The sequence below is a fragment of the Balearica regulorum genome, chromosome 17 (assembly GCF_011004875.1).
Source record: "Balearica regulorum gibbericeps isolate bBalReg1 chromosome 17, bBalReg1.pri, whole genome shotgun sequence".
Classification (NCBI taxonomy): Eukaryota; Metazoa; Chordata; class Aves; order Gruiformes; family Gruidae; genus Balearica; species Balearica regulorum.
In genome coordinates, this window is record NC_046200.1 from 12,850,950 (window position 1) to 12,972,845 (window position 121,896).

General features: G+C 54.9%; 2 protein-coding genes and 2 long non-coding RNA genes across 6 annotated transcripts; all 4 read right to left on the reverse strand.

Moving 5' to 3' along the window:
* Positions 1-18,818: 18,818 nt before the first annotated feature.
* Positions 18,819-22,920, reverse strand: HSPB8 (heat shock protein family B (small) member 8). Its single transcript, XM_075769841.1, has 3 exons — positions 22,023-22,920; positions 20,785-20,848; positions 18,819-19,589 (listed from the first exon to the last, which is right to left on the reverse strand). Exons 1-3 carry the CDS (start codon positions 22,399-22,401, stop codon positions 19,430-19,432), a joined length of 603 nt encoding a protein of 200 aa, XP_075625956.1. The 5' UTR covers positions 22,402-22,920; the 3' UTR covers positions 18,819-19,429.
* Positions 22,921-25,480: 2,560 nt separating this feature from the next.
* SRRM4 (serine/arginine repetitive matrix 4) lies at positions 25,481-74,336 on the reverse strand. 3 transcript variants are annotated; one of them, XM_075769826.1, is made up of 14 exons: positions 74,163-74,336; positions 54,216-54,359; positions 51,707-51,790; positions 51,442-51,513; positions 49,768-49,794; positions 49,026-49,076; positions 45,997-46,095; positions 44,850-45,006; positions 42,423-42,548; positions 36,086-36,423; positions 34,315-34,527; positions 33,942-34,052; positions 32,155-32,301; positions 25,481-31,573 (listed from the first exon to the last, which is right to left on the reverse strand). In XM_075769826.1, exons 1-14 carry the CDS (start codon positions 74,291-74,293, stop codon positions 31,309-31,311), a joined length of 1,965 nt encoding a protein of 654 aa, XP_075625941.1. In that variant the 5' UTR covers positions 74,294-74,336; the 3' UTR covers positions 25,481-31,308. The 3 variants fall into 3 exon arrangements, with proteins under 3 accessions (XP_075625941.1, XP_075625940.1, XP_075625942.1); XM_075769825.1 differs by having other exon boundaries at positions 44,850-45,012; XM_075769827.1 differs by lacking the exon at positions 42,423-42,548 and having other exon boundaries at positions 44,850-45,012.
* Positions 74,337-92,593: 18,257 nt separating this feature from the next.
* LOC142604289 (uncharacterized) lies at positions 92,594-96,431 on the reverse strand. The gene is made up of 3 exons (XR_012838161.1): positions 95,049-96,431; positions 93,708-93,839; positions 92,594-92,758 (listed from the first exon to the last, which is right to left on the reverse strand). It is a non-coding gene; the product is annotated as an uncharacterized LOC142604289 (long non-coding RNA).
* Positions 96,432-96,548: 117 nt separating this feature from the next.
* On the reverse strand, positions 96,549-120,880 carry LOC142604288 (uncharacterized). The gene is made up of 6 exons (XR_012838160.1): positions 120,714-120,880; positions 117,541-117,729; positions 104,049-104,181; positions 103,306-103,445; positions 97,787-98,888; positions 96,549-97,675 (listed from the first exon to the last, which is right to left on the reverse strand). It is a non-coding gene; the product is annotated as an uncharacterized LOC142604288 (long non-coding RNA).
* Between the last annotated feature and the right edge of the window lie 1,016 nt (positions 120,881-121,896).

A 121,896-nucleotide genomic window follows, 5' to 3' on the forward strand; every position in this document is an offset into this window, starting at 1 on the left:
CGGGGCTCCGGGGCTCCGAGGCTTGCTGGAGGACGCAGGGGACGTTTGCAACTGGGAAGGTTTCCCCCACCTCATTTTCCTCCCTGGATTTTTATTTTCTGCAGGCTGAATTGTTCCCCCAAACCCCGTGTCTTGTGCTGCTTTGTGTTTTAGGAGAAACTTCCCACCCACGCGCTGATCCGGGCCAGAGGTGCTCACACATGGATCCGCTAAATTGTGGAGCTGGAAATGCAATTTCGGTTACTTTTCTCATTGGCTGCAGCTTAATCATACACGTTTCCAGCTGAAAAGAAATGTTCCCACACCCAGTGTTTGAGACAGCTGGGAGAAATACCACAATTTGGTAATGACGACCTTCTGAGCTCCTGCTTTTGTTGTACCCGGCTGTACGAGTGTGTTTGAAACATTTGAGAGAGAACTAGTTGCGCCGACTTCCCTAATAGAAATGGCGCCATCTCATCTAGCACCGGGATTTCAGCTCCAGGGACTTCAGGGAAATATCTGCTAGACAATCACCATATGAAAAATATAAAAGTGGGATTTTGAAGCAGCCTTCAAGCCTAAAAATGCTGTTCTGCATCCATACAGTGATGCTTTTGCATCAGAAAACGGTGCTTGATTGGTTTTGCTGATTGGTTTGCATTTCAGGAAGCCTCAGCTCAACTTTTGGCTGCAGCAGGTTGGGACCTGCCAGGGGCTTTGGTTCCTGGAGCGGGAGGACCCTGGCTGAGACACGTCACCCCCAGCACCCTCTGCTTATTTAACTTGAGTCAATCCAGATGCCGCAAGTGCTGCTGAGCACCGGGATGGGCACGCGAGAGCCATCCCGCACCCAGGCCCTGCAGGCTGTAGTGCCGTCACGCTTTGGAGTTGTGCCCAAAACACGCTCTGCTTCCCCGGCGGATCCATTTTTAAATGGCTTTAAAATAACTGAAGCGCTCGTTGGCTTCATCAGGATGCTCAGGGGCCGGTGGGGCCAGGAAGGGACGTGCACGGAGCAATGTCCTGCTGGGGCTGGAGACGCACCGTCTCTCCTCGTCTCCCTACCCTGCAGTTCAGGTCCCCTGTCCTGCTGGCGCAGGCATCTGCACCCCACGAGCAGCGTGCAAACGCAAGCCTTGGGGCAAGGCTCTTGCAGAGATATCACACCTTTCTCCAGGCTGTTTGCAATTTGTTGCCCCCAAAGTTGTCACTGGGAGCCCGCCCTGCAAACGCCTCTCTGGCACGAAGTTCCCTCCGGAGCCGTGGTGAGTAACAAGCCACCAGCTCGGAGAGGAGCAAGCTGCGTGTGCCTGGCTCCTTAGTGCCATCTCCATTTAAATAATCTCCCTCCGAGACAGGGGAGGATGTATTATTCAGAAACAAACAAGCAAAAAAAGATGGATTTGTGGGTTTGTATTTTTGGAGACACACAAAACCATTTCCCCCCCGCAGCCCACGGAGGCTCTCGGGTAAAGCTCTTGCGGTGACCAGGTCCTGCTGCCCCGCCGAGCCGGGTGGGAGCTCCCAGCTCTTCCCTTCCTCAGCTCTGGTTCTCCTCCACCCTATTCATAGTCTAGTCCCATTTTCAAGAAATATTCCAGGAATGACAGGTATGCATTTGTTTCTTTTTTCCTTCCGTGTCATTTCTCCATCCAGCTTACAATTTTTGGTGGCAATTTAACAGCTTTTACAAATTACATTCCTATCTTTTTCTCGGTTATTGTTACAGAGGAGAAAGTCCCATTTTTCACTGTGATCCTTCAGGTTTCTGCTGTCACTGTATTTAAGACTTCTTTTTTTTTTTTTTGTCCTTAGCTTTTATTTTCTTATCCCTCAAGGGCAGCCTTGGAAATTCAAAGCTGTTCCCTGACTATCACGGATCTGGTATTCTCTTTTGGCAGTTCTGCAGCAACTGTCTCTCTTCCTTCCATCCTTCCACCTAAATGACACCCTTTTCTCGATAAATTACCCTTTGTCTTTCAAAGCGACGTTTCCATTTGTGACAGTTCGGATGTATAATAGTTGCATCCCAGCGGATACCTTCAGGAGCGTCAACTAACAGGCCAATACAAACTCAGTCATGCAGAAAATAAAGATATTTACCTATTTGGGGCTTTATTTTCCCCCCCAACAATTGGGCTGTGGTCTGAATTTTCAAAGTTTGAGTTAAAGGTATGGTTTCTTGTCACCGAAAAAACCTCTCCTGGAACGGAGGGGTGGCTGAACCCATGGCAGGATTCCCTTTTTTTCAATAAAACATCCCTGGGGGGCCCTGGAAAATGCCCTGGGGTAGCCAAGCCCAACCAGCCATGCCCCCCAGCATAGGGCTACGTGTCCCCGGCGTGCTGACCACAATGCATAAAGCACCAAAACTTGCTGAAAGCACGAATCCAGCACCGCCAGCACCACATGCTCAACTCCTCTGCCCCGTTGCGGACATTTAGCAACGTTCACACATTGCCGGCGTGGAGCAACGGGGAGGCGAGCGATGCTCCGAGTGGTAGGTGCAAGGGGAAGGCAAATGGAAATATCACCTGCAGTAACGCCTGCGGGTATCTTGCATGGTCCCTAAACACATACAAGTGACCTGGGAAGGTTTACACCGTACAGCAGCGCAGGCCAAAGCGTGCCGGGTTGTTTCAAGTATTTGCAGAGCCTTGCACAGAGAGAAGGCAGCTGCTCCGCCAGGAATGAGGAAATCTGTTGCATCGTACTTTGCAGTTATCCGGTGTTTTTCCACTCTTTATGGCAGAAACGTGCCTGAAAAACAGCCGACCAACAAAAGCCCTGATTGCTTACGCTACAGGGGAAACACTGATTTTGCAAACATTTCCTAGCAATAACGACGGTGATCGATTATTGCTGCTGTCGCTCGTGATCTCGCTAATGGAGGGTAAACGTGCAGCGTGGCTGGAGCAGGCTCAGCTGGAGCAGCAGCTTTGGAGCGTCCCCAGGCTCCCCATGGGCAGGGAGGGGTCCTGGGGACCCCCCCTCTGCGCCAACTGGCGCAGAGGGGGGGTCCCCAGGACCCCTCCCTGCCTGTGGGGACGTGCACATACCCAGCACTGCTGGAAGCGGGGATGCAGCAGATAAAGCTCGAGAAGGTCGGATGCTCACACCCCGCTCCCGTCGGATGCCGTGCGTGTGTGGGCACATCCCAGGGCACGAGGGTGGAGATGTCCGAGCACAGAGCTGTCGACAAGAGCATCCCCCCACCCCAACTCCTGCAAGCTGCCCAAAAGCAACAGATTGGATATTTTTGTAGAAGTTGTCAAGATCCAGACCTTGGTTTTAGCAGCCTGGGACTTTCCTCTCGCAGCCCTGCACCTTCTGTCTCCTTTCCAAACACCAGACAAGCCAAACATTATTTTACAATCCCAGCATCTGGCACGCAGCTCTGGGCAAACCTCTCAGCCTGTCACTGGTGAGATAAATGAGCCCCGTTTCAGTGGCCGACTTCATAAAAGTATATGAAAAGTAGTTAACAAAAGGGTATTTCACAAAGCCGGGAATGCAAATGCAACCTCTGAGATAACTAATTAACTGAAACAGCCATAAAAAGGGGAAGCAGCTTCCCATCTGTGGAAATAGATGTCATTTTATAGAGGCTCTAATTAGTTATGCCCAGTCCTGCAGCCATTTCATCAGCGGTGCACACAAGCTGCCTCCTGCTCCGCAGCTCCCGGGGCTTTTGAAGTAGAGGGGGAGAGCAAAGCCGAGGTGAAGAGCCACTTCATCTTGCAAAAATCTCCTACGAGCATCATGTTTTCAGCTGGTACCCAAGCAGCAAACAAAACCAGGGTTGTTTTGTGGAGGCGGCCGGCGCAGCCGTGCAGAACCATCCGACACAGAGGAGCGGCAGCGCTCAGCCCCGGCTTCACGGCAGGGTTGGACCCAGCAGCAGTCCCGTCCTGGCCCTGGGCACATCTGCGATTCTCCATCTCCCCCCGGGCCCAGAGGGACGCACGGGGAAGGTTTGCTGGGGGCCACGGCTCGGCAGCGGTGGTGCCGGGGGGATGCGGGTTCTCCTCCAGCATTGCTGCTGCAACCCAGGGGCTTTTGCGTGCGTTGGGCATACGTTATTCATGGCGTGCCTGGGAGGTGTGCTCGGGGGGGTTAATTGTTCAGCAGAGCTCTGGGTTTGCCGGCTTTTATCTGATGGGAGGCAGCACATTTACAAACACAGATTTACAGTCGCCTTGTTTGAGTCTTCCGAGCTGCCACCTCCTTGACAGAGAACATCCCTGCTGGGGTGAGATCCCCTCCTGGCTCTTCCACAGAGAGAGATTCCCCCCCCTCCTCAAACCTTTCCAGCAACTTTTGGACAGAAGCTTTAGGGTTTTGATTCACCCCACGCTTTGGGCTGTTCCCCTGCTTTGGGCTGAGAGCACAGCTCACACCGAAGTGCTCCCCAGGGGATCCCGGCACCCGGACCGAGCGTGCTGGCGTTTGTTCCCGCTGTGCCACTGCCACAGCCCACGCCTGCCCTGTTCGAGCTCTTCTCATGCAACATTCATCTTTCCTTGCTCCTCCGCCTGCAAGGGTCCGTGCGAGCCCCCCAGCACACGGCGAGCTCAGCAGGATTAACGCTGGAGCGGGGCGTACCACAGGGATTAGTCACCGCCGGGACCTCAGTCAAGTGTTTTATTTAATGCCCTTTTCCAAAGACATTTGTACTTGAAAAAAAACGAAGAAATATGAGCTGTCTGCTAACAGCATGACTCAGAGGAGCTGTGGGCACACACCATTTAAGTGAGAAGTGTCTTCACGGCACTGGTGCAACATGGGCGAGGAGGGGAGAGGCTGCTGCCTTTTGCCGAAACAGCCAAATCCCGCCTGCCACCTGCTTTCCTCCCCTCAGGCAGGGCTTCACCTTCTGCCAAGGGAGAAGGTGCTGCTGAGAAAGTGGGTTTTGCAAAAAAAAAAAAAAAACACCAAACCCAAAACCCAAATGGCTTAAATTTGCACCGCCAGCAGCTTTGCTCCAGAGAAGATGGCTCCGACTGCTGCTGGGGAGAGGCGGCCACTGAAACTGCACCCAGCAGCTTGGCCGTGATCCGACTTGTCCCAGTAACAGCAACCAGAGCAGCTCCGGACCACACCTGGCTCTGGCAGTCAGTGCACCGAGCAAATCCGTGCCCGAAGCACGGGGCCCAGTGCTCTGCTACCAAAAGCCACGCTGCCCCTCACCGTGCCGTCCCACCTCCATGGCTGCCAGGAACTTGCTCAGCGAGAGGTTCGTGGGACATTGCCAACCCACCCAGGAGCTGACTTTAAAACCAACGTGCCTTGCCAGGCGTTACCTGTAAACAGCCCCGGCGCACAGGCCCGTGCATGGAGCACCGAGGGCATAAATACGTGCAGAAGCCATTTGGGGGTTACCCAAGTCCCCATGCCAAGGCAGCACAGGCATTGCGGGGGCGAGGGAGGTTGCAGGAAAAAAAAATAAATAATTTATTCAGTTTTTCTCGACACAGCATCTCCTACCTGCATTCAGCATCAGCCTTGCTGGGAATTAATGGATCGGACATCGTTAGCAGCTGGGAGATGCTGTACAGGGGGAGGATGACCAGCAATGCAATTTATAGGGACACACGTCTTAAACTTTCTTCGGGTCGACTTCCAGCGCGTTACTGGGATGGTGGGGATTAGCTGCCAAGCAGAGGCATTTGGAAATCCTGCCAGCTCTTTCCCAAAGTGGAAGAGGTGGCTTTGCTTATGCTGAGCCCGGTTATACTCACCCCCGTAAGGCCCCCGAGGGACCCGCGTGCCCAACGGGACCTCGCCTCCGCCGCTCAGGGTGGGAACGGTGACTTTGCACAATGCTGCGTCTCGGTGACTTGTGACGCCGCCTCGCCCCGGCCGGCCGCAGCAGCTGGCAGAGGCTCGCCGAGAGCGGGTTGCAGTCCGGGTATTATTAGACACGACGGGTTTATTTCTTTGGCTTCAGCCAAAGTTCAGCTGGTGCAGTCTGAGCTCCGATGCCATGGTGGGTGCTGGATGCATCCCGAACCGGCCGTTCAGTGCCCAGGGTTGGAGGGGCTCAGCCCAGACAAACATCACCATGTCCCATGCATACCACCATCCAGCCACGCAACTTCCCACAGCAAAGTATTTCATAATCCTCCTTTTGTTAGCATTAAGAAGAAAGAGAAGCGATGACAATAAACGATCCTAAGCCAGGGCACGCAGGGCTCTGGGTCGTGTAGCACCAGCTTTGCCAGATCACCCAACCCTCCCCATTTTGCATTCCCTAGGGAAATTTCCTCCCCTCTTTGCACAGCTCCAGCTCTCAGAAATCTCTCCTTGCTGCTATCCTACTTAGAGGCGGGAAAATACTAAATAAGAGCGTGCACAACATTTGTGTGAAGCTGCAGCACATCCCTCATCTCCTCCAGTGTCACACAGCATCTCCTCTCGTGACTTGCCCAGCCTGGGCTTGCAGAGCGGGGGGGTTGGGGAGAGCAGCGGGGCCGGGGCTCACCATGGGAAAACAGCCGGGCTCCATGGCTGGAGAGGGCAAAGTGGGCACTGCCATCAGTCCGGAGAGCTGGGGGGATCCCTCTGTGCCATCCCGGCGTTTGCAGGATGGGGGTCATTTTTCCAAGCCCCTGAGCAGCAATTCCCAGCACGCGCACAGCCAGCTCCTCGGGTCTTGTCAGACTTCCTCAAGTGCAACACTGAGCCTGCGCTCCTGGCTGCGGCTTGTTAGAATAAATGGAAACGTAGAGGGAAAGTCATTAAGATCTCTTTCATTAACACCATTCCTCACAGGCCTGGAGAAGCTGATGTTTTGTCAGATCACGTTATCACCACGGCTTCGCTGTTTCCGAACCTTGAAGAGATTCTTCCAAAAAGCGCATCCGCCCTCCAGCCTGCTCCTCTTTCAGTCCTCAGCTATTTTTATTTCAGTCCTTGAGATAAAAGTACGTGTGTGTGGGAGGTATTTACACACACATAAGAAAATATAGATGCACATAAAAATAACCTGATGATTTGAGAGACACATTTCACTTCTGCGGAGCTTTCTGTTCTCCATTCCACTATAAAAATAAAATGCTGAAGTTGTTGAAGCTTGGACAGGGGAGGTTTGCTGTGGCTCTTGTAGCAGATGCAGTGAGCATCCTCTCACCCACTGCAGGCTCTGCCTATGCACAGGGTGTGAAGCCCCCAACACACAGGGTGGCAGCTGGGGGAATCGTGCACTGGGTTCGTGCCGAAATTCCTCAAGAGAAATAAGGAGACTTACGTGCCCCTGGAAAGTTTATGGCTCGCTATGGAGCAAATACACTGGAGATGAGTTCCTACAGAAACTTTTTCATACCCTTATTACATTAATGATACATTTCCAGACTTCTAACTGCCTGTCTTTGCATTGCTTTTACCTTTGAAATATTTTTTTTTTTTTTTAAAGAAAAGAGGGAGAAAGATGAGTGCCTGGTACTGCTAGCCACAAGCCGACAGTGCCCGGTCTGGGAGCTCGGCTGTGCCCTGCACCAGGGCGATGCAGCACCTGCCTGTCCCGCGGGGGAACGGCCCCGGGGCTCACATACCCACCGCTCCTCCCGCAGCCTGCACATCCCACGGGACGAATTTAGCATTTGCTGGCCCCAAGAGAAATTTGGGGTCCTTTGGGCAAGACCAGCCTCCAAGCAGCATGTGGATTTGGGAGGGAGCGAGCTCAGGCAGTGAGGCAGGCGGCAAGGGCAGGCTCAGCCCAGCTCAGGGCGAGCATCTCTGCCAAAAAGACGACAACTCACGAACATGAGACCCCGGGCAGTGCTATCAGCATCCCTGCAAGCCACAGCACGCCGGGACGTCGCCGGTGCCCTGCCGGCGAGCACGTCACGGGCTGCACCAGCCAAGCCAGCATAGCTCCGCAGTACAGAACATCCTCGCTGGCTCCGGCGCGGGGGAAACACGATCCTGCTCGCAGAGCCCCGGCAGCAATGGCGATGCACTCTGGCTGTCTGCTGCCAGCCTTGTTTTGGCTTTCTTTTTAACAGGCTGCCACACACAGTGTTCTCAGTGACAAGTGACAGCCTTGTTGCATTAAGAGCGCTCCACCAAATGGTATTACTATTATTATCTGTTTGCGTGAGTATAATAGATAGGATGACTACCCCCCTCCAAAATAACCTGGTGTTTGAAGGAAAGATTTGGATTATTTGCCGAACATCAAGCTGTGATCACATGAGGCAGTACCGTGTCGTACCAGAAAACGTTGCTGTGTGTTACAAACACCGTACCTGCAGGAAGATTCTCGCATTAAACCGCAGGATAGCTCTCACTGAATCATTCTGTAATTGCAGGAAGAGATAACAAGAAAAGGCAGCGCTCTGGCAAAGCCTGCCCAGCCAAGGTTGTTTAAAAAAAACCCCTAGCCTCAGCCCTCGTGGCTTTCTTGCAGCGCTGCTGGGTGTTGGAAAACCCACGCTGCTGGCGGGCAAGTGCTCCCTGCGGGCTCAGTCCATTGAAATAACTGCTGGGATCTCACCCAGGATTGCTTCTCCCAAAACTCAAGCCAGATCCCAGCTGGAAAGTGCTCCGCTACACTGGAAAAAAACACCTAAACCCACAGCAACGTGCCCTGCCAGCCACCTCCATTTCGTGTTAAGCACGAAGACATCTCACCACCCATTGGGAGCATCACCCTGCCTGCTGGATGGACCCATCTGCTGTAACGAGTCGAACACTGGATATAATTTTATAAAGTGTATGTAAAAAAAGGTTGCCTAGAGGTGGGCTGGAAGGGGCAGCTGCCCCACAGGAACCAGGCTTGGATGGGGCTGGAAGCAGCAGCTTCTGACCCAGCGGAGGGTCAGAGGACTCTGGGTGCGGAGTGCTGCCTGGGCACCGTAGCCGCTCACCCCATCAGCGTTCACTGGCATGAGGTACGGATGGGGATAGGCTTCCTGTTATCCCCAGCGCATTCTCCTGGGAGGCAACGCAACCAAGGCTTGCATATTTGCTGCTATGGCTCACAGTCTCCCCTGAGCACCCCAGCCCACCCCAGGGAAGCAAGACTCGTCAGAGGAGACAAACCAGCCCGCACATGTTTCTTTTGCCGTGACTAACAGCTTCAGTAAACGACCAAGTAAACACACTAATTTTACTTTCAAAACAAAACCAAAAAGCCACAAAGTCCAGTTCTTCTTCCTTGGGTAAAGACGGATGCATAACTACTGGCATTTGTCCTCTCCGTGCTTTCACAAGTTGCCAGTGTTTTAAAACCTGGCAGACACTACAAGACAAAGCGACATATTTAGCTCAGGAGTGAAAACGCTCCTTGCTTGTGAATGCCAAAGAGGGAGGAAAAGGAAAAAAAACCCAAAACCTGCGAGAGAAGTGCCTGCTGCCCCACAGAGCGATGCTGGAGATGTTCCACAGCATCGTCTCGAAGCCAGGGGGACGGAGCCTGTCCCTAAAGCAGCACAGCTCTGGGGATGGCCGGCGTTAGGGTGATTTATAGCCAAATGCTCCATTCCTGCATTTGAGGGTCTGTGCATTCTGTGGCAGGTGGCTTTCCAAGGAGAAATACAGCTCCAGCCATCGCATCTCACGCTGCAAACCCCAAGGCTGAGCCCTGACACCTCGGATTTGCCTACTGCTCCTTCTCTTTGCTTAGAAATTGGCTTGGGCAAAACACCACACCCCCCCCCACACCCCCAAAATCCCAGTCCTGAGAGCCGCTTTTCCAGGGAGCAGATGGGGAGGTTTGTTAGCATGAAGGCTGCCTGCATCCACCTGGGCTCTAATTTTATGGTGAGGCTTATTCTGGGGTGGCTCCAAGGAGCAGCACCTCACCCACACCCCCATAGCTGTCACTCTGCTGGGTCTGACATCCTCTCCCCATCTCTCTGGGCTCACACCACGGTCACACAAATGCCCCAAGGAACCCAAATCCTGCAGCCCTCCATCCCAGCCTCTGCAGAGGAGCGGGCAAGGAGCCCGGACCTGACCCAGGCTCAGGATCTCTCAAGTCTTAACCACCATCAGATGCAGGATTGAGATGAGGCCGTTTCCTACGCGGTGCACCGTAAGGATCTCACTTGCTGTTTGATGACTCCTCTTGTGTCATTTCAGTAGCAGGTGGTGGAAGGGGGGTAAAAACCTATAAAATGTTTAACATCCCTTTAGCTTCAATTTATCTGAAGAGAATTCAAACAGTACAATTTCCCCCTGCCATCTGGGTGCCACTTTAAAAGACATTTTCTCATATCATTGCAATTCCAGAAAATCTTGTTGTATAGCTATGGAAATGCAAGATGCTTCCCCTAAATTGTGCATCAGTGTGAAGCTTTTTAAACCTCAACTGCAGCTTATAATGTATTTTGACAGCTCACAGACGGCTCCTGAGAGACTTTCCCAGTTCCAACACCACCCGTGCAGGAGAGCCCAGCTTCGGGCACCATAGTCCTGCAAAGCCAAACCCTCCACTTGGTTTTGCTTTGGTAACGGGAAGAAGATTCCCTTGCAGAGCTTTGAACCTGCTTGCCTCAATACTCAAAGCCACAGGCTATTGCATATGGGTGCACACAGGTGCATGTGTCTGTGACTTATATTCCCCACTCACGCACCCCAAAATAGCTTAGAAACACATTGAGCTACTCCAAAACCTTAGAGAAATCTCAAAAGTCCTTATAAAGATCCTGCAAGCAGGCAGCCTGGAAGAGTAGAAGGGTTCTAGTCATGTCCCGCAGCCCTTAGACACCCCAAACTGCTGCAGGAAAAGCTGCTCTTTGCAGATGGCCAACCCCAAAGCACAGGTCCATAGGAGAGGGGCTTCGGTGCCGTCTCCCTCAGCACCCCAGCCCCAGGGGAGACTCCCAGCCCTTGGCCAGGCGAGAGGGACGCCCCAGACCCCAGCTCTAAGCCTTGGCTTTGCTGAGCTCCAGGCCAGAGCCTCGACCCTTGTCTGCACAAGCGGATCCCCTAATCCTGGGGCAAACTCCTATGACCAGCGATACACCGCTCAGCCCATTTCTCCAGCCCTGGGAAAGCCGTTTGTCCCTGTCCCTCCTTGGCAGAGTCCCCATGCGTCCCGGCACGCCGCTCCCCTCCAGCCCCACCGACCTCCTCCAAAATCCCCCGAGCTCAGACCCTGATTCACAGCCTGAGGAACTGACTGCAGAACAAACCGAAGGGTTAGCACAGGTCAGCAGGTGGTTAGCGTTAGTCGCCTTAAAGCTTAGTGATCACAGAAATACAACAGGAGTAAGTCCAGAGCAGCCAGTTCATCAAAGGGATGATGAGAGATGGGACATGCAGCGACTGGCCGCTCACGCACGGGCAGGGTGTGCCGGCAGGGCTGCACCCATTTCACCGGCAAGGGGTGAAGCCACAGGGCATGGAGCCGGGGTTGAAGCCAGGAGAGCGCTGTTCCTTCCCCGGGGGAGATCCAAACAGCCCCCACCATGGGGCTGCTACCAGGTACACAGCTCTGCTCGTCCCGACATGTCCCCATTGCTGCCTGCGTTTCAGCATCCCTGGCCTCAGCAGTGGGGCGCGCAATCTCCGTCATCGGCCACGTTTGCTGGGGTGCCAGGGCAGCAATGAAGATATTAATGATATTTCCCATGTGGCTCCTGCACAGCAGAGGAAGGCAGCTGCTCCGGCTCCATGGGCAAAGCCGGAGCCAACACCAAGCCAAGCTCCTGGCACAGAAGGGCAAAGCTTTTGTCATCTAAACACTCCCAGACTCTGGAGGGGTCTGGCAGCTCACCGAGGTCATGGGCTAAATACAGGTTTGGTAAACCCTAGATCTACACCTGGCAAATCAGGTCTGGATGAGGCCAAACCATGATGTTTTAAGATCACACAGGGTGGTAATAGGAAGCCAAATTTTGAGAAGTTCCTGCTGTACACAGTTCAGGGAAGTCAAGGACACTTCCATTGGAGAAATGGATGTCCCTGAGGGACCAAAAAGCCATTCAAGGGCTGAGGATCAGCCTTGCTACCCCATGCACATCACTTTGAGGGCCTCAGTTTCCCCAATGTACAGAGCAGTGCATTTTCAGTCCTTGAAATGCAGGATGCATCTTCCAGGTTTGCACTGAAACCATCAGAAACCAGCCCTGGGAACTCAGGTGGATGCTGGTTCCGTGGTGTTCTTCCCAAAGTTGGCTCCTGCCAGATGAAGCCTCTCGCAGCTCGCCAGGAGGAGTTGAAATGCCGAGCACGCCTTCTCCATGTTCGCCTTGATTTTCAGAAATTGCAGTAAATCAGTATCGCTGCAAATTGGCCTCTTTTTTTGGCTCTGGCATGATGTAAAAAGGAAAACAAATGGAGTTTTAAAATGCAGCTAATCAAGGAGTTAAAGAGAGGTTAATCCTAATGGATTAATCAGCTCGCAGGGGGATGGGAAAGAGGCATGGACAGGGAGGAGCAGAGAGCAGCCAACCCTGGCTGCTCCTCCCAAGGGCAACAGCAAGTTTCAGGGAGACTTTGGGGACGATGACAATGCTCCTTCATTCCACCTGGCCGCATCCAGCATGGGGACCACACAGGTTTGATCTAGCAATAACAGGCAAGTCCCGGGCTTAGGTACACCTTCCCTGAGAAAACATTGAGTCCTCGATGCATTTGTTATCACCCCTGGGAAAAAGAGTGAGCAATGTTTGACTTCACCACCCTCACCTACTGTCCATCATCTCCCTTCAGACACCAATAGGTGATGAAACCCAGGCTGTGGGGTGGCCCTGGCTGGTGCTAACCCCCCTGCAGAACTCAGGGCGTGACTGGGAGAGGGGTTTTGAACAGAACGGACCTGCCCTGAGGTTTTCCACCACCTCCTGCAGAAAGCAGCACCCACCATGGCTGCCCTGACCATAGGTCCAGCCTGTGGCTCCTACAGCAAAATCCAAGCATCCTCCTGCCCAGTAACCCAAGACATCAGCATCTGCCTCCCGGCACAGCCGGGCATTCTTCATGGGGTAAAGCCTCTTTATAGGCAGCTAATTGGGCTTAGGCATAAGAAGGGCTTGAACATAATTAGTGACAGTGAAGGCAAGGAGGTTTAAAGAAGGTTATTAATGATATACACCACTGTATACAACAGCATAATCGCAAAAAAAAAAATTAGATCCATTAAGTATCATTATCAAGGCCTGGAGCTAATCATTTAAGCTTAATGAAACTAATACATTTCTCCCATACTAGTGCTCATCCCCTGGAGGGAAGCAGCAGCTGGGAAGGCTCAAGCCGTGGTTTCTGAGCAGCATCATCACTGGCACTGGCCGTGGCACCAGCGCCAGTGCTGGCTCTGGGCTCCACATTCCCACGAGCTGAGCCCTCTTCCTAGTGCTTTCAGAAGCAATTCACTCAATTCAGCAGGAAACCTTTTGCTCTGGCAGCTCAAAGACCTTCTGGTCAAAGATGTCCTCCGTGGGCATTTAACATGTTGCAGAAGGTTTTCCCTAGCACCCCGCTGGCAGCAAGCCCTGTGCCCTCAGCACAGGTCAGGCTGGTGCTGCTGGTCTTTGCTCCCTGGGACCTTTGGCTCGAGCGTTAATGTCATCGAGGAGGACAGCGAGATCTCCCAAACCTCCCTTAGCTGGTGCAGGAGCAGGGGTGCACAGTGTCCCCAAGGTGTCCCCCTCCAGCACCCATCTCTGGGACGGCCTGGGCATCCATCCGGCTGCCTCCCTACACACCTCCCTCTCCCTTGTTTTGAGCAGCTCTTTGAAGACCGGAGGAGAAATGACTCTGAGCCAAGGCAGTTGTGATGATCTCACTGCTAATTACGCAAAGAAGTCATTTAGCTGTGGCTGTGTGTGATGAAGTGATATGACAGAGGAACAAAACCCCATAGCCACTTTGCACATCACAAATTAAAGATAGAAAAAACACCTAAAGCGAGCAAACCCAAGCTCCTCGACCTGCGCCTGTCCCTCTGCGAGCCACTGCAGATGCTGTGCTACCCCCAAACCCACTGCAATTAGGGACAGGCAGCTCAGATTGGGAAACAATTAAAAATCCCATTAGCTCTGCTTTCCCCTCGCCTTTGTCTGGGTCTGTTTTCTGCCCTGGTCCCAGGAGCAGGATCATGGCTGCAGCAGGACTCACCATCACTTTAAAGAGGAGCCTGGGATTAGCACCAGCCTTATTAGAAACACTCACTCACACCTCATTTTACCTTCACATTGGAGATGATTTAGCTTGATTTATTCTAATTAGTTGTAATTTATTGTTTTAATGAGCTCTTCTGCAGGCTTTTTGTGTTTCATAACCACCCTCCTCGGCTGCTATAATCGTTTCAAGGAGGTCTTTTAATAAGAAGAGGTTTCCAAGGCTGCCTTGAATAGGAAGCTTTTTGTTGCAATACGAAAGAAGAAAAATAAGACAAAATTTGCCTCTCCTCCAGGATGGGTTTGCTGTGGAGCATTTGGCTTGGAGGTTGCACTTCAGCAAGTCACCCAAGTGGCAAGACAGCCCTTAATTACCAGCAGCATTTGCAACTGGGTTTAAAGATTGACAAAAGAAAACAAAATAAGAGAAAAGTCTCCTTCCCCCCCCAGCTACAGCTCATTATTCGAGGGAGGAATTCATAGCTACGAGATGTCGCAGTGCCCGGAGGCAGCTGCAGCTCCATGAAGGCGGTAGTGATGCTTAACACCATGGTCACACACACTGTCCTCCCAGGAGGGTCCGTGCTGCTGCTGGGGGTCACTGGGCTTGAGCCTCAAAGCACACCCCGTCCCCTCCCGAGATGGGCGTGGGCAGAAGCATCCAAAATATGATGCCATAACGTCCCACTGGCATTGCTTTATCTACGTAGGTGTCTCCTCCCCTTCTCTCTGCTGGAATGGGCAAAGCTTGAAGAACTTCTTGGTCTGCTCCCAGGGGTGGCTGTGCTGGTGCATGGCCAGGAACTCCTGCTGAACTTCCTGGCCTTTGATTTAAGAGAGACAGAAAGGCCGTCTGGTCAGCCAGGGTGGGTTATTTCTCTGACATTGCGTTCTTTCATTAGAAAAAAAAAAGTTTTTGCTTCTCTGTCCCCACGGCCATTGTGTGGCAAAGTCTTCTCTTTGGGGACATCCAGAATAAAGCAGGTGAGATTTGCTTTGCAAATAGAGACCAAAACCACAACAAAGCAAGGTCTCCAATGGAAGAGGAACTCCCAAAGAGAAATATGAAAAACCCCAGATGACCTCAACTTTAGCAGAGAAACACCTGGATGGTTACAGGGTATTCTCTGGGGGAAGAGGGACTGGCTGCTTGGGGGCAGGTTTGTGTGAGAAATAGTGAGAAACTCTGGGGGAGCCCAGGATGCTGGGAAGGAAAAAAAACCCCAGCAGAATTATATCACCCCCCTGTGCAAACCCAGATGGATAGTCTGCAGGAATAAGAACCAGCTGCCGAGCGAGAGCCTGAAGAGCTACACATGACCTGGAGGGGCTGAGGGGGCAACTGCAGCATGGGGGGGGACCAAGGAAGAGGGTGCTGGAGGCAAGCAGGCTGAGCTCCTGCACTCCCATGGCGCACACGTGGCTCAGAGCTGTGCCGAGAGGCTCCCGGAGCAGCTGGGAAGTACAAACATCCCCGTCAGCCAAGAGAAGGGTCTGTGTGGGCCACCCAAGGACCCCACAGCACCATCGAACAGCGTGCTGGGAGCAAGCGAGACACATCACGCGCATCTCTGCGAGATGGGGCGAGCCAGCAAAGTGTGACCTGAACCACGGACACGCATGGGCACAAGAGCGATGCTTGCCTGGAGCAGAGCCGGATGCAGCTTTGGGAGCTGCTGTGCCGGCCGCCGGCCATGGCGCTGCCCAGGCACGAGCCGGCTCCTGCTGCGGGATCTGGGGAGTCAGAAAATGAGACCAACCCAGATCTTCCAGGAGAAGTAAACCGGGCCTCTGGAGATGCCTGGTGTATCTGGACAGCTCTGGAGCTTCTTGTGGATTATTTACCCTGCTCCGTATGCTGCCAACCAAAATAAATCAATTCAGCTTTTACTTCCATTTTAGGAAAATAAATCCTCTGGGACAGGCCGGGAGCCCGTGCCCTGTGAGGAGCCACACGCTCACCCAGCCCGGCTCTGGTGGGATGTAAACCGGCTCTCAGAAGCTGCTCGGCTCCCCGGCCCGCGCCGCCGCCTTGCCGAGGGCCAGTGACCGCAGCACAGCCCCTGCGGCTTCCTCGGCAGCTCAGGACAGACGGCAGGACACTGCTGAGCAGTTTGTTCAGCCTCCTGCAAACCAAGCTTCCTGGTGAGCTCTCCCAGGGCTTGGGGGACCTTGTCTTCTCTCTTGTCACCCTCTGGCCCTGTCTGCAGGGGCCAGTTCGGGTGGCAGGTCCCCTGCGGCCCGTTTCCCCTGGTGCAGCCCCTTTAGCTGGTGGGTGCTTCGTTCCCAGCGCCGAGCCCTCCCCATCACCTCGGCCCAGCTCCAGGAATCACCCACTTGTGCCACAGGAGGGATCACCGCTGCAAAGCAGCTAAAAAAAAAGAGAAATCTTCCCCAAAACGAAAAGGCCACACGAACCACCCGCATTTCCCTGGGGCAGCCAGGCACGTGCTGGCACGGATGGCACCAAGAACCTGATGCAAATTGCCCAGCATCCGACTGCTTAATTACACCAGCTCCTTTCGGATGGGCTTGTGTATTTTATCATAACTGACTTCTTCAAAAGAAGAAAAAAATAAATATCTTTCAAACACCTGCCCCTCTCCCCTCCCCGGCTGGGGGCACAGCCCCACACTGACAGCATCAGCGTTGCCCCGAGAGCAGGGTTGAAAAGCCTGATTAGGATGGCTCCTCTGCCTCCGTCAGCAAGAAAATCCCTTTGGCTTTGAATGATGTAGATATGAATGTCTAACGCTTCTCCAGAAGGAGAGATAAGGGAGCACTGGTCTCCTGGAGGACGCTCACCCGCAGCCACATCCTGCGCACAGCGTCGCCCTGTTAGGGCCGATGTTAAGCTATGACCTGTGACGTGCTACAACCACCCAATGCAGCGTAACTGCTAGAAACCCATGAAACGTCATGTCATTGGCAGAGCGGCCATCATAGCCTTGTGTTACGGGTCTGATGGCTTCAGGCCATCCTCTCACATGCAGGCTGAGGGTCAGCAAACAGCTCCTGCTCCCCACTGGCCCTGCAGCAGCCTGGTACCCCAAAAATGCACATTTCCCACCCCATCCTCCTCAGACACTGGGGGAGATACTGATACAGAAATGCCCTGGCACTTCCAAACTTATTTTTCCATTTGCAGAAACACCAGTAGATAATACTTTTTTCTAAAGCCTCCATCACTTCAATAATCAGGTCTTACTAAAAAAAGAAATCTGTGCTTACAATGATTTCACTAGTGTCTGATACTCCAGACAATCCAACAGCTTGAGGAGCTGCTGGCTGCACAGGCCCAAGCACGCTGCCTGTGTAAGAGGTCCTCAGTGCTAATTACCAATGCCGACCTCAGCCATTAAGAAAATGATTGCTAATGCATCTTACAACAGCCTTTATAAGACATTATTAAGGAATTCAGCAGAAAGCAGAACCAAATAAACCAGGAAGTGATTAAAGAAAAAAAAAAATAAATCATCTCCCAAACTGCAGGATCAGCAGGAGAGAAAGCCGGGAGCCATCATCTGACTGCAGCAGCCCTTACCTGTGTCTCAGCCCCAAAACCAAGCCTGGAACCCCCTTTTGCCCCAGCACTGGTGCAGCTGCAGCCTGGGGACCTCCCCATATACCCTGGGGTGGGAGGGGGGCTCAGCTGCGGCTGATTCCCCCCCACAGCCCCCTGCGGAGTCGCAGCTGGTTCCCTGCACCTGCAGCCCTGCTCGGGGAGCCGGCGTCTGCCGCTCGTGGGGTGCATAGCAGCGAGGGCTGGAGCTGTGACTCATGACTTTTTTGCTTTCCATGCCGGTGTCAGTATTACATTTCGAGGATTATATTTTATTCGTAACAATTGCTGTGCTCACAGCTGCGCCTGGCAGAGCTGTTGTGGCTGAACCCAGGGCTGGCTTCTGCTGACGGGCGGAGGGGGTGTTGTGCACTGCTTGGGGGTCCAAGCTCCGTAACAACCGTGGAAAATTAAATAGAATATATAAAATCAGGGCGAGAGCCCCCAGGTTCCCCTCTGTGACCTGGAGCGCAGGTACCATCGTGGCCCCCGAGCGCCAGGGCCGGGGTGTACAGCACGTGATGGGCTGTTGTTGGTAACCGCATCCCGAATGAGCCGGAGCGGAGCATGTGAGGTTGTATTTTTAACTCCAAGGTCCTGGTGACACGGATAACCGGGTGCCCTGTCCAGGTGCAGCACAGATCGATGGAAAAACTCCTGCTGCCCGTCGGCACCTCTGCTTTGCCGACCCCGGGCATCGCAGCATGTTAACAAATCTTACCTGGCACTTTCCCCCCAGGAATGGTTCTAAGGCTGCGTTCAGAGCCCAGCAGAAACCATTTGCTCGTACCTCCACAGGGGAATTAGCTGGGAAGTGCTTCCCCGCGGAGCTGGCAGGGTCAGATGGAAATGGGGACGGTGCAAACCCAACTTTCCCAGCTCAGAGGCTGATTTAGCATCCCCAGGCAGGAAAAACATTTGCAGCCCCTCAAGAGGGTTGAGCCCATGGTCCTCGCTGGGCTCTGTGTCTCCCTGGCGCAACGTTAGCTGGGACGTGGCATTCACAGGCTGAAGAAAAGGCTCGAGCAAATGCTTCAGCCGCCCATCAGTGCAAACATCCCCGCACGTCTCTCTTCTCCTTCCCCCCACGGGGAGGACCCCGTGCTGGGCTAGGAGGTGGCACACGGTGGCATCCCCTTTTCTCCCCGCCGCCCTCCCGCAGCCCTGCGCCCACCCCGCCGGGCTCAGCCAAGACAAGTGGAGGCTAAGAACATCGACTGGGTTTTATTCCTCAGGTTTGACAAGTAAGAGCACAAATTCTCTCTGGAAAAAAAGAAAGAAAAAACAAAACAAAACCAATGTTCAAAACACGCGGACGGTTTGTGTTTCTCAGGACGGAGGCCGTGCCGTCAAGCTCCGCCGCCGGACGTGTGTCCTTTGCAGAGATGTAGTTTAAAAATAAACAACCCATGGAGGAGAAAAAGACACAGGGCTACAGGATTCCATGTCAATTTTAAAGAAAACAGGGCCCTTTTTTGCTATTGTTATAAATATCCCATCCGAGCGACTCAGAGCAAAAAATAACCATAATGAAGACATCCGTTCTGCTCGGCCTCATGGGCACAAAATCTCTACCGGCACCTCAGCCTGCTACAAGCTCTTGGGAACGGTGGCCTGGCACCCGGCAAGCGTGCCCCGGCTCTCAGCTGGTCCCCCCACGGGGTGGCGGGTGCTGCCGTCCCTGCGAGCGGCACCCATCACCCTTGCCGGAGGCTGTCCGGACGCCGTGCCGCAGGGGAGTGGGAGCAGGGGTCCGGGGGGGAGAGGGGAGAGGGGAGGAGGGATGCCGGGGTGCGGGAGGGACGCAGGTGGCCGGTCAGGCACAGGTGGCCTCCTGGCTCTCGACGGGGATCTCGCTGCCGCAGCCACCCTCACCATACTGCTGGTAGGGGGGGATCTGGGGCGCCTCGATGATCAGCAGCCCCTCTGGCGACAAGGAGGCGAAGACCGTGATGGGGTCCACCTCGTAGGGCAGCCTGCAGGAGGGAAGGAAAAATGAGATGGTTTAGGAGCTGGGGAGGGGCTGGGGCACATCTCTGGTGGACATCGACCCTCGGGACGCCCACGCAGGACCCCCAGCGCGTGGGGAACCAGTGATGCCGAGCCACCACCCCAGCGTGGGGCCCGGCGAAGCCTGTGTTATTACTGTAGTGCCCGGGAATGCGGCGGGGATATTTAAAGAGGCCTCCTGGCCGGTCTGGCCCCCGCGGGCGCTCTGTTTAATCTCGCTGGCAGATGTGTTTGACGGGATGTCACCCGCCGCTTGTGCCGCCCGGGCTTCTGCAAAGCAGGAGTAAATCATCCGTGCCGCAGCCCAGTCAGCCACAAGCCTTGCCCGTAAAAGGAGCCGCCGCAGCCGCCAAGCAGGAGGGAGCGCGGTGCTCGCCCCAGCTTTCCCACGGGAGTTTGGGATGCACAGGGCTCCTTTGGAGTGGAAAAGCAAAGCTGAGCTGCTGACAGCACAGGAAACCCTTCCCATGCCCTGGGCTTTGCTGCTTCTCCTTGTTAACCCCACGAGCACTGTGGCCGGGGGTCTGCCCCCCGCGTGGGTGAAGCGCTGTGCCTCCGGACTCGCCTTTCCTCCCTGCTCGTTGCTGATGTTGTTGCCAAAGTGAGCCGGCGTGGTGAGTCAACGCGATAGCAATCTAACTGACATCATTCATATATATACATATATATACACAGGGATGTATTTTGGGGCTGACGATGATGTCAGCCCATTGTGCCCTGCTGAACCCCGGGGCATGTGCTGGCACCGGCAGCGCGGCTCCGTGCACCCCTCCTGCTCCCTGTGCCCTGGCCGGCTCCAAACGCAGCCCTGGGCCTGGAGGAGACTGACAAAGCACCCAGAAAAAGCCCTCCTCCTCTTTTCCCTCCCTTGGGAAATCACCGTATGGCCCAATCCAGCCAGACACGTGCTGCAAAAGGGCAGATTTGGGGGTGAAAACAGGCACAGGAGTCCCTGCACGTGTGAGCCGGGGCACGGGGACTGGCAAAGCTCAGGCCTTCACTGCCGGTGGCATCCCCGTGCTGCCTGCGACCTGCCCGCGCTGCAGGGACGGAGTGTCACAGCGGGGTAGTGACATTTGGACGCTGGTCAAGGGGACGTGCCAGCCCCCTGCCTCCCAGCCCCCTCGGCAGGAGGGCGCTCCGGGGCCACGTGGTACCTACTGGATTTTCTTGGTGAAGTTCTTGGAGACGATCCCTCCTTCCACCTGCTGCTCCTCGTGTTTGCCTGCAGGGAAGGGCAACACCCCACGTCACCACCTCACCGCAAGATTATTTTTTCCCCCAACAAACAACAACAAAACCCAAGAGGAGAGTTTTCAGAGGCGCTGTTTCCCTTCCCCAGTGCAAACCCTTCCATCTTTGGAGGGTGCAGGGACCCCCTCCTCTGTGGGGAAGGAGGTGCCGGACACAACACACCCATATTTGCAGTGAGAGCCTGGGGTCTCGCAGGCTGCCAAGAGCTGGGGCTTAAGAAAAAGACCCCAGATGACATAAAACCTTTGGAGGTGGCAGCGTCCCCCTTGTCCCTCTCCCCAGGCTGGGCTCCCCTCCACCGCACTGTCAGGCTGGGGGTCTCTGTGCCTGGAGCATCTCTGAAAAAAACCACACCGGTGGCTGCCCGGACCCCCCCCGACCTGCGCTTTTCCCCCTGCGATGACGTGAGCCCCAAATAAATACCCAGGACCATGCTGCGTGGCAGCCCCCAGCCCCTCCCTGGGGACCGGAGCACCCGGGAGCCGTGCGGGATGTTGGTGCCGGGCTGAAGGGATGCTCGGGGCTGGGTGCTGGTGGGCACCCCAGATGCGGTGCACCCCACTCCTGCTCTCCCCACCGATAATTGATGGATGGCAATTGAATTTTTAAGGACAAGGTTCTGGCTGGCTCATCCCCAGGCTGGGGCCTCTTGGGGCGGGGTTGGGATGGAGGCCGTGGGGTGGCTGCCCCCCACTTCCCGGTGCTGGATCTGCCTCTCTCTCGGCCCCTTTAAAGGGAATCTCCCTCCGCTCCGGCCTCACCCTGGCTATAATTAACCCAGCCAAGCTGGGGCCCCTCTTGGCAGCTCAGGGCAGGGTGCCGCCACCCACAGCGGATCCTCCCCAGCCGGCCGGGCTGGAAAGCGGGGAGATTTACCCCAAAGGAGGCTTGTCCTTTGCGTTGGTACAGCAAAACCCCATGGCTTGTGAGCTGGATCCCCCCGGGGCACCCTCAAACTGCCTGCAGGGCTGCCCCAAAGCCCTGCCGCAGCCCTGGCCGTGCTCCCGAGCACAGGGCTGCCACCGCTGGCTTAAAATAAAGATGATTTTTGCATTTTACAGCAATTTCTTGAGTCGGCACAGGCAGGGCAGGACCGGCTGCTTTTCATGCCCCATCCTCCTCCTCCCCGGTGCCTTCGCTCTCACCTGACACCTCGACGTAGCCATCCTTGGTTTTGACCGTCAGCTCCTCGGGTTTGAAGCTGTGCACGTTGACGCACACCTTCCATGGCTCGCGGGGAAAGGGCACGGGGCTGCGGCTCTCGGGGTACCCCCCGAAGCGGGTGCCGTAGCTGGGGGCCATGGTGGAGGCGCGGGCCATGCCGGCGCGCAGGGGACCCGGCCAGGTGGTGGTGAGCCGGGGCCGAGCCCAGTCGGGCCAGTCCGCCGTCAGGTCCCCGGGGAAGGGCGACATGCCGAAATCATCATCCAGCAGGCGCGAGGTCAAGCCGGGCTCCCGGAAAGGGTCGCGGACGCTGCGCCTGCCGGGGTAATGGCAGGAGAAGGGCATCTGGCTGTCGGCCATGGCTTCCTTCGGAGGGTTCCGAGCGCGTCCCCGGGGCTCTCCCACGGAGCCTCAGCCTCTACGCGGCCGCTCCTGGCTGCGAACTTCCCCAGGGAGCCCGTCCCGGAGGAGACGCATCCACCCCGGGCGGGACGCAGGCTGTGGGTGGGCGCTGCGGGGACGGTCCCCTCCTTCCACGGCACCAGGTGAAGGATGACGGAGAAAATCAATTCAGGGCTGAATCACTGGGAGCCGGAGGAGCGCAGGAAGGACGGAGGGAGCTCTCTGGCCGCGAGAAAACGCTTCCTGTCTGGCTGTGATCCCAGGGACCAGGGAGAGGAAAAGAAAACTTCTCGGTGGGAGAGTGGAAAAAAAAACCCCACCAAAAAACCAAACCCGAATATCCTGAGATTAAAAAGCTTATCTCTCCCCTCTTGCTCCCTGGCACTTTATGTGCGACTTTCCCTGCCGCTCCCGGGCGAGAGCTGCAATAAATGCCTCAGCTCAGAGCCGAGAAACTTCTCTAGCCTTCCAGCCGCCGGGCGAGCGCTATTTATATGGATTTAGGAGGAGGGGGGTGTGTGTTTTGCAATTCCTGCCCTGTCAGCCGAGTATTTTGGAGAGGATGAAACAGCCGTGGAGAATCTGGGCTGCGGCAGCTGACCTCTCCTACCGGCCTGAGGATCCCGGCTGCCATGGGGCCACGGTGCTTCAGCTGCTGCCCTGGCCCCCGCCGCCCCCTCCCGCCACCCTGCGCCCAAAATAGCCCCCGAGTGCAGGGCCAGCTGCTTTCACCCCAGTGTCACCTGTTAAAAATACCCCCTTGGTGGGACTGGGCCAAGCTGCTCCCCTCACTGTAAAGCCACGTGTCCCCGCGCCACCGAGGGGCCCACTGTACCGGGAAATGGGTCACTGGGGGCACCCCCAGCATGGCGCTGCGAGGGCGGTGGGACCCCACGGGTGGCCGTTTGGGGGATGCTGGGGTAGGCGATGGACCCCTTTTGTGGCCAGGAGCATGCAGTGCCTTGGCCGCCCGGGGCTGCCTGGGGGTGAGCGGGACTGCGGGGTGCAGGAGGAAAGGTGTGCTCCGAGGGATGGCCCTCTCCTGCCCTGCTTCCTCGGCCACCTTCACCGATCGGGCTGGGAGAAATGTCCCCTACCCACGGGAAGGTGAGGGACCCCGGGCAGCAGGTGAGCAGGGTCCTCATGACGCTGCTCAGCACCTGCCTCCTCCTCGCCCCACCACGTGCCCGGGCCCTGCCGCAATTGCCGTGTGCGGGCAGGGCGAGGCGGTAATCACAGCCGCGCGGCAGCGGGGCTAATTACAGGGCAGCAGCGGGGATCGGGCAGCGTGCCGTGGGAAGAGGCGCGGCGGCGATGGCGGGTGAGCTCCCAGTGAGCATCCACCTGGGTGACACGGCCCGGACCAGGCAAGCGGGGGGTACCTGGTGGCAACGAGGGGCTCCCAGTGGAGGTGGTCCAGGCACGGCTCGGATGGGTGATGGGATGCGCCAGACAACAGGATGTCATCAATGAGGGTCATGCTGGATACAGTACCACTTCCTCATGCTGCATCCTCCCTCCTGGCTCTGCCTCATGCTCCTTCTCTCCAGCATCTGCAATTTTTCTAATGGACTTGGAACTAATTACAGCAGGAAGATTTTAATGCAACGCAGGCCGCGCAGCAATTCAGCCGTTGGTCACTCCAACCGCATTAATCACGCTGCACCGACACAGCATCGCTGGGGGAGGGACCTGCCTTTCCTTGGCGGGGGGCAGGGCTGCTCCCCTCGGCTCAGCTCCTTCGCCCTCCCCATGCATGGGGACAGCCGGGCATCGCAGGGGTCTCCCTGGGGACCAAGGGGGATGTCTGGAGATGCCTGGGGAGGTCCCAGGTGCTGGCTGAGCACCCCTGGGTGCAAGGAGGCTGCTGCCAGTGGAGGGGCACAGCATCCCCCTCCGTTCCCCTCATCCTGCCCGGCTGGGGGCTCCTGCTGCCCGGGGGTGACAGCGGGGTGTCCTGGGGGTCATCGCCACACACCAAGCCTGAGCTCAGCTGGGCACCTCTCACCTTGGCTGGGGAGAGGGATCGCCCCAGCACCCAGCCCTGCACCTGCTCGGGCAAACACTGGCCCACAGGGAGAGGGAGACAAGCCCTGAGGAGGTTTCGGGCAGCCCCACAATCCTGGCGTGTTTCCAGGTGCCTCCCAACATCTCCAGTCCTGCGTTTCCCTGCATAGCTCTGGGCCATCCTCCCTCCCTGTCCAGGAATCCTCCCCATTGCCTTGTTTATCCCAATTAGTCACACGTCCCCTCCCGTCGGCTCTTGCCCTCTCTGGGCCATCCCAATTTAGCTCCTGTTGTCACTCCAAATTTCCCAGCTGCCTCCCACCACTGAGCCAGCCCCACGACATCAGCTCTGGGGAGCATGAAATGGCCTCACAGCCTCAGTTCTCCTCCGAGTGACCTGGGGACGCTGCCCCGTGCCCCCAGGATCTGTCCGTGCTGCGGCCAGACCCTTCCCGGTTGCCCATCTGAGTCCTACTGGGAACAGCACGGGGACCTGGTCCAGTGCTACTGCTGCCATGGGGCTCCCTGCACCTGTGGAGCACCCCAGGGTGAAGGGCATCATCTGGGGTGCTGGACAGTCCCCACCACCCCGTCGCTCACAGGGGAGCACCCTGGCTCCTGCCGAGATGGCTGAGAAGGTGACCGGGGCAGGACCCCGTGGCGCATGAGCACCGTGCAGGGCTTGGAGAGAGCTGTGCAGGCAGGGAAGGGCACGGCCCCGAGGAGAGCACCGGTGAGCCTGAACGGTGACCTCCATGGCGAGGCGGCTGCATTTCTGGCTTGGGCTACCGGTGCCTGAGCAGGCTGGGGGGGACCCAAAGGGCAGCGAGAGCCTGGCCCAGGCAGAGCTGCCAGGAACACCAGCCCACAACTTTTTTTGCTTCAGGCAACGCCGCGAGGAGCCGGTCCTCAGCAGCTGGGAGTGGAGGCACATGCCCTTCCCTGCAGAGCAGCTGAAACAACCCAAAATATCTCATCGCGCGGAGTCGGATCCAAAAGGAACATGACAAACAGGGCTGCGATGAGAAGGAAATACTGTCCGAACCTTTATTGGAACCTTTTTTTCTAACCAGACTAACAACTCAAATACCCCAGGAAGACTGAAGAATACAGTATGCGTTTTGATGGAAAGCAAAGGGAGTTTTACAATGAAGTCAAATGAACAGATGCACTGGTGTCATTTGGTAAGGAATCGACCAACAGGCGAGAAAACAGAGACACCATTTCCCTTGCGGCTTCTCTCCCATCTTGGCATTTGTTCTAGATCTTTGCATTCCCTGGGTTTCAAAGGCGGAGAGCTGCCCCCGGGCCGGTGAGGTTCAGGGTCTTGTTCTCTAGGCAATAGCCCAAAATTTGGGATGCTCGACCATGAAGCTGTCCCTACAACAGCAGCTGTACCGGTACCTCAGAGACCCTCCCGGTCATGTGCAAACTTCCAGGTAGCAGCAAAAGTCATGAGAATTATTTATTCTCTGGTAAAGAGGTAATAACACCCCACTGGACACTAAAGGGCAAAGTCTTCACTTAGGCACCTGAATCCATCCCTTTCTCAAATATCCCGATAGCCCGGGCTGAGCGCTCCGCAGCTCCTGGCCAGCTCCACGGGAACAGCCCAGCACCAGGCACTCGCCTGCCAATGCCAGAGCCACGTCCGCCAGCCCAGGCAGCTCTGCCCACGGAGCACAAACACTTCCCACTTGGATGAAGAGGACAATGGATGGAATGACACTGGGGCAGGTTGCGATTTTTAGCACATCCCATGCTTTTTTCAAAGCTGGGGTAGATGCCTGCAGCAAGCTCTGAGTCATGTTGGAGACAACAGGAGAGACCTCCCCAGTTCTGTCCTGGCCACCTTTCCCAAGCTCACATCCGGGCAAAGCTACTGGTTCTGGCACAAAGCTCGGGGAAGGGGGCAAAGCAGGACATGGCACGAGGACAAGGGTCTCAGGACAGGATGGGGCAGGGTGGACATCCTTGCTTCCTGGTAGAGACCACAGCAAGTCACTTCAACTTTATCCCCTTCCTCGCATCAATGAAAGGGCAACAAGTCCTCCCTTCCCCCAGTAACCACTGAGAGCCAAGAGCGGGTCAGCAGTGGGAGATCAGAGATCTCCAGGGATCTTTGGTGAACCAAGCAGCCCTACGAAGAGCAAGGCTATTCCTCCGCCACAGCTGGCCTGTCATCTCTGAACGCCCAGCACCTTTCCAGGGGGTTGTGATTTGTCAACAGAAGCTGGTCCAAGAAGATGGAGGATTTTCCCCTGCCTTGCTCATCTCCATCTATCTGAGGTTCCTCCTTAAATCACCAGTGGTTGAGCTCTAGATGAGCCCAATTTGTCTGCCAGATGCCTCTGTGCCGGCCTCAGTAATTCACCTGATAACCTCTCTCCAATGTATATGGCAACACCTCAAAGGCTCCTACCTTCATGGACTCAACGGCAAGGCCCAAATAGCTTTTTAAAGGTAATGCTCAATAAATAGAAGAAATAAATATTAAATAGAGGCTAAATCTTCTCAGTCTGTTCAATATATGTACAATGCATAGCAAAATAACAGTGATTGGCTGTTGCAGACAAGTTTGGTACAACTTCAGCCCCCAAAACAACAAAAACATTGAGAAAAGTTGCGGTGAACATAAAGCAAAGCTCAACCAAGTGCTGTAACCCGTGAAGAAAAGAAATAACACAACAGTGCTTTGAAATATCCCTTATCTTTGCTTTCCAGCAAACCTGCAGAGATTCTGCTGGGTTTTCTGGAGCCTGGCCCCAACGCCGGGGTTGGGAGATGAAGGACGAGCCTCGCTCGGTATGACAAGCCCAGAACCAAGGCTGGTCCAGGGAGCGGGGAGAGCCGATAGTACGGCTCTGGCGTGAGGGGGACATTTGAGAGAGGGTGCTGCAACGAGCGCTCTGCCAGGGAAAGGCAACCGGGGCGCTCGTGGGATGGAAACAAAATTGTGGGTGGGAAAGAGCCTCCAAGTTTGAGGAAAGCAAAACCCTTTGAGATAGGGCCTCCAAAAATGGTGGAGATATTTTCCTGAAGCCTCTGGGTGAGGCTGCGGCCAGCCCTGGGCATCCCTCGTGCGAGCAGCGATTCACCTACACCGAAATGGCCGAGGTGCCTTTCCACCAGGTGAATGCTGCTCTTTGCAGAGAGCGCCAGCAGCATTCTGAGACGTGGAGCAAAAAAATCCATAAAAGTGATGAATGAATGAAACAACATTTAAAAAAAAGCACTGGCAGAAGGCACAGAGACAGAAAAGCTCATGGGCTTCTCGCAAACCGATTGAAAACCTAGTTGTCCGCCAACAGGGAGGGTGATGTTGCAGGTTGTACTAAAAATCTTAAATTTAAAAAATAAATACCACCACTGAGGGAAACTCATATGTATATGCACATGTGTACATATCCATATACACGCACATACACGTACACATACACACACAGACTTGGTTAGGTCCTGTCACCAGAGGCTGGATTTTGCAAGCACCTTCAGCACAGATCACTCTCTCACGGTCTCATTTCTTTAGTTTTTCCATGGGTGGGTCATCACGCAGCGATAAACACGGCAGGGGAGTCCTAGCGACGGCATCCTCCCAGGGAAACCAGCGGTGCCTGTGCAGAGCTGCTCGGTTTCGGGTTGTGCGCTGACTGCGGAGCCAAGGGAAACAGCAGCAGCAGCCAGCTGGCACCCGGCCGGCGCGAGCACGGACCGGGGCGAGACTTCCCCTTGCAGTGCTGCAAACTCCCCTTCGCTCGGCCGGCTGGCAAGCAGACCCTCGCTGTCACCTCCGTGAGGTCCTAGACCCATTTCTCTGGTGACATCCATCACATTCCTGCACAAATCTAATGAGAAACCCTAGATTTTAACATGAAAACAGACAAACAGCTGTGCCCTGCACCCTCTAGCCCTGACATGCTTTCCGCCCTGCTCCGGAGAGCACAGCCGAAGGGACACGTTGGCAGCAGGAGTGACCGTCACTCCAGCCACATCGCCGAGAGGGGCCAGCGCTGTAAACCTTTACACAAGAACAGTGGCATGGAGACATTCAAACAAACAAACAGATCTAAAAATAACTTATTGTTCAAAAAAAAAAAAAAAGAATAAATAAATACTGGTAATGGTGACCACCTGCATCCATTCTGACATACAATTAAAAATAGAATAATCATAATAATAAATAAATAAATAAATAATTTAAGAGGTTTACTCCAATGCAAGTCTGCTCGGGAAACCCCAGGAGTGTTTAGCTGCCACAGACTGTACAAGCAGAGGCAGTCCTCGAAGCGCGGATCAGCCGGACAGGTAGGACAGCCGCTGTCAGCCTCGCGCAGCCCTCGGAGTCATCTCCTGTCCCGCGGTCGGTAGGTGCTGCTGCCCTGATGCGGTGCTTTGATCGTCTGTCCCCAGCCACGAGGAGCTCAAGTCAATGTTGCGTTTTGATATTTACACCAGTTGCACAAAGCCCCTCTTCTTTTCTTTCCTAGTTTTTGACCTCCTGGCTCGCTGCTTCCCTGCTGCAGATGCACGTGTGCGGGTGTAAGGGGCATGAGGCTGCTCTCAAAACACTGGTAGATTTGGGATATGGGGTCCCATCGCTGCCTTTAGGTCTTCCTGGGGAGCAGAACGGTGGGGTGTTTCAGCGCCAAACTGGGAGGGACTCTTTGGGGAAGAAACGTGAGGTTTTCAGCCCTTTACGAGAAGGGAGTTCACTGCAGAGGATGGCCGAGGGGCTGCTGTCAGGGCCAGGGCAATAGCACCCCGCTGCAAGAACACCCCGTCTTTGATCCCTTGATCACAGCCCTAGAGCATTTCCTCACCCCTACCAGGAATGCTTTTCTCTATGTCCTCCCAGGAGACGGACACATGTCCCCACCGAGCCACTGACCATACCAGTGCCCAGCTCTTTGCTTGGCCACCCTCATCCTCACCTCACCTGCTGAGAGCAAGGCGGAGGATGAGGGTCTGGGAAAAGGGGGGGCTTTGGGGGCTGAAGGCACAGGACAAGGGGGACCGGCAATAGGAAGGATACTGGGAAAAAGGGACCCCTGGCATAAAACTTCCCCTCATACCACCCAGGTGGAAACACACCCCACACTGCTGTACTTTCCAACAAGTAACAGGTTTATATGCTTGCTAAGGCGATCGCCCGGCTCCACCAGAACACCACATGGCACTTGGCCTTGCTCTGCTCGCCGCCTTGCCTCTTTACCTGCTGCAGTGGGACCGGGGGCTGTAAGTTACTCTTTAGCTGGGGAATCTGCATTTCTTTCTACCCCCTCTCCTCCTCCAGCAGATGCCGGCTCCACTTAGCCCTCTTCTGTGACACTTAAATGACACACCTCCTTGACTCATTAAACCCAAACTCGTTAATAATCATGCAGGATGGAAGGGGAGGGGATGGAAAAAGGGAGGGAGGGAAGTCTTAAACCCAAATTAGCGTCTCTAAGCACCCAGGTGTTGTAAGAGAAAGAAACTGCTCAGCACCAGCTCAGCCTGTGCTGGGAGAAGCCTTTTGTTACCCTGCAAAACACAGTAATCGCACAGGCAGCTGGGCTGGCAGGCCTGGCAGGGAGACAAAACCCCAGGGCTGCCCGGGGAAGGCAGGGCCCTCCTGCCGCTGCCTGCGGCTCCTTGGAAAAACAAGCAATTAGCGGGGGGCCCTTTCTGTCCCCCTGCACTGCTCCGTCCTCCCAGCAACAAACTGGGGCTGGAGTGCATCTGTCCCAGCTCAGTGCAGGCCCTGCGATGGGGCTGCTGTGGCTGCTAATCCTGGGCTCAAGGAGAAATGATTCCCTGAAATGCTCCGGGCACAGTTAAAATTGCTGCCTGTTGTGAGGAAGGGGAATTGGGGTCCCCTGGCTCATGCAACGCCTTTTAACCCTGCGTGCTCTCACTACACCCCACAGTTAGGCTATCTCCTTATCTCCTGACGGTCCCACCAGCATTGCACTCCACGGGCAAGACTCCCTTTAGAAAAACCTAAACCCAATCTGCAAGAGGGTTCCTCTGAGAAGGGAACCCCACAGCCCCCACCTCCCACGCCGTGGCCGGACCCTCGGATCGCGGCACGGCGCCAGCTCCCTTCTCCCTTCTACCCCACCCGCCCCAGGTCTGCTGCAGACCTCAGCAGTTTGCTCGCAAGCAAGTCACAGTGCTGGGGGGGGGGGGGGGGGGGGCAGATAAAACAACCCTGCAAAAGATGCATATCTGATAGGAAAGGGCGGGAAAAAGAAGGGAATGGATTTTTTTTTTCCCCTCAGGAATTACGTCAGGAAGGATTTCTAGCCTTCTATTTATAGTAGGGACTGGCTGACCGGCAATAAATAAATATTCTCTCATGGAAGAGGTCTGGAGGAAAGAGCCAAGGGACCTCATACTTGCCTGGGTGGGGACAGGTCACCCCTACTCATCACCAAAACTTCCCAGCAAATTCCTCCTTAACTAGGTCTCTCCCTCCAACAGAAATTAATTTGCTGGCTCCTGGCTTGGCAGAAGAACAAGGAGCTGAATTCTTTGGACCTTTGGACCAGCTGGTAGTGCTTTGGAGAGTGGCAGCGATGGGGAGACGGGGACGTCTGGGAGGATGGAGCAGGTCTGTGACAGACCCTCTGTAAAGCACCGACCCTTCGTCCAGCCCTGGGGAGCTGGGACAGATCCACCTGCTCCTCGAGGTGGCGAAGGGGCTGCACCGGGCGCACGGGGGCTCTTACTCCAAACTGGGGAAGGGGGACCCGGCATTGCCATCGCATCAGTATCGGGGATGATTGCTATCAATGGCCAGGTAGGTGAGAAAGGAAGCGGAGAATGCCAGGAATCTGGAGGTGACGCCGGCATGCGTGCCGTCGGCGGCACTCCCTAGCGACGCAGGCTGTCAGAGCTGCCTCCTGAGTCATAGCTCCTGCTCCTGCTGCGGCTGCTCCTGGGGCCCGAACTCCGGCTGCGGCTCCTGCCCTCGGTGCTGCTGCTGCTCCAGCTTCGGCTCCGGCTTGTCCGGTAGCTGGAGTAGCTCCGGCTCCTGCTCGGGGAGCGGCTAAAGCTGCTGTACCAGGAGGAAGAGCTGCTGGCGCTGCTGGAGGAGGAGGGACTGGGACGGTAGTAGGGGATGGGGCGTTTGCGGGCACTGTGGGGACAGAAGGACGTGGGTTACTGGTAACACAAGGACTGATTTACTGCCAAAATCTCCCAAAAGCACTTTTTACTCTGCACAACACTCCCCCAAAATGTGATTGTGTTTGTTTAAAAGTTAATAAAGGAAGAGAACAGGTAGTCAGTGGGCCTTGGGATTCAAAGCACCAAGTCTGAGGCCAGGCTCTTGTCCCAAAGAGCCTTCAGCATGAAGGTTAGAGTCAATATTTGACTGTCTCTACAGTGTGGAACATCTACCGCAGGAGACGGTGAAACAAAAAGCTTGTAATGGTATGCTCCTGACACCTGCCAGGTGAATCCCTGCTCTGCCTTCATCTGCCTTTTTTCCTTTGTTGTAAATGAGACCGCCCCCCCCCCCTCATTCTCCCTCTGCCTCTAGCTGGAAATCCCTAAGCTCTAGGAGGGGCAGAAGGGCCTCCTGCCCAGGCTCAGGGAAACCGGTCTCCTCTTGGAGAAACCTCCGCTGGCAAGGGCTGGGACCCAAGGACAGCCCACCTTCTCCCCAGGGAGTGCCAGCTGAGCCTGTCTCCAAACAACAGGACCTCTTCCCCTTACCTTGTGATGCGCCGAGCTTCGAGGTGGCTGGGAGAGTCTCTCCTGCGTTTCCTCAGGGGTGAATAGGATCGCCGCCGCCGCCGCCGGTCACGCTCCCTGTGTGATTCCTTCTCACTGGAGCCATATTTGTGCTCTCGCTCGCAGTCTCTGGGGAAGACACAAATTGGAAACTGTCACTGCTGGGTTTTTGTGGGGTGGGTTTTGGATTTGGAGGCAATGACCCATGAAGGCACAGAAATGCTCTGGTGGCATCAGCCCTGCGCACGCTCGCTTAGCTGGACAAAGAGTCACTCATCTGGCTGGACAGATGGACACCCACTAATTGAGTCTGGTGGTTTCAGCAGTGTCTCCTGGTGGCCTCATGCTGTCGAGCTACGATGGCTTCCGTGTACCTGTATCTGTGGATGCACTCGGTATTTAGCTCTACTAAAAGTGCTCTTGCTGGCTGTGCTGCAGAAGCAGACGAGAACAACCCTGCCGGCAGGCCCCACGTGAGCGGAGGGCCCCCGGTATCCCTGCAGGGCTGTGCAGCTCCGCATGGCTCGCAAGAAGGAGTGCCGGTGTTGCTATGGTTTTCTCCTCTGTTAAATTCCTGTACACGTCAGCACAGGCCCTTCCGTGGAGCGTAGCTGACTTCATACACCCTGCTCAATGCCATATGCAAAGCAACGTGTTACAGGTCAAGGGCCTCATCCTTGCATGCAGGAAATATTCTCGTACAACAGTGCAGGGATTGTCATGGCCTGGAAGAATCAGACCCTGGGAATGGAACATTTTAAGGGTGCAAAATGTTCACAGTGGCAGAGATGTTACCAGAAAAACCTGCCCAAAGGCACCTCTAGAGCAGAGCTGAGCTGTGAGATGTCTGTTTTCTGTGGGGTGTGGAGGGAGTAGAGTAGCCTGGACTGCATTTCCCCCTGCAAGGCTGTGTGGGTGCCAGCACGAGGGTACCTGGCATCTGCGCACGCCGCAGGGGCGCTTCCCAGGGCCTGACGACTCTTTGGCAGAGCCGCGACTCTGAAAAGCGGAGTGTCCATCCCTGCTGCAATGAGATCCCTCTCTGACAAGGGCTGCAGCCCTGCTGCCGGGGCTGCTGCCTGGTGCGGGCTCCTCAGGCGACGAAAGATGTGGGCAGACCCAACCGGAGCCCAACGCTCTACCCACCGTTTACACCAGCACGATAGAGAGGGGCACTTCCCGGGTTTTCCTACGAGGCATCTCCCACTCACATGAGGCCCTGGCAAACACCATCGAGCAGCCACCTGCGCACTCTTGGCTGCATAGCGTGTTCCCTGCAAGGGCTCAGAGCGGAGGAACAGCCCCTTCACCTGCCTCACGCTCCGAGGGTGAGATTCCGTGATGCTTCAATGCTAGAGATAAACTAGGCCTCTCTCCCAGCAACCTACCACCGAAAGCACTTTGAGAGAGTGAAATTCCCCTGAATCAAGGCAGGGCAAGTCCTTGGCTATAGGAAATCACTCTTCCCACAGCAAGTGAAAGGCTCACATCTCTGGGCTCTTCCCTCTGCAACCAGCACCAGCTCTGGGGCAATAAATGGTGAGAAATTTCCACTGGACTGAGGGCCAACATAACATACTGCATTATGCCTTACTCCATGGCCCCCTGCTCCCTCTCGCCCCGGTGCTGAAGACTAAAGCACCCAGTGAGGAAGCTGAGGGAGCAGTTTGGGACTGGTAGAAGGAGCCAGTGAGTGTGCTGGAGTCCAAACAAGTGATGGAGGCAGTAGGAAAGCGTGAGGCAGCAGATATGACATGAGACAGCTGTACCTGTTAGGGCTGTAACGGGAGTAACTAGGGCTCCGACGAGGTCTTGAACTCCTGCTCCCAGGACTTTTTTTGCAGGATTTGGAGGAATAGCTGGGGGAACGTGAAGAAGACCTGGAGATAGGCAAGAACCATAAAAGAGTTAAAGATGCTAGAGGGTAACGCTGTACCAGACTCCTCCAAATCTGGGCTCAGGGGGAAGAGATACCCCATATTTCATGGTCTCAGATCAACTCTGAGTGGCTAGTTCACCCCAAGCCATGTGAATTCCTCGGCACCCCCAAACTCTTACACCTCCTCCTGCACGCAGCGTGCCAGCCTCTAAGAGTTAGACATTGCCCAGGATCACAGACACAGCCATTTTAGCTGGCCTTACCTCTTTCCCGAAGAGCAGGACCTGCTTCGGGAGTACCTGGGAGAGGCCTTGTGGTGTGAGGAGCGGGAGCGGCTGGAGCTGGGGGAGGATCTGCCCGTGCTGGTGTACGACTCGCTGCGGGAACACGGCCTCAGCGGGGAGCTGTGGGTTGGGGACGGGAGGAAGTTTCGTTTCTTCTCCTCCGAACAGCTGAGGCACAAGGACAGGCACCCCCTGCGAACATATATTTGGACAGTCATTGAAGCTGTGGCTGAACTGGGACTGGTCCCTGGCTGAGGGGAGCACCATGCTCCAACCAACAAGTACTCCCATCCTCCCATTCCCCAGCTGGGGATAAAGAAGACCTCCCAGCTCCCCAGGGTGCTGTTGCAGCAGACCCCATGTGTGTGTGGGTCAGAGCCCAAGAGCTCACCCTCCAGGCTGTGCCAGGGCAAGGCTGTGGAAGAGGTCTCGGGTGGTGTGAGGGGCAGCTCTCCGCCCCATGCCCGGCACACCAGAGGCATCTGGTTGGCAGAGCCTGGGTCAGGGCAGCAAGCAGGTCCTGGGGAAGGAGCTGGAGCAAGGGAAAGCCAGAGTGTGGCAGGGCAAGGGCCTGTGCTCCAGCCTGGCTGTGGAGCAGAACGAGCGGGCACGTCCCGTTCCCTTTGGACAGGGCTGTGTGAATTCCTCCACTTCCAGAAGCATCCTGGGTATGAACTGGGGTTAGAGCCCAGCAGCAAGGCAGCCTCCCAACAGGCAGGGACAGGGGCAATCCCAGCTCCACCCACGTGAAGTCTGAGTTCTCCCACTGGAGTCACAATGTGAAAAGTATGTACAGCCCTAAAATTTTACCCTCTGACTGAAAATCGAGGGCTTGTTCTTCCTAACACCAATTCCCGTCTCCCTCTCCTCCCTCATCCAGTAATCCCACCGCCAGACCACATCCTGGCTCTAACTTTCAGCATTTAAGACCCGAGGGCCTGAGCTGGAAGAGCTCCCTAACACCACCGAGCAAAGCCTTGGGCACCAGCCACCACGCTTCAGCACCTTCATCCCCAACATCACCTGGCAAACCCCCAGGAAGGGGAGGTGGTGATGGAGGCTGGCATCAACTCCCCTCTCCTGATGATGACCTGTGGCACCGGATGGTGGTTTGGCTCCTGTCCCCGGCCCTGATGCCCTATGGCACAGAGCTGCTGCTGTGTTATCCTGCACGTGCCCCTCCCTGTGCCCCCCACCTGCAGGAGATGCTATCTTGTCACCCCGGACCAGTCCTGAATGAGCTGGGAAGGAGCAGGCCGGACTTGGCTCGTTGGACAGGTGAAAGAACAGCCTGTAATGGTTTTAGCGAAAATGAACCCCACTCCCCTTCCCCACAGTAAGTGGACGGGGAGAATTAGCACAGCAACCCCTGATGCACCTTTCCAGACTTTGCCCAGTACGGTCAGCAACTCTTTTCTTTGGTTTGGTCCTGCCCAGCTGAGCAGGGTTGCGTTGAGGACACGGCTCGACCCAGGGCCAAACCCTGCATTAGCCACATTAATGCCAGAAGAGCCAGCACAGGGGCGTGATGGCTGGGTTTTCATCTTCCTCCTCAGGCTACAGTATTGGTCACCACTGGGTTGTGGGCTCCAGACTGGCAAGACCGTGGGTCTGATTTATATCTAACTGCCTCCAGACCGCAAAAACCTCCCTGTTAGCTCACCACTGCAACTGGCGAGCGGGCAGGGGATACAGAACAACAACGTACCAGGTATTTGGCTGCCAGCAGCAGCTACTGGTAATCACTGACCTTCGGTCTTGTCCCTGGGCATCTGGAGACAGATTTTCCAAAGCTGTTCCCTTGGTCTGGGAAAAGCAACTGGTGAAGGAATTTCCTGAATCAGAGCTGTTATCGCTGTTGGCCAGTTTGGGCTTCCCGGACGAGAAGGCATGGCCAAAGCCATCATGGACTAGACTTCTTTTCTCCTGGCTGTCCTTTGACCTGGATGAGCTCGTTTGAGTGGAGGGAGGGGAGGAAGTATCGTTTCCTGAGTCATATTCATGATACTCTCCATTCTGGCTGGCTAGGTTGCCAGGCGGGCTGTCTGTTTTGGTAAAGAGGTCAGCAGAAGACCCTGACTGAGAGATCTGAAAGCAAAAAAGCCATTTGGCATTGTTTGAACGGTTTTTGGGGGGTGTTTTTGGTTTTACTTCACTTTTTTTTTTAAATAAACTCAGAAATTTTACCATCATGATGCACTGAAACAAAAGGAAAGGAAAGAAACAAAGAAAGAAAGAAAGAAAGAAAAAGAAGAAAGAGGAGAAGAAAACAAAAGCATATATCCCTGAAAGAAATCCACAATAAGCAGAAACTTCTTTTCCCCCTGCTATGATAACGGGAAGATTTAGAGATCATGCAAAGAGTATCAGCATGCGATTCATGTTAAACAAAAGAGTTCAACAAAGTAAACGGGCAACCAAAGAATCAAAATAACTAACTGAATAAAAAAGGTGTAACAGAGGACAAAGCCCTTATTTAACCTTAGAGAGGGGGAGAAAAAAAAAAGATGGGTATATACATATAAAAAAACCTACATAATCTTTGGGAAGAAAACAAAAATGAAACAAAATCTTAAATGAGCAAATTTGTTAAGCTTTCTTATTAGAGGCTGAACAAATGTCACTAAAATAAGCAAACAAAAAATCAAATCAAGGGCTTCTGTACAAAGTAAAAACTGGCAAATAAACAAGCTTATCACTTTGAAACAAAAAAGAAAAAAAAGAAAAAAAAAAGGAGGGGGAGGGAAAAAAGAAAAATCCCTCTGGAAATAAAAGGTATACAGATACTTCTTTGTGTGCTTTTTTCCCCCTGAAGAAGATATAGCTATTGCGCTCAAGTGACCTCTAATAAATTCCCTGGTGTCTTGCGGATAGCATCCACTTACCCATCAAGAACTCCTCCTTTAGTAGGTAAGGTGTAAGAAAAAAGGAAGAGCGGGCAACATAAGTCCATCATTAGTCTCAAATGACATGAAAAAAACATAAACCCTCTCTTCAATCCACACTGCCAACTGTTTGCTTGCCTCCTCTATGCAAATGTCACGACTGCTTTTTGTCTGCTTGCTTGTCTCACTTATTATTCATTTTTGTTTCCTTCTGCTTTAAATTAGGGCGTCCAGCCTGTTCCTGGAGGCTGATCACTTGTGCTGAAAAGTCACAGCTTGCACTAAATCCCCTTGGGTTTCGTGGAAGTGATAAAGGGCACTCAAGTGAGGGAAGAAGTAAAAAAAAATAAAGTAGAGGAGGAAAAATATCCCCCCCTGTGCTGTATTGGAGACCTACAGGGAAGGGGACAACAGCCCTGCTCCTGTCAGCCTCTGCGTGGGGTTCAACCCTACCCTGGCTGGGTTTCTGTGGGTTGCTGAACCCAACAGGTCAGCAAGGACCCCAAACCCACGTAGGCTGCCCTGGGCAGGGCTGTTGTCTGGGACCCTGAGCACCACCAAGGGGATTTACATCATTTGAGTATTATATAGTTCAGTTTTAACTCCAGTGGCATTTCCCTGAGCCAGTCCAGGAAGGTACCGGCACTGGGAGTGAGGCAATGTTAGTGCTAACGTCTGCCCTTGCAACAGGGTCAGAATTAGGGGCAAACGGGGACCCAGCACACCTGCACTCCATGGCCACCTCCTCTTTCACTCAGATGCTCTGTTCTCCTCATTCCCACCCATAAGGTTTGTTCTGGGGTCTTCAGAGTGTGGACACATAGGTTTGGTTCCCTCTGCTCGGGATAGTCCTCCAACATGTTCCCAGCAATCCATGCTCCCTCAAACACCTGCACATGTCCTCACACCACGCTCTGGGGCGCACAATGCCCTCCCTCTATGCCATGCGCTCACAGATATGGGGTATTCTGAGCCGAGAAAACCACATTGTAAGGCTGGTAATATCTGAGGGAGCAGAGGACACTCGGATCAGTTATCACACAGCAGGGACTGGGCCAGTCCCTTTGGAGAGCTTAGCCCTGGACCAGCTGGTTCAGGGACAGGGCTCTTTCTCATCCACAACGGGGCTACAGACCCAACTATGTCACTTTTTACATGGAGTTCCTTCATCCCATCAGATGGTGCCTTCACATCTACCCTCCTGCCAGTGGCATCTGATCTGTGTCCCTGGGGGGGTTGCTCTTGACCTAGTTCAAGAGGTGCTAACTGGGACAGGGACAGCTGACTCCGACGCATGTGCTGCACCAGCAGTGACTGAAACCAGAGCAGAGCTGCCAACACGCCGAGCGGCTCTCGGCACACAGTCTGCAGAATGATGACTGCCCACAACATCCTCACTCTCTGAAAACACCTGGAGTTGGAGGATCTCCACATACTTCCTGCGTTGCCAAGGAGAGAGGCATTACTGCTTCTGGGAAAAGGGACAGAGGGACAGGAATCAGTTCATCCCAGCAAATCTGTACTGGAGCTGGGGACTCCCTATCCCCACTCCATACTAACTTCTAAGCCATGCTCCTAACTCGGAGGCATCGGGATCCCCAGCAGCAGACATGGGAAATGAAGTGATCCTTCTTCACTAGCCAACTTGCACCTTCAACATGGAAATACTGGACAGAGCAGAAACATCTCCCAAATGTTCCCAACCAGGAATGAGTGGAGACACACATTGCAAGTCCTCATTTCAGCATCTGGTACTGCTCCTTGCTGCTTCTCAGTTCTAACACTCCTCTACCAGTTCTTGTTTATTCCAGTACAAACTGGAATGTCAAAGGAGCATAAGAGAGACAGGTATCAGGCTCTGGTTTTCACCAGTTCTTTCTGAAACCCTGATGCCACATCCAGAGCCCTGAGAGAACCTTGCTAGGAACCACCACGCTCTCCCCAACTGCATCCCAGAAGATATAGGATTGTGCTTTCAAATATGGCACCAGATTTTTTTTTAAAGAGATGGGTTATGATTTGCATTAGATCGGAACCCTAACCAAGAGACAACCAGCTTTTCACCACCTTTCATTTGCAGGCATAAAACCACCATGTGAGGTCCTCCCTGGCTGCAGAAGCAGGAACGACCTGGAGGGGGCACGGGGCTGCTCCGAGGGACACTGACCCCAGCATCCAACACACAAACACCTCGCTTCTGTTCCCTCCCGGTCTAAACCCAAAGACCTTTCTTTCTGCCAAGAAATACAGCAGTTTCTTGGCATTTCTAAAACAGCTTTTAAGACTGCTGCTGGGACCTGGGACCTTGCTTTTGCTTTGCCTTCGCTGAAGTCTACCTTCAAAGTAGCAACTGTTGTCAGTACATCACAAATTCTGTCAAATGACCGGGGGATCAAGCAGCTCCTCTGTAGCTCAACATCTGTGGCAGCAGCACTCTGGGAAGAGGCAACATGTGGATATCAGTGAAATATGGAGCCCACAGTCCTTGCGAGGGCTGGAGGGTCTGGCTAGGGCAAGGCAGGTGCCGGGGGGAACACAGCAGCTTCTCAGCACAAGTCTCAAGGTGCTCAACTTGCCTCTCTGCTTGGACAAATTCCCCATCTGATGACCTTGGCTTTGCTTCTGGTCCCATTCTACTGCTTCTGACAGGCATGCCAGCCACAGGAGATGGAAACAGAGCACCACATCTGAAAATACTGTGCAGAGCTCAATTGAATTCTAATGGCTTTTTATTTTTCTAGGGTGTCTTAAAATAAGTCTGCTCTTTCATGAATCTAATTTTCTCTATAAGAACATTTGGATTTTTTTCCCCCTCTCTAATAAGTAATTAAATAGTCTCAGTGAACTTTGCTTTCTCCAGCTTTCAGCAGGGGACCCACTGCTGCCCTCAAGGGAACTCAAGATATATATTTATTGGATTTTTTTTGTTTCAAATCATTATTTAATCAAGATGAAGGGGGAGCAGAAATGAAGCCCTCACTCATACTCCAGACTGTAATTTTGAGTGCGATCCTAGACCAAGAGGCAGTGCAGTCTAATAGGTTACAAAAACACAATCACTACTCGTCTTGCAGCGAAACTGAACACGTCCATTTACTGTGCTGCAAACAGCCCTGAGGCGAGAGATGACTATACATTTTCTCAGCCATAAGGAGACCAAGACCCATCGACGAGCAGCGTGGCACAGCCTTGCTTATAGTTGGAGGATTTCTTTCTTGGGTCTTTTTTCTCTTGTTTTGCAACTCACTTCAAAGTGGAATTAATTTCTTTTTCAGAGGTGCATAATCTCTCCCTTTCTTTCTTTTTCTGTGCATTGTAATAATGAAAGGAATAAAAAACTTGTGTCAGTGACCCCGGCGAGCCTTGCTCTTGGCCAGGGCCCGGCAGACATCTGCTGAGGAGCTGCCGGCACGGGGAGCAGCATCTGCTGAGGGGGGCTGCTCGGGGGGACGAGGCTGCGTGCCAGGTCTGGGGTACCCCCATCTTCCAGAGCAGGAGGCTGGGGGGAGGCCTTCGCCTGGGGTAAGGGGCTCACCTCTGCTGACGATTTGCCCCGGCTGAAAAGCCAACTCCTTATTAAGGGAGTACAAAAAATAGCAGTGCTGTAGGAATACAATATAACCTCTTTTTGCACAATTATGAATCCCTCACAAGGAATATTGAATGGAAAATACCCTTTTTTTTTTTTTTTTCTAGATGGAGAGTTCAGGGTGAGGCTTTCTCTACCACAAGGGCTACGCTTAGTCCGGGAGCATGGAGGCAGCAACACAACTGTCCCTGCAAGGTCAGAGCTTGGGTTATTTGGGGCTGGATGGCAACACTGCTGAGCAGCCTGGCTCCCAGACCCCTTGCTGGGGGTAAATTCCTGAGAATGCCAGGCAAAGGTTTGTTCCTTTGCAAAGATCTTTTCAGCCTGCTGGGGTGGTGCAGCCAGTGTTGTGTGATGCAGGCCAGGGTGTCCCCACCTTGGCTCAGGCGAGGCTGGAACTACTTTGGAGGAAGGGTTTGCTTTCCACCACCTCCTCTGGTACCTGGTGTACAGCACAGCCCTTCAATGGCTGCAGGCATCCCTCCTTCACCCCAGACTGCTGGCATCCCTGCGGTCCCGGCACTGCCTTGTGAATTTACCAGACGCTAATCAGGTGTAACCTCAGTCCCCTGGCTGGGAGAGGAGAAAAGGAATAGCAAAAAGAAAACAACTTCCATATTATGGAAGGGTTTGCCTTTCTGCTCTCTAAGGGCTCTGTTTGTTGTCAGAAACATGCTGCCTAACAGCTAAAAGAATAGCTTGCCTTATGTAAACCAAAATCCAGGCTAGAAACCAGAGAGCAACAGCAAGCCAATATGCAGGTCTGCTATAAGGTTTCCTGAACCTTCCCTGCACACGCTGTCCCAGCCCCTGCACAGTATTTCCCCACTTCTACCTTTCTGCAGATGCACGAGGACAAACAGCATCATTTGGAAGAACAAGTCTACCCCACCGAGCCTCGCTGAAAACCTGGCTCAAGCCTGTATTAATTTGTGACATCGTAAATGAGCTTCAGTGGAAGTAAAGGAGCTGGCAAGGAAAGTGTCTGCAGCGCGCAGTTATCTTCATCAAATCCAAAGGCAATTAGATTCATACCCTGCAGGTATTTATATTGCACTGCTCAACTGAAAGCACCGTGGCATGTAATACATCTGTGCTGGTGTGGAATAAAGTGTCTGCAGCAGGTTAGGGGTGTTCTGTTCAAAAATAGATGCTGCATATTAACCACAGTTTCTTCTGCATGCTGAGGCACAGACCCACAATCCTATTCTCAACAGGCAACTATTGCGGCTGCATGGGATTAAAGGGAGAATGAGAGGGTGAACCTTGGAAATTCACTGCCAAAAAGAAAAGTAGCAGGGAGCTTCGGGGTGTTTCTACATGTGTGCGTGCATGTGCATCGGCTTACGCGTAAAGGCAAGAGGGAAAGAAGCAGCAAGGTAGATGCATGGGCAGGACGTTATTTTGTATGCTATATCCCTTATAAATTACAGGTAGATCTAGCTACGAATTGTGGCTGTTCCAGTCGAACGGAAGGAAAACAAATGGGGGGGGGGAGGGGGAAGATGGCAGAATTTACCACAAAATGCTTAAAATTTTCAGAAGAAAAAAAATATAGAATAAAAACTGGCTTAAAAAGCAATATCTTTGATTTGGAAGTGCTATAGCATTACCTCGTGGGAGTTGGTGTATTGCCTCTCTGGGTCTCTTCTGCACGTTGGGATCCTCCCTGGACAATCCCTTTCCTTTGGAGATATGACAAAGCATCTCCCCAGGCAAGGATGGTTTGGCTTGGAAGCCTGGGCCAGAGGGAAGGGTAGGGAACGTGACACACCAACCCCCATAGAGGACTGAAACATGGCATTTTTGAATCCCAGTTCTGGAATTTTCCACAAAATCTTTTCTTTTCCAATAATTTATTTTTTATATGTGATCAACGTTTTCTGCAAGAGCACATTTTCATTTCATAACACATCCAGGCTGCTTTCAAAGTAGATTCTGACAGAACTAAACTTATTTATAGAGCAACCATTTAACTCACAAAAAGGAGAGGCATCAAAGAGTTGTGTATATTCATTAATAAATGAGACCTAAATTTCCCATTCCATTTTTCCATTGCCAGTTTTGAGTGCATGATATTTAGTGACCTTATTCAGAAAAAAATCAGGGGTAGCACTTAACCAGGGGCTTCAATTTAAACCAGTGCTTGAATGATGTCCCAAGAGAGCATATTTGTTTTTGGGAACAAAAAGACACTAGTGGGTTGCATAGTAAAGGTACTGATGCCTTTTAGCCATTGAAATATTTGCCTGTATTATTAACCCTTACTAGAAAGGGTGCAGCAGGGGCCTGATGACTTTTATTTTGCATCCATCCCCTGCATCTGTAACTATAAAGCTCTGATTTTCCCTGCCCTGCAGCTTGTGTGCTCATTTACCCCGAGTGAAGTAAGTGGAAAGGGGAGTGCAGCATGCTTGAATTTAGCTCATTTTAAAGCTTTTACAATTTTAAATTAGAGTTTACTCTTGCTCAGGGAACAGAACAGCTGGGAGTCAGCCCCACAGGACTCAGGGAGCCTGGCTTCACAGAGAGGAAACCTAGCAGCAATTAAAAACCAGGCTTAGACTTGAAAACATTTATGTAAAATATGCAGCTTGAACAAAAAAAAAAAAACAAAACCAAAACCAACCAAAACCCAACTCTGGTGACATGGTGCAGTCTTTGGCTGGTTATTTTTTGGGAGGAGCTGTTAACTCATTACTACTTTCCCAGGTTGACGGAGGGCAACACCCCAGGCTCCTGGCAATAAAAGCTTCTTCTCTTGTTATTCTTTCTTTGCACGTGTGCGCGCACACAGACATCCCAGTGTGGTGTGCGGGTTCTGCTATTCACTCTACCTTGTATGGTTTTATAAGCAATGACTCACATGTGCACTACACACTCAGTAGATGTATATAACAAGAGCAAATATGCATATCTATAATGTTGAGAGACAGCTTGTGCCTGTCTGTACCCACGTATAATCTCTGTGTATTTTGATCGGAATGCTGTCTGTGTGGGTGAGCGGATAAAGTCTCTCCTCTTGCTGGCACTATCTATCCCATATCTGATGTAGCTACTGCGTATGGCTGAGCTATTTCCAATTGATGACTGGGCCTAAAGCAGAAAATCAGTTCCCCATTATATACCACTCTGGGGCTTGGAGGACTCTCTACTCAAGACACCTCTAACGTTACACATCCACACGTGTTGAGTACCAGATTCTGCACTGCCTTGAGCCCTGTGTAGCAATTTCTCTCTCCAGAATGCCTATCAGATACTAACACCACAACCAAAGAGCATCACACCTCTGCTTTGCAGCTACCGGGAACAAAGAGGAAACGTGCCATGGAAAAGGAAGACTTCATATCAGTCTGTGTCTAATATTTCTCTCCATCTCTTGCTCCCTCAAATCTATGGCATGTATTATATCATCTCTTTCCATGTATATGGAAAAACATCCCAAGGCACTGAGCCTGATTTTACCCTCGGCTGCACACGCAGTTCCCATTAGCATCAATGAGAGCTGCTCATAAGTTCCGAATTTGGCCCCTGGGCTTGTCGGTCCAGAGCAACAGTGATCCTAGAAAGATCCTGATAGTCAGAAAATATCCCCTGCCAATAATCACCAACTCATTAAATGTAAATGTTTCTTTTATATATGTTTGATTCCCTTTCTTTTCCCTGAAGGACTAAACTTTTGGACATGAAGACCAGTGAATTATGTTCACATCCAGCTGAGCAAAGACTGCATAACAAACACTTCCCTGTAAAATATCATTGCTGGAGGCCACTTTTTTTTGTTAAATGTCCTCAATTCATTATTTATAGGCGAGAGCCTTTGCAAATTTTTCCCCTCTCCAGCCCCACCCTTGGTGTGAAAGTGCTGAAGGAAGGAATGACTTTAAATACATTGGAGAACAGCACCATTAATAAATAATACAGTTTTAACCAACTTTGTCTAACATCGCTATAATTGAGTTATAAAAATTTCATATCAGATTTCTTGCCCAGATTCCTGTGGCTAGTTCAAGCAAAGCAGCACAGTGTGTAATACTTACTACTTCCTTAGGAGACAGGAAGCTGTAGAGTGGGAGGGTTTGGCTGGCTTTTTGGCTGGCCTGAACCTCTGCAGAGGAGCTTCGCTTTGCGGTGATCTTTGAGTGGTGCCGGGAGTGTCTTCGCCGTGTTTTATGCCCTTCCTCCCGAGACCTGGCTCTGTGCCTCCAGAAGACATAAACAGCCAATCCGTTATTCCTCGGTATTGCAGTAGTGCCCACTACCAGCTCCGTGCAAACCCTTGGCAGCTCTGTGCGAGGCCATTGCGTGTGGGAGAAGGTCTTCCATATGACTGCTCTGTGGAGTCATGATGGAGAGAAAAGGGGTGTTTTCCTTTTCTACTTTTTTAAAAAATATTTTGCATCCAGGCTTTGGACCTTAACCTCAAATTTCAGCTCCAGTTCATGATTTTATGATGGCTCAAGGCAAACCATACTTTCACGCAGCCTTGAATGTCCCCATGGCAATACACCTCCAAGAGAAGACATGCTCTGCTCTTGCGTGAACACCCCTCCAATTACTGATTGCATTCCTCCCCTCACTGATCATCAGCTTTTCGTAAGAAAATTCCCAGTAGTTAGGAGGAGTGAAGTGGGAGCGTAGGGGTGGTTTGATCAAGTGCTTTCAGAAAACGTGAAACATGAACTCATGATGTGTATAAACTATGCGACTTGCTATTGCAGCGATGCCGGGTCTAGCACCAGCATCCACTTAGCTGGCCCCAGGATGCATCTGTCATCCACAGGACAGAGATTTTAATCAGGTCAAAGACAGTGGCTATAGATTGCCACGGGCAAATATATTTCCATTGCTAAGACCATGTTTAAGGGTTTCCTGGGACATCAGCAGTACAGAGCCCTTGGGTTAGGGAAGGGAGACTAGGCTGTAATCAGCTGTCATGGGCTGATCATCAGCCATGGGGATTAGAAGTGACTGCTGGACTGAAAAGCTGCAGCCACTGCTCCTCGAGGCAAAACCCTTCTGTGGCAGAGACCACAAGAAGCTCAACCTCCAGTGCGTGACATTGCTACCAGTACGGGATGCGGCTCTGCACAGAGAGTTTGGGGGTTGCACAGGCTATTGCAATCACGTCCTTGAGCCCACCGGGAAGTGTTGCAGGATGCTCAGCTCAGGGACCGGTGACGATACCTGCTTCGGCAGCCGGGGGAGCGGGAGTCGGAGCTCTCTGAGCGAGAGTGGCAGTGGCGGTGGCGATGGCGATGAGATTTCCGGGTGCGTCCGCGAGAGCTTTAAGAAGCAGAGAGGAAAACCACCGTTAGGCTGACAGACTGGGGGGATGCAAGAGCCAGCAGCTGGAGGCTGAAGTCGGTAACATTCAAATCAGAAAGGAGAAAATCCCAGAAATTCTCCATCCCTTCATAGCTACACCAACGTTAAGGCAAGCCATCTTACCAAGATCTATGCTAGCATTTTAACTACAAGCTATTAGGTTGGCTCTGTAGCCTGCTCGGGGAAGATCTATGGACTAGCATGCAGGAGTGCAGCAGACAGCACCAATTCTTTCTGCTTTCAATAATTTAAAGAGCTGTGTGCTTGCCCGTTCATCTGCTTGCCGTTCATCCTGCAGCCTACCCTAAGACAGCCAGGAAACAGGCTGGGATCTTCCCATTGCTGAGCCTTGTTGGGGGAGCACCGTCTCTCTCCAGGCAACCCATGGCAAAGCTCCAACCCTCCCATTTCTAGCTCCAACCCTCTCTGTAGTGCAGGCTCCTTGTTAAAGAGCAGATGCAGAAGGACATGCTCCAAATAATACAGTACACTCAGTAACAGCCAGCCTTCCCCACGCTAAGGGGGAGGGTCTAGCCAGTCTTATGGTTGCTGTATAAACATGAAGTACAACTTCCCTAACTGCAGCCTGCCCTACACATGGTTCCTCCTTGAGGGGCAGGACCATTTTACCTGGCTTCTTACAGGTGTCCAGTCACTGCTGCTCCCTTTTCTGACAGGGCCACAGGACAGTTACCAGCAAACCGTGCGCAGGGACCCAGGTTCAGTGCCTGCTGCGCTGCCCTTTGCTCCGTTCAGGCTGTTACTCACGGATTACCCGGCCCTATTACCGAAGGGTTGTTGTCGCCTGCACCAACAGCTAAAGTCCGGCGTGCAGAGAGCAGGGTGTTGTGGGTGGCAGGCTACCTGTCACCTTCTGTGCCCATTCCCTCTCATTGTTACCCACCACAGCAGTTATTTTAGATCTTGTAGTGTCTACTGCTCACGCTGGCACCATTGTGCCAGCAGGCAAAGCTAACGATGGGTTAGCTGGTGGGAACAGCTATACCAGTCACTGACAGCGGTAATACGACCTGCTCAGACAGCAAATTTAGTAATTTGCTGCTATAAAAACTCGGCAAATCAATTGCTTGAGAACAGGATCTCCTTTAAGACAAAAGGGGAACCTCCAGGGCAATTGCTTGAACTCCACCTGGCTGTTTTCTCTGATGCTTTTCACACCCTATGATTATATTTTTAAAAACTTCACATTTTGGGTCTTCCTTCCTTATTTCCATACAGCTGAAATCAGCAGCACTGAACATCTCTCCCTCACATAGTGGATTTGTGTGAAAAATCACCGTGTTTGCTCTTCACCCTTCTCCTCAGTCCCTCCAGTTTAAGAGTTTTCCCGTTCTGCTGGAGGAAAAACTGGTCCTGTGTGATTTAGATAACCAGTTGCTCGACAAAGATAAGCCAAAGCAGGGTGATTATACAAAAATCCTGATCCGAAATGGCTCGTGGAATCTCTCTGATCTACACCCAGGAGCAATAAGAAGGTTTGCAGAAACCGGGAGTATCTCAGCTCTGATTTGAGAGCTGAAAGATGAGGGCTAAACCACCTGGACTGGTTTATCCCCAAAGAGCAATTCTAGCAGCTCTTGTTCCCCTAGGTCAGCGCATACCAGCACAGCATCTGATCTTTGTTTTAACCACACCGCTAGGCTACTGCCTACTGGCCAGTGCTACATTGGGTTGGAGAGATGTCTGCTTTAACTGATAAACCTGGGAAGCCTCAGTTTTACCACTGAGATTTCTGGGTACATAGAAGCCCAGTTTGAAAGGAAAAAAAAAAAAAAAAAGGTGGCTGTGCTACTGAACATGCAGAAATCCCAGAGAAAAGGAGATGGGCATTCGGTGTGCAGGAGAGATGGCCTGTGCAGGCAGCACAACATGCTCTGCACCTCATGGATTCCAGTCTCTTCAGTCCCAGTGCATACTGGGGTGACACTGGTGGTGTCAGAGGCTATTGTCCCTCTGTCTCCTTTCTGCCTAAGCACTAAAAGTTGTGTTGGGAAGAATTAAAGGGCAGGTCCTAATAATACCAAACAAACCAGCAGCTAGCACTTCCATCTGCCAGCTCAGTTTCTGTCTCTAGTAAGGTGTCTCACATCCCAGCAAAGCCAACCAGGGGTTTGGTGCCCAGGGTTCAGCCCCAGAACTGTTTCCTTGTTCTGAAAGTAGGTGAGAAGCCACAAGTTGCAATTCCCAGAAGACAGAGAAGGAAGTGAAAAGCAGAGAAGGCTTACAGGCCTTCCTTCCAGCCCTGAGGAACCACATTTTATACCATACCCCTTGTTTGCCTGCCCCACAGGACAAGGATTGTGCTCTGCTAACGCTCCAGGGCAGATGGGGATCTCAACCCCAGATTTTTACAGCCTCCATCACCTCCAAACAATCTCTTCTCTTCCCTAGTCCCCATTGCTTTCTGCTCCCATTTGGATATTTGGTTGTACTGTATATCATGAGTAGCCCCTACTGTGACGTCCAAGAGCAGCACACAAGGAGGAGCTAAGGCCCTTTGCCCAGAGGAGGCTGTGGGGCACTGTGCTCTGCAGATTCGAGTTCATCCTCTTATGCTTCCCTCATCAGAAAAGCTGGAGTCTCTGCTCAGGACTGGATGAAGAAGACACGGTCCGTCCTTGTGAGATACAAAAGTAAGTACTAAATGAGGTGGCACGAAAGAGAGGGAGAGGAAAGATCTCCAGCCTCTACAAACCCTTTTCCATTCCAGCAAAACCAGAATTGCTGGGTTTAGCTGCAAAATAATCCCGAGAATTGCTTAGGGTGGTGCAGCCAGTGTTAGCTCCAGGGGACCCACCACAGCAAGCACCTCCTAGCCCCACGGCTCTGCGCAAGCAGGGCAGGGAGCGCCACGAATCACTACTTACTGTTTTTTGTGTTTTCTTTCTTCCTTTCTCTTACTTTTGGGGCTTGAAGAACTAAATAAGAAATGGCTAATTAATTCAGAGATTTCTGTTCTGATAAAAAGCTGCACAATCACACATCAATGTTACCGCTAGATTGCCCAAGAGCGTGCAATAGAAGTGAAAGGGATTAATGATTCTGCCACAGTACAGGGGGTCTGAGTGCCTGCTGACAAATCTGGCTTGTGGGCTTGGCCAAAAAGGATCAGCCGTACTGGCGGCTTTGCATTTTCCCACAGAGAAGATGAATACTTCTTGATACTGTACAGACACATAGCGGAATCAGGAGAGTTCTTCCAGTACACACCTGGAAAGCCACTGACTCTGAATGTTTTAAGGATGGGCACTGCTGGGGGATGCTATACTGTTTGCAAATAAAACCATAAGAGAAATGAAGACTCAAGATGCAACATGGATGGGGTTGTCAGGGGTTAGGTTATAGCAAGAGGTCTTTTCCAGTTACATGCTTGATTGCACAGGTTGGGCTGGAGACCCAGTTCCTGCAGGGTTTGAGGAACACATAAGGCTGAATAGGAGAGGCTAGCTCCAGACCGACCGGGAATGGGGGAGCCGAGGGGATTCCACAAGGAGACACAGAAGAAAAATGTCTTCTGCCCCCAGCCAGTGAACATCAACCTTGTGAGACCTTGAGGAGACCATTAAACTCTTATTTCTAAGGGACCACCCACACTTGCTCAACTCTTACCTGTGTCTTCTCTTCTTTGAGGATAACCTGCAAGACACAAATACGTACATTGAATACAGGGTCTCACAAAATTGGAAGCTTGAATCAGAGACAATGTGTTTAGGCTTAGTGTTAGACTGAGCACTGTGAGAAGGCCTCATGTACCAGCTGGGCAGAATGGCCCTGGCTCTCCTTTGGCCAGCTGGCAAGGGAGTTGCTGAGAAACGCTGGTGTGGTAGAAGTGACTAGTACACTCTACAAATAATTCAGAATATGATCCTCAGGATAACAAGTCTATAGAGATCAGACACGTCCTCTGTCCCTGGTGACTCCCTTTTCTCTGCTAATGCCTCCACAGTCTTGCACTACACTTAGTTTGAAGGGGCAGAGGTGAGTCCAGTCCCTGGCTTTCTGTATGAAGGACCAAGGAGCAGTCAAAGGAAGAATCCTTTCTGGAGCATCCATGGTATGACACAGGAGCCACTGTGCTGGTGGTCCTCACAGAAAACCCTGGGAGCATGGAGGACACTCTTCCTCGTAGCGAGGCCTGGCCCCAGTACACTGCACATCCTGCTGTGACTCATCTCAGCTTGGAGCACAACATCCTGCAGAAGACATGGCCTGAAGTCCTCCTGCCTAGAGGGGCTGTGAGATTGCCCGTGGCAAGGTTGGTTGGGATCTGTAGTTGAAGTGGTATCAGGTGTCTGCAAGCAACCTCCATTGGTCATGAATGCTTAACGGTTTATCACGCTGCCTTTTGGGACCAGCTACAGCTTATCTGTGGCTTGCAGGGGCATAAATGGGCACTAAAGGTTCAAGCCAAGGAGCATCTGACCCAGAACTGCCATCAGGAGATGGCATCCATAAAAGAGCATAGGAATCCCTCCTTGGGGAGGTAGTATTGTAAAGGAGTTTCTAAATCCTTGTCTCTCCTCCTCCCTCCCTTTTCTTTAAGATTGAAGCTCAGCTTTTCACCCTGTTGTCCATTTTTGGTTGCTTCTCTCTTTGGTTCAATATATTATAAATACATGAACTTTCCAAGGGAGAAGGGTTTTCTTTTCCACTTTTCTTTTCAAATATTGGTTTAATGGTTGAGAGAAACTAGTGAAATATTTGCGATGTTAAAATTTAATTGTGCTCTTTAAATTAAAATTGGCCTTCAGAAGGGGAACATGGAGGAGGGGTAGTTGCCCAGGGCTGGGAGGGATGGCTGAGATCTGGATACTGGTCTGAGCCTTTGCCCATCCCAAACACTGACCCTTTCTGGGCTGGGGGAGAAGGAAAAGGGACTGGTGCAAGCCCCGAGCGCCGATCCCGATGGCGTCCCAGAGGATGGGAGCCATGTGAAATAGGACAGCAGGCAGAAGCTCTGCACCTCATGTGGATTTGGCTTGTCTGTCTCTCTTCCCCTGCACCCCGACAGCTTGTATTTATCTGTTTACCCTGGATGTGCACCCCGCCTTCATGCCCTCCTCACCCCGAGGGACGCTGGCTCTGCCCCTCCTCGCCTGTCCGGTGTTCACCTCGCGCTGAGGCCCTGCCCTCTGGGCAGCCATTATTAAGAGTCAGGAGTTTGACACCTCTCTGCTGTGGAGCTCGACCAGCCACCCCACAGTGGTAACATCTCCCATCCCTTGTCCAAACCATCACAACAGCCGCTGCTTGCAGGGAATTACATGTTCAAAGGAAAAGTACCTATTTCTTTTTCGCTTCTTGGAGCTTTTCTTCTTCTTCTTCTTCACAGGTGAGGGGCTGTAGGAGGGAGACCTGAGGAGGCAGAGGGGTGTTAGGGACCCTAGGGCTCCCCACAGCCCTCCGTGGCCACCCCAGCCCTTACCCTGCCATCAGCGGCATCCTCCCGGGGTATCCAGCCTCCATTTTACACCAGCTTTCTCCCCTCACACACAGCCATGGGCTGCCTGTCCCCTCCCGCCCCACACGCCACCATGGCCGCCCTCACCTCCTTCGCTTCTTGCGGCCGGACTTCTTCTTCTTCTTCTTCCCCCGGGCCGGCGGCGGCGCACGGTCCCCATCACACGAGGGGCTGAGGAGGGGGGGCAAATCCAAATAAAAATTAAAAATAATAAAAATAAAAGCTGAATCAGCTCACATGGGACTGCTCTCCTCCATCCCCACCTCAGGGGCATCCAGGGCAGGGAGATCAGTTTTCATGGTGAACCTGGGGTGCAGGCGAGTGCCTAATTACCCTCTAACGAGTAATTTGGTCACAGTTTAAATGAAGTGTTTCCTCCATGGGTTTAATGGAGATATAATGAGACAGCTACTGTATGCCGCGGTGACGCCGGCTGATTATTTAAAATGTGTTTGCTGAGGTTAACGACTCCGTAACAGATTTATAGGTTTTGTTGCTCTTTGTAAATATGCTTTAAATAATTAATTGGCATTTAATTTGCATGCAATAATTATTGCAACCAGATGCATCTAACTGTAATAAAAGACTTGACATATGTTAAATAGCAATTGATTAGAAATATATATATTTATTGAGATTCTATGGTAATTTAATGAGATATGCATCTCTTACACAGTTGTTAAACCCTGGGAAAAAAACCCTCCTGTAAATTAATTTCTTTTTTTAAACATATGACACTGAATTGCGTTATGTTTCAATGAAAAGCAAATATCATGGTTAAATTAATTCAGAGCACTGGGCTGAAAATATAAAAGATACTCTGTGGTTACTCATTAACCAAAGCAAATGTTTGTAAAGATGGTGGCGGCCTGTGAATCCCCAGGTTAATCCCCAAATCAGGCTGTGGATCCCCTAATTGATCCCTAGATCCCCAAAGGGATGTGCAGTTTATGGGGAGCATAGCTAGCTTCCCAGGGCCTCTGCAAAATCACTGCTAGAAATGAGGGCGCTGGGTTTGTGCCTCAGTTTCCCCACTTCTCACCCCGCTGGCAGAAGGACCCACTAGTGGGGAATGTGCGAAGGCAGCCCCGTGTTTGGAAAATGCTGTGGGATCTTCGCTGCAGAAACCAGCCAAAAACTGAGCAGTTTCTGCCAAAAGAACAAATGTTATTAAGAGCCCTAATGCAGAGCAAACATCACAGCACCTTGACCCATGGAGGCAGTGGCAGGGGGTTGTCTTGGGGGGACTCGGGCTCCACTGTCTCCCAACACTTGCTCACCCACAGCTTGAGTTACTACCAAAATTACACTATCATAAAAAAACAGTTGCTTGGTGCTTTTAATATGCTTTGGGGTTTTTTTTAATTGCTCTGCAAAAGAAAACTGTATGCTAACGCTTTGGTTGTGAGCTGTGAATAACTGAGTGTTTCTGGTGCAGTAAATCCGAGGTGCAACCACGCTGTGACCCCCAGGAGCATCCAAATCCTCCTCCTCCTCACTCTCTCTCTCCTCCCAAGGATTTCCCTGACCAGCAGAAGCACTGCTAGGAGATACGGCACACCTTGGGCTTAGTGGGTCTTTTGTCTGCATTAAGGTAGAAAAAAAATGCATTTTCCAAGACAGCTCGTTGTCGCCAAGCTCAGACATCTCCCCAAAGACACCCTGAGGGTCTGTCCCACGCCAGGGACCTGGACACCCATCTCAGCCCCTCACTTACCAGGATGCTTAACCCCAGCTCCCACCTGCTTTCCCCCAGCCCAGATTTGGGCTCCCCAGCAAATGGGTCTGGGTGCGTCTCACCCCCTCCTCACCCAGGGCCACGGCCAGGCACGGCCACGGGAGAGCGGGGAGAAACCTCTGGCTGCGCTGGGCGGCCGCGGGCGGTTTCTGTAGAGCCCTTCTCCCCGCTCGCAAGGTAAAGCCTTTTGTCTTTGACATGGAAGATTTCTCCCTGCGCTGATCCGATTTTAATTGTTTCTCTGCGATTGTAATCAAAGTCTAATTAAAAATACGCTTTAGATTATTGTTCCGGTTAGCCTGAAATCTGAAGATATGAAATGTGCTTTCTTGCTCTTTCTTTCCAGCATCTTTAAGCAAATGGGGAGTCTTTAATCCCAGAGACAGTTTAGCAGGCAGGGCTCAGAGACCCTAGCTGCTTCATTTACAATGTTTGATTCATTTTTCCGCTCTCAAGTTGTCAGGGGCTAATGATGAACTGATAATGAAGCTGCGTCCTAACGAAGCCAATGCTGCTGGGCTGGTCTAGGCATGGGGAGAGGGGAATTGCTGAGAGTGATGCCCAGCCAGGGGTACCCCGCAGACCTGGTAGCACATGGGGCTGCTGGCAGGTTGCCTGCCTTCCAGCCAGGATTACTTGCAAGGGGGTTGTAAGAGCAAGGCGTGGAGTGGAAGTGAACTACAGGTGCAAACATGCACAGGGATTTCATGCAATTGCATAAATTTGCTGTACGCTCACATGGTGGTTTAACCCATCCCCAGGTCTCGCAGACCCCAGGGGCTGGGTAAACAGTCACCGACGCCTCCTCTGCCATCCCCCTGTGTCGGGGTGACCCCCCTCACAGCCCGGGGCTCCTACCTGCGTGACCTGCGGCGAGCATGGTCTGGTCTCTCCTTCCCTTTCACACAGCCGTTGGTGGTGGAGGCTTCCTTGACCACGCGGCCACTCAGCTTTTCGGGACGTCTGTCCTCCGCAGGGTACGGCAGGCAGCTGAGCGTCCCGCTGCGGGAGCAAGACCACAAAAAGAGAGCAATAAAGAACTATGCATTCAGCTGGGCTCGTTGGCTGAAGGTTTCCCATGTGGTGGGGAATCCCCTTGCCTTTCCGCAGGTAGGACCCGTGCTGCTGTGAAGGAGAGCTGCAGGTTGCTCTCAGGCCTCCTGAGCCCACAACTCTCAGCCCTGCAGTGGGAAATGCTCCTGCAAGGAGCCGGGAAGCCCCCATTTCCAAGCCCAGCTGCATCCCAGCTCAGCTTTCAGGCAGAGATGCCACTAGCATCGTGCAGCTGAGGGCAGCCCCACACTGCAGGGACAGCACGGGGTCCAGATCCAATGTGACAGCGAGGGGCAATGGTAGCTAACCAGACCAGCACCCCTGGACATCTTCCGCTGCGTTGTGGCTTTTAGCTCACCAGCTCTGCAGAGACAGCACTGATCTTGCACTCTGGTAGAAAAAAAGCTTTTGCATCTCAAACGCTGTTCCCCAAACCTGCTGTTAACCTCACCACGCATCCTCATCCTGTCCCCCTCACCAGCACTCAGGTGGAAGCAAAAGCGTGAGGCACGGCCAGAGGCCGGTACGCCCCGGGGAACATCCTGCTGCCTGCCCCAGCCCTGAGCAACACTTTTCCAGCTGGAGTTGGCACCGGAGCAGCTGCAGAAGAAGGGTCTCCCCTCTCTTTCCATCTGTGCTTTCTCTCTCAACAAGCCCCCACTTTCTCTTGTAGCTGACTCTTTCTTTGTAATGCCTGAACATTTAAGGATGTGCATCAGCTAAATACAAGTGACAGGGGTCAATGCAGGGAAGCGGAGTGGAGTATTTCCAGCCCAGGACATGGAGGAGGTGACACTGGCTGATCCGATGGTCCCTCTAGCTTTAAAAATCTATTTCTCTGCTTGTAATAAATCCCCCAGTTGCTTCCCAACATCTATGTTATTTTTAACCATCCGGGAAGCTACATGGTTAATTGCTTTCTTTGTGCAGCTAATTAGCTTGTGGCCTTTCCCAAACCCCTTTTAAGAACAGTCTTCTGAGGCTCAATCATTAAGATCCATTAAAAATGTCCCCAAATTAATGACCTGTGCAAAATCTGGGCTGGATCAGCTCCAGCAGCAGAGGCAGGAGGGTTCCTCCCTGGGCTGGCAGCACGCGGGGCCACCGCTGCCTTGCGGCAGGGACCCGGGCATGGCAGGGGATGTCCCTCTCACCCCGGCCCCCGCTCCCGCTAATGGGATTTTCAGGGTCCTGGGGTTAAAACATATTGGCCTTGAGGCAACCAAGGACTCCTGTCCTGCAACGCACTAGGAACCATTCCTTCTGTGCTTGGAAGTAATTATTGATGGAAATAATTATTCTCCAATCCCATCAAAGGCTGGCTTCAATTCAACCAAATGTTCTCCTCTGATGAATGCCGAGAGCCACTAACGCTCTAAACTGGCTGGTAATCCCCTTGCGTTAAGCTCCGTAGACATTGATTGAATATATATATAAAAACATATATTTATTTTTTTTGGTTGTCTTTCATGTCTTTCATGACTGATATAAAAGTGCTTGCAGTTTGGTGTGAACGATTACTGTGGCCTCAAAGGAGAGGATTATCACACCTTCCCCTGCCAGTCCTCGCCTGCAGCAGAAAGGAGAAAGCCTCCGCAGGTGGTTTGCTGGAGCTGGCCCCGGGAGGGCAGCGAGGACGCTCGGGGCGATGCACCCGGAAGCGCAGGGCTCGCTCAGCACAGCGGACGTGCTGCCCGCAGAGGTGCGTGCCAGAGCAGGCAGGAGGAAGAGGAGGCAGGCAGGATGCCCAAGGTTTGCCCTGCTCCGGGCTCAGGAAGGCCCACGGCCTCTCTGCCAACGTCGCGTGGTTAGCTCTAAGGACACACTCCCGGCCACGGGCAGCTGGGCCAGGATGGGGCAAGCTGCCCACCGGTCCTGCGTGCCCTCCAACTTTCTCCATTTCCATGAGACGGTTGCTTGCACTTATTTATTTATTTTTCTTTCTTTCTCCCATGCAGAAATCCAGCCTATCCATCAGGCCTGCCCAAAAGCAGCATCCTTGCGCCTGACAGGGAGATCCCATGCAGGAGGGCACCCGTTGGACTGTCCGCAGCCAGCTCAGCACAAAACACATCCTGTGCAACCTCCCTCTGCAGATGGCTCGCCTTGTCCCTTCCCTTCTCCAGTCCAGGAGGGTTTTTCTGGACTCATGGCAATTTTTGCCAGCTTTTCAGTGGCCGGGAGGGAAGCCACAGACACACAGAGCTCTCACCCTTTCCACCAGCCCATGCCTTTCAAAGCTTTTCACTACCTGACCAGCCCACCTCTGTGTGTTGGTATCAGATTTGGGCTCTCCCATGTTTCTCTTCCCTGACAGAATGTGTCAACAGCAGAGGGGAGCAATAGATCGTTTCCCTAATAGAAATGATACAGAAAAGATCCCTGGTGAGAAAGCACCCAGATGTTCCGGATTTGAAGAAGGGTGAAACCACTGTAAAACCCTGTGGCTGTGTGGAGAAGAATGAAGTGGGCAACAGCAGCCCAGCCAGAAGGTCAAGGGTCCCTGTTTATTTTTGCAATCTGCCCAATATGCTTCCCACCAGCCTTTCCCAAAGGCACATTGCGTTTCCAAATCCCACTGGGCTCCCTGCTGCCAGCAGCATCCCACAGGGCCCTGTCACCCAACGCAACCCCATCCTGCCTCCCTCCCTGGGGTGCTGGCACGTCACCCCCCATTTATGCTCACGGGTGGCAGGATGAGGACCCTCCTCTGCAGAGGCCAAAGAAAATGCAAGACTGGAAAGGTCCCCCAGGGCATTTGCAAGAGCTGGGAGATGTGCTGGGCTCAGCAAAGACTCCTTATGGAGTTTGTGCAGGGAAGTTCTTAAAGACATTCTCTGGCCTCCAGAGCCATGGGTGAGCCCCACGGTGAGCCAGTGTTGGGACACCCTGAGGGCTTGAACCAGCCCAGCCATGGGGAAATATCCCCCCCCCCATAAGGCTGCACTGCTCTTCCTGCCCACGGACAGACCCTGGCACCCTTCACAGAGGGCCAGGCAACGGCACGGGGTATTTTATTTGCTGCCCCAGGGAGCAGAGCTAACTCACAACCCATCCCCATTCCTCCATCCCAGGCCACCGCGCTCGGTGCCATGGCCAAGTGCCATCTCATCAGGCCGTGAAACGTGGCACTCGGTGACGCACGCTTCACCGGGAGCTGAGCCCGGTGACACCCGTCACCGCCAGCCCTGCAGTGACATGCAGTCGGTGCAGGTTTGGCGTGCACTTGAAATCCCTGCGTGCTGGCGTCTCAGCGCTGCCGGGGCCAGGCAGCTGCCCTCCCCTGCCCACAGGCTCCTGCGTCCCAGCCGAGCTCCTCTGCCCCGACCCCGAAGAAGTCTCCTGCCACAAAGCTTTCATCAATCATCCTTTTCCCCCATGGTAACTCAGCTCCTCTTCTCAAGAGGAGAGAAAAGCAGGAAAATTGCCTTCCTCGTGACCTTTCAGCTGCCAGACCCTGCCACCAGCCCGTCTCCCCACCCGCAGCAGCATCGTCCCTCGCTTCCGCAGGACGGGCTCCAGCAGTCCCAGTCCTCAGTGGCCTTGCCGCAGCCCCTCTGCCCTTTTCAGCTGCTTTGCAAGCAGCAGCGTAAGCACATCAGGGCTGGATCATGCTAACCAAGCTTTTTTTTTTGTTGTTTTTTTAATCATTTATTTTACTTAGCACACGCAGCTGAGTTGGGTGCTGGATGCACCCGGCCGCATACACGCAAGCGCTTCGGAGGCCCCGAGCACTGACTGCACTTGGCAGACCTGCACCGACAGCGTTTCCAAGCTCAGGACAGAGTATTTGGGAAAGCCAATATGGAAACTTTACTACCTTGCCCTTTTCAGCCCTGGCTGGCTCTGCATTCCCATCATCTCTACAGCCCCCAGTGAAAAGGTAGGAGCAGCTCCAGCCAACCAGAGCCCCGAAAACGAGAAAGGTTAAAGTATCTCTGACGAGCCTATTAGTTGTGACTGGTTCCCTGGCATTAAACCCATGATGGACACCTTGCCTGGGGACTGGGAACATCAGCCTGTGCAAGGACACGGGTGTCCTACAGCCGCTCGCACCAGGGATACTCCTGAGCAATGTGCAAAAAGTGCACGGACACACGCTTGAATATCTCAGCTTTCCTCTCCTTTCCTCACCTGGAGGGTTTGGCTGGGCAGGAGGGAGCAGGCGGCAGGTTGGGGTACCCGCTCTCCTGCATCCCTACGGCTCTCTGCCACGGCCACCTCTGATGCGCCTCTGTCCTGGGCTCTTGGCCCCGGCGAGGGTGGGCTGAGCTGCGCAATGCGTTTCTAAAATCCACCGCTTTGGGCCGAGAAGCCTTTTGGAATGGGCAAAACGACCCTTTTATTTTCTCTCTTGCTCTCTAGCTTTGCTCACCTGATTGAAAGAGACAATGCTCGAACCGTTCCTTTGTCCCAGGAGAGGGAGGGGGCACAAAAGAAGGTTGTAAAGACATTTCCAAGCAAAAACTCCAGCAGAGGTGTTTACGTAAAGCTCTTTGAAACATGCACTAAAAATACCTCTTCAAAATTAGGAGATGGGGAAAATTGTAAGTGCTTCCACAAACACACACACACAAACACCCCACGGCAGGTTCTTTCCCCACCTCATTCAAACCGTTATTATTAGTGCGGCAGGAGCCCTGCAGTTTGTTATTGAAAATTATAATAGCAAATCACCGAGATATTTTCCCTGATTACACAGACTCCAAGCCAGTTCAATTTTAATCTTCTCCCCGCTATTTTTTCCGTGCATCAGCAGAGACACCAGCTGCAGAAAAGCGCGTGGTTTTCTTGAGGCAGTTTAAACACAGAAGAGAAACACAAGTCCGTAATATACATTTTTCATCCAATTTTTGCCAGTCGTGACTCGCCTCCCCCTCCTATTCCCAGGAACCCTGCGTCCTGCTGCAAGCCCGGATGCAGCAGCAGCAGCTCCTTTTGCTTCTTGGACTCCAGAAACATTTAACGACCGCTCTTATCGCATCCCGGGCCAAAAAAGCAGCTTGGCTTTTTATTTTCCAGCAGTTGATTTGCCATGCATGGTTAAATCAGAACAGAGGAGCTTCCCTGCTGGAAGAGGCCCCGGTAGCGGCGCAGGGTCAGTGCCAGATGCTTTGGGGGATACTGTGCAGTCGCAGCCTGCGGGGAGGGCTCCGTCCCGGGCACCAGCTGGCGGCAGCTCCCGCTGCACAGCACGGGATGAATGGCCCTGACGGAGCGTAAAACTCCACGGGGGAAAGCGATGCTCCCGTGGACCATCTTTCTTAGGTAGGGTCAGCCTGTCCCTGCTCCTCACGGATGGGTTTCTTTCTCCCTGGAGATGCTTCCTGTCCCTCTTCCCTCCCGAGCACTCGGCCGCCTCGCGGGACTCGGCATCACCTTCCCTCGCTGCCAGCAATCCGGGATGGCTCTGCCGACCGCCTGCCAGCGACAGCAGAGCTAAATCTGAGGAGTATGGCACATGGTCGTATCGTTTCTAAAGGAAACCTGGACCGCTGCCCCAACTCGAGCCGTTTCTACAGCATCTTGTGTCTCCTGCGCTGCCGGCTCGGAGTTCCCTGCAGTGCTTTGTGCCTGGCAGCACCTGCCCGCTGCCGGGCTTGCTCTGGGGGCACAATCCTGTGCCTTTCCTGTCGAGCGGAGGGTGTCCTGCCCATGGCAGGGGCGTCCCAACTAGGTGATCTTTAAGGTCTCTTCCAACCCAAACCATTCTAGGTTTCTACGATTCTATCCTCAAATCCTCCTCCTTAGGCAAATACCCTGCAGGATCCCGTGCCTGTAAAGGAGCCAGTTTTCTCCTCAGTCAGGGAATAGGAAAGGAGGACCTTCAGCTTCTCCCCAGTGCCTGCAAGCACAGCCAAAAGTACTGTCATTACCCCGATCTGCACCACAGCACAGCAATCCTGCACACGTTTTGGGGGACTCCGGGCTCCTGAGTGACCCTGGCATGGCGGGGACTGGCCTGAGGAAGGGCTGGGGCCAAAAGCTTATGCTAAACCCCGCCGTAGCCCCACGGCCACTCTCCTCCCAGCCAGCCGCAAACTGCAGTCCCAGACTCTATCCCTGCCATCATCCCCCAGGCAGCCCGGAGCAGCTGTGGGGACAACCGCTCCCCGGTGAAGGGGGCAGAGCTGATGGCCAGGCACAAGGGCAACCCTAAGCAGCCCTCGTAGAGCTTGTGATTAGCAAAAGCCTGGATCTGAGCTCAAATTTCTCATTAATCGCTCTCCCACGAGCGGTGCAGTACAAAACCAAGGCGGGCGAAGGTCAGGACCGTGAGCTGGGAGGGAGGCCAGCGGCTGTGGTTGGGCACTTCCCAACACAGCGCTGGGAGCTGGAAGCTGAGGAAGCACCAGGAGATGACACTTAACATTTTAGGAGGGTTTTAACAAAAAACCCCACAAACTGAAGGATGTCTCAGAAAGGAAGTGCTTTGCCACTATCTGCAATGTGGTCAGGCTGGAGAGCACCCTCACGCCCGATGGGCTGCACGGTGTCAACATCCAGGGAGCATCCCCTGTGCCACCGCAGCACCCCCGCATCAAGCCAAACCCCTGCAGCAGCACCTTGCATCGGTGCTGGCTGCTGGCCATACTTGCACACAAGATTGCAGATCCCTGCACCGGTTAATCCAGGATCTTAGGAGAGCGCTATCCTCCCAGCAAGCCTGGGCTCGCTCTTTAACGAGGAGCCACCCCGCATGCTGCGAGCGATGGCAGGGCCGGGCCACGGGATGCCGCGTCCGCGGCGGTCGGTCATTACGGGCACTCTCTGTGATGCACCGATTCCCTCCTTTGGCCAAAACCCTGCGCTGTTTGGCATGGCGAACGGCAGTGAAATAGTGTATTTGCCAATAACATAGCTCGTTAAATTTTAATCAAATAGGGGATTGTAAGCACACAGTTACCAGGAGCTCCTGGGAGCACTGAAAGATCACTTTAAAAATGAATTAGTAATAAGGCACGTTAGAGGCAGCAAGAAAGACAATGGCTGGAGAAGATCCACTTGGAGCAGGAATGCTCCCTTTGCTGCTCACATAAAGCTTTTTCCTCCTCTTCCTTAATTGGCTTTTTTTGAATTGCCACTGGAAGAAGGGAGGAAAACACATCAGAGGTCCCAACACTCAGATAACTCCAAAACCCCCCCAACCTGTTCACGCAGCTGCCGCCTGCCCACGGAGCTGCCCTGGGAACAGCTCTGGTTGATGGGGACAGCGGGGGACAGGGACATTCAGGTCGCTGCACCCTGTTAATAAACCACCCCCTGAGCGGGACACAGGCACGCGTGCCTGCCCGCAGCTAAGGAACAGCAATCCCAAGGGCTCAGCTTGAAACCACTCCGACATTAAAAAAAAAACATGCTTAACCCCCCACGCCAGAAAAGACCTGTGGGTGTCCCCAACCCGGGTGTCCTGGGTGAACGGCACCCGGGGTGGCAGGCCAGTCCTAGGCGGCAGCCAGCAAAAATCAACCTGTTGCACTTGGGGGGGTCTGGTGAGATGGGGGTCCCTGGACATCCTCCTGTTTGAGACTCGTCTCCTGAGCATCCATCCTGCCACGATCCCCAGGGCCACGCAGGGCTGGGAGGGCTCAGTGATGGCATGAGGAGCAGATGTCCCCGCGCAGGGACGCGTGGGCAGCGATTAGCTCCCGAGGAAAGAAATTAAGCAGCAGATTTCTCCTGCCGGAGAGACGAGCTTACAACGTTCCCGGCCCAGGAAGGGAGGTGGCAAGCGGGCTTTGACAGGCGGGTTACATGCTGCTGGGCGCTTTTCATGGCCAGAAGGGCCCTTTGCCTCCCTGTATCGCATCTCCTATGTCAGATGCGCTGGGAAATGCCTGAACTGCAGCTTCATGGGCAGGAGGGTTTGGTCTAACTCCAGTCCTCCTTCCCTATAACACCCCCATCCCATGGGAAACACCTCGGTGGTCTTGCCAGCTGCCCAGGAAGGACTGGCATGGGGGGTTAAGTTAAGGAGAGTTTCTGGGAGGGAAGATGGGGCCTTTTCTCCTCCCGCTGTGCTCCAAGGAGGGAGAGATTGGTACAGCCATGCCGTCCCTGCCAAATGGCAGGCACCGGGGTGCTCGGCACTGCAGCACCCAGGGCTGTTTGGGGGTCAGAGCCAGGAAAAAACCTACCTCTCCGCTCCCAGGTCTCGTCCCTGACCATCCAAACCACCCTGTGACTCTGAACATTGTTTTAAATCATCCCAAAAAAGAAAGGGGAGGATATTTATTGGCTTGCTGCTCCTTAGGGGGAAGGTTTGGAGGAGGCAGGCGGGTCCCCTGGCTCCTGGACCCCGTGGCAGACCCTGCCAGGAGGGGCTGGAGTGAATTATTTTGCTTTTTGGCACATCCATCCTTAATTGGGTGTAATAATAATTTTATTGCTTGCTGGGATTTGTGAGGCTGAACTAATATTTGTAAAATGCTTTGCTATCCTCAGCTGAAAGGCAATCTAGAATGGCAAAGCCCCAGTGTTATTCACATTTGGACAATCCAGAATTATTCATAAACAAAATAAAGATTATGCAAATATATTCATTAGTTCTCAGAATACCTCCAGGAAAATAGGGGAATTAGTCTTGTTAACAATTTTATATTATGTAAGTGTGTGTCTAAGCACACGCAGACCTGCACGCTGTCGGTGCTGGGACACATTTGCCTGGGACTTGTTCTCCAGTGCTCTGAGAACCTGGGACGAGAGCTTGGCCTGTGCAAACTGGCTACCTCAATTTTGGGACATCCCCGTGCCCTACAGGAAGCGCCAGCGCCCGTCACAGACCAGGGGGTCCTGCTGGCTGCTCTTCAGCCAAAACAGCAGAGACATCCCCAGAATCCCCTCCGCACCAATCGTGGACAGCCCATGCATGAAAACCATCGCCTTATTCTAAACGAAACGACCTTTCCTACCCAAATGAGGAATTTTACGATACACACGGGGTTGGGAGGCTGTGGAGATGGAATCTCGATGCAGCCCCCTTGCTCAGGACCTGCCCTTTTCGCCCTGCGCGAGCCCTCACCCCGACACAAGCTCGCACCCAGCTTGGCTTTCCGCAGTGCAACGCCATCGTCTATTCAGGGTGTGCTGGGAAAGGGGAGATAAAGGTGCGTTGGAAAATACCACATGGTTTAATTAATGCCACATGCCTTTCACTCTATAGGTTGTGTGGATTGTTAATTATTTTTATAAAGAAAATAATTAGTCCCAATCAAGGCAGAAGCTCTCCAGAATTACAGCTCATTAACTGCTCTCACATTTTTCTGTTCTATAAAAAGTCATGTGGTGCTGATGAAAATTATAGACCCTTGGAATCAGCATTAAATACAAATTCAGACAGTGTTACCATCCTATTACCATCAACCGCATTGACTTGGCTTCGGTAATTGCAGCTGGAGATGAAGTCCAGGGATTTCTGCTCTATACAATCTCTGAAAACAAGCACTCTGCCCATTAGTTTGCCGGAAACAACGTGACACCAAGCCCCGACTCGGCTAAGTACGTCCCCGAGGAGATGACAGACACCAAGGAGAAAGGGGAAAGCGAGGCGGCGTTGCCGGCCATGGCAAGACAAGGGCTGCTCAGGTTCGGTTCAGCTCTGGATGTCGGCGGGGCTGCTCCTGCACAGAGCAGAGGGACCATGCAGGTCTGACGCTCGTCTGAGTTAGGAAGGTGAACCAGCAAACGATGCGGCAAATCTGTCCTACGGGCTGGGGTAAGAGAGCCACCAGTCCGAGGGATGGAAAGAGCTAGGAAATGCAGAGGGGACAAGGACAAGCCCACTTTTAAGCAGTGGGCTTATCCTCATGGGGAGGATAAGACACAGAGGGATACTCTTGTCAGGGATGTGGGAACATCCCCAAGCATCTCCCTGTGGACCGTCCTCGTTCAGGCACCGTGCTGGGGCTGGCTCTATTGAACGCCGCAGAGGCGTCGCTCAAAGCCTAATTGAAAGAAATCACAGCATGTTAAAGGGAGTTCAGGTCAAATCAATGCCGACATGATGGGGAGGGCGAGCGGGGGAGCAGGGCAGCGGCTCTGCAGGCAGGGAGCAGGCTGCGGCCACGGGCTTCGCTGCCTGCTCTTCTGCCGCAGAAAGGCAAGGTGAGACCCACCGTCCTCTGCTCTGCGCAGGACAAACCCGGCGGCAGCACAGGACAAGGGTTGGCGGCAGCAGCCCGTGGTGGGGAGAGGGCAGGGGAGCCACGGGTCCTCGGGATCCTGCTTTTCAGTTTCCATTAATCAGGGATGAACGTGCCTTCGGAGACATTTGCAGCCCAGCAGAGCGGGCAGCAGCTAGTTCTTTGGCCCACAAGCCTCCATCGCAAAATCAACCCAACCGCCCCCATGGTGGCAGCTCCCATGTGGAACGCCTGCCCCTGAGCATCTGAGCCCGCTCGGAGGGATTAGGATGGGGAAATTGGGGCTGTGGGTGGAAAAAACACTTCTGGGGAGCCCCCGAGGGCAATGGAGTAGTAACACAAGGCAGCAATCAGTGAGAGCCAGACCTGCCACTGGTGTTGTGCCTTTAGCTCTGTCCCTGCAGGTGCTGAGATGCTCCATGCTCACAGCGAGGGCAGGGACGGGGGCACGGCCACACGGCCCCAGCATACGCAAGGGCCTGGAGCATGAAACAGCTGTGTCTGCCGGCCTGGACTCCAAAACATGCAAAAAACCCCTAAAACATCTGAAGGACATTCTTCACCTCTGCTGGCTCCTGAACCACGCATGGGAAATGTTAGGGAGAGCACAAGGACGGGTCCAAAGCTAAGCCAATGACTTCTCCAGCCATCGGACAGAACAGGCAACAGAGCCCTGCGTCTGGGGGTGCCCCGGGATCCTGGGGGAGATGCAGCCACCACGTTCCGCAGAGCTCAGCCCCACACAGGGACCTCCCAGGGCAGCCAGGGTGTGGGGACACAGGGCCAGAGGAGGTCACCAGGAGATCACATCCATCCTCAATTAGGAGGCATGGAGCGCACCCGGGCCAACAGCCCACGTGCTCCACCTCTCCCCAGCAGGCTGGGCTGCAAAGCACCCCTAGGTCTGTGTATATGAACCGGCGGCTCCCTTTGTTCCTCCTCCACCGGTGATGCCCACCCAGACCCCACTGCACCTCCCTCTCCCCGGCACACATTATCCACCCGCCTTTCTGCTCTGGTGGCCCCACACCATCATCCTTCGTTGACTCGGCCGATGCACGGCTGACGGGCAGGCAAAGGCAGGGACGGGGCAGGTGGCTGCGGCAGGCAGATAACCACAGAGCCCATCCCACGCAGCAGGGAAGGGCAGGCGAGATGTGGGCACTCTGCTGGTTTGGGGTTTTTTGCCCCCTACACGTTCCTGATCTGGGAGTTTTTTGGCAAAGAAAAACCCATCTCTTGGAAGAAGCAGTGCTGAACTCTCTCGTCTTGCTTCTCCTGATCGTAAGGAACCTGGCCGTGCTCTGATCAAAGCAGGAGGAATTTGAAAAGGGAAAATGCTTTATAGGCAATAGGTTCCCAGAGTTGAAACCACCAGCCTCAGGGAGAAATACCCGCTGAGGGCCAAAGCACTAACCGCCCTCCCGCGCTCGCTACGCCACGTCCACGGCCGCTCTGCCGAGAAAGGCTGCTCCACTGGCTGCAGATGATGGAGCAGCACAGAATAAGTTATGATATATTTACATACTATTATACATTGGTGTTATATATGCGCTGCTTTGGCAGGCGGTTGGTTATACGGCAGCTCCAGCTGACCCACAGATTAATTCAGCAGGTGGTCTTTAACTGTGAAATCTCTCTTAATGCAAAAATATTTCTCTTGCTGGGCAACAGCTAATTCTTCATCCCGACAGTAATGTAGCTAAAATCACAGCTCCCTACCCCGCTCTCTTCCAGTCACACCCCTACACACGCGCTCCCAAGCGCACACGGGCACAAAGATAAATTTAATACAACCAGCCCATTGCCAAAGTGCTGCTGAGCTCCACCGGGATGATGCGCTGCTGGAATTCGGTGTTAGCAGCAGAGAAAACTCATTTTCTCATGGCAGCCCATGGGTCTCGGAACATTTTCAGCCACCTGCACGTGAGATGGACATCTCACCCCGGCCCTGGGATCCAACAGCACCAAAGACACTGCAGCCTGTACAAACACATCGCAGCCTCCCCTGCCCCAGAGGTGAAGCAGGAGCCAGGAGGAGAAAGCAAGGGTCCTGCCTGTGCTGCCCCCGACCCCTCTGCCCGCCCAGACACTTGCTCGGGGGCAAATGAGGAGATGCCCTCACTGGTGCTCCCCCCAAAGCCCCCAGCCGGGGCTGGGTGGCAGCAGCTGTTTCTTCTTTCATTAATGACGAGACATAAATTAAACATGACGTGCGAAATGGGTCATCACCGAGGCAGCTAGTCCCAACCTTGCTGCCTCCTGCCTTGGCCACGGTCTGGGAGACCCAGCTCAGCCAGCCTGAAACACCAGTAGAGATTTTCACAGAGCTTTCTCTCCCCACTTTGGGTTTTTTTTTTAAGCCCTTCCTGCAGTCCCCGCTCCACTGGCAGGGAAAGCACTCTGGCCGCTGTGAAAAAACCTGCTATTTTTAAATTCCCACTGTTTGTCAGTGCTTTTGGCTCGAGTGGCTGATGCAGAAGCCAGTTTTGCAGCACCCAACGTCCTGCGGAGGGTTGCATGGCCTTTGCCAGGCGACGGAGGCACCAAGACGCGGGCACTGTGCCCGGCCACGCTGCCGGAGGTGGTGGTCCAGCCCACGCATCCCCCGGGCACAGGCCAAATCCACACCACGCCAAAGGCCCGTTACGGATGCTGTGCTGCTGGGAGCCACCGCTCCTGCCAGATTTCAGGCCTCTCTATGTTTGCACGCACCCATAAAAGTCAGCTGCGAAAACAAATTCGCTCCCAAGGTTTGGCGTGTCCCTCTGCCCATTGCTGGGAATGCCGAAGGGCTCCGATCCGGGCGTCAAACCCAGCCGTGTTTTCCAGCTGGTGACACACAACCCAGCATCGCTGGAGATCGGGACCAGAGGAGGACCCAGCAGGGCTGGGGGCCACGTGTGAGTCTCCAGTGGGGCAGGGCAGACCCACACTCTCTTATAGCAACGAGCCCCCAAGGGCTTGAGCTGGACCAGGGTATGCGGCAAAGCCCGGGCACCAACCGCAGGTGGGCTTTGTGATGATGAAGAGGTTTCAGTGGCTGCAGGGAGAAAAGAAGAGGAAAAAAAGAAGGAAAAAAAAAAAGAGAGAGAAAAGGAAAGGGTGGTCATGCATGAAATGATTTCATTTCAATGACACGGGGTTTGCATTTGGTACGTTCATCTTATAGAAAATGTATGTATAGAAAGGTCCAGCTGCCAGACGTGGAGATGTGGGAATGGGATAGGATGGGGCTGAGGAGAGAAGGGCTCAGTTCTAGCCACAAGCCTCTGGAAGGAGAAATTCTCTGTGCCCGGGGATGCCAGCAGAGAGCGGGGACCCCCCCCCACGCAGCAAGAGTGGGGTCTGCAGAGCACTTTTCTGGGGACAAGCCCCAGTGGGACTGGCTGCTGCGGACGGTGGAGGCAGAAGGGTGATGGCAAAGGGACAAGAGTGGCCGCAGGAGCCACTGGTGGGTGGAAGCGCTTTAGCAATCCCTGGTATCAGGGTCGTCACTGCTATTTATTATTTAGAGCCTCGCAGCCCTAATTCTTTACTAGTTAGCCCTCGAGGGAGGGATGTGAACGTGTGCACGGGGGCGTGGGGTTTCAAAGCCCTGCTCTTCTGCCTCTCCAGGACGGGAGATGAGCGGGGTCGGGGGCCGGCCCTGTGCTACGGGGGTGTCTGCCAGCTCTCCCCGCGCTGGGCAGGGGTGGGCCCCAGCCCTGCAAGACCCTAAACTGCCCCATTTTCCCCTCACCTATTGCTCTGCACTTCGATACCTCTATGGAACAGCCTCAGCCAGGTGCTGGGATGGCAGCAGCCCGGTAGGGAGGGGACCCCCATGGCCAGCACAGCCCCCCGAGGTGCTGGCCACCCCCCCGGGGCTGCACTCACAAACCTGGCACCTGCCACAGGGGGGTCCCCAGCAGCTCTGTTCAAGGGTGAAATCAAGTATTCCTACAAAATGATCCTCCGGCCGGCCAGCAGACTTTCCCCCCCACTTTTGCTTCCTTCCACCTGCTTTCATCTCTCATTCTGAAGCCCCAGATTCGGGGTGAGCCACACCCCACGTTTCCGCACAAGACGCTGTGAACCATCACTCTGATGGCGCATCAGGCCCTGTCCATGTTCTTCGCTGGCGGGCATGGGAATTGGAGGCACGGGGCCAGGTTTGGGCCCCAAGTAAAGCTCTCAAATGAGTCAGAACTTGCCCACCCTCCAAACCACAGTGTTTCCCACCATCATTCTGGTTTCCAGTTGCTGTGGCGCTGGTCTGGGGACAGCCCTCAGCCCCATATCCACTTTCGGGAGCTTTTAGGTGAAAGTGACAAAACCCAATGTAACTGTGGCGGGGCACAGCGGGGAAAGGCGGCATGTTTGGGGGTACCCAAAGTCTCTAAGACAGCCCCATCCATAGTGTTGAGATTCCTGTGGGGGCTTCCAAAGGCCCTTTGCCTAAATCCTTAGGTGCTTGTACACCTTCCCATGCTGGGACACACACGCCTGGCTAAGGCACCCATGGGTGCTGCGCCCTGCTGTGCCACCCGGCGCACACTGCATCCCACCCAACCCCAGCAGGAACCTCCATCCCCATCTCCCCGACATGCTGGCGGGGCCACCGCTCCGGGGACAGAGTTGTCCCCCACCCCACCGGGGAGGCCGGCGGGAACACGGTCCCCAGCCCCGGTCCAGTGGAGAGGCAGATGGACGGGGTCAGGGGTGAAGGAAGAGGAGGACGACGAAGGCTTTGTGAGCAGCAGGGAGGGGTTCCCGCAGGCATCCCCAGCTCTGCCGCTCCTTCGCTTCGCCCTCGCTCCCCCCAGCCTCCCGGCAGCTCCCGAGCTGCCTAATTAGCTCTTCCCGCTCCCATCGCCGTCCAGCTGGAGCTGGAGGGCAGGGGCAGACAAAAGCCTCCCTACTGACAGCCCCTCCGAGGAAGGGGCTTTTTCTTCTCCCCCTCAGCTTTTCTTTTCAAGCCCCTCTCCCCCCGCTTGGGCCAGGGCCACGGGCTCATTAGCGCTTGGGCTCGTTGGGAGGAGGAGGGAGCAGATGGCAGCCAGGCGGCTGGCGTGGCCAGCCCTGCCGCCGCCTCTTCCCGCAGAGCAGATGCCCCACCAACAAGGGGGGGATTAACGGGAGCGGGGGGCCATGGGCACGGCAGGGCCATCAGCGGGGGCTTCCTCCCCAGCAGCACACCCTGATGCTCAGGGGCTGCCAGCCCGCCGGGGATGAACGGGGTTCAGGGCCACCGAAACGTGGTTGGGATGGGAGAGAGCTGGTCCCCAGCCCATCAGGGACTCTCTGCTGCACCAAAAGTCACGGGGGGATTGTAGGCACCTTCTGCTCTTGATGGGGCTACTCTGCCCTCCCCCCAGCAGTCCCAGCACAGCCGGGGGACACACGCTGTCACCCTTGTCCCAGCAGGTTTGCAGCAGCAGCGCCCAGACCCGTCTCCAAGATCACCCACGATAGCAAACCAGGCAGCAAAACTGGGCTTAATCCCACTTCAGCAACACACCCCTCCCTCCCCCTCCATGCACAGCACATCCCAGGGGATTAAGGGTTAAAGCACAAATCCCCTGCGCTGCCCCGATGTGACCCACTTAGGCCATCTGGCAGGGAGGGACGCAGGAACCTCCTTTCTCCCAGCACTGCCGGTGCTCACCCGGCATCGCCGGCCTCCCCGGGAGCTGGTACCGGCACCCACCATCCTCAACAGAGCCCTCGCTTTTCACGTAAAGGTGGATTTCGGCTGAGTTTGGGGGTGCTGGGATGCAGCAGCCTGTGCCGCACTGCCGTGGCTGGCAGTGTGGGAGCAGGGAACCCCAATACCCCCAAAAGCATCCCGCAAGCCCCCAGACTGCCTCCAGCTCTGGGTCCCAGGGGAACCCTGGAGCATCTCCCGGCCTGGCCGGTCCCGGCACCCACAGACAGGCGTGTATGAAATACGAAGCAGCGCCAGGAGAAGTCAGGCCGTCAAGCGTGAAGGGGCTCCCAGCCACCACACCGCAGCTGAGGTCACGGCCAGGGAAGAGATGCAGGCAAAAGCCCTGCCAAGAGGGAGGAAACGGGGTCCCCAAAGTCTGGGCTGAGACTGGTGGCACCTTTAGCACAGGAGGTATCAAGAGATTTTCAGCTCACAAGAGCCAAAGCCCCTCACGGCTGCCATCGGGTGGGGATCGCAGCATCCTTATGGATCACGGAGAGGGAGCGAGGGCACCCTGGCTCAGCAGGGTGGGGGGTCCCTGTCCCCGTCCCTCCCGGCACACAAGCCCCTGAAACCACCCCAGGATCTTGCGAAGACAAGCATGGGGCAGCCCCAGCCCCACACCCCCAGCTGCAAAAGCACAGCCCCAGGCTGCACGGTGAAACCCCGCCGGGCCCTGCGTGCAGCGAGGTTAATTGGAAAAGCCCCTTTCCCCATCACCTCGGTTTTTCCTTTCACACTGCAAACTGGTCAATAATCCATTTACTTTGGCAGAACCCTGCTCCGGGCACGGAGCTGTGTCGGGGGCTGGAGCGAGCGGCCCCTCCAGCCCTGGCAGGACCAGAAGGGAAGGGATTAATGTATTCTTTTGTTCCAGGATGAACCCTCTGAACCTCCCAGGGAATTTAGATGGAAGAGGCTTTATCTCTGGGACCAGCAGCAAGGTGGTGGCAAGGGATAGGGCACAGGGAAGAGCTGGCTGGAAGGAGGGGAAAACAAAAATAAAATCACCTTCTGCTCCTGGAACCCCACTGCTGCTCAACAGGGAGGCAGGATTGAGCCCTCAGCTGTGCCCAGGGCACCCTGTGAGGATGGATTTGGGCTGTGCCCACTGTGGGGGCTCTAGGCAGGACCCCCATGCTGCAGCTGAGCCTCTTGGCACCCCACAAAGGCACAGGCTCAGCCAGTAAAACCGATGGGGAAAGGGGCAGAGCTGGCCTAGAAACGACACCATCACCTCCACCGCTGCGGAAAGCGTGGGGCCTGATCCAGGGCAGAGATCTGCAACGTTTGCAGAAGAGCAGCTGTCAAGTGTGGGAGAAAACAGAAATCCAGATGGTCATCTTAATTTTTCATTTGGCTAACTGGTCTCCCCGTCTCCTCTCTGGTGCGCTCTGCTCACTGACACGGCAGTCATTTGCTCTTAAATTAGCCAGGAGCATCGTCAGGAAAGAGAGGCCGATCCAAGCAGCGGCACAGTGAAACCTCCAGGAAAAACAAACCCAGAGCAGAGCCGGGCGCAGACGGCTGCGAGAGGAGCTGCCGCGAGCCCTGGGGCCGTTCTTCCAGCGGGTGGGGAGCAGGAGCCCGGCTCTGTCTCTTGCCGGGCTACAAACTTCAGGGTGCTGGGGACAGTGCTGTGTACCCCGATGGGCACCCGCTGCACGGCCCCTGGGGATGGGATATCCGGCGTCTCATACGCGCGATCCTGCCAAGACGGCAGCCTCGGGCTCCCGGCAGAGCCCTGTGCACTGCAAGCCAAGCTGGCAGCCCTCACGAGAGGAGCCGCTCTCTGCTCCCCCAGCCTTCCGCTTCGGCCCCCCGGGGCAGCAAAGCCCCTCTGCGGCTTGGGGGCAGGGGCGAGCGCGGCAAGAACCCCGCAGACCCCAGGGAGAGCCCCGCCGGGGCTGCCCCCCCTCGACACCTGTAGCGAGGGCGGTGGTGCAGATGGCTGCACCGCGGGGAATATCCCCTGGCCCCGGCCGGCGGCACATGCTGCCAGGAGACAAAAGGAGCCGAGCTGCACCGACACGGGGAGCCGGCGGCATCACGGAGCACACCACAGCTCGGGGACCCCGTAACGCAGGATCTGCTGGTGCCAAAGTGCAAAACGTGGCAAAGCCAAGCTGGCGGGTCCGTTTTGCCGTGTACCGAGAGCTCCTGGCCCCTGCGCAGATGGTTCCCCTGCCGCCGGAGCTGGCGCTGCCGGCGAAACGGGGAGGCACGCGCGTTCCTTAACTTTTTAACAGAGCTGCAAACGCTCCCAGCCATGGTTCTAGCCCGACCACGATATCTGTGGCAATCCAAATTGCTGTGTAGAGCCGTGCATCGTTCCTGGTGCTTGGGCTTGCTGTATTTTCCCAATGCCCTAATTTGTTGCCGTATTACATCTCCAACTGCAAGATACTTAAGCAGCACAGCTCGCTTAGGCACTTTCAGACAGGAGAAAGTGCATGTGTGCGAGCCAGCACCCAGCCTGCTGATGGCCCCTTTGGGTGCTGACCACAGCCCAACGCAGGGGAGCAGAAAAGCACGGTGGTTCCTCTCCCCCGCGAAGGCTGAAGCCCTGCAAACGCTGCCTGTGGAAACGAGATTTCCTCTCCCCCTTTGGAAACCTAAGCCGTGCCTTTCCCCTTTTCCTACCCCGATTGATGGCAATCAGAGATCAAGAAAATTCACGCTCGGGCAGCCGGGCCACGGGGGCAGAAGTGACCCCCTGCCCCGTTGCACGAGCAGCGGGACCCCCGTCTCTCTCGCTGTCGCGGCTCACAGCCTCCACCAGCATGGGAGGCATCCTGAACGGCTCGCTCCCCGTGAGCTCTCTGTCACTGGGTACAGGCAGAGCCCCCGGCACCCGGCGCGCTGCAGACTCCTCTACCAACCCATCGCCTTCGTGAAACTTTGGGTTGTTCCCCACGGAGGTGGGGAGCAGCCAGCAGTAGAAATACAGAGCAAAGAGAGGAGGTGCAGCAAAAGTCTCCTTTCCTTACAAAAACAGTGCAAAGAGGGTATTTTTAACCAATATTGAGACAGTTAGCAAAATAAAACCGGTCTAAATTAGAGAGTGCACTGTTGTCAGGAAGCCACACAGACCCTCGTCCACGCGGTCACTCAGCTGAGCGGCTCGGTGGGTACAAGCAGCCCCCCTCGCCTCCTTTCATGGGTCCCTGCTCTGCCTCGGGCACACGGGGGGGCACCGGCCTCCCGGGGAGCAGGAGGGACAGGGCAGGCAGGCACCAGCCGTGCAGAGCTGAGGCAGCTTGGCTTTGAGACCCAGGGACACCAGACCCACAGCTGCTGGGTCCACAGCTGGGTGCAGGCACCTCGGGCAGCCGTAGCCTCTGGGCTGCACCTCCCCGGGGTGCATCAGCCTCCCCCCGCGCCAAGGCAGGGTCAGTCGGAGGGGGGCTCTTCTGCTCCCTGGGCATCCCCTTCCCAAGGGTCCCTGGTGAAGGAGCGATGCAGAGACAAGACAACCAGCGGGACACACGCCTGGGGGTCTGCAAGGCGGGGACGGAGGTGACTGCACTTTCTGCCTGATGACCCCCCGCACTGCTCCCTCTCCATACCCCAGCTAGAGCTTTCCAGGCGCCCACCCTGCTCCCCCCAGGAGACAGCCAGCTCCCAGGCGCCAAGCACCACCAAGGCAAAGTTTCCCAAACCCGCTCCCCTTCGGAGCACAGCACCTACGGAGGGAGGGGGTCCGGGCAGCCAACGTCCCCCTGCCCCAGGCACGGGGGGCACCCCCAGCGCCTCCAGCCCCTAACCGGAGGTGGGATGAGGAGACACTCCAGACCCTCCTGATGGGGGGGTACTAATTGGGGGTGGGGAGGAGGCACGGGGTGGTGCAGCCCCCGGCCGGAGGCGGGATGGGGGGGTGTCCCTGAGCCCCCCCCGCCGTGCCCTGGCAGCCCTTACCTGGGCAGCGGCTTGCGGGCCGTGATGCTGGCCACAATGATGCTCTCGGGTCGCGGCGTGGCCACGGCTTTGAAGGTGCCTCGCCAGAACTTCTCGAAGAGCTGCTTCTCGCCCTGCTGCACGCTGGCCATGGCCCCCCCTCCCCGCCGGCCCCGCCGCTCTCCGCGGTGCTGAGCGCTACATCCCCGGCACGGCACGGCACGGCCCGGCCCGCGGGGAGCTGTGCTGCCCCAGCCGCCCCCGCCTCCCGTTTTGTGCCGGCGAGGCGGAGAGAGGGGCCGGGCCCGGCCGCCGTCCCCTCCCCGGCACCGCCTCCCGCAGCTGCTGCGCCCCGAGCCGCGGGGAGCCCGGCCCGGCCCGGCCCGAGAGGGGGTGCCCGGGGGCTATCACCCGCTCCCGGTGCTGCCCCGGCTGGGGGGGGGGGGGGACCAGCTCCGGAGGGCACCCGGCGGCACCTCTGGGGCTGGATTCACTCTTCCCCCTGTGCAAAGCACGGGCGGCCTCGCTCGTCACCCTGGACCGGACGGTTCGGGGGGTCTCAGATGGCTCGGGGGTGGGGGGGGGTGTCTCAGACGGCTGTCAGAGGCAGGTTTTCCACCCTCACTCCCAGCCCCAGCACCTTCCTTGCTCCATCCCCATTGTCACCTTTCCCAGCCAAGGCAGCACTTCCAAAGGGCACCCCCACGCCTCGCAGGGTGCCAACGCTCCAGGGCAGAGCGCCGGCCTGGGCCCCCGCCAGTCCCTGTCCCCCAGCGCAGGCTACCAGTAGCCTTTGTGTTTGCCCACTCCCAACTGTTTACCAGACATGAGGGAAGAAAGGAGGAGGGTCCTGAGCCACCAGCTCAGATGGCCACAGGAAAAAGCAGCAGGAGGCCATGGAGATCGCTCTGTAACTGGTCCATACTGGGGCCCATATGCAGAGGAGATTTTCAAAGACCCCCCCCCCCTTTTTTTCCCCCCCTCCCCATTTAACATGTGCCAGAAGAGGGACAGGGCACGTTGCCTCTTGGCTCCAACAAATGGGGTCCTAGCCAGCTCAGAAAACAAGACCTCACCTTGCAGGACAGGATTTGACCCACCAGGACTGGGCGAGGGGAGAGGGGGAGGAAAGGGCTGGGGTGGCACAAGTGCAGCCCTGCAATTTCCCTCAGCCTCTGCACTGAGTACAATAAAAACATCTTTAGGAGAAAATGCTTCTTCTACCAGATGCTTTGAAGCGCAAGTAAAAGCCGGTGACCTTGGATGAATGAGACTCTCTCTATTGTGCCTTGGAAACCCGCACGATACGTTTATGTAAGCGACAGGGGGATAATGGAGCCAGGAACAATAGGCAGTGGGAGCCGAGAAAGAACGAAAATCATGGAGAAACTTGATTGCTTTCTTGTGATAAACACAAAATTAGCGGAAGGCTCATCGTGACAGCGTTGTCTGTTGAACTCTTCCTTCCCTGCCCCTATTTGCTTTCTGCTCCTGGTGCCAGGGCTCTGCCCTCTGGTACCTGGGGACAGGCTGCCCCGAGCTGCGGCCCCACGCTGAGAGCTGCAAAGCGAGAGCCTCGGCAGCACGCGCCGGCCGGCAGCAGCGGGCTTTGTGCTGCGGGGCCATGAACGGCTGGAGACGGATGCTGGGGAAGCGGCAGCAGTGGAAGCGGGCACGGATCCAGCAGGGCTTTATAGAGACTCAGCCAGCTCTGCCAGACATCCCCTAAAAGCCTGATAGGGAAGGACGACATTCACGCACGGCAGAGAGATGCTCGCTGCGAGGCTGCTCAACCCCCCTCCCCAGGAAACTGCCCAGAGGCGACGGGCACCGCGCTGGGGCTGGGAAAGGCCGGCCGTGAGCGTGGCTCTGCTCTAGTCCAGGACACATTGCACACGCCACGGGAGGTGTCAGAGTGGGGACCCTCCAGGGACTGTCACGGCCAGCAAAGGGCAGGGCAGAGCAGAAGGAGCAGGGGAAAGGGCTCGAGAGCAGCCATGCCGTGAAAGCACGGCTGGGGGAGGGCACAGACAGCATCCCCGGCCCCCGGCAGACACTCGCCAGCCCCAGGACAGCTGCCTGCCAGCAGCAGTGGCAATGCCACCACCATCACCCCATCGCCCTTCTCCCAAGGACAGGCACTCACCACCCAAGAAAATCCAAGCCTGGGTTTCCTCTGGCCCTTCCAGCCATTCCCGTAACGCACAGCCTATTCCTTAGGAGCCCGTTTTCCTGCAGAGCACATGGAGCTCCAAGAAGGATCAGGTGTAAGTACGCACCTGCCCCGATCTCACTCTGGTTTGTTGGCAAATGACCCAAACATGGGGTGGGGGTCAGGCAGGAGCCGGCTCAGCCCCTGCCTGTGGCTCGTTAACCAAATACCCTGCAAGGCATCAGCCCCCCCGCACCCCCCCGGGCTGTGCAGGATGAGCCCAACCACCCCCAGCTGTGGCCTGGGTCCTCGCTGCACCCCAGAGCATTTCACCCCCTTCCACCAGCAATCCTGGAACGGCTCTAAAAGCCCCCAAATTAACTACCAAATAAAAGGAATAATAAATGTTTGCACTATTAAATTAGCAGCACGGGTGGCGTGTGGGCAGGAGGAAGGCTGCCATCATTACAACAAGAACCCTCTCTCCTGGCATACCTTGTGGAGACATCAGTGAGCCAATTAAGCAATTGGCTCTGTTAACGGAGGCTCCTAGGAATAGACTTCTCTGCTATAGAATAACTGCGCTGTAATAAATTGCCTCATAAATAAACAGCCTGAAAAAGCATTACAAGACACCCAGAAAAAGCACTATATCACAGGCAGAAATGATACCTTACATTTGTAGAGTATCTATTAGCCCACGGCATTGCCAACGCCTTCCCAAACCCTGGCCGGTGCCCCTGCCAGGAGCCACGGGGACGGTGCCGTGGGGCACAGGCAGCCCCGAGCCCTCGGGGTGCTCACGGCCACGCTCCGGAAACAGCATCCCCAGAGCCCCAGCAGATCCTGCCCACCCTGCGAGACCGCCGTCCGCCAGCGACACGCAGCCGGCGGTTACTCACCCCGCGGGCATCGTGATAAACGCCACCCCGGGTTATTTACAGCCCCGGCGATAACGCGGGGCTCTGCCAGGCTCAAACGTTCGCACCCAAACGGGTTCCGTAAACTGTAACAGAGGGAACGCCGGTCCTGGGGTGGGAACGGGGAAACTGGGATAGGATGGCTGCACAACTTCCTCCAAAACAAAATAATAAAATAAAATTTTAAAAATATCTTCCTTAGAGAGCTCTGCTTCTATGATTTGGTTTGTTGGTTTTTTGTGTTGTGGTGGTGTTTTCTTTCAATGGCAGAAAGGGCTGGGCCTGGGCTTTCTCCACCTGGCATGGGGGGGCTGCACACAGGGCTCTGCCCGAGGCCGCTGGGCCCCCCCGCACCACTCGCCGCCCCCGACTCTGCAGCCCCACGACCGCCTGCCACACAGTTAACCACACGGTTAACCACCCAGCACCCCCCCACCCCGCAAAGCCTCCCCTCGGGCCCAAAACCCCCGGTGAAACCCCAGAGGGACCTACCTGGCTCAGGGGCGGGTGGGGATGCTCAGGGCCCCCAGCCCTGCTTTCTCCGGCTTTATCCTCTCCCACATTTAAAGGGCCCAATCCCCCATCCCCGCCCGCCCCCAGGCTTTGATTTTTGGGGGCAATTGAGAAAAGAGAGCGGTCCCTGCGCTGGGGGAACACCCGCTGTGGGTGTTGAGCTGCTGTCAAGCAGGATGAGCTCTGGGGCCGCGGGAAGAAGCGATCAGCAGGGCGAAGCTGTGTGTGCACAAGAGGTACCCGAGAGGAGGGTAAGGAGAGAATGTGTTTAACTAGGATTAAATTTTAATCTGTTCCCCCTCCTAGGGAGAAGAAAGCTAGGTTTTTCCTGGAGCTGCACAAATATTTTTCTATAAATGTTGAATTTTAATTTTTTTCTTTTTTCTTATTCGGCTTGTGCCCGGCAGGAAGAGTCAGAACCTGGTTTTGCCGAAACAACCCCGTTCCCACCTCCATGCGGTGCTGGCACGGTGCTGCTCCACCCATTCCCCAGCCAAACAGGTTTACTGCAAATGCAGAAAATCAATAATTATCTTTGGAAGTATTCATTATCACTCAAGAGTCAATAAACAAAGGCTACGAGTGCCCTCTATTCATGGCACTTCAGAAGCATCTACCAATTATTCCCTTGACTAAGCCAGCCCTGCCTGGCAGGAGGGGGGTTCACCACCTCGTGCTGCAACACGGCCGCCTGCTGCAATGTCTTCCTGCTTTGGCCAGGGAGGAGGAGGAGGAGGAGAAGGAAGAAGGGCTCCTTGCTCAAAATAACATTTGCAACTGAGATGCAAACCTGCAAGGCGACGCACGGCTCCGCTCTGCATGCCGTGGCAGATGCAGATGGATGCTGAGTGGGTCCAGCCATGGGGCTGCCCCGGCGGAGGGGCTGGGAGACGCTCGGTGGGGCTGGATCTGAGCTGGTTTGCCCAAGAAAGGCGGCGTGGAGCGGGCTGCAGGGCGGGGGAGCAGCAACGGCCGTGGGACGACGTGCAGCACCGCGTGCTGAGCTGGGGAAAGCCCTTGGAGGGTGGTGGGCAGCCGAGCAGCCCCATGCCACCACCCGAGCATCTTTAACTCGGCAAATGCATTTTGCAGAGTCAAACTGTTGCAAGAGGGCGTTCATCATCTTGCTGGTGGGAAATATCTGTTTTACGGCTCTTTTCCCCCACTGAAAGGCTCCCAGCTGGCTCCGCAGCCTGCGCAGCCCCGGGCAGAGCCCGGTACCCAGGTCCCCCCTCTGCCTGTCCCAACGGCCGGGTACGTCCAGGGACGAGGCACTTGCCAAAGGCGGCTTGCTTTTGCGCTCCCTTTCTCCACCCATGGAAGAGCCATTTTCACCCACGGGAAACCCAGGAGCACCCACAGCTGGGGTGCCTGCAAGGCTGTGCCGCCCCTGGGGCGCGGGACGGTGGCAGTGGCCGCCCTGTCCCTTCCCACCTTCCTCCCTGGCCCGTCTCTCGCCGAGCGGTAAATAAGTTTGAGGCTGGGAAGCGGAGCTGCAGCCTTCCTTGGAGAGCCCCGAGGCTGGGGCTGCGGTGGCGGGACCAGGCATCTCCCAGCCCGGCTTTCTGCACCCACCCCGCTGGAGGCAGCCGGCTTCGCCGCCGGCAGGAGGGGGCTCCGCCGCTCGCCTGCCCACGCGCCCACGCCAACAAAAGCTCTTGTTCCTCCCCGCTCACCTCCCAAAGCCACCTGGCCCCGATATTTAGGCGGCGGAAGATGAAAAGGCGCGGGGACAGATAAGTGCGAGCGTTTGCAAGGAAAGCCATTTGCAGCTGCCGGAAAGAGGGGAATGCAAGGGCAGGAGCCGAAGGGAGGCAGGAAAGGCAGACCGTGGCCTTTTCTTCCCTTTGGCTCTAAAAAAAGCTCCAGAGCGGGAAGGGGGATGGAGGGATGGAGATGAAAATACAATTTTTCCCCTCTGAGCCGCAGCGGCCGTGGCGGCGAGCCGGCCCCGAGGGACCATGCGGCAAAGCTGCGCAGCCGCCGCCGCTCTCCAAGCGCCACTGCCAAAAGGTCAAATGCAGCTGGCGGAGGGGGACGGAGGGGGACGGAGGGGGACGGAGCCCGCAGCCGCACGTGTCCAGGCAGGAGAGGCAGGGCCCGGCTTGCCAACCCGGGAGCAAATGGAGGAAAGCCCCTCGCTGGGCTGTGGCGGGCACAGGCAGCCCCCGACCGCAGGCAGAGGGTCCCAGCACCCCAAAGATGTGCCTGAGAGATGGGGAGGGCAAAACACAGAGCTGCCCTCCTCTTCATTGCCTTCCCCGGCCGGCAGTTAGCGGCCTCCCGTCACACGAGTAGCACCGTGTCCTGGGGGGGTAATCGCTAGCTAAGGAAGCGGAGGCAGCTCGGTTGGATCCCAGCGTCCAGCTCGGGGTCTGGCTGGAGGGGGGTTCAGGGGTGCTCAGCACAGGGCTGGGCTGCAGAGCTGGAAGGCGTCGGGCTTTTGCCTCCAGCTTGGGAAGGGCAGGACGGGTCAGAGCCGGGCTGCACGTCTTCCTCCAAGCTGGCGCTGGGATGTTCCCGTTCCCAGCTCACTCCAGGTCCCGGTGTCAGCCCGGCAGGGCCGGGTCCTGCCCACCCCCCTCCTCCAGCACCTCCCTGTGCCCGACTGCACCTCACCGCCCTGAACCCATCAGCCAAACCGGGGGTAGGAGGAGGTTTGGTTTCCCCAAACTGCTCGAGCTTTAAAACCCCGCCGGGCTCAGCACCCCTCGGCCACCCTGGAGCCCATCTCCTCGGGGGAGCTGAGACCCCGACGCGGTGGGAGAGGGGGAAGGTACACTCCCCATCCTTTCAATCTGGGCTCAGACCTCTAAACTCATTGCACACCGTGAGCCCCCCCATCCCAAGCCCCCCAGGGACGGGGAAGATGCTGCCCAAGAAACACCGAGCTGGCCACAAACCCAAAGCTGTTTAACCAAACCTGCCTGGGCTACGCTGATGGGACGAGCAGCTTGACTCCATGCAATTGCTGCTCATCGAGGGTTTGGTTTGGTTTTTTTTTTTTCCTCTGGCTTTTTTTTTTCCCCTCTGGATTATTGTGCTGGGGTGGAGCCCTGTTCTGCCTTCGCAGCCCCCACCACGCAGGGCTGCCCCCGCCGCGGGGGAATGAAGCAGCAGAGAGCAAAGTACCGCGTTCCGGCTTTTATAGACTGTTACTTATAATGGAGAGGAACAAAAATACAGTAAAATAAAGCACTTGGGGGCATCAGCCTAAGCATTAAATAGGCTTCTACTAAAAAGCTGCCTCGACTGAAAAAGCTTCCTGCTTTGGATCCGAGGCATTACCCTGCTTGTGAAAAACCCGGAGCTTTGATAACGCCGGGGGGACAGGGAGCACGATCCGGGGAAGGGGCTCTGCTGCTCCTCCCGGGGCACGGGATGCTCCCTGCTCAGCTCCAGCCACTTGTGGGCACCTCAGGAGAGCACCCACTCACCTAAGGGTCAGGCTTCCCGTCCCTGCGTCCCAAAACATGCAGAGCATTTTGCAATGTTAATGGGCAGCGCAACTGCTAATGTGTAAACTTCTACTACTCTGGAGAACAAACAGAGAGTTTGGGGAGCAGACATTTCCCATTAAGACGCGCTAATGAAATGTGAAAATGTTTGACTGTGCTGTAATTCTATATATTTTCGAATGCAGCTGCAGCGCTGTTCCATTTGTGGCTAATTTAAGCACCAATTAAACCAGACTAAATTACAGTACGCCGTGGGAACTGATGTGACAAGGGACGTGTCCAGGAGCCCCAAACCTCGCTGACCTTGCTGTCACCTTTTGAGCTGGTTTACAAGCTGGATCAAGAGCCTCCGGCTCCCGGCACTCGCCGAAGGGTCACGAGAGGTCTCCGAGGACGGCGGGATTTTCCGACCGGGGCGATGCGATGTCCCCGTGCCTCCCACGGACTCGGGAGCAGCTGGGCGCATCTGCAGGTGCCCGGCTTTCAGAGACGTCTTCTTCCTTGTTGGCTGCCGGTCGGGAGCTCGGATGAGGCCGGGGCTGCGGCAAACCCTTCCCGCTCGGCTGGGGCCCCCCGCTCCCCCTCGCAGGAGCCGTGACGTCCTTCCCGGGGCACCCCCTCAGACCCCAATTCCCCGGCTAACTCTGGGGCTGCTCTGCACGCCGCATCCTGCGGGTCGCCGAAGCTGCCACTCGCCCCAGCTGCCTCCTGGGGAAATCGATTCATCTCAGAAGAAAAACCCCTCATTCTTCTGGAGAATGGAGCAGCTGGTGGGATTTTGTTCTTCCTTTTGGGCAGAGGAAGGAATAAAGTCCCTTAGAGCTGGGTTATGCCCACTGGCCTCACCATCACAGCATCCCGAGCGGGGCTGGTGGCCGCACAGCTGGGTACCGGCTCCCGTTAGCAGGGATGGAGGCCAAAGACAGCGCAGGCATCCCACTGCCTCGGGTCCTGGGGGCTTAGAGCCTGTTCTCAGCAGTTTGGGGGTGGTTTTTTTGCTGATTTATTTAGTTGATGATGGCCTCAGGATTTGCTCCAGCGAGGATAGCTCAGAGGGCTTCAGAAGAGCTGCAGGTTGGTGTTCGGCACCAGCAGCCAGCTCAGCTGCTCCCACAGCCCTGGACGCGGGGAGCTGCCTGCTGTCCTAAGGGCCTTTTTTTTTTTTTTTAAGTTGATTTAGGCAATTGCAATAAATCCCCTGTGCCCCCTGGTTTCCAGCTGAGCCAGATCCAATTTAGCTCAGAAGGAGCAGGACCGGCATCCTCCCGCAGCCTGTGGGTACGCCTCCGCAGACCCCCCGCCTGCCCCCCACCTTTCCTCGGTCCAGATGAGCCACCGCGTTGGCACCCGGCTGTCGGGACGGGAGAGCGGGGCTGGGCAGCCCCCCCGGGCAGCAGGAACGTGGCGTTTCGCCTTCCCGATGCCTGGCAGAGGCTGCGGGAGCAGCAGGGCAGTGCGGGAGGCTCCGGTGCGGCCAGGCTTGTCCCGCTCAGCCCCTGCCGCAGGGCTCCTAGCCCACCTCCGCTCGCGCGCGGCACGTACCCCGCTTCGTGCTTCGCAAAATGCCAGGGCTAACGGACATCGTCTGCTGCCCGTCCAGCAGCCGAGGCTGATGGGGAAGGCGACCCCCGCCTGCCAAAACACCCACCTGGCTCCTCGCCTCTGGGTCCCCCTGGGCTCACTGCCCCCCTGCAAGACCCCGGCCCCCCCGAGCCCCTTGGCCGGCAGCGGAGCCCACCCGCAGTGCCGTCTGCTCCCGCTGCCTCTTACGAGCGCCCGTTAACCAGGCCATGCCTCATAAACTCCAGTTAGCAGGCAGGTCATTGCCATCATCACCGTCATGCCCCAGCGCCTGCGGCCGGGCGAGTGATAGCCCCGGGAAAGCGGGGCTGGCCCCGGCATCTCCCGGCGATGCCGTCTGGCACCCGGCGGGCATGGCTCCCGCCGCTGGAGGAGCCTGCAGCCGGGCACAGACCTCCCCAGAGCGGCCGCTAGCTCCTCTCTAATTAATCCAATTACAACATCACGTTGGCGGCGCAAACGGTGGATTAATTGTGGTTTGCTCCAGGTAAATGGCAGGCGGAAACGCTCCTGTGTTCAAACAGGCTTGTTATTTGCTATTGACTGTGAAAAGCCCGGCCTCAAACACGACTGGCGAGGAAGGCGGTCCTGCCACCAACATCATCCTCGTTGGGAGAGCGGAGAGCTCGCTCCTCCTCGGGCTCACTCAGCGCCCGGAGCCCTCACGCTGCTCCCGAAAAACAAATCCTCCCCTAAGCCTAAAAAAACCAAAGATCAGGGCGACAACACTGGGAGGAGTGCAGAGTGGAAGGCTCTCAGATATTTTTTTAAAATAGAATAAAAGGAGATTATTGGAAACAATTAATTGTTCAGACTGTCAAGAAGATGAAAGTGTCAGGAGTAAACAGATGCTGGTCACGATTCAGCGCTCATTAAGGCAGGAGAAGGATTCATTTCATATGCATGATTAACTCCTGGCCACTGATGATTTACACAGCAGATGATCAAAAGAGAATTAATTATTCCACAAATCAGGCTGCTGCCAGCCCGGCCCCGGTCCCTGCCGGCGCTGCCGACGGCACAGCCCGTGGCTCCCGAGAGCAGGGCTGTGGTGGCCGTCGCTGCCCCGCGGCCATGCCCGGCCCCGGCTCTGAGCTGCCTGCCCCTGCCCTGGGTGTTTGCCCCCGCAGCCCCCAGCCCACCCTCCTCACCATCGCCCGGCACCGCTGCCTGGCACCTCCTCCGCTGCATGCCCAGGCACCTCTGGCATCACCATGTTCAACGTCGAAGGGGTTTTGTGCCGCCCAGCCCTGCCGGAGCAGCCGCCGGAGAGGTATCGGCTTTCTGACACCCAGCCCAATAATCTCCTCCTCCGTTAGCGGTAATTAACCCGGGGAAGGTTTCTCTCCACTTGACACCTTTTCTTTCCTTTGTGATTGATGGAGTCTCTTGCCGTTACAAATCCATGCTGCAATTAAAGGAAGGAACTCCACTCCCTCTACCTGATTTATTTTTTAATACGGTCCCCTTTTGATCTCGTCTCCCTCTTAATTAAATTACGAGCCGTGAATCAACACCCCGCCACTAAAAAAGCTGTTCTGCCTTGTTCACGTTCCTCCACCGAGAGGGAAAGAGTGTCTCCAAACCTTGGTGACGGGGAGCTGCTGAGAGGTACGTGAAACACCAGCTCTGCTCTTTGCCGGACTTGACGAGGAGCGCAGGGACCGGATCCTGCGGGCTGGTGGGCTCGCAGAGAGCAGACATGACCCCCGCCTCCCCTGGGACCAGGGGTGCAGAGCAGGGAGCGATGCTGCGGGGTGATTTCCTTGGTCCCTGGTGGGTGCTAGGGCTGCTGGGGGACACGGACCCAGCCCCACCTCAGGCATCGTTCTCCTGCCTGTGCCTGGTTCCATGGAGGGCAAACCCCTGCCAGAACCAGCACCGGGGCCTCGCCGTGCCCGTCCGTCTTTGGGAACAACGAATTGTCCATCTGCAAAGCCCCGGCAGCGCTCGCCTGCTCCAGGGGCTCAGCCCTTCCTTGAGCATCCCCGGCACGTGCGGTGCCCGTCCCCGCCACGCCGGCAGCATCCCTCCTGCGCGGTGCCAGGACCAGCTCCCCTGCACCTCCCCTCCCTGCTCTGAGGCCACCGCAGAGAGAAAAATCGGGTGTCAGCCACCTCGCACGGCAGAGCCCTCGGCCACGCGCCAACGGCCCAGCACCGACGGCCGACATGCACCACCGCAGCTGCTGGAGGGTGGGGGAAGCCGTGTGTCACCGGGAGCGTAATGGCGTAATAACTCTTTCCTGCGCAGTCTGGGTGATGACAGAGCTTTTAACGAAGGATAATGGTGTTTTGCATTTCAACATACGGCGCTGTTGACTCATGCCTACAGCATGACGGGAGGAGTCAATGGGGGGGGGTGGGGGGTCCCTGCAGCGCTCGGAGCCTTGTCCCGCTGGAGGCATCTCCTACCGACCCCTGGGACCGAGGGCAGGGGAAGCGGGCAGAGACACCTTCTGCCTCATCCCCCCGCCAGGAGCAAATGAGCCTGATGCTAATTTAATGAACTTCTGATGATTATCACCTTTATTTTTAAATCTGAATTCCTGCAGGAGTCACCTTCAGGAGGGAAAGGCGGCCCCTCTCCGAGGCGGTGGCGGGGGGATGAGTTGATTGCCTGTATCTGATTAGCAATTACACTCGGCGCACTTCAGCGGTAAATACCGTCACCCTGGGCCGGGGATGAGGCGACGGCAGATTGCGGGCGTCCCTGGGGAGGGTGCTGGGGGGGGGAACCAGGAGCCCACAGGGATGGGAGCAGCACTTCGGCATCCGGATGGTGCTGACACCCGCCCTGGGCTCGGTGTCCGCACAGCACGGAGCTGGAGACCACAGGCACCTCCTGGCTGGAGGGGACAGTCCCTAAAATAACTTGCTTCCCAAAGATTTTTGAGGCTCCAGGTGGAAGCCACTGGGGTGAGCTTGATGCCTCTCCCGGGATAACCATCTCCTGCTGCCGGAGCCGCCGGGCCGGTGCTTACAGGCATTTATGAGTTGTGTCTTTAATACGGCGCTGGAATATTTGCCTTATAAATTCTTAAGAACAGATTTATAGATGAGCTATTACTGGCATTACAGACTATTAATAAGTCAGTTAAACCTACATTAAAAAATTTGCATTCCCTGCCTTTACATCGGCATAACACTCATATAAGAATGGACACGAGGCATGAGTGCTGCAGCTGGGGACGATGGTGCCCGGCCACCGCGGCAGCAGGGCCATGTGCCGTGTCCCCTGGGCCGCCTGCTCCCGGAAGCCACCAGCCATCCTTCCCTGCGGGGACGTGGGACACACGAGGCCGAGCGAGTCACCGGTCAGCTCCTGTGGCAAAGCTGGGGATCCCCCGATCCGGGATATGACCGCCTGGACAGAGGAACCCAGCATATCCCCGCTTCCCAAGCGGCAGAGGTGTCCCGGGGGAAGCGGAGGGCTTCTGCACGTTGGAGCCAGCACCGAGGCACGCAGGAGCGTGGAAGGGACGCAGGGGACGATGCTCCGACTGCGCTGCTTCCTCCGTTTCGGGAGGCGAGCTATTTGCAGAGCCGGCTGCTCGGTGTACGCAAGCTATTTCTGGCAGAGCCTTGATTGAGAAAAGCCATCTGGAGAAAGGCGGCAGCAGAGCTGCGTCTCCGGGAACAGCTGGCTCCGCACCGGGATCCGGTGGGTTTCGAGGGCTCTGATGCACACGGAGTCTCCCCTCGTTCCCAGCCGCATCGAGCGGCTGGATGTCCGGGGGTGCTTTGCCCCTAGTTCAGAGCCCGTGAAGCCCAGTGGCTTTATCCCCACTCACGCTCGCTGTTTCCAGCCCGGGGAGATGTTCAGCCTCCCCACCACCGAGGGCCACAACGCATCCAAGATTCGGGCGGACGAGTTAAGATCTGGAGATGCTGTAAGACCAGATCCTGGTGCCAACGTGGGTGGTAGGAAACCTGGGGTGGAGGGTTTGAACCCAACACCAGCTCCTGGGACGGGGGTACCAAGTGAGATCCTCTTCCTGAAAAGAAAGGGGCTGAGGGGAGGCGTAGCGGGAGGCGCGGTGGTTCGGTTAACAGCAGGGCAGAGCCTGGGCCCTCCATGCCACTGAGCACGAGGAGCCCCCATAAGAGCCAGGACATCTCCAAGGGAGCGTAGGGGGAGATAAACAAACAAAAATGCAATATTTTCCTCCGCCACCAAGATTCCATCAGTGCTGGCTGGCTGGGTTTGATTAAACCTCTCATTTATTACATTTGGGAAGAGTATAATTTAGCTACCAGATTAGAGGCAAATAAGAGCCATGTCGGGGGTCCCAGCACATCCGTTTCCCCAGAGCCACCACAGACATGGCAGGACAGGCTGGGGGGTGACGGTGGCACCTCGGGGTACCCTCAGCATCCCTGCTCCGGGGCTGCCCAGGCTGCTGGCCCCTTCGCTGGCCTTTCTCCAGCTCAGGACGTGGTCTTGCAGCTCCAGGACTCTGTGGGGGGCTCCCCTGGGGACTGCAGGCATGGGGGACCCACATGGCCAAGGACGGACCACCGCAGGGGTGCAGACTGCTCCTCCAGTGGGCAGGGCCATCGAGGAACCTGGTCTCATTAAGACAGGTCACCTGGGGACAGGAGACCCATGGGCAATGGCCACCCAGCCACGATCTGCCCGTGTCGGCGAGCTGGCCCACCCCCGGGGCGCACCCAGGGCAGCAGAGCTCCAAGGGGGTGCAAGGGCGATGTGATCCCATCCCCGATGGTGCCGGGGCAGCTGCTGGGGAAGAAGCCCTGCTCTCCAGAATCATTTCCATAGAGCCTGTTCAAATGGGCACACACCACTTTGCTGCTCTGGCAAGCTCTCAGCTCCTCGCCTATTACTTTTAGATGAGCCGGCTATTTAAACAGCACTTAAGCATTACAGCTGCCGGGCTGTAAAGTGTCTCTGTGACACGAGCCCCCGTTCCCAGGCACTTTAAAAGCCTCGGTGTAAAAGAAATTAATAACAAAGTGAATTGTACTCGAATACAGCTTCTGGAGAGACAAGGCAGTGGTGAGGGGAGCAGCGGAGGGTGAGGGAGAGAAGTTTAACCTCCCCTCCTCTTCCTCACGTCCCCAGGCAGCGATGGACGATGCCGTCTTCAGAGCATTACAAACCCACGGCAGATTAAAAACAAAACGCGCTGAGGTCCACCAGGGTTTCTGCTCGGGGTTGTTACTGGCGGGGGCGTCTGAAGCCTAACAGCACGATGTCAAATGATTGCTTTCTAAGCAGGCTGGCTTTTCTTCCCAGCCCAATGTTTGGAAGCCGGGAGGGATGGAGTTGCCTCCTGACCCCAGCGGGGTTTTGGTCAGGTCTCGCCCAGCAGCCAGCGATCGATGCTCAACCCCTGTGCCAGCCGTCTCCAGCTTCAAGCTGCTCCTGGCCGGTGGTGTTTGTTCACTTCGTGACGGACAGAATTTGGGAAAGCTCAAGCCTAAAAACCTCTAGTCTCAGCTGGAGGCCACGGGGCTTTCATCGCCAGCCTTTGCCAAATCAATGCAGCAGCAGCAGACAAACCCACCAGCCCTCCATGGAGCCGCCCTTGATCCTGGCGAGCATGGAGAAGGAAAAAGTGTATTTTAAAAAGATGCAGGTTCACAAGGGCTAACCATAATCACAGCATGCCCTGCGGGCAGGAACAAGAGGCTGGCATGGAGAAAGAGCATTTTCCATGGGGTTTGACCCCAAGGGGAACGCAGTTTCTTCCCGGTTTTTGGCTGGAGTTTTTTGGGGAGCAGCACCGCTCGTCTGCAAAATATCCCCGGCTGGGGAAGTGCCAGCAGTCAGGACCTCGGCGTCACAGCTCCGCCAGACACCACACAGCCATCGTCAGCGGCGATTAATGAGATGTCTGAGCTGTCGCTCAGCAGTGCGATGAGTCTGTAAGTGAACAAGATATATTAGGGGAAAACGCTTGTGGGAGAAAAAGGGCTGGGCTGTTAACTCCAAACCTCACAGACCCTGCGGGGAGACTCCCGTTGGCGTCCGGCTGTTCAGACAAGGATTATCCAGTCCCCAACCAGACGCCATCTCAGTTAGCATCCCTCCTAAGCACCATTTCGCTCCTGATTTCTGAGGGGATTTGTCTCGCAGGGGTCCCACAGGCGCTGACAGAGTGGGAGGAAGAGCAGATCGTACCTGCGCAGGGAGAGCAACGTAACGTCATTCAGAGCTGGGATCTCACCTCCAAATCCTTCCTTCTTTGACAAGAGCAGAAATAATCCACTCAATCTTCAAACAGCAGTTCAAAGCCTTTACATCACTCTCAAGCTTAATTAGCAGCTAAATAATAATCCAGAACAAGTCTTATCAAGGCATAAGAACCTCGACATGGTCAATCAGTGATGTGGGGGATCCAAGGCTGGAGAAAGCTTCGTGTTCCAAGTTAAACCCAACACCTCCCTGGAAAACGCAGGCTCTTCCCATAACAAACAGCAATGTCAGGAGTTAATCCTCACCAGAGGAACCTTTCAAACAAAACCCACCTCAGACAGAGGGCCCGTTCACTTTACGTGTGTTAACACGTGTGTGCTTAGACAGGGGAGCAGCAGAGCTCTGGTCGCTGTTGGCCAACCCAAGTGCCCACCAAGGCAACACGTGGCTGACGCTGTAGAGGACAGCTTATAGGTGACACAGAGCTGACAGGCAGGATCCCAGGATCCTGGAGGAGGCTCTAAATATACGGACACAGTGTAAGACCTGGGATATCCTCAAATGCAAATGGTGGCAAGCAGAGAAGAGGCTCTGGAGGTTCCCTGTGATGCCCTTATGCTGTTCGTACACACCATGGCTGGGCACTGAGCCCACGGACCTCCAGCATGGCCCAGAATGGCTGCCTTTCTTGCTCTGGCCTCCCATCTGGTGCTGATGTCCCGCTCCAGGGGCCATCGCTGCAGGATGCAGGGTGCTCCCCAAGCCATGGGTGAAAGCCTCACAGCTCCACCAGCCCGGAGGTGCCGTTCCTTTACTTCCAACCTGTTTTCCCAGGCACCTCCAAATGCTAGGAAGAAAAAATAAATAAATAATCAGCTGCAGCAAGCTGGCTGCACCAGAACATTTATTTCATATAATGCATCATTTATTTTCAATTATCGTGGTACTTTCCCCCCGCCCTTCCTCCCTGTGCACTTGGCAGATCACTGGTGGAAAGTTTGCAGAGTTGCAAAAGAGCCGTGGCAGGAGCAGCGGCTCCAGCCCAAGGCGAAGGGACAGACGTGATGGGGAGAGCGCTGGAACCTCTTAGAGCAGCGTGGGGCTGGGAGGAGGATGGCAGCCTGGTGGGATGGGGGTAAGGATGGACACCTCAGGGCAATGGGTCAGACAAGGAGAGACGTCCCACCTGTCAGCTCGCCTCTGGACTAATGCGCTGAAGGAGGTGACAGCAGCGAAGCAAAGGCAGTGACTGGGACACTGCAGGGGAGGGCACAGAGAGGGATGAGAGCAGTGCTATGGGCATCTTCTCCTTCTAGCCGCAGTTTCACCCTCCCGGCCCAGCCAAGCACCGGCCTTCTCTCCCTTTGCCTCCCCGCTGGGGACCCGCTTGCAACGCCTTGGCGAGCTGCAGCTTGGGGATGGACCCAAGTCAACCTCCGGCTCACGGGAGATGTCCAGACCTGCCCTCTGGGATGCAGCTTGAGATGTGGTTTCCATAGCTGGTGGTTGAAAAACCCAAGCCCACCCCAAGTCCCTGCACGGCCAGGAGACCTCCAAGGGCCGGGGTGGCTCTGGGCAGGACCAGAGCTGCTGTGGCCAGGGTGCTCGTGCAACACCCGCCATGTCCTGCAGCATCCCCGTCCCGCGGGGGGATGCTGCAGCTGCAGCCCAGCCACGGAGGTGGCTGTCTTTGCCCCATATTTGTACCCCAAACAGGTGCAAAATTTTTTATTCCCAGGTCTATCTCAGTCAAAGCCAGCTGAAGATCTCTGACGTATCATGAAGGATTTTCTAATGGGGTTCAGCAGACTTTAAGATTTATATCAAGAAGCCCCAATTTATTGAATTAATGCTGCAGAGCAAAACCGTGGCTGCTTAACAACTGGAGTATCAGTATTTTACAGCAACATAACTAATAAGGCCATTAATACAAACTGGGCTCACTCCTGACATTTATATCACTGTAAATCTCTCTCTCAGCACTGGAATTATTTATGCCATCCCAGGCACTCGAGAAGTGCTGTCGTCCTTTATCAGGCTGAAAGATTTAAGCCAAGAAAAGACGAATATAAACGTAATAATAAAAAAAAAAAAAAAAAAAAAAGAAGCTTGAGAAGAGCTGGAACAGGCCCCTGATGTAGACATGGGGCTGCTCCTTGCTTTACAGCCGGGATGGGACCGGGGGGACCTGCAGCCCCGGCCAGGTCCCTCGAGACCGAAGCCATGTAACGTACCTGGCTGCAGCTCCCCACGTGCACCCCGTTTGCCCTGAGCCAGGAAACCTCAGATGATTTTAAGCGGTTGGCCCCCTTCTCCCCGCCATCCCCTCCGGAGGAGGATTCCCAGCACAGCCCCGAGCCTGGGGCAGCCAGGAAGGCTGAAAGCTGCAGAGAGTGAGAAAGGTCTAAACCCCCCCCAACCCCGTCCCCAGCACTAACCAAGCACCCGGGAAACTGCAGACAGGAAGGAGATTGGGGCAGGGGGGTGGGAGAACAGAGGAGCCCGACAGACCTCGCTGAGTACTAATTATTTCTGGCATTATCTGCACAGACAGATAAGGTTTTCATTAATAAACTTGAGGCGGGGGGGGGGTTTGAGGGAGAAGCAGCGACAGCAGCGTGCCAGGCGAGAGCTGCGAATGAACCACAACCACCAGCGAAACGCAATCAGGCACAGGGAGCAATTAGAAGCCCAGCTAGCAGCGGTGGCAGCGCAGGGGACATGGGGGACAGTAATTAGCTGCCAAGCCTGTCCCTGCTCAGCTTTGTTTTGCGGGCTGCCTCATAATTCACGACATGTTGGAAATGAAATCGTTAGTAATCTTTCATAGGCAGGGCCTTATTAAACCCGCTATCTGCACGTACTTAATTGGAAGGAGATAAACCCAGGCCAGCCCGGGAAGCAGGGCGAGGGAGATACGTCACCTCCTCGCAGCCTTGCTGCGAAAGAGATGCAGGGGGTGCACGTGTGCGTGGCGAGAGGGGGGTGCGGGGGCTCTGAAACCACCAATTTTGGGTTTTGTCTATGTGAAGGAACCCCGAGAGGCAGGAGGATGGGGGAAAGCCCGTGGTTTGCAGGTGGTGTCACCCAGGCCAGGGGCTCCGGGGCAGGGTTATGCAGGAGCAGGGTCTGGCCAGCTTTGTGCCGGCTGGGCAGATGGGGGGGGGCTGGAGCGGGGGGAACCCCAGGAGCTGCAGCAATGAGCGGATGCAGGCAGGTCGCCATGGCAACGGGGCGGTCCAGCCCTTTCCACCCCACACAGCCTCACCCCAAAGGTCAGCGGCAGCACACGGAGGCTGCAGCGGGAGGAGGGAGATGGGCGACCTGGGGTCCCTCAGCACAGCGGCCCTCGGGCCGTGCCGCATGAGACACGGGCTCCTGGCTGGCACAGGGAGCCTGTGCCAGCTTCCAGTGGGGGTTCTTCAGTTCAGAGCAGTTCAAACCAGAGATCACTTTTCCCCCCTTCCCCTGAAGATGCTTGGTCCACCCAAAAGAATATATTGTAGCACACAGTTAAAACCAGGACGAACCAAACCCCCTCTCAACTCTGAACGATGCCCCCATCCCAAACGGCCACCCCTGGATGACCGGTGACCCCGCAGCCTGACCCGCTCCCCCCAGCTCCCCCCTCCATCTCTCCCCCAGGGCCTGCGGAGGCACGGGGTGACATTTCATCAGCCGCTCGGTGCTGCTCCGGCTCCCTCCCCGGGTGGCTGTTCGCTTTGATTGCTGTTGAAAGGAGATAGCATCCTACCTGACGGGGAGATATCCAGCCCTCCTGCGAGAGCCCTTTGCTTTCCAAGAAGCCGGAGCTCCAGGGCCTCTGGCAAACTTTATTCACAGAGGGGGAAAAGGGAGAGAGACTGGAAAGGTGAAGAGAGAATTGCTTTTCTCCATTTTATTGGAGCCGAGTCTTTAAATGGCTCTCCTTAAACTGCAGCGTTGCAAAGGAGGCGGAGGTGAAAGGACGTTATTTCTTGAGGCAGGGCGAGGTGCCATCTCGGTAAATATTTAATTAGGAGTCAAACAGCTAGACCAAGGAGTTCTGCCTGCAGAGATTTATTGGCCACAAACATCATCTGTTTGAAAAAGCAAGCAGCTCATCAGGAAGTATTTCTTTCTGCTTGAGCCTGAATCCACACCTAGCTATTTAAAGCCAGAGTAACCTGATGAATCCCTTTGTGCCACTCCGGCCCAGCGATGAGATGAGATGAGCTCAGGGGCTGGGGGGGGATGTTTGGCCTCTTGCTCTGCCCCCAGCCAGGGAGGGTGCTCTTAAATCCTGTCCTTGTAACAGGGAGCATTTTCTCTCTTCCTCATCTTCCTCCCCTCCAAAATGGATGGAATAGGGATACAAACTACCAAATTCCTGAGGACCCACCCGTGCCCCCTCCTGGGCATGGGGTGGGTGTCTGGGGCTTTGCTCTGGGTGGAGGTTTCCCGTCTCCCCCTGCAGCCCACCCCGCCGGACATACATGGGTGGGCAAACCCTGCCAGGCAGCGTGGGAAAAGAGGACGCACATATAAACCCTGCTTCAGAGGGCAAAACTTGCACTAAAGCCTAACCAAGCCCGGATTTAGTCACAGCAATGGTGCTAGTGATGAGTGACCACAGGTCCTCTCTCCTTGCAGGACTCTTCCAGACATCCATCGGCTCTGGAGAGCCCAAACGTGGGTGGCCACGGCCACATCCATCTCCCACCCCCTCGCAGGCACCATGGGATGGGGGGGTGGGTGTGTGTGTGTCTAAAATCCTCTTTCCTTTCTTCAATGAACTGACCTGAAGATGGGGAGGTTTGGTTGGAAATCTCCCCATGCTGGCATGGGCACAGCATGAGGTTTCACAAGGTGAGCTGGGCGTGAAGAATGGTCCATCAATAGCTCGGGATCCCAGGAAACACAGCTCAAAGTCCTGGTAGGAGAGGGAAACGTTGGCTGCTTTATACATTCGCAAACTTTAAGCTTGCAAGTCAAACCTGTATTTAAGAAATCACTAATGCTGAAGGAGCTAAAACCCCAGGTACATTTGATGGAAAAGCTTCCTGAGTTGGAGCGTGTCCTCCAGTGCCCCCAAAGCGTTTGCTCAACTTGCAAGGATGGGAAGGATTGCAAGGATTTATCTCCTGTCTCTGTCCTCTGCCCCCGAGTCCATTCCTTCCTCGTACTGCCCGCACTGGCACCAGTTAGTTGGCTCCCTGCTTCCCATTTAACGTCGCAGGGAATTACCGGCATCTCCTTCCTGCGTGCCTTTTCCCTCTCGGTCGTTCAAGCAGAGGGAACGTTTCATCATTTCCTTCAGGGTGCTCAAGAGGTGCCTCTGCAGCTCTGCTTACCCGGAGCAATTGGTGTGCCGCAGGCTCAGCCAGATCTAACGAGAACGACCTTAGGAGAGAAGAGCAGCTTGGCTTCCAGGTTTCCCCCTCCCTGTGTCAGGGGCCCCAGCCCAAGCCACACTACACCCTTGGTACTCTCCTAAGCCCTCAGCCAGGTAGAGCCAACCTCAGACCAAGTAGAGTTTGGTCCCAAGTTAAGATGAAGAAGAGAAAACCTCCAAATCATCTCATTGACAAAAAAAGAGTTGAAAGGCCAAGCTCCTCGCCGCCCCGGCTCCTTTGCCCTCAGCAGAAGAGCGAGCAAACTCCTGGTTGCTTAATGAAGAACTGCAGCATTCAGTAGATGCAGCGAGCAGAGTGCTGTCATCTGTGGCTGCCGTTGGAATTCATTAAGCACGGCATCGCTCCCCTAAGCGCCGCCAGCCCACATTCGCTTCCCCGCATCCTCGCTGGGCACGGACGGGAGCTGCTCGGGAGCTGCACGGGATGCAGACCTGCTCCACCGCTGCCTCCGGGTCTAAGCCACCCCATCGCCTCCACTTGGCTGCGCAGAGCTCTCCCACAGCCCTGACAGCTCGGGGACGTCTCGCCATCCAGCGCGGCAAGAGGATCAAAGCTGCGGCAGCGAGCGAGCGGCCGGGATGAGACAGCCCGGGGAGGGAGGTCAGCCCAGCCCCGGCACAGCAATACGTGGCGTAAGGTCACGTTGCATCGTGCGAGACTGGAGAGGGGAAAAGAAAAAAGAAAAAGTCCCATCACCTATCCTTCTAGGATCTCCTTTCTCCTACCTTATTGCCCAGCTTCTCCGTAAGCCAAATCTCCAGATCCTCCTGGTAACAAGCAGGGATTTCCCCTGCTTGGCCGTAATTAGCTGCAAAACCACCACAAAAAACTGCCCAGCTGAAGAACATTTAAGGACCACAAAAATGGAACCGAGCTGCAAGAAAGCAAGCAAAAAAAAAAAATCCATCATGGCTAATTATTTGCTCTTAATTGTCAAAAAAAGATGGATTGATGAAAGGAGTTGGTAAGCAGGATGATAGCAAGAGTGTTCTTGAAGGCAAGCACTGTGGTAGGATCCAAAAGCAAGACTTTTCATAATCCATGGGCTGTTAATTATCTAAACACAGGTCCCTTGGAGCTGCCTGAGTGAAGATTAATTAGTTTTTGAAATAATAGCTAAATTGATACTGGGAAGGAGTTTGGGTTCCAAAATAATAGCTGAAAATTAACCAGCCTGTTTCTCCATTTCTCTTTGCCATGTTCAGGAGGACATTTGTCTCTGTTGCTTTTTCAGAAAAGGGCCATTAATCAAATCAGCAGATGGTCCTTCCCAACCCTGTGATGTTGCAGAAAGACAAAAGGGAGGAGGAGGAGGAAACTATCACCCACAAAAGTGTTAGGGGAAAAAACCAAACCCAAAGCCTAGTGATTAGCGACTCCAGAGACTGTCTCCCCAGAGAGGGCTGGATCTGTTCAACTGGAGTAACTCTCCTGGAGATGAGGAACATCTCCTGTGACAAGCAAGCACCTACAGGAAAGGGATTTGACCGTCTTTAAAACAAATTACCTGCGCTAATCCCAAATACCGGGATTTATGTCTCCTGGTTCACCCAAGTTTGACATCTAAGTTGTCACTGTCTGCCAAAGCTTTCACCCATGAGCGGGCCACACGCACGTAAGGACTCATTCCTGCACGTCCCAGGGGTGTGTGCATGCCGGCTTGTCCCTCCATGGTGATGCTCACCGTCACCTGCTCCTGCCTGGCTGCACGTTTCACAGGACGCGCAGGAACATCTCCGTGCAGGAACATCTCCGTGCAGGAACATCTCCGTGCAGGAACATCTCCTGTCAGCATCAGTGACAGCTCTGCTGTCACACACAGCTGAGACCATCCAAGGGGCTCAGAAGCTGTCAGACGAACAGGCACGCACGGAGCATGATGGCACACATCTCGTTTCCTGGGAAAATCAGCCAGCGGGAGCCTCGGCTCCTCCGAGCAGCCCCCCCAGTGCTCCCTGCCTCCCCGGGCATCCGACCCTGCCTTGGGGGTGGCATTGGCATTGTCACACGCACGTGAGTGAGCTCACACAGCCCCCTGAGCCCAAAGCCTGCAAAAACCCTCACAGCAGGCACCCACGCAGGTGGGACCTCACTGCCGAGAGGGACCCCACTGCCGAGAGGGACCCCACTGCCTGCAGCGACGGGGCGCCCCGGGGAAGCGGCTCCGTGTTACAGCGCAGTGCAGGTGCAGGCTGCTGAAGGCTGCCCTATCAATCACACCAGCCTCCGCTCGCAGAGCCCCGTCTTGAAAGGGCGTCTGGTCCATCACACACGCACGGCTGACATGCGTGAAACCCTTCACAGCATTTATTGATGTACGTTACCTTGGATTTTATGGCACAATAAATAAGGGGGGAGAGGCAGACACCCATCCCCTCAACACTGTCTGCACTGCATCACCCACCCTTTGTGGCTTCTCAAATCCAGGACTGCAGACAGCATCTTCCCCAGGATGTCATTACTCGGACACCCCACCGGTGACACGCGTCCACGGGACAGAAGGTCGTGCTCCCAGGCGGGGAGGCCAAGACCTTGTTCCCCTTCCCGTTCAACAGCCGTTAGTAAACAGGCGTCACCAGCTACCAACAAAAAACGTCCTTCCAAGCTGCTCGTTATCTTTGGCATCAGTCACGGCCAAACGAGGGGCACGCTGGCTCCATGCAGGGCGGTTCTCCTCCAACATTTGCCAGAGCCACTGTGGAAGGCTCAGACCCTGTCCGTGAAGATGACATGACAGCCGTGCCCTCTGCCATACAGATGTCCAGCACCCTCCTGTAGACCACGGCCCTGCTCCGACCTCAGAGCAGACACCACTGGCAGATCCGCTCTCGCTTTACGCTGCTTGCGGGCAGGATCAGACCTCGGTGCTGAGGAGGCTTAAGCGGTGCTCAGAGGAGAGATCCTGTTAGATAAGAGGGAGCAGACAACAGGCCCGTAGCAGAGGGAAGCCACTCCGTCTCCGGGAGGCTCGGTTTATCAGCACAGGTCCCAGGCAGCACAGAGTCCCTACCGCCGCGTCAGCCAGCGAGCGGCAAACATCTCATTAGTCACGGCGAGGCTCCCGCTGCTCCGCCAGCCTGGGCTGAACCGGCTCCCAACGGGGAACGGTTTCTGCCCCCCCCCCAGCAGCAGATCAAAGGCAAGGGAGGGAGGAGGAGGGGGAACACACCTTGGGGCTGCTGGTCCGGCAGCATCCTCAGCTCCTGGAGCACACAGCCTTCGGGCTGCGTAACCTTGTGGTCTCGCTCCACTGCGATGCCTTACCTAGATTAATCACTCCTGCCACAGGCAAGAGAACTCAAGTGGATGCTGTCTCCTTGGCCATTACTCTGATTTTTGCATCCTTCACTTACTGTGGATATAAAAAAAAACCCGACAGTGAGAGTGGCAGCCCCCCAGCCCAGATGTTTCCATCATCACCGTGCAAACACCCAGAACAGGGTGAGGAGCACCCATCGCTCACTGTGCCCTTTGCTGTCTGACAAGCCACTGATCTACCTCCAGGTGCTGGGAAGAAGCGTGGCTCACCAGCAACCCTCGGGAAGGCAAGCCCAGCGTGCTGGGGCCAGCTCCAGCTCCCGGGCAGGACGCTGGGGCTCAGCTCCACCCGAACACGTCCATGCCTGGTGTGTTCAGCGTGGGCTTTTTGACCCTCTGAGTTCTGTCCAGCCCCGGGCTGTCTGCAAGCACAAACACCAGCTCTTCCGAGCTCTCCAGCCCAGCTGGCATGGTGGGGCGAGCAGGCAGTCTCTTTTCTGGATTCCATTTTAGCTATTTCCCAGCCCCAGGGACGGAGATATTTTTTCATCCCCTTTTACAAGGTGATTAAACGCTGCATTTGTAAAACGCTTCATTCCGCAAAACAAATTATGTAAAACACACTCAGTGGGATCTAACACAAACCGACACAATCAGCCAGCAGTGGGGACTCTGCTCCCAGGATTTACTTTCTAGGGGCTGGGAGCAGCAGCCTGGACAGCCTGCTGGCCTGTGCCCTCCTGGGAGAGGGTCTCCACCAGGCACAACGATGAGCTCTGGCCGATCCTGCTCCATCGCAGCCTCCTGGGGACCTCGGAGCCTGCCCCTCCTCCGGAGAGAGCTGGGTGGTTGTACGCATGGCACAGGGACGGGCATTGCACAAAGTAGCTCTGGAGGTCCAGCAAACCTGGATCTGCTGATGTTGCTTATTTTAACACTCATGAGTGTTTCAGAGCTCTTCTGTTGCTACTACTGCAGCACTCTCGTGCACCATGCTGGGAGAAGAGCATCCGGATGGACCTTCAGTCATTGCCGTGTTTCCAAGCAGCTCTGGGGACACTCTACCCGCCCGCAGCCTCGACCCGTGCTTACCCAGCAAGAGACAACGCTAACAGAGCTTTCCGTGCGATGGGAAACAACGCTGCTTGCCTGAGGACAGGCTGCTCATCATGGCAGGTGTCAGAGAAAGGAGCTCTTGCTTCTTCTGGACAGGCTCAAGGATGCTCCGGGGGCAAGCACTGTGGGCCCGTACCGTGCTGGATTAGGACAGAAACCAAGCCAACCTGGAGCCTGCCTTGGGTGCACGGCTGTTGGAAAAAAGGAAGGAAAGAGAAATCAAGATTTCCTGCCCCCAATTTGCTGACTCAGTAATGACTCAAGAGGCTAAATTTAGCTATTGAAGAGCTCAGCAGCAGGGTGAGCGGCTGTTGGCCTCTCCTTAACCTCATTATCAGACCTTTTAAGCAAACTCTTCACCAGCTCAGGACAGATTCTGCTCACGCTCCACCGGGATTATAAGCCATCTTTGAAAGCTGGAATAAAGCACATGTACGTACAGAGGTACACACACAGCTTTCTGGTGGCGATGCAAGACCTGGGAGCGGAGAGACAGCACTTGAATGCATCATGCTTGGTGAGTCGTCATAGCAACAGGGAATTTTAAAAGCAATTAGGTGTGGGTTCATCTGCATTGCTCCGAGGGATCTCAAAAAACCCCGGAGCTGCGGGCAGCCTGCCAGGCCGCCGTGGGCAAGGGGCTCCTCCGGTTCAGAGATGTGGTGGCACTGGCTAAACATCAGCGCGCAAACCCAGAACGGCTTTGCAAGCCAGGCAGGTGCTGGTACGGCAGCTCAGCCTGGCCGAGGGAGAGGAGATACCCCCTGGGGAAACACAGAGCTGTGACCCAGGCTTGTTTCTGTGCCAGGGTGCACCAAGGCAGTCGAAGACTTTCTGACCAAAGAGAGTAGAAATTTCTAAACAGCAACAATATCATCTTTTGCAGTACAGTTTGACCCGGCTGCAAGCTAAGCTGGCTCTGTGCTTCAATAAGACCCATTCCTGTAAGGTCAATCATTATACAACCTCCCACAAAGCCTTCATCGACTGTTTCCCAGAAAAGCCCAGCCTGGAGAGCAGCTCACCTCCTGCGTCGCTCAGGGTTCACGCCGACGCAGCGCGTGATCCAGAGAGCGGCTCCTCGCTCCTCTCCAGCCCCGGGCAGGAGCCGGGGGAACCTGCCTGCCCCACGCTTCCCAGGCGTGACCGATGGACCCTCGGCTACGGCAGGGATGGAGACAGATTCACACATGTTCACCATCACGTGGGCTGAAGGCATCATCCCTTCTCCACAGATAACAACGACGCATGCTCTGTCTTTCCAGTAGCATTGCTAAGAGCTTTTTTCTTCTCATAGAATCGTAGAACAGTTTGGGTGGGAAGGGACGTTAAAGCCCATCCAGTCCCACCCCCTGCCATGGGCAGGGACACCCTCCACTAGCCCAGGTTGCCCAAAGCCCCATCCAGCCTGGCCTTGAACACTGCCAGGGAGCCAGGGGCAGCCGCAGCTTCTCTGGGCAACCTGTGCCAGGGCCCTCACCACCCTCACAGGGAAGAATTTCTGCCTCAGATCTCATCTCCATCTCCCATCCTTCCTCCTAAAGCCATTCCCCCTTGTCCTGTCACTCTCTGCCCTTGTCACCAGCCCCTCTCCAGCCTTCTTGTAGCCCCCTTCAGGTACTGGAAGGTGCTATAAGGTCTCCCCAGAGCCTTCTCTTCTCCAGGCTTCCCCTTTCTTTTCATATGTTAAAAATCAGTTCCCTCCACCTCACTGCTAGAAATTCCTCCCAAGTTTTTCATCACATCTTTTCACTTCCCTTCACAATTTCTACACTTTCCAGGCTCCATACTGGATGAAGCACTGTTGATTTCCAGCTTCCCATTCCACTTTCCACTTATTTTTCCACATTTTCTGCTCACAGCAGCCACTCAGGCCAGGCCACGTGCTCTGGCACTCACTTTTCTGGCCGAGGATGTTCCCCTTTGCATCAGACACCTTTCAGGAGGCCCCGAGAGCTGCAGAAGTGCGGGTGGTATGATGTTGATGCCTTGCTTCAGCATCCAACCTCCCTTTTTATTGATGAGCTAGAGAAAGGGGTTGTAGCATTTACTAGGGACTGGGTTGGGGAGCAGCGTTTCGGCTGCTTCCTCCCAGCTGGTGAGCGAGGGGGGTAGCGTACATCTGCAGAGGGGAGATAAGGTAATCGGCCACCTCAAACGCCTGGGATCTTATTAAAGGAGAGCTGGCTGGCGAGATCCTATCGCCGCACAGAAATATCTGCGACTTCATCCTCGACTGTAACATGAACCAAAACAAATCGAATGAGCAGGACGGTCAGGCTGGGCTCTCCTGTGAGGCAGGATGGGCAGGGAGCGAGGGGAGGCTGCTCCCCACGCAGCCGAGCCCCCGGCAGAGCGGCCAGAGGATGCAGGTGGGAGGATGCGCAGCCACGGGAGCCCAACAAGGGGTGGAGGTGGCTCTGCCAAAGCGATAAGGGAGGTCCTGGTGCGTGGGGAGGTCGGGCCATTACAGCAGCGGGGCAGGATGCTGCCACAGGGTGTAGCTGCGGGGACCAGAGAGACTTTGTGAAGGGCAAGGGACAGGATTCAGCCTCGTGTGCCGAAGGGCACGCAGCCCGCGGGAGCTCCTGAAAAAGCAGACACCTGGCCACCGGCTTTAACCCAGCTCACAGAAGTGCCTCTCTCCAAGGGCCTTAGGGACCCCCAGTCACACTGTCCCCCCAGGACTGGCCAGCGTTACTGCTGATGGATAAACCCACGGCAGCTCGATCCAGTCCGACTAACGCAGGCGGCAGAGCCTGTCCCTGCTGCCCACGGTCCTGGGAGCGCAGAGGGAGCCAGAAGCTACAGAACCAGGGTTTAAACCCCTGTTCCCACATTCACCTGGGGACAGGGACAGCTCTTGGACAGCCAGCATCTCCTCTCTGTTCCAGCTGCGGCAGAGGGAAGCGGGCACCACAGGCATAAGCAGCTACACGGAGCCAGGTCTCGCCCCGGCAAAGCCCAGAACAACTTGCACACGGGTGAAGCTCAGATTTCCAGCTCCTTTCCTTCTGCCCAGGGAGCCCAATTTATCTCGGAAGCCATCACGTGCAGCTCATTCCTCTCGGGAACGAGCACGAGGCCGGCAGCAGCAGAGGGACGGATACCTGCCCACTAACACCCTTCGTGCCAGTCACAGCCGAGAGGTGCCGCAGGCTCCCTTCTGCCAGGGCAGAGCTTGCTTTGACCCCGCAGCGATTTGGCGAAGGGGTTTCAGAGGGCAACTAGAGCTTCCCCAAGGCTTGTGGGGCAGGGACAGGTGCAAACAACATCCCAAGTGGTTATAGCACTCTTCTGGTCAGATTAAACTTCATGCAAGCCACAGGAATAATAGCAATAAATTCTCCCTGCCCATCAAAAGGGAGGGCGGGTGTGCAGGAGCCTGCTCCGAGCCCTCCTGGGAGGCAAAAGAGGATGCAGCCTCCATGCCCCCACCAAAAAGCCTGGGAAGAGCCTGCCAGCTCACGGCACTGAGCAGCCTTCGCCTGAGTCACGGGGGAACAGGGACCTCGGTGCCACCTCCCACCCAGCCACGGGAACAAACAGAGCCTCCTCATCCTCGCCGGCAGGGTGGGGAAGGACGTGTCTCTGCCTGCAGGCAGCAAGCTCTGCCCTCCCCGCTACTCGGGGGGAAGGGGAGCAAACAAATCCAGCCCCCGCAACCAGGCGCGTGGGCAGAGCGTGACAGTGTGTCACCCATGGGTGGGCTCTGCTCCGAAAGGAAAGCTTTCCAGCAGCATTTGGGAAGAAGGCTGCGCAGGCGAAGGGACAACGGGGAGAGGACCTGGAGCACCACAGATGGGAGAACAGGCCAAGCACTGCAGCAGGGAGCAGACATGAATGTCAGTGGAAGGACCGTGACATCCACGCAGGGGAGCTTGGAGCTGCACATCGCTTCAGGAACGGGGGGGCAGACACAGCTGCTAAGGTTAACGGGGAGCAGCAATACTGAGGGAAAATGAGTAGGCATGGGGAGGCAGGCCCAGATACACCAAAGCAACGGTGAGCTCCTCTCACCCTCTGTAAACTCCACCCTGGGAGCAGCATGCTCCCCTGCACACCATGCTGGGATTCACAGCCCGCCCAGCCCAGCCCCTGCTCCAGCGGGGCAAGGAAGCATCCCCCACAGGGGGCAAACACAGATCTCAAAGCATAACGCATCAAAACAGACAGAAACATGTGTTACCAGCTGGCTTTTAGCAGCGGTTCGTGCCTCTGTGTTCCCCACTGAGGCTGACAGCCCCTACGCTGCCAGGACAACACCTAGATAGCAAGGTCAATGTTGACCAGCCCACCTTGGGAAGAAGTCCTGCAGCCTGAGATAATATTTGTACTTCTCAAGATGGGATGATGACTACAGAGGGCAAGAGCCTCATTTAAAGCAGTTCTGGTGCTTCTGGACTCCACAATTCTTCGCTCAGAGTTAGCTCAGGTATCTCTGCATCCCATCGCTGTGGAGGCAAGGAAGCCTGTTTGGGTGAAACAGAAACTTGGAAACCATCGGATGAGGTGGAAGGAGGACGTTACTGCCTATTACCTGTAAATGAAGATATGCTACCTGACTTATCCAGGGCAAACAATGCTTGTCAAGAACAACGAACTCACTGAACTGCTGCATCGGTCAGTCTGTGTTGACAGAGCTCATCAAAGTGTTGCTACAGAAGTAACGTGTAGCAGCTCTACCCAAGCTCTCAGAAGCTGATGGGAAAAGGAAGGAGGTGAAAGCGCTGAGAAGCCAGCCTCATCTGTACTGAGCAAGAACAAGAGCTGACATACAGCTTAAACAACATATTAACTAACACAATGAAGGAATGAAAAAAGCTCAGGGGATTAAGGAAGAAACCTTTTCCCCTTATAATTTATAAACATCCAGAACATGATACTCTTGGACTTAATATCACCAGGACATGACAAGGTAAAGGGGATACACTCTCTGATCTGCACTCAGATCGTTAGCTCACCTACACTGGTTTTGGCAATGAAAGGCAGCAGAATTTAGATGAAACCATGGGAAGAGGCATACCAAAAGGCCAGGGCTACTCCATGGTGGGCTGGGTCAGGCTGTCACCACAGCAAGTTGAGTAGGTCATCGAGCTGCAGGTACGTCAGCCCCCAGCAGGGCTGGGGTTCCCCAAACAGGTCTCAAGGCAAGTGCCAGTGACCCAGCTAACTGCAAGGAGCTAGTCTGCAAATGCTGGCTCATAATAAATGACCATGCTCTGTAAAAAGCTTCTTGAACTAGCTACATCATGGAAATGGCCTCAGGAGTCAAAGCTCTTAGCAAGATCAGCATGAAGCTGGCACTAGAGGCTCCTCCCGAAAGCAAGACCCCAGCTGGCAACACTGACCTTACGAGGAAGAGGAGACACCCAGGCAGGAGCAGCACAGGACCATCACCCTGCGTTGAGCCTCTCTTCAGCAGCAGCGAGAAGGGCACGTCGGGAGATCTGGTATCACGTGAAGGGCTGCGGGTCTGGTCTCCTGGTAAACAGGAAAGCAATATACAGGAGATCTGTATTTCAGTGAACTCAGAGGATGAGGTTGTATCTCTCACGGCACGTCCCTCTGCCTGCCTTCCCATAGTGGTGGTATCTCTTCTCGGGTTAGCAAACACCACCGACCGTGGAACCCAACCTCTCGGGGCAGACGGCTTTTTGCCTTGGTAGCACTACGCTGATAGGGAAGCGGTGGGGGACAGATGCTCCTGCCTTCCCACGCTAGGCGATAGCATCGGCTCCAGGATGGCAGCATCAGCAGCGCTCGCTCGCATCGGTGCCGAAAGCCACCCGAGGCAAGAGGAGGCCACGGCGGAGGCAACCTTGGCAGTAGGTGCTGGGAAATGAGCTCCACGCTCAGTCCCACACAGCCACAGCCCATAGCTGCTGTCAGCCATGGCTTATTGAAATCAGTTCCCCTCTGCGGGTCTACAGCTGCCCCGATGCCCCAGCCCGTGCCGTAAGAGGGAACCGGGGACGTTCAGGCATCGAGGGGTGGCAGGAGAACACGATTCTGGCTTGGTAATGAGTTCTGCATCGTGCTGCATTAACCCAGACTAAATTATCTTTTATGCTGCTATGCTTCAGCTAATAGAATAAATAATATAACGGGCAAGCAGCGGCAGATAACTTCTTCGTTTTGATAGCTGTCGAGGGAAAACAGACCCTTTGATTGGAGCCTCTCTGCTGCTGACGTGAGGGCAGGTTTCCAGATACCCCAGGTGCCGCTGTATTCAGCATGTGTCACGAGCACCGTGACAGCCGTGCTGGCTGGGTGGACAGGAACAGCCAGTGCTCCAAATGGAACTCCTAGCTGGTTAAGGAAAGAAAAGTCTATTTAAAGGAGTGAGGGCCCTTTTAACCTACCTTCCTTTGAAAGGAAAAAAAAAGCCCACCTAAATATATCTTACCAGAATTAGAGCTTTTAACCTGTTTGCCTCCTGCAGCCCATTGTCCGGCATGCCAAGAGCTGTTTCTCTGGAAATGGCAATGTTAGCTAATTACTGTTTGAAGTCTTTCCTCCTGTGGAGCAGAGCAGCAGCCTAGGAACGCCTGGTCCCTCCCCTGACAGCTCCCTGCAGAACGGGCTTTCCAAGCCATCAGCAGGCGTGGGGCCAGATCCTGCTCTCTGGAGCAAACCACACACGGATCCCGAGGCAGAAGGGGGGGCAGCTGCCTTTTCTCCATCACTCCCTGCTCACTCACCTCCCCCAAATCACGGGCATGATCTAGAGACAGACACACGGCCGCACCAGCCCTGTCTATGGGGTCAGAGTTGTGCCAGCATCCCCCCAGCAGTGGGGCACCGAGGATGCCCGGGGCGCTGCGTCTCACGGGAGCTGCCTTTTTGCTGCGGTGAAAGGCTGGTTGCCCTGCCCGGAGGGGATCCGCGGGGGAAGGCAGTGCAGCCAGCCAGCAAAGCCCCCCCTCCCAGCACAGAAGGGCTGGTGGGCTGCATTAACACACAGCTCCAGGCACCCTGGAGATGCCTACGTGACCCCCCCCGAGGAGCAACAGGGTCTGGCCCCCTTTCTCACAGCAGCATGCAGACCGATAAATAGCTATTTCTCCTCAGTTTTCTCCCTAGACAAGCAAGATTTAAACCAGAAGCGTTTCCCTGCAGAAGCCACCCTAGGGCGGATGCAAAGGGGAAACTGCTGGGGACACACGTGGGGACCAGCACAGCTCCAGTGGACCCTCTGGGAGAGGGACGAGCCTGCAGCCTTCGTTGCAGATGAGGAGTCAAGGCAGCAAGGTGAGAAAGAAGTGTAACCAGGAAGAAAAGCACATCTGATTTAGCGTTGGGCAGATGCGTGCTTTTGCCTAGGCTAGTGAGAAAAGCAGGTTGTCAGAGGGCAGAACAGGCATTTTAGTGACAGCTATTGGTAAGGGTTTCTTTTTTTAAAGTAATTGCTACAACTCAGGAGAAAAAAATAAAAATTGCCTTATCATGAGCCAAGATAATTTTCCTTCAAGAAATCCTTGAGGTTTGGCATTTCCATCGAGCTCCGCAGAGGTGAGCGCCCTGCTCCCAGACAGCTCAGCCAGGGCTGGGGAAACCACTTTCTGGGAGGTGAGGACGGCTGGGGAGGAACGTGACACGGCACTGCCCTCTTTGGGTACATCCACCCGCCGATCCCAGGCTCAGCGCCGTGCTTGGTTCAGACCTGGTGTACATCTGCATCGTTCCTTCATGTGCCACCGCAGCGGAGGTGAGGTCAGAGATGCACAGCAGATATTTGCTTCGGCAGCCTTACCCTGACTAACTGATGGTCCAGAGATCCTATCCTCCCCCACAGCTCACCCAAACCCCACGTCCAGCCAAGCTGCTGCCATGCCAAGCCTCACCACCACTGCTGTGGGGATCTGCTCCCGGTGGGAGAGCGCCCAGGGCAGAGCCAGGCTCCCTACCCGCACCCCCCTGGCTGGGAAACCAGACCCCGGCAGAGCGTTAGGCAGGAGCATGCATCCCTTTTGCTGGCCCCGTGCACATGAAGAAGCTGGTGCTGTGCTGAAATGGCCGCTGAGGCTCGGGGTGACTGTGCGGGAGCTGCAAAGGACCCCGCGGATGGACAAAAGGCTGCCAAGGTCAGAAAATCCCAGCGCTGCAGGGGGCTGGAGTGGAGTGAATGGAGTTCTTGGTATTGCAAGAATCAGGGAAAGCTTTAGGTCCTTTTCCATCTTGTTCCAACTGCAGCCACGTTCCTGTCATCACACTTGTGATATCCGTGCTCCTCTCCACCCCACATCCTCACAGCCCAGCCCGGAGAGGATGTCAGCCAGCAAAGGGCAACTTCCCACAAGTGGCAGAACTGAGGATCAGTGAGCGACCTTCACCTCTTCCCTCATTCCCACAGCGCTATGGCACATCCTTTGGACTTCTTGTGAAACACAAGGAAGCATCATTAGGAGATTAAGGTAAGGACCTTAAAAAAAAAAAAAGCCAAAAGCCCTGACTGGTAGGCACATGCCCCCCAGCTGCTGGGTGAAGACCTGTCAGACCTGGGCTACAACATGAATCATCTGCAAGAGGAGCCATCCAGACCTCCCTGCTTCATCCGGTGTCCAGAGAAGCTGGGACGTTTGAACCATCGGAGAAGTGGTGGGTACGGGAGAAGGACCTTTTGATGGGGCTTTGCCAACTCAGGCCAGGTACCTCGTGCCAGAAAACTGGTCACTGATCCAGCTCCTCTGTAGATAACTGTTAATAAAGAACTCTGTTCATTTAATAGTGCCAAGGGACTCTGTGCTAGGATCTGCCACAGGGTACAAGAAGCGTAACGCTTCCAACCAGCTTAGCAAAGCCCAGAGCAAGGAAGGGGTAATTAACCGGAGAGCAAAGCGGCAGCAGGACCGAGATGCTGGATACTCCGATGACAGCAGGAGTGGGAATAGAGCCTGGCCACAGCGCTGAGCAGGGAAGGGAAAGGCAAGGCGCTGCAGGTTTCTTCACTATTCCCAGGAGGGAGAGAGAGCAGGGAAAGAGGGACTGTGCCCAGGAACGGCGTCAGAAATACTGCTGAGAGGGAGCGGGAATTTCGGAAACATGCGTCTACAAACCAACCTAAACACAAGCACAGTAAGAGTAACAAACAGCTCACTGCAGAGCTACAAACACTGCAGCTATTTTTAGTTACATAAAAGACCCCAAATTATGGAGAGGATTGCTGTGAGACTTTGGGAGAGAAACAGATCCAACACCAACACGTTTCCCCCGAGGCCAAGGGAAAGCTCAGCGCATTAGAAAACAAAAATGAGTGAGGAACTGCTCAATTTAGGCAACTTAAGTGGAAAGCAACTTTCCAAACCCCAAGTTCACCCCATGGGTCTCCATCTCCTACCCCTTGGCTGCCCCAAGAAGCAGTCCTGTTTTCCCAGAGATGGTCAGTGGTGAGGACGGGCATCCACCTCCACTCTGCCAGCGTATCTGCTCAAGGGGCCGAAGGCTTGGGTTCTGCTGCCTGTTGCTTGTATCTGTAGTAAGCTACAGAGCTACTTCCTTTTTTTCTCCTCTATATGAAAAGGACTTGGCAAACTGTTTGCAAAAATATAGGGTAAAAAGAACATCCTGGGGCATGGTGGAGACGAGAGCGGAAGATGGCAGAGAGACCAGCAGGTTGCTTGGTTGCTGCAGCTCTCACCTTCACGTGGCCACAAGGAAGGGGATGTGTTACAGCGGCGGAACAGTAATACTGAATGTCCTTTGTCTGGGAGGATGGGATTTCTCCAGTTACCTGGGAAGAAGCAAGCGAAGGCTTTCACTGAAAGAATTCCCTTAGGACTGGAAGGAAATATCCAGAAGGAAGAAATCCATCCACCTCCCACGCACAAGCGTACACCACCCCGCGGGGCGGCAGACGAGGCAGGTCCACTGCCAAGGCACTGCCGTTCACAGACCAACCCCTTCAGCCTGCTCCAGGGCTCAGGGATCCCACTGGGAGAAAACATATGCATCCATACGCAACAACGTCCCTTCGATTTGAGTCAAATTTCTGGATGGGTAATGCTACTTCAGTCTTGTTCTGCTCCAGCCCTTCTCAGCTGCAGGTCTGGTCGGACTTTCCGGGGGGGAAAGCCGCCTGCCTTTGAGCTGCATTTGGATGGAGACTATTTTTGGGCTCTTTGCTGGCACACAACACCGCTGTAAGCGATCACCTCCGAGGTTAATTAGATGAGATTCTTTGGCGAGGTCTCTGGAGGAGCAGGATTTCCTTTTTTCCGCATTAAGCCCTTTTATTAACACTCTGATAGATCTCAACATCACGGTGCCCCTGCGACACTACCTATCATACAACTGGCAATAACAGCGGGTCTATTGCAGGAGATTAGGGGTGAGCTACAGAGAATTGCAAACAGCAGAGAAAGCAATAAAAGCAGAACAAGTTGAGAGATTGTCAGCTATAGCATCAACCCCAGAAGTCACAACCGTGCTCATGCCCACAGCAATCAGCCCCGTGCTGCAAGGATATCACATGATATTAGACCGCTGCTACTGCTGCTTGCAGCAATCTCTCTGGCTCGTACCCCTACAAATTTCACAGGGAGTAGAGACGTCTCGCAGCTCTAAAAGGCACCACACAAAAAAAAAAAAAAAAAAAAAGGACAGTGTTCTCAGTTTAATGCAACATGACTATTTGCTTGCAAAAATGACTTGGCTTCTCTGTCCCTGAACCTTGCAGGTGTTTGTTTAACAGCCTGCATAAATTGAGGCTAATCACAGCTCCGCCAGCTGCCAAGGAGTCCGACAGCCGGGAGGACGCGGCCTCGCTTATCTCGAGTGCAAGCTGAGCGAGCTGCTCCCGAGGGTGAGAGCTAATCTATGGAGCCCTAAACGAAGCAGCCGGTCTCTCTTGCCTGCAGCCTCGCCGGGAAGAAGTGGAGGACAGGGTCTGAATGGGATTAGTGCAGAGGAGAGAGGAGATATTTGGGGCTGTGCCTCGGCTGCTGCCAAGGATGCGCCTGGGGAAGAGTCTGCCTTGGCCGTCCCCGCGATGCCGAGGGCTGGGCTGGAGGCCAGGGATGTCCCCCTGGGTCTGGTGAGGAGCAAACACATCTCCAGGCTCACGTCCCTTCTGATCTCCCAGCTCAATGCGGAGGGAAACGGGCACCAGAGCTGGCCAGACAGCAAAGCTATAACACACATCCCTGTTCCGTCTTGCTTCCAACTTGCTGCAGAGATGTGCCATGGGCATGGCACGAGGGAACAGAGCGCCACTGATGAATAAACCCCTCAGATCTGGCTTTATGCGCCCCCAACACGCATAAGGACATGAATTAGGTATCTAACAAGCCAAAAGCAATTTATCTAAAGCACTCTTCTGTCACAGACCCAGGCTTCTGCAGCACACGGGGCATTTTCCAGAAAGTGCCATTCCCTAAAAGCACCGTGGGTTTCCTGGCTCCGCGACACCCTTGCTGGCTTTGTTCATCCACAGCTTTTTGTGACAGAGCAGAGGGCAGGGACTCGGCTGGACACGCGTGCTTGTGTCTCACCTCGGAGCCCTGGCAGGACAGGACAGGACGGAGCAGCATCCTGAGGCAGCTCGGATCCCAGCCGGGCCACCTGCAGCCCAACTACACAGAGCCCACGCAATGGAGAGCGGAGCCATCTCCTCATTCCCCCCTCCTGTTAAACAAGGGGCAGAAGTCACTGGGCACCCTCCTTCCAGCCGAGAGTTTGTTACGACACACCGCAGCACCCCAGGGTGGAGATACAGCTCCAGCTCTCACAGCCTCCTGCTGCTCCCCGTGCCCAAGTCAAAACAGGGTGTTGGGGGACCCTGCCCCCTCCTGAAACGCTCTCACAGCAGGGCTCGATGCCTCCAGGCACCATCCTGGCTCTCCACAGCATCCCACCCAAGCCAGCACCTGGGCGCTGCCTGTGCCGTGCAGCTCTTTCCCCACAGCGCAGACACCTACGGAGACAAGCTGCTCCCCCCGGAGCCGCAGAGAAAGCTTCCAGCAAACCGGAGCAACGCAGCGCCCTTCCCTCCAGCAAGAAAAGGGCTCCACCAGCACCGTCCTGCTGCAGAGCCCACCACAGCGGTCACAGCATTGCATGTTCTCTGTTGCCCCTGCTAGCCAGTGCCTGTGACACGTCCCAGCTCCTCTGCTCTGAGCCGGGCAGCCCTTGCCTCCGTGGTGTCCCACAGATGTCCACGCACCAGCAGCTCCGCTCATCTCCACGCCATGAAGCGGGGCCATTAGCCAGCACGGTACAGGCTTGGGCTTAAAACCCAGGCCTGCACACCTCAGAGAGCTCTGCAGGGACCATCCCTGGACATGAAATCTGCTTCCCCGTGCACCCATACGTCCAAGAGCAGAAAAGCAGAAACGATGGACTCGTACTCACGGCATGGCAAGCGCTAATGATTTCTGGGCAGTGGTGATCATTTCCGATCAGAATGCCTTTCACAATGACTAACCCCGTAATAAGGCCATAGGGAGGCAGCTGTAAAACACTAATCACGCGCCCCCCTCTCGCTCATTAGCTCAGCCCAGACCTCCCACCAGCCTGGTTACCACCTTGACATGGGGAACGGCTCAGCACCATCAGGAACCAGCCCCCTTTGCTCCTCTCATTTCAGTTTATTCCAACCTTGCGCTTTCTTGTTACCGTAAGAGCCCGACTCCATTCCAGGGGTTTATTACACACATAGCTTAAGCTGCTGAAGAACACAGCGGTCAGAGGTTTTAAAAGACAACCCTAACAGCGCAGGCGCTTATTCCTGCAAAGTACAATGGTCTTCAGGAGAGCTTTTTCATTAGTTACCCATATTTAAAGCTGGGCTCCCTACCACTGTGTTAAGAAGCAGCAAAACTCTGGCCAGGACCGCGCAGCCCTGCAGAACGGGGATGGTGGAGAAGGAGCGCTGGGTAGGTCCCTACCTGAGAAATGATAAAGACCTCATCCAGCCGTCTCCAAGGCTCTCTGCAAATAACCTTGGAGCTTGGGAGCACAGACACTTTCCCCGTCATGTCTTGGCTCATAGGACCAGCCACCTTCACCACTCACAACCCACTGCTACCGTTTCACACAGGAGAGCAGGCTCTGCACTGCTTTTCACCCTGATAACAACCCAAACCAGGGAAAAAGAGGCAAACAGCCTGCTCTCCACCCACCTGCTAGACCCTGACATCCAACCTCATGTCCCCGCCAACCCATCTGCATCCACAGCCCTTGCTCTTAAGTGCCCGCATGGTCCAGGAGGCAGTAGAAAAACCAGCACCCCAGCCCCGAGTCCTTAGCCCCCATTTCTTGGGTGGCTTCCTCAGCCCAGCTCGCCTGCTCAACGCCAGCCCTGCTTCCCCGAGGGCAGCAGGGATATCGTGCTGTACGGCCCTGCAGCACCTCAGCTCCAGAAGGCTTGGGCTGCTCCCTCCTCCCCTTTCACTGCATGGAAATGCACGGTAAGATCTCAGCGCAAGCCGAGGAAATTGCCTCCCTTTATCTTGCCAGTGCATTGCCCAAGCTAACCAGGGAAGAATGCCACAAGCAACAGCCAGAACACAATTCTCCTCCAGACAGCAGAGTCCAGCACTGAAGTTTTCTGCAGCCCCTTTGCCCCTCAGCTTTCCATTTCATTTGCATTTCATTTTCTGGAGCTGCCCAGCTCTAAGCACAAGCCCTGCAAAGGGCAGGGGATGCTCCAGGGCCAGATTCCTGCTCTGTAGGTCAGCCACAGAGAGAGAAGGCACGTTCCCTGCAGCCCCTGCTCACCAGTTCACAAGGTGTCACCAAATACACGAGGAAGAGGTCAGGCTTAAGAAACAAAACCAGAAGCCCCTGTGGCAGCATCCTGGCACGCTCAGCCTAGGAAGAAGCAGGTCAAGCTTCTCCATGGATACTTGGATGAGGATGTTCCGGAGGAACATCACAGCAGGTGGGCAGTGGTCCAAACTCACGGTTTTTAGGCACTCAAGAAGCCAAGATTCTCCCCCATGAACTCCCAGAAATTATCCTGAATCTCCCTGCAGCACGGAGTTCAGTGTAGCATCAGAGGCTCTTCCTGCGAGATCCTGGGTAACAAATGGCCCCGCAGAATGCCAGATGGCTAATAAATCCAGACTTCGCACACCACCCGCTCCTGGGAGCGCTGAACACTTCCTGTGCCTACAAACAAGCATTATAGATCAAGCTCAACTGGAGATGATGGCTGATGGCTAAATCCATTGTGTAGAACAATTGCCTCATTAGCAGGCTGAGCTGGGTACGAGGTCAGGGAGACGGGGCCTGCCAGAAGATAAGACAGGGCTATTTTGCAATAATTTGTCTAAGCCTGCATGAAATGTCAGGGTTACAGCAGCGCTCTGGAGTGGAACCAAGACAAGGAACCCCTCACGGGTCCTACACAAACTCACTCACCTCCAGCCCTGTGCGAGGGGAAGGGGAGCAGCTCTGTTTTGTCCTTCTCAAGTGGTCCTTGGGAAGCGTGACAAGGTGAAGCCAGTGGTTTGACTCTGGATGAGGTACTTTGGGGAAAGAAGTTGGAGACCGATCAAAGAGCCATTTGGGAGAATGTCCTAAAAACGTTGCTGGTCTAGATGGCAAGAGGCAGTCCACCGGTCCATGGACAGAGGAAGCGAGAGCTTCTCCAACCCCAAAACACAGGAGGATGCTCCCCTCCCCTCGCCACAGCCCAGCCCCAGCAGCCGCGGGTTCTCAGAAATGGACACGAAGCAGGACAGGGGGTTGCAGCTGCTGAAGCCTCCCCTGGCTCTGCCCGGCCACTCTCTGAGCACAGGGTTGGAGGGCAGCTCTGCCCCACAGCCCACCTCATCCCCGAGGAGGTTCACAGGTAAACGGCCCAGCCGGCTTCTGAGGAATTAGTCACAAGGCTTTGCATGTCAGCAAGGCTTCAGTACAGCATCTCTGCAGCTCTGTGCAACAGCCCATGCCAGAGAGAGAACAAAGAAAAAAAATAGCCTTGAGCCATCATGCTGCAAAGATGCCATCCCCTGTGCTGGCAGCTTGAAGGACAAGCACGTAGTGCCTCGCTTTCTCTTGGCCCCATTGATTTTCTGCAGCTCTGCCTCCAGATCTACACCCAGAGGCAGCTCGTTCAGCCTTGCAGCAACACCGGTACAGGATGAGGATACCTGTATCACACCGGGGGCGAACGAACCGACTCGAAGAGCAGAGACAACAAAAGGCATTGCAGGACGGTTGGGTTAATACAGCCATGAAGAGGAGACAGGCATTCCTGCTCCTTGGCCTGTCCCCATACTCTAGGACAAGGACTGCTTTGAGCAAACACTAAGGTGCCTGGGTCAGAGCCAGCTCCTCGCTGAGCTCCTCGCATCCCCGGGTGGCAGGATCCACCCGGAGCCAGCCCCGCCTGCCTGGCCACCACGTTCACGGACTTTTCAAGTCTCTCAAATCCGAGGCTGGAAAGCAAACTACAGCAATTAACAGCACTTGCTGCTGTGAATGGGAACACTCTGTAAATAAATTACATCTCGGAAATTAATAAGTGTTGCCTAATTGAGGTTTAGCATCTTAAATTCCTTAAAATTCTTACAAGTCAACAGAAAAGGAGGGAGGAAAGACATTCACTTGGCTGGAGAGCCCTAACCCAGAGCAAGCAGTAGGCAAAGGCACCTGAGCAGACTCATTCCTGCCTGTCACCAGGTTGCCCTGCTCCCACACCAGGCTACGGACATCTCGGGGTCAGAATAATTTCTCCTGCCAGCAGAGCAGCAGTATTGCAAATGGCTTTTAAATATCAAGCTAGCGCTCCAGTGCTTCTAAGGCAATGCACAACGCGCATCAGGGATGGAAAAAAAAAAATCAGATGGCATTAGTCAAGTCTGGGCCTTAGCACATGAGCCAGAGAAGACTTTGGCATTCGGCATTTGTGGAGGATGAAGCTCAGTGTTCCTCTCCTCCTCCTGATGGCTGCCAGCTCTTTGGTGAGAAGCAGGTATGGACACGCTCTGGTGACCTGGGAGCTCTCAGAACCTCTGGTGTGCTGTGTAGGGAAAGCGTTTTGCAGCCAAACTCCCCTGGCATCACAGATTCCCGGCAGATGACTCCCCTGCCACCACGCTGGCAGCTTCCTCCCGGCTGCAGGCGCTCTCATGCCAAGTCTGTGCTCCATCCACCCTCCAAGCAATCTGTCACCACCGAGGGAGCAATGTGTTGTCCAGATCTTTTCCTTGCCTGGAGCAAGCATGGACTTGTGCCCAATGAGAAGCAAGTCTGAACACATACTTCTGTGTGATGCTGATATTTTGATCTCCTTCCGATTACTCCCATCCGCCTCCCAGACACCCTTGGGTTCCCAAGGGTCTCCATCTCCGAGCCTGTTAAAGGGAGATCAGGAGACAGGCAACTGGGACAGGAGCGTTTTCCACCCCTCCAGCTCCCTGGTGCTTTTGTCCCTGACAAGAGCATCTTCCGCACCTCCAGCTCGCTGGGGCTTTTGTCCCCCGTCCTTCCCTGGCATCCCTCGGTGCAGGCTGATGGGCACGCATCCCTGCTTGCTGCCAGTGATGCCACACAGAACTGGCATTGCCGTGGAGTCGGTGTCCTCCTCCCTGCTCCACACACAGATATCTTGACAACTAAAGGACTAATCTTCTCTTCCTCTGCCCACATCATTAACACATCCAGGTGAGCAGGCAGACACAGCCCCCTGACACAGAGCACTGGTTTTTCTTGCCACGAACTCCTGGGGGGTTGGCATGCGGAAACCTTTAATGAATTTGACATAACTCCTAGCACAGAGCAGCTCCGCTATTTGATGCAAAGTTTAATTTGATTTCTCACTTGAATAGCTGAGACATCCTTGATACGCTTCCTTCAGCTCCTTCCAGAGAAATCTGCTGAATACAATTAGCGCCGGGAGTCACCTGCATTTCACCAGCCCTCCCCTTTGCTCCACTCCAACCTCCACCTGCCCCCCCCCCCCCCCCCCCAGGCTGCAAAGCCACCCCGACTTCGGTCTTTGGAAAAGGCTTTCCATGGCATTCACCCTTCCTTAGGAAGGGGAAAGCTGAGGTTAAACAGCGGCAGCAATCGACCCAAGACGATGAAGCAGGCAGAGGCCAAGGCAGGAGCTGCAGCCGAGTGTCCCAGCTCAGGTCACCACCAGCAACGCCTGCAGGAGGGCAACCACGGGCAGCAGCAGCAATCCTTTCTAACCCCAGCTGCCGTGTTCCTCCGCAGAAGCGGCTGCGTTTCAGCAGCAAGGCTTGCATCAGCTACACAGCACTTGAACAGCAGAGTACAACGCTTAGAAAACAGGGAGCAAACATTGTGAGTGCTATGAAAATACTAGAAGCACAGATGGGAACGTGGTGTTACCTTTTAAAAACAAAGACGTCTTCAGGTTTTTCTGGCGCCCGTTGACAGGACATACTGCAACATCCTACAATCCCCAAAGCCTGGGGACCACAGACCTGCTGAACCAGGGTCACTGTCGGGACATGAGGAAGACCCACAGCTTCCCAAAGCCCCAGTGCTGTCCTGTACCACTGCTGGGCACAGGCAAAGGTCTCGCCCGAGACTCGAGAGCCCCCACGGGCTCTGTCTGGTTCAAAACCCACTGGTGAGCCAGCACAAGCAACATTGGCTTGACTAAATCCGTTCCCTTCCCAAAGCTCTGAAGCACAAGTTGATTTAAAAATCTTAAAGCAAACCATCGGGGAGTGAAAGATGGATTTGCAGGTATTAAAGCCCCAGACCAAGCAGCAGACAGACACCTTTGATTGAGAAATCAATGCTTGGGTTTTACAGCATTTCACACTAAGCGGCAGCAGAGAAGAGCCCTGTGCATCTCATCCCTCCAGGGCAGGGGAGGGGGAACCAGCAAAAGGCAGAGAGGAGAGACACTCGGATGCAGGGTTGTATGTTTGGAAGCTTATTCCCAGCACACACGGCACTGCCGTTGCTCAAGGCCAAGACCCTCAGGGGGCTCGGCCATCTCTCCCAGCTCACCTCACAAGGTGATCCCCACCCAACGCAGCACACAGGACCTGCTGCTGCTCTGCCAGGCAGCCCTGGGTGCAAAAAGGTTGGCCTAGAAAGGAGAAAAAAAAAATATCCAGAGACTTGGACTGATGAAGATGCCAGAGGAAAGGAGCAAGTCATGAAGGGAAGAGGAGGAACAAGCCCTGCACCCAACAGGGGTGTTACAAGCAAGAGAGACATGCTGACAAATTAAAACAGACCACGAGAACCCCTGATATTTTTTAAAGCTCCTTCTTTCTCTCAGCTTTTTTCTTTTCCTTTGTATGTTGAAAATTCATCTTCAAAAGCCATTGCAATGCCCCCAGAGGGAAAAATACCCCAGCACAAGGCAGACTTCCCTTTAGGCAATGTGAATCTGTATTACCCAAGTAAAAAGGCTTTCATCTCAAAATCATTTGTTTCCAGAGCACTTGACCCAGAAGGAAGTCTCCTTTATTTCTATAAAAGTCACTTTCTCTACCAAAGTCCCATGGCTTCAGATGGGAGCTGTCAGGCAGCTTTCACTCTTCACCATTTCCTGCTCTGAGCCCTTCTCCTGCCTGCAGCAGCGGGCAATGCCCACACTGTGCTCCTCGGCAGCCCCACCGCTGCCCCAGGGAGGGCATGGGGCACTGGTGGGGCAGAGACCAGCCCCAGGGTGGTTCAGGGACCCCCGTCCTCCCCAAAGGGCTCCTCTGCCCCTGCCAGGCTCCACAAGCCCCTTCTGCCTGGTGACGGTGGCAAAGGGGGACCTTTCTCCAGCCGCTTCTATCTTTCAGCAAGAACCAACGCAGCGGTTGCAGTCGTTGGTATCTGACTTGTTTCTCGTCAGATGCTCTAAGCCAAAAGTGAGTTCCCTTCCCCAGAAGGAAGCCACAGACAAGGGTATACCTGCAGCGCCCGGGTGATTTTGGACAGCTCGGCGGTGCCAGATAGAAACCAGATGTGCAAGCGGTGGAGCTGGGGCTCGGGGAGGCTGCTTCTGCCCAGGGAGCTGTCATGGCTCCGCAAGAAGCCAGCTGTGATCCACACCTCCAGGAGCTCACAGACCGCAGGGACAGCCCCTTGGGGCACTCACGCCTGAAAGGGAGAGGAAAAGCGGTTCTAGCAATTCAGCAGGAGGAAGGAGAAAGGCTGTTTGTCAGAGGCAGCACACAGCCAAGCAGCTGGCCTGGGTGAGATGAAAGCTCCCAGCTCCCACGGCCGTCTGAGCTCCGGGGAAGATGCTACCACTGACAAGGATCTCTGAACCAAAGCTCCCAGCCCAGCTAAGTCCTGCTCAGATTCCACAGGTCCTGTGGGCAACAGGACAAGGGCATCACGTGCTGGAAACGCGCACCCCTGCTATAGCCTAAAGGGCCCCGAACACCAGACGATCTTGCTCACATGGGACACAGCTCAGCACAGCAACCTCGTGCTCAGTAAAGTTGTAGTCCATCAAAAATCACCGTTTCAATGCTGAGTTTTGCAATACTTGATGTGCAACTCAATGGCCCAGCCTCAGGTCGGGAAAAAGCACAACAGGGCCCTTGGCTCATAAAATTATAGCAAATTTCTTCCCCTCCAAGTTGGGGAGAAGAGCTCAAACCCCAGTGCCCAAAGCGCTGAAAAAGCCCCGGGGCTCCCAAGGTTGGTTGGATGGGAGCTCCCTTAACCCCGGGGCTGTAAGCAGCCCTTGGGTTTGATTCGACTGCCTGTTGTCAAGAACCCTGCAAGCAGCTCCTGAGCGTAAGCTCGGCTCCCTCCCACACAGCAGCACACCCAGCATACACACGGGCCGGGCTCTGGCCCACTCGCTGGGCTCGGCTGTCCAGGACGGAGCAGATTTAACAGGCAGGACTGGCAATAAAGATAACTGCGTCGGTGAGGATTCCTTATGCTGAATTGCTCACTGTGCACTGGGAGGTGACATCCAGTGCGAGATATCTACAAAGCTTTATAGAATAAATACAACCTGCTTCAATTTATACAAACCATCTCTACAGAAACATTAAAAACCAATGGTACAGCACTAACAGGGAGGAAACAGGAGCCACCAGGATATCCGGATTGCCTTTCCAGTGAGGATGCAGTCTGCCGGAGGCACCACGTATGGAGCACGCAAAGGCAGCACACACACCCCCTCGCACATCAGCGGTACATCACCCTGTGGATGCGGCAGCTTTAGCATCACAAGATGATACCGTTGCCCGCGTAGGCTCAGCATCCCACTGACACGGCCCGACAGCATCCCGGGGGAGTCACTCACTCCAGCCCCACCTTACCCGCGAGGACGGAGCACAGCCCCTGCCCACGGCACTGCGGGAAGCAAACCGAGTTCAGCTCTTTCTGCTGGCACGGCCACGCAGAATCACAGCTCCCACTCCGCATCCTGGTGGGAAGTAGTACCGAGCAGGCAGCTCTGCACCGGGCAATCGGGAACAGATTCCCACTGTGTATGAATTAGTGGTGGGTACCAACAAGGCTGCTCGCTTCCAGACAGGAGCGGAGACCCTGTGCAGGATGGGGGGGTCACACCTGCCTCCTTTCCCTCTCCTGAAAAGCAAGTACAACCGTGTTTTATCTGCTCAAACCATGCCACCCCCAATCCTTCGGCAGCAGCAGCACTGAGAAGTGAGATGCTCAGAGGCAGAGGGGATTTCTAAATCTGCCTGGGCGGTTGCTAGCTCTTTCAGGTTGGGCTGATTTCTGCATGCCTTTGGCAGCATTTTCAGGGGGGCTTTTCTGTGGTTTGAAGCTCTCAACTTCCTTCAGCTGACAACCTCGCCAACCCCCCTTTTCTGTACACCCCAAGGAAAAGACAATGAAAATCTTTAAGGAAAATAACTTTCAAAACTCTCGGAGACAAAAAGGTCCTATTAGAATAACGTTTAGGAGAGCATGGGATGCAGGGAGAAGAAAGCTTAAGCTAGACAAACTATAGTGAAAAAGATTGATCTATTAAAGCAGTGGAAGTTATCGGGGAAGCAAGCAATTTCCTGCAAACCGGCATAGCCAGATGCATTTCTGCTAAAGCAGATCTGTCTCGACTTCTCCGCAGCTTTCCCCTCTACCCGCCTGGCTCCCGGCAGCCCAGCTCGCCGGCTCTAATGGCGCGATTCACTTTATTGACCTATTCGCTGCCACCTGCTTGGGACGCAGCCACGGCAGATTTGCCATTGTGTAAGCAGCAGCAGCAAACATAAAACCCTAAATAAATTTTCGGAGGCCGCGGAGTGGTATAATTAATCACAGGGTCCTTTATGAGGTGGCAGCAGCAGAGAGGCAGGCAGGGGAATGTGGAAAGCAAGGCTGGGGGGGGGACACACACACATCAGGACCCCCTTCTGCTGCCTGCCCCCACCCTGTCCTGCCAGAGATGATGCAGGAGCTGAGGATTCGGAGTCAAGGTCAAACTCTATTTCGCTGCTCACCCATTTCTTGACCCCGGAGCAAGCGACTCTCTCCCCAGCGTGCTTCGTTCGGGTACATCCTTGGTCAGCAAATAAGCAGCACTCACAGCCAGTGTTTGCAGAGGTAGACAGTTAAGCCTGCTCCAAGCCCGCTCCCCGTTACGCTGATCTTACATCTTCCCTTTCCCACATTACCTCTGAATCTAGCCCAGAGCGAGAGCAAAAAAGAGATGTCAAAGGAAGAAAAGGAAGGAAAAGCTTTACACACCCTGGACTGGTTCCTTCCAGCTCCTCACTTGACAAATACAGCAGGGAGGAAGAACTGAGGTCTGCGTATCTCTCAGCCATCTCTCCCCTTGCGCTCCCCTGCAGGTGCTCCCGTTTGGGATGCTGGTTTCTGCTGCCCACCCAACACCTGAATTGCTGCATGAAGGCACGCAAAGAAGCCTGGTGACTGCTTGGGGAAAAATAGGAGGCCCCAAATTTTACTGGGTTTAGGACACAGCACATCTCCAGGTCAGTGTGCCTTGTTGCTTGACAGCAAGGCTCTCCCTTGGCAGCCTGCCCCTAGGTTCACCAGCAGAAGCAAATGGAATAGCTTGGCCCTGGGAGAAAGCTCATACCATCTCCACTTCAGAAAGTCATGGGGGACTCTTGGGGACACGGACTCACCAGGATTCCAGAAATGGCAATCTGGGAGCCAGGAGGACTTCTCTGGAGGGAGGTGACATGCTTTGACATGCTTTGGCTGAGCGCTCTGCTCCTCCTCTCCTGCATCCTCCCTAATCCAAGGGCAGTGCTCATCATGAAGGTGTTCTCCTACTTCAGAGCGGCACTGCCCTCGTCTGTAGGGCAACAAGAAAAAAGGTTTTCTTTCCTGCCATTGAACAGGAACGGAACAAGGCTAAAGCACAAGTCCTAAAGGCTATGGTGGAGTTGCCCTCACCCTGAGCCCCGAGATCAGCCCACCCGAGACATGCCTCTTCTTCCACCCTTACTTCAGCCCCGCTCCCTGCTTGCCCCGGATCGCTAGCATCCCTGCGGCTCCGATCAGCTGCTGTCTCTCTGAGCAACACTGAAGCACTGCTGAGCAGAAGCCCTCCTCAGGAAAGGAAAAAAAAAAATATTCCAGCCTTTGAGCCATGCTTTTAATATTTCATCTTTCTTTTTCCTGCCAGAAGAAAGTAAATTCCTTATGCCAGCTGGGCTGCAATCTCACCACCACATCTCTCTGCCTCAGAGAGCCCTGGCTGCCAGCCCCTCCAGGCAGATGGCAAATACAAGGCTCATATCCGCCCCCCAACTCCTCCTGCACCCCTCAGCAGCGGCCAGACCATGGGGTGGCCACAGAGCTGCAGCACAGCAGGGACAGGGTGCCGCGGGCTGCGTGGGAACAACCACATTCAAGGCAGATCCAAGCACTGCAGAGGAGCCCTGCGCTGAGCTCCACGGGGCCACGCAGATGCCTCGACGGACCCGCTCTTGGGGAAGAACTTGTTTGGGAAAGGTGACAGGTCAGCAGCCACTGGGTCACACTGAGTGACATCTGTCAATCACCGCCATCAAGTTCTGTCTCAAAGCCAGCCGTCATCCCACCCCCACACAAACTATCCAGCAAGCATCAGCTGTGTCAAGCCAGTTTTTATTTTAAATTTAATGCCTGTGAAGTATTTTGGCTTTAAATTATTCTGCAGACTCACTCAGTTCAGCAGCGCTTCCCCGTCTAGACAGAACAATCTTGTTGTCAGTGAAACAGATTCACCCTGACATCCCCACGGCACGCGGTGATGCGGTTGCTATTTTGGAGAAAGGAAGAGAGCTAAAAAGCTCTTTCTCTTATAGTTTTGGAACGTGA

What these genes read in the sequence shown, in the direction of transcription:
- HSPB8 (XM_075769841.1), bottom strand. Translation starts at nt 22,401, where the DNA reads ATGGCCGACAGCCAGATGCCCTTCTCCTGCCATTACCCCGGCAGGCGC. An exon ending in TGGCTACGTCGAGGTGTCAG is followed by an intron (nt 20,849 to 22,022) that starts GTGAGAGCGAAG and finishes CCTTCCCTGCAG; the next exon opens with GCAAACACGAGGAGCAGCAG. An exon ending in AACTTCACCAAGAAAATCCA is followed by an intron (nt 19,590 to 20,784) that starts GTAGGTACCACG and finishes TCCCTCCTGCAG; the next exon opens with GCTGCCCTACGAGGTGGACC.
- SRRM4 (XM_075769825.1), bottom strand. Translation starts at nt 74,293, where the DNA reads ATGGCCAGCGTGCAGCAGGGCGAGAAGCAGCTCTTCGAGAAGTTCTGG. An exon ending in TCCTGCTCTTCGGGAAAGAG is followed by an intron (nt 34,053 to 34,314) that starts GTAAGGCCAGCT and finishes GCCTATCTCCAG; the next exon opens with GTCTTCTTCACGTTCCCCCA. An exon ending in TCCCGTTACAGCCCTAACAG is followed by an intron (nt 32,302 to 33,941) that starts GTACAGCTGTCT and finishes TGTCTTCCCCAG; the next exon opens with AGACTGCGAGCGAGAGCACA.